The sequence below is a fragment of the Schistocerca nitens genome, chromosome 7 (assembly GCF_023898315.1).
Source record: "Schistocerca nitens isolate TAMUIC-IGC-003100 chromosome 7, iqSchNite1.1, whole genome shotgun sequence".
NCBI classification, from domain to species: Eukaryota; Metazoa; Arthropoda; class Insecta; order Orthoptera; family Acrididae; genus Schistocerca; species Schistocerca nitens.
Window position 1 is genome coordinate 104,144,111 of NC_064620.1, and position 121,896 is coordinate 104,266,006.

The window sequence follows — 121,896 nt, forward strand, 5'->3', positions numbered from 1 at the left end:
AGAAACAAATGAAAAGGCTTTGAATATAATAGTTAAATTGCTATACTAGAATCTCAACTATGGAGCAGTTATGCTTCTAGTGCCAAATATTTTCTAATCACGAAGCAATATTTCTGTAGAAAGCGGCTGCTATAACTTTCAAATATCCTTGTTTTTGCCATTACATTTGGAAGCTAGTATAGTGCCACCAAGCAAGAATTTTAGTTTCTACATGTAAGAGTTTAATAGCAATGAATGTACAGCGATTGTGGACTACTTTGCATGTTTTGCAGACAAATCCATCAGATTTTTGGAAGATGTGAAGAATGAGTTTAACTCCATCCTCTGTCTGGATTGTGAGACTTCAGCTGGTCGAATTTCAATAACATAATACCAATAACCATTATTTAGGTTTTATTTTCACACTAACAGTTTCGACAATACATTATGTCATCTTCAGGCCTGTGTAAATTGAGAAACCCTCTTGTTACAAACCACTGCAGTTAACAGTACTGCAGTGGTCTGTAACAAGAGGGTTACTCAATTTGCACAGGCCTGAAGATGACATAATGTATTGTCGAAACTGGTAGCCTAAAAATAAAACCTAAATAACGGCTATTGGTATTATATTATTGGGATGTGAAAAGTGACAATAAATTTAGTAAATTAAGGAACCATGAATCAAGAATATCTCCTTCATGTAAACACATAAGTAGGTGGTATCAACACAATATGTTAATGGCCTTTATTTTTTCCCTCAATCAGTTTTACTATGACTATCAGGACAATTGCGAAGAACAAATGCAATCTACAGTTTATTCAGTAGACACCCAGTTTGTCAACAAAGTCAAAAGTTAAACAGCTACATCCAACACTGTTACCCTAAGAGTTACTTTGGGAGTGATTTTCAAAATGACATGGAATGCCACAGATATCAGTTAGTGGTCTATTAATGAAAACATTCTCTCCCCATCAGTTTGAGAACTGTTATCTCAGAGTAAGTTTTTAGTTGTGGAATTTTTTTTGCATTTCACAGGTAACTCTAAATTGCTCTCATCTGGTGAGCCATCATACTGTAATTGTAAATTATGTTTCATATAAGTTATTTTCTGTAACAATATTTTCTAAAATATGAGAATAAAATTGATAACTGCATGTGCCTTTCACTGAACACAGTCAAGTATCGAAAAATGAAATAAAGTTTCTATTTTAATTTTTTCCCCCTAAAAACTCATTTTTTCCACTGATACCACATGTGTCAATAAAATACATAGCAGAAATTAATGTAATGAGATAGTTATTACAAATGACAAAAAACCAGACTCCTATTCTAACAGCTCAGATTTACTGTAATTTGAAGGTATAATAAATATTTCCACAATTTTGTACAAAATTTTATGGCTGTTTTAATGAGATACCTTGAGAAATGCATGACAGTAAAAGTTATAAAAAAACCACTTCCACAATACTGACAAAAATAAGAGAATAAATTAAATGTGGAAACTAAGTAAGTATATTTTAATACGCTGAAAACAGTAACTAATCACACATGTTAGTTCTGAACAATACTATTTTTACTGTAGAAATTTACATAAAAACAAATTTTGTAGTTGATTACATCTGTAGTGTTGTTTACAATCCAAATGGAGAAAATACAGACTAATGGCAAGTGGCAGGAGGCACAGCAACAGTTCTTTGTCGTTTTCTTGCTTCCAAACCAGAGAAGAATTCGTGAATGTCTTCAGCCCGCACAACCTTTTTGCTGTCAGCAAATTTCCGGAGGTACTCCTTTAGGCATGTCTTCATATCATTATACCCTGGAAAAGGTAAGTGTAGTTATATTGTATACCAATTTTACTGACCAGAATATTTGCTAATTGCACAAATCCATCACAAAATCACCCAGTTCCAACCCCCCCCCCCCCCCGCCCCCACCACAAATAAGACATAATGGTAGTATGAGTAAGCAAATAGGAATGTTTATTAAGCTGTGGGTAATACAAGGATGGAGTGTGAGGGCAAGAGAGTACACAAGAGCTGCTGACACTGGCAGTTCGTTCCAAAGTGAAATGCACTGGGCTAGGCCACGTAGGATTGAATAGAAAGAACAATGGAATGGGTTATGCAACCTACTACACAAACTGCTAGTACTTTTAGGAAATGGGCAAGGTCGTGATACAACTCTCTAAAGCAAAGAAATTGAGTTTGAAAATACAGTACAACCTCACTTTTAGGTTCCTGGAATTAACGTTTTTACACCGTTTACGACATTTTTTTCATCCCCGTCAAATTTCCCATGTCCACAATGTCAATTTGCACCCAATTTTGTGTCATCATGTATATAATTTTCCAGTGATTTACACATTACGAAAAAAATGACGATGACAAGATGTTGGCCGTCCAACAGCGTTTACAAATATTACGTGGTTAAGTCTCTTGACATCAGGCACTCTGCTCAGCAGATTTTAACAGGTAAATGTGTAAAAGTTGGAACAGTTTGTGCCGTATCTCCCGCCGCTGCCAAGCTCTAATTGGTATGGTGGCTGATGGGAGTAACTAGGTTCATTCAAGTAAAGATATCATGACCAATCACAACTATTTCCAAACTGTCTCTCAAGTGCAGTTTCGTGATTGTTGTGATCATCGTGACACCTTTGTCGAACCATATTTAGCGTGTTTTGGTGTCTAGCCACTTGTAGTGCTAGCTGACACTGTCATTCACTTTTCATGGCTCAAATGTTTTTAGTTTAAAAACAGCACCAGTTATGTATTTTATTCATGCTGAGCAAAACTTTTTAGAAGAATTTATTCTCATTGTCAAGTGCAGCATACTTATGCATTTTTTGTGATGTTACACAAACAATGGGAGTGATTGTTTTTGTGTGCGTGGTTTTCCAGATAACTGAGGCGGTACAGTACATAACCTGAAAAAGATGAATACAATGCAAGAGACACAGAACAACACATATTCAAACACCACACAAAATACTTATGCACAGATTTGGACTCGACACCGAGAAAAAATTCTCGAAACGCATCATGCTAAGTATGAAAAAATACGTAACTAGTGTAGTATTTCATTACAGTAGAGCATCAATTATCAGAAGTAATTGGGGGACATGGGTGTTCAGAAAACTGGTTTGTTCGGATAATCGAACTGTACATGTTTATTTGCCAAAAAGAAGTACTGTACAGTAAATTTATTCATAAAAACAGGCATCTCTTTTAGTATTAAAAAGTAGCATGCAAAGGCAATTTCAGTAGAAACATATAGTATGTGGCCGGCCGAAGTGGCCGTGCGGTTAAAGGCGCTGCAGCCTGGAACCGCGAGACCGCTACGGTTGCAGGTTCGAATCCTGCCTCGGGCATGGATGTTTGTGATGTCCTTAGGTTAGTTAGGTTTAACTAGTTCTAAGTTCTAGGGGACTAATGACCTCAGCAGTTGAGTCCCATAGTGCTCAGAGCCATATAGTATGTGGCACAGTTTATTAAACTAAAATATATACATATTACATACGCGTTTTGCATGAACAATACACACAGTATACAAAATTAACGCTTAAAAAAATCCTTTATTTTTGTCTGTCCAAGCAAGCTTACACGCTTACGAGCAGCTAAGTCACGTAATTTTTTCATTACAGATATCTGAAACTGGTCACTTTCATCTTGGGCTTTAAACCATCTCAAGGCAGTATCTAAACAAGTGTGCGCCTCAGAAGCTGTTGGTATACTTTCATCTTCACTTTCTGGAGCACTGATTGATGAGATGCTGGGGGAGTCATCTTTATCAGTGACGTCGTTTACAATCTCGCTGTCCTTCATGATTTGGTAGCCTGGATCTGCATCATCGATATTCATCCATTCATGAACATCTTCTTCATCACATTCGTGGCAATCTATTTCTTTTACCGAGAATTTCGGACATATCGTTCTGTTCGTCATTTTCAATCATACCTTGTGAATTTTCTTCTGTGTCCAAAATTTTATTCCAGGCTTTCTTCAAATTCTCTTCCTTTACACTATTCCATGCTGCGCTTATCATTAGGACGCGTCTTTCAAGTCAATATTCTTATGATTTCTTAAGAGACTTTCTTCTCCATCCTCTTCTCTTTCTAACAATAACTTACGCAACAATTCTTTCCTGTAATATCATTTGAAAGTCTCAATAACGCCTTTATCCATGGGCTGTAATAAGGAGGTTACGTTAGGTGGAAGAAATATTACCTTTATGAACTCATCTTTTTCGTTTAAAATATCACACGACAGATGAGTGTGCATTGTCAAGGAGAAGTAGTGTTTTCTCCCCCTTCCCATTCTTTAGCTGATGAGCTTTTACAGAGGGTACGAAAACGTCCAGAAACCACTTCATAAAAATCGTACTATCCATCCAGGCACTCTTTTGTGAGGTGTACACAACAGGCAAGGCTGACATATTAACGTGCTTGAAACAACGCGTTTTTTACTTTTACCAATGACGAACATAGGCAGTCGGTGACTTCCAGTAGCATTAGCACAAGCCAAAGCTGTAATACGGTCCTTGCTTGTTTTAGGACCAGGTGCTGCTAATTCATGACGTGAAACAAGAGTTTTTCTCGGTAAAGCTTTCCAGTTAAGTCCAGTTTCATCAGCATTGTAAACGTTTTTGAGAGCATAATCTTCTTCCCTTAGTTTGACTTTGAAAGAATCAGCTGCTGAAGAATCAGCCAACAGTTTATCTCCCTGTATTGTAAGCTAACGAATGCCATGTCTTGACTTGAAGTGTTTTACCCAGCCCATGCTCGCTTTAAAGTTCGAAGGCCCTACAAGTTTTTCGTTGAACTGCATTGCCTTCTCACACAGAATGGGACCTGAGATAGGTTCTCCTTCCGATCTCTCTTGTGTAAACCACTTGTAAACAGCATCATCTAGATCTGTGTTAGTGGCGAGCTTCATAGTTTTACGGCTTGTTGATCCTCAGTAGAATCAAGCATAGCTATAAAATTTGCTATGCTCGTCTTTTTTTATATATATCCATAATTGTCGACTTCCCCACCTTGTACTCATTGGATAAAGTGGTTGCAGATTCACCTTCTTCTAACCTTTTAATAATCTCGTACTTGTCCCTCACAGAAACGACAACACGTTTACGTTTAAGCATTTTGTATCGTCAAGTTCACTTCTTCATGCAGCAGCAGACAAGTGGTCGTAACAGAGAACAGAAGGTGACTGTTTGCACCGTGAGAAGCTCTTCTTGGGGGCGCGCAATCCTTCAAACTGCGCGGAGCGGCACGCCTCAACTCTAAGCTGGCGCAGCTGTTGCTGTGAACAGCTTTGATACTGCCGCTACTTCTACTGCCAGTGCCAAGCCGACAGAAGTGTGCCGATTGTTGAAACACAGCGACTGGTGGCTTGGCCGTTCAGCAGCGCCCTGTGAAGGCCCCATTAGAAGCAATGTTCCACCAGCGGTGGCCCAGTGCAGTGACTACTGTGGGAAACTTGGTTTGGGAGTGAGGGGGATGATGGACGGTAGGGTGAGAGAGTGACAGGTGCGAGCGAGTACACAGTTCGGTTAAGCGGTCGTTCGGTTGACCGACGTTCTACTGTATTTAAATAATGAATGGCAGCCGCGGACTTTCAAAAACATCGATTATGATGTAAGAAATTTGAGTCAAATGTTTCTATTTCCCAGAAAGTTATGAATTCCAGTTACATCTGCAGTTTTTATTAGATAATAAACAAGATCCTGAAAAGTCTTTTGATGCTTCTTATGTACATATATCACACATAAAGTGAGAAAATGCAAGGGGGTATCCTATATGTAACTTTTACACCTTAAAAGGTTATTTCCCATGTGTTACATTTTCTCGCATATCACTGTACAATTTAATAGGGTAGATTGTACTGTCAATAAATCTGGCTTATGCTGGTGAGTGTCCTGTTAGTTACTGCACCAAAGCAAAATCATTATAGTGGTTCTGTATAAGATACTTATGTAGCTTTTATAACTTGTCTAATCTCCTACACAGTTCTTTTTTGCCTCTAATAGTTACAGCCTTGCCTCTCCTCCCCCCCCCCCCCCCCCTCTATTTTCACTGTCTCTGACAACAAGGTAGCACTACTGCTTAATAAACCATTTGCAAACTATTAACAAAACTACAGAGCAGAGCAGTGTGTACCATTGCCCCTCTAAGCTTGGAATTAATAGATTTTGACAAACATTCTGAAATAAATTTCAATAAAATCTGTATAGCAGCACTGAAACAATGAGGCACTCATGCAACCTAAGTTAGTATACTAACAAAAATATACATTAATGCCACTCCATCAGGGCACAGATAAATGAAAAATTAAAAGAGGAGTCTAGCATACAGACTTGGCTTCCTTGTCACAAATTATTGTTCTAAGTATAACATAAAATGTCATTATACACATTTTTTGCAGGTCTGAATAGGTAGATGGCAAAGAATATAGATATCAAATAGCCAGTTTCTTAAATTAAATTAATTTATTTATTTTTTTAAAAAGGGGAAATGCCTGAATGACCTAATATGGACATCAGATTTTAGATTTCTACACACATGTAGCTGTTCTGACTATTAGTGTGTAGGATGCCATCAGTAGGGCAAACTTGTGCTGCTACTTTCTTTATCATAATTATTACGTGTTTTCTCAGGAGTACCATCAATCCAACCCATTTCAGAACTTCCAATGATCCACGCTTTCTGTCAGGAGCTTGAGTTACAGCAGAAAAACCAATTTGTTCTCACAATGCTCTAGGTTAAATTAACATCCTCTCCGGCAGACGTACACTGGCCAGGGTAACCTCACGCAAATGGGAGACAACTGATGCCACAGTAGTTGGCTGCAGGCAACTATTTTGGCTTAACGGCAATCCATCTTGATAGAATGTAGCATACCTTGAGGGTGAGGTTTTTACAGTCTTTGTGAACCAGGCAATTTTAAGTCAATTCACATGTTCTCCGAGACACACACAACATTGCACTTGCACACTTCACAGCGGTTGCTTAAGACTTTATTATAACAGTGAGGGATGCTGATGAGCCTATAGCCTGAGGACTCCAGGGATCACCAGGCCACTACACAGCCATCATTGGCTGGGCCTCTGAAAGAAGATTAGATTTGCAATAGAGAAAGGGAAGCAGTACCACAATTGTTGCACAACTATGAGTATAAATACTTGCATCTGGTTTGAGCATGCCTGGAAATTTCCAAGAATAATTTCTGTGTGGAGAATGGTGTTCCGTGCCACTTTGAACGACTTTAAACATCCTGCAAATGGTCAGAGGGGAACTCCGGAGTGTGGGTTACAGTATATTAAATATTTTCAGTGAGGAATGTTGACATACTGCTGATAATTTCTTTCGAAACATTGCACAACAGGATGGTTCTGTGTGTAAATGAGACTCAGACAATTATGTGTACACTTTCAGGTCTTCTGCAAGTTGGTGTTCCCATATTACAGAAAATATTTCGACGACTCACTCAGTCGTCTTATTCAGGTTCTTTCAATTTTGGTGTTATGTGTGCTCACTGCCTGGACTCCAATCAGCCTGGTTGGAACTGCGCCAGTGAATACAGACAACAGCAAAACTCGCAGCACCAGAAGATGATAGATGGGTCAGTTGTCAAAATACTGTGTGTAAAATGGAAGCAACAACTCGGCAGAACATGCACAAGCACGCAATTAATCCATCACACTGAGGAAACAAGTGGGACTGGGGTGTTTCCAGTACAGAAAGTGAAAGGTGCACTATTATATCAAACTTGCACTGGTAGCTCCCAAAAGGGGTAAAAACCACAGAGTGAGGAGAGCAGGTAGCACACCAGCTGAACTACGGTGGCCATGAAAAACTCCAGATGAGTTTCTCCATTGTCGTTTATGTAATCGGATAGTAAGACAGAATTTCCTCAAAAGCAAACTTAAAAACATTTAAATGTGCACACCATAGGATGTAAAACTTATTGATTGGCGACTCCATGTTGTCTTGTGCACAACGACCAGATAACAGGTATACTTGAAAAAAGAGACAGCATTGGTCGTATATTTTTACTATTGCAGAATCGATTTTCTGTCACTGAGTGACCATCTTCAGTGCTAGAAGTTAAAAAATTTTTCACATTACGATCAGAGAGTACAACATAGAAAATCACAATTACATCTGTATATGAACATTACACTTGTTAGAAACAAACCTATATTGTATAACTTAAATTGGGATGCACTGTTGACACTATGCATTACGGCGATCACATAGACTGAGGTCGCTGTTTACCTGCACTTGTTCAGCAGACCTCGGTGTGACGGGGCTTGACACGCCCTCTATGTGACATGTGTCACGTGAAGACATAGTATTATTGGTTTTGCGAATTATTAACACTAAATAACTCTTGTACTTTTGTGAATGGTGTAGTAATTCAAATTTAAAATGTACGTACAACACATAGCAGATGGAGAATATCTAAAATACATTGGCATATTGTTTTTTATAAACTATGAAACATAAAATAGATCGATGATAAGTTATTAGAGTGCAGAACATGTAAAAAGCAAAAGACAATGCCAAAGAATAATAAATGAACAACATAAAAAGAGGCGCAACACACGTCTTTCTTAAAAAACGTAACACCCACCATCTGGCGTGGGAAGTCAAAAGTACAACGTTCGTAATTTAGGTAACAAACGTTAATATCAAGGAGTCAATATATAAAAATAATAACATTAATACCAAGGAGTCAAATATATTAAAAATAATCACATTACGAAACTGCCGTTACTTAATAATTAAATTAAAACGCCGTGCAAATGTAAGGTGCGAACAAGTAGTATACATCAATCATCGAGAATCCAACATGAGGAAGGACAAGTAACAGTGTCACTTATACCAAAATGTACATCGTACTTTAGAGAAATTAAACATAGACTATGTACGATATCCAGCACTTATTCAAATAGCAAAAGAATTGTTAACCTACATTAAAAATAATTACGTAAAGTGATAACCGGTTTGTATTACTTTGTGTCAACGCCTACGAGATGTCGACTGTCGTAAAATTATGTTCAGTAGGCGTCCATAAGTTCTGTAAATTACAGAACAAACAAGAAAGAAGCATCTTTTAAAAACCGAAATTAGTAATGTTATTAAAACAAACTAAAAACATGTGTGTCAATGTGTTGAGACAGTTGAAATAGCGACCATTATACGTGTTCTCGTAGCGACTATGACTGAGGCGTTGTATATAAGGGATAACAAGCAGCTGACTATGAAATGCAAATTGTGATAAATGACCACAAGTTGACTTTATTTCATAGTAAATCGGAGAAGCATTCCCAAAAATGTGTGCTTCTCGATATCGTTTGCTCGTTGAGCAGCGTGATATCTGGAGCTTTATTATGACAAAAGATCTCCATCTCTTCCATAAGGTCGAGAAGGCGACCTTTTTTACCCTTGTGCAACAATTTCAATTGCGATGTCAAATCTGGAGTTGTATGACCAGTTGCTACCAGATGGGCTGCGAAATTCGATTTTTCAGCAATATCTTTCCTCTCAAGTGCTACGTGCTCACGGAACCTTGTTTCTAATTTTCGTCCTGTTTGCCCTATGTAACCTGCATTACACGCGGCACACATAAGTTTGTAAACACCTGATTCATGTAAGACTTTGCGTTCATGAATGTTATTCCTTAAAAGCACGCCCAGTCTGTTCGCCGTCGAGAAACCTACATTAATATTTCTCTTCTTGAATACACTGGCAATTTTATTGCTAATGGGACCATAGAAAGGCAATGTGATAAATTTTTGATTTTTAGTTTCGCTTATCTCATTCCGCCTTAAATTGTCTTTACTATATTTTTTGGATGTCATCTCATAAATGTTCATGACATATTTCAACGGGTAATTATTATTTCTTGCAATTTGTTTAACTATGTTTAACTCTTTCTCATGGTTTTCCTTAGATAATGGTAATCGGAACATACGATGAAATGCAAAGTGGAAAAACGCTTTTTTGTGTTGGTCTGGGTGTTGTGAACGATAATCCAAGATGATATCTGTGAATGTTGATTTTCTGTAAATGTCAAATGTATGTTTTCCATTTTCCCTTCCAATGGTTAGGTCTAAAAAATTAATGACTCCATTCTGTTCTTTTTCAACTGTGAAAGCAATTTTGTTGTGTAAGCTATTAAATGTACTGACGACTTCTTCAATATCAGATTGACTACCATTAATAAGCAATAGCGTGTCGTCTACATATCTATAGTAGTATACGACCTTTTTAGCTACTGTTGGAAAATCTTTTAGTAATTTCAATTCAAGATAGTTAATAAAGATATCTGCCATAATCCCTGATACAGAATTTCCCATGCTGAGTCCGTCTTTTTGGACATAGACTTTATCGTTAAATGTGAAGTAGTTATATTTTAAGCAGAATGATAATAATTCTATGAACTCGTTTATTTCCACGCTGGACATATTACTGTGGTTTCTGAAATTAGCGTCAATAATTTGTATTGTTTCATCAATCGGGATATTCGTATATAAATTGACAATGTCCAGCGAAAGAAACGTCATAGTGTCTGTAATAGGTATATCTTTTATTTTCTCTACTAATTGGGTACTATTTTTAATCGAGAACTGTTGCACAAATTTATAATGCTTATTCAAAATAGTTAAACATTTTTTCGCAATATTCACCAACGGGCCCCCTCTCCCATCAACTATCGGTCTAACGGGATTAGATTGCTTATGAACCTTGAATTGTGATCGTAACTTAGGGATTTTTGGATTCATTGTCTTGAGATACTGTATCTCACGAGGGGTTATTATATTTGAAAGTGATTTAAGTTTCTCATTTAACTTTCTTTGGATCTCATTCGTTGGGTCTCTCGCAATTGATGTTATACCGTTTTCTTGAAAAAATTGTAAAGTTTTTTCTACATACATTTCTTTTGTAACAATAATAACAGAATTCCCTTTGTCTGCCTTTGTGACAATTGCATTACTTTCTTGTAATTTATTATTCAAATTTTTCACTGTCAAATGGTCCCTCCTGTTTTGGTTATTTTCTTTTCCTACCTCGTTCTTCAATAGCTTTTCTACCGCTACAGCCATTTTATTCTGTTCTACCTTATTTATTTTACAACTATCCATCCCAAATTTTACCTGCACTAGTGTATTCTTAATTGCCCTCCTATCTAATTGTTTATGTATGTTGTACTTTAAACCTTTATTCAAAAGTTCCTTTTCCTCCTGATTAAATACTATATCCGTTAAATTTTTAACTCTAGGATAGAAGTTATATTTATGTTCGCCATTTAACATTTGACCTTTCCCTTGTCCCACTAGCTTAGCTATTTTTTTGACATGTTTAGCTCTTACTTTACTAACTACATTATACACAATCTCATTTACTCTTGAGAGTAGCAAATCTAAAATTAAAGGAGAGACAAGTTCACCCAAATTGGCGTGTGCTTCGAACAGTTGTGAATTAATAACACTTGCTGGACATTGTCAATTTATATACGAATATCCCGATTGATGAAACAATACAAATTATTGACGCTAATTTCAGAAACCACAGTAATATGTCCAGCGTGGAAATAAACGAGTTCATAGAATTATTATCATTCTGCTTAAAATATAACTACTTCACATTTAACGATAAAGTCTATGTCCAAAAAGACGGACTCAGCATGGGAAATTCTGTATCAGGGATTATGGCAGATATCTTTATTAACTATCTTGAATTGAAATTACTAAAAGATTTTCCAACAGTAGCTAAAAAGGTCGTATACTACTATAGATATGTAGACGACACGCTATTGCTTATTAATGGTAGTCAATCTGATATTGAAGAAGTCGTCAGTACATTTAATAGCTTACACAACAAAATTGCTTTCACAGTTGAAAAAGAACAGAATGGAGTCATTAATTTTTTAGACCTAACCATTGGAAGGGAAAATGGAAAACATACATTTGACATTTACAGAAAATCAACATTCACAGATATCATCTTGGATTATCGTTCACAACACCCAGACCAACACAAAAAAGCGTTTTTCCACTTTGCATTTCATCGTATGTTCCGATTACCATTATCTAAGGAAAACCATGAGAAAGAGTTAAACATAGTTAAACAAATTGCAAGAAATAATAATTACCCGTTGAAATATGTCATGAACATTTATGAGATGACATCCAAAAAATATAGTAAAGACAATTTAAGGCGGAATGAGATAAGCGAAACTAAAAATCAAAAATTTATCACATTGCCTTTCTATGGTCCCATTAGCAATAAAATTGCCAGTGTATTCAAGAAGAGAAATATTAATGTAGGTTTCTCGACGGCGAACAGACTGGGCGTGCTTTTAAGGAATAACATTCATGAACGCAAAGTCTTACATGAATCAGGTGTTTACAAACTTATGTGTGCCGCGTGTAATGCAGGTTACATAGGGCAAACAGGACGAAAATTAGAAACAAGGTTCCGTGAGCACGTAGCACTTGAGAGGAAAGATATTGCTGAAAAATCGAATTTCGCAGCCCATCTGGTAGCAACTGGTCATACAACTCCAGATTTGACATCGCAATTGAAATTGTTGCACAAGGGTAAAAAAGGTCGCCTTCTCGACCTTATGGAAGAGATGGAGATCTTTTGTCATAATAAAGCTCCAGATATCACGCTGCTCAACGAGCAAACGATATCGAGAAGCACACATTTTTGGGAATGCTTCTCCGATTTACTATGAAATAAAGTCAACTTGTGGTCATTTATCACAATTTGCATTTCATAGTCAGCTGCTTGTTATCCCTTATATACAACGCCTCAGTCATAGTCGCTACGAGAACACGTATAATGGTCGCTATTTCAACTGTCTCAACACATTGACACACATGTTTTTAGTTTGTTTTAATAACATTACTAATTTCGGTTTTTAAAAGATGCTTCTTTCTTGTTTGTTCTGTAATTTACAGAACTTATGGACGCCTACTGAACATAATTTTACGACAGTCGACATCTCGTAGGCGTTGACACAAAGTAATACAAACCGGTTATCACTTTACGTAATTATTTTTAATGTAGGTTAACAATTCTTTTGCTATTTGAATAAGTGCTGGATATCGTACATAGTCTATGTTTAATTTCTCTAAAGTACGATGTACATTTTGGTATAAGTGACACTGTTACTTGTCCTTCCTCATGTTGGATTCTCGATGATTGATGTATACTACTTGTTCGCACCTTACATTTGCACGGCGTTTTAATTTAATTATTAAGTAACGGCAGTTTCGTAATGTGATTATTTTTAATATATTTGACTCCTTGGTATTAATGTTATTATTTTTATATATTGACTCCTTGATATTAACGTTTGTTACCTAAATTACGAACGTTGTACTTTTGACTTCCCACGCCAGATGGTGGGTGTTACGTTTTTTAAGAAAGACGTGTGTTGCGCCTCTTTTTATGTTGTTCATTTATTATTCTTTGGCATTGTCTTTTGCTTTTTACATGTTCTGCACTCTAATAACTTATCATCGATCTATTTTATGTTTCATAGTTTATAAAAAACAATATGCCAATGTATTTTAGATATTCTCCATCTGCTATGTGTTGTACGTACATTTTAAATTTGAATTACTACACCATTCACAAAAGTACAAGAGTTATTTAGTGTTAATAATTCGCAAAACCAATAATACTATGTCTTCACGTGACACATGTCACATAGAGGGCGTGTCAAGCCCCGTCACACCGAGGTCTGCTGAACAAGTGCAGGTAAACAGCGACCTCAGTCTATGTGATCGCCGTAATGCATAGTGTCAACAGTGCATCCCAATTTAAGTTATACAATATAGGTTTGTTTCTAACAAGTGTAATGTTCATATACAGATGTAATTGTGATTTTCTATGTTGTACTCTCTGATCGTAATGTGAAAAATTTTTTAACTTCTAGCACTGAAGATGGTCACTCAGTGACAGAAAATCGATTCTGCAATAGTAAAAATATACGACCAATGCTGTCTCTTTTTTCAAGTATACCTGTTATCTGGTCGTTGTGCACAAGACAACATGGAGTCGCCAATCAATAAAATTTTGCCTAGCTGGGCTTGTGCAGCATATTTTAAATACAAGAAGTTAAAAATCAAGCTGGCGATCACAAGTCAACATATACAGTTCAACAAAGAGTGTATTAAGAAAAATGTTACCCCACGGTATGTACAGAGTTATTTTAATATACGACGACAAATGTGCGCAGTGACAATGAAAAAATGCGAACTGGTTTTGATGAGAAGTGAAATTAGGAAACTGTTTTTTAAAAAAAGTGTTATTAATTCACAACTGTTCGAAGCACACGCCAATTTGGGTGAACTTGTCTCTCCTTTAATTTTAGATTTGCTACTCTCAAGAGTAAATGAGATTGTGTATAATGTAGTTAGTAAAGTAAGAGCTAAACATGTCAAAAAAATAGCTAAGCTAGTGGGACAAGGGAAAGGTCAAATGTTAAATGGCGAACATAAATATAACTTCTATCCTAGAGTTAAAAATTTAACGGATATAGTATTTAATCAGGAGGAAAAGGAACTTTTGAATAAAGGTTTAAAGTACAACATACATAAACAATTAGATAGGAGGGCAATTAAGAATACACTAGTGCAGGTAAAATTTGGGATGGATAGTTGTAAAATAAATAAGGTAGAACAGAATAAAATGGCTGTAGCGGTAGAAAAGCTATTGAAGAACGAGGTAGGAAAAGAAAATAACCAAAACAGGAGGGACCATTTGACAGTGAAAAATTTGAATAATAAATTACAAGAAAGTAATGCAATTGTCACAAAGGCAGACAAAGGGAATTCTGTTATTATTGTTACAAAAGAAATGTATGTAGAAAAAACTTGACAATTTTTTCAAGAAAACGGTATAACATCAATTGCGAGAGACCCAACGAATGAGATCCAAAGAAAGTTAAATGAGAAACTTAAATCACTTTCAAATATAATAACCCCTCGTGAGATACAGTATCTCAAGACAATGAATCCAAAAATCCCTAAGTTACGATCACAATTCAAGGTTCATAAGCAATCTAATCCCGTTAGACCGATAGTTGATGGGAGAGGGGGCCCGTTGGTGAATATTGCGAAAAAATGTTTAACTATTTTGAATAAGCATTATAAATTTGTGCAACAGTTCTCGATTAAAAATAGTACCCAATTAGTAGAGAAAATAAAAGATATACCTATTACAGACACTATGACGTTTCTTTCGCTGGACATTGTCAATTTATATACGAATATCCCGATTGATGAAACAATACAAATTATTGACGCTAATTTCAGAAACCACAGTAATATGTCCAGCGTGGAAATAAACGAGTTCATAGAATTATTATCATTCTGCTTAAAATATAACTACTTCACATTTAACGATAAAGTCTATGTCCAAAAAGACGGACTCAGCATGGGAAATTCTGTATCAGGGATTATGGCAGATATCTTTATTAACTATCTTGAATTGAAATTACTAAAAGATTTTCCAACAGTAGCTAAAAAGGTCGTATACTACTATAGATATGTAGACGACACGCTATTGCTTATTAATGGTAGTCAATCTGATATTGAAGAAGTCGTCAGTACATTTAATAGCTTACACAACAAAATTGCTTTCACAGTTGAAAAAGAACAGAATGGAGTCATTAATTTTTTAGACCTAACCATTGGAAGGGAAAATGGAAAACATACATTTGACATTTACAGAAAATCAACATTCACAGATATCATCTTGGATTATCGTTCACAACACCCAGACCAACACAAAAAAGCGTTTTTCCACTTTGCATTTCATCGTATGTTCCGATTACCATTATCTAAGGAAAACCATGAGAAAGAGTTAAACATAGTTAAACAAATTGCAAGAAATAATAATTACCCGTTGAAATATGTCATGAACATTTATGAGATGACATCCAAAAAATATAGTAAAGACAATTTAAGGCGGAATGAGATAAGCGAAACTAAAAATCAAAAATTTATCACATTGCCTTTCTATGGTCCCATTAGCAATAAAATTGCCAGTGTATTCAAGAAGAGAAATATTAATGTAGGTTTCTCGACGGCGAACAGACTGGGCGTGCTTTTAAGGAATAACATTCATGAACGCAAAGTCTTACATGAATCAGGTGTTTACAAACTTATGTGTGCCGCGTGTAATGCAGGTTACATAGGGCAAACAGGACGAAAATTAGAAACAAGGTTCCGTGAGCACGTAGCACTTGAGAGGAAAGATATTGCTGAAAAATCGAATTTCGCAGCCCATCTGGTAGCAACTGGTCATACAACTCCAGATTTGACATCGCAATTGAAATTGTTGCACAAGGGTAAAAAAGGTCGCCTTCTCGACCTTATGGAAGAGATGGAGATCTTTTGTCATAATAAAGCTCCAGATATCACGCTGCTCAACGAGCAAACGATATCGAGAAGCACACATTTTTGGGAATGCTTCTCCGATTTACTATGAAATAAAGTCAACTTGTGGTCATTTATCACAATTTGCATTTCATAGTCAGCTGCTTGTTATCCCTTATATACAACGCCTCAGTCATAGTCGCTACGAGAACACGTATAATGGTCGCTATTTCAACTGTCTCAACACATTGACACACATGTTTTTAGTTTGTTTTAATAACATTACTAATTTCGGTTTTTAAAAGATGCTTCTTTCTTGTTTGTTCTGTAATTTACAGAACTTATGGACGCCTACTGAACATAATTTTACGACAGTCGACATCTCGTAGGCGTTGACACAAAGTAATACAAACCGGTTATCACTTTACGTAATTATTTTTAATGTAGGTTAACAATTCTTTTGCTATTTGAATAAGTGCTGGATATCGTACATAGTCTATGTTTAATTTCTCTAAAGTACGATGTACATTTTGGTATAAGTGACACTGTTACTTGTCCTTCCTCATGTTGGATTCTCGATGATTGATGTATACTACTTGTTCGCACCTTACATTTGCACGGCGTTTTAATTTAATTATTAAGTAACGGCAGTTTCGTAATGTGATTATTTTTAATATATTTGACTCCTTGGTATTAATGTTATTATTTTTATATATTGACTCCTTGATATTAACGTTTGTTACCTAAATTACGAACGTTGTACTTTTGACTTCCCACGCCAGATGGTGGGTGTTACGTTTTTTAAGAAAGACGTGTGTTGCGCCTCTTTTTATGTTGTTCATTTATTATTCTTTGGCATTGTCTTTTGCTTTTTACATGTTCTGCACTCTAATAACTTATCATCGATCTATTTTATGTTTCATAGTTTATAAAAAACAATATGCCAATGTATTTTAGATATTCTCCATCTGCTATGTGTTGTACGTACATTTTAAATTTGAATTACTACACCATTCACAAAAGTACAAGAGTTATTTAGTGTTAATAATTCGCAAAACCAATAATACTATGTCTTCACGTGACACATGTCACATAGAGGGCGTGTCAAGCCCCGTCACACCGAGGTCTGCTGAACAAGTGCAGGTAAACAGCGACCTCAGTCTATGTGATCGCCGTAATGCATAGTGTCAACAGTGCATCCCAATTTAAGTTATACAATATAGGTTTGTTTCTAACAAGTGTAATGTTCATATACAGATGTAATTGTGATTTTCTATGTTGTACTCTCTGATCGTAATGTGAAAAATTTTTTAACTTCTAGCACTGAAGATGGTCACTCAGTGACAGAAAATCGATTCTGCAATAGTAAAAATATACGACCAATGCTGTCTCTTTTTTCAAGTATACCTGTTATCTGGTCGTTGTGCACAAGACAACATGGAGTCGCCAATCAATAAAATTTTGCCTAGCTGGGCTTGTGCAGCATATTTTAAATACAAGAAGTTAAAAATCAAGCTGGCGATCACAAGTCAACATATACAGTTCAACAAAGAGTGTATTAAGAAAAATGTTACCCCACGGTATGTACAGAGTTATTTTAATATACGACGACAAATGTGCGCAGTGACAATGAAAAAATGCGAACTGGTTTTGATGAGAAGTGAAATTAGGAAACTGTTTTTTAAAAAAAGTGTTATTAATTCACAACTGTTCGAAGCACACGCCAATTTGGGTGAACTTGTCTCTCCTTTAATTTTAGATTTGCTACTCTCAAGAGTAAATGAGATTGTGTATAATGTAGTTAGTAAAGTAAGAGCTAAACATGTCAAAAAAATAGCTAAGCTAGTGGGACAAGGGAAAGGTCAAATGTTAAATGGCGAACATAAATATAACTTCTATCCTAGAGTTAAAAATTTAACGGATATAGTATTTAATCAGGAGGAAAAGGAACTTTTGAATAAAGGTTTAAAGTACAACATACATAAACAATTAGATAGGAGGGCAATTAAGAATACACTAGTGCAGGTAAAATTTGGGATGGATAGTTGTAAAATAAATAAGGTAGAACAGAATAAAATGGCTGTAGCGGTAGAAAAGCTATTGAAGAACGAGGTAGGAAAAGAAAATAACCAAAACAGGAGGGACCATTTGACAGTGAAAAATTTGAATAATAAATTACAAGAAAGTAATGCAATTGTCACAAAGGCAGACAAAGGGAATTCTGTTATTATTGTTACAAAAGAAATGTATGTAGAAAAAACTTTACAATTTTTTCAAGAAAACGGTATAACATCAATTGCGAGAGACCCAACGAATGAGATCCAAAGAAAGTTAAATGAGAAACTTAAATCACTTTCAAATATAATAACCCCTCGTGAGATACAGTATCTCAAGACAATGAATCCAAAAATCCCTAAGTTACGATCACAATTCAAGGTTCATAAGCAATCTAATCCCGTTAGACCGATAGTTGATGGGAGAGGGGGCCCGTTGGTGAATATTGCGAAAAAATGTTTAACTATTTTGAATAAGCATTATAAATTTGTGCAACAGTTCTCGATTAAAAATAGTACCCAATTAGTAGAGAAAATAAAAGATATACCTATTACAGACACTATGACGTTTCTTTCGCTGGACATTGTCAATTTATATACGAATATCCCGATTGATGAAACAATACAAATTATTGACGCTAATTTCAGAAACCACAGTAATATGTCCAGCGTGGAAATAAACGAGTTCATAGAATTATTATCATTCTGCTTAAAATATAACTACTTCACATTTAACGATAAAGTCTATGTCCAAAAAGACGGACTCAGCATGGGAAATTCTGTATCAGGGATTATGGCAGATATCTTTATTAACTATCTTGAATTGAAATTACTAAAAGATTTTCCAACAGTAGCTAAAAAGGTCGTATACTACTATAGATATGTAGACGACACGCTATTGCTTATTAATGGTAGTCAATCTGATATTGAAGAAGTCGTCAGTACATTTAATAGCTTACACAACAAAATTGCTTTCACAGTTGAAAAAGAACAGAATGGAGTCATTAATTTTTTAGACCTAACCATTGGAAGGGAAAATGGAAAACATACATTTGACATTTACAGAAAATCAACATTCACAGATATCATCTTGGATTATCGTTCACAACACCCAGACCAACACAAAAAAGCGTTTTTCCACTTTGCATTTCATCGTATGTTCCGATTACCATTATCTAAGGAAAACCATGAGAAAGAGTTAAACATAGTTAAACAAATTGCAAGAAATAATAATTACCCGTTGAAATATGTCATGAACATTTATGAGATGACATCCAAAAAATATAGTAAAGACAATTTAAGGCGGAATGAGATAAGCGAAACTAAAAATCAAAAATTTATCACATTGCCTTTCTATGGTCCCATTAGCAATAAAATTGCCAGTGTATTCAAGAAGAGAAATATTAATGTAGGTTTCTCGACGGCGAACAGACTGGGCGTGCTTTTAAGGAATAACATTCATGAACGCAAAGTCTTACATGAATCAGGTGTTTACAAACTTATGTGTGCCGCGTGTAATGCAGGTTACATAGGGCAAACAGGACGAAAATTAGAAACAAGGTTCCGTGAGCACGTAGCACTTGAGAGGAAAGATATTGCTGAAAAATCGAATTTCGCAGCCCATCTGGTAGCAACTGGTCATACAACTCCAGATTTGACATCGCAATTGAAATTGTTGCACAAGGGTAAAAAAGGTCGCCTTCTCGACCTTATGGAATAGATGGAGATCTTTTGTCATAATAAAGCTCCAGATATCACGCTGCTCAACGAGCAAACGATATCGAGAAGCACACATTTTTGGGAATGCTTCTCCGATTTACTATGAAATAAAGTCAACTTGTGGTCATTTATCACAATTTGCATTTCATAGTCAGCTGCTTGTTATCCCTTATATACAACGCCTCAGTCATAGTCGCTACGAGAACACGTATAATGGTCGCTATTTCAACTGTCTCAACACATTGACACACATGTTTTTAGTTTGTTTTAATAACATTACTAATTTCGGTTTTTAAAAGATGCTTCTTTCTTGTTTGTTCTGTAATTTACAGAACTTATGGACGCCTACTGAACATAATTTTACGACAGTCGACATCTCGTAGGCGTTGACACAAAGTAATACAAACCGGTTATCACTTTACGTAATTATTTTTAATGTAGGTTAACAATTCTTTTGCTATTTGAATAAGTGCTGGATATCGTACATAGTCTATGTTTAATTTCTCTAAAGTACGATGTACATTTTGGTATAAGTGACACTGTTACTTGTCCTTCCTCATGTTGGATTCTCGATGATTGATGTATACTACTTGTTCGCACCTTACATTTGCACGGCGTTTTAATTTAATTATTAAGTAACGGCAGTTTCGTAATGTGATTATTTTTAATATATTTGACTCCTTGGTATTAATGTTATTATTTTTATATATTGACTCCTTGATATTAACGTTTGTTACCTAAATTACGAACGTTGTACTTTTGACTTCCCACGCCAGATGGTGGGTGTTACGTTTTTTAAGAAAGACGTGTGTTGCGCCTCTTTTTATGTTGTTCATTTATTATTCTTTGGCATTGTCTTTTGCTTTTTACATGTTCTGCACTCTAATAACTTATCATCGATCTATTTTATGTTTCATAGTTTATAAAAAACAATATGCCAATGTATTTTAGATATTCTCCATCTGCTATGTGTTGTACGTACATTTTAAATTTGAATTACTACACCATTCACAAAAGTACAAGAGTTATTTAGTGTTAATAATTCGCAAAACCAATAATACTATGTCTTCACGTGACACATGTCACATAGAGGGCGTGTCAAGCCCCGTCACACCGAGGTCTGCTGAACAAGTGCAGGTAAACAGCGACCTCAGTCTATGTGATCGCCGTAATGCATAGTGTCAACAGTGCATCCCAATTTAAGTTATACAATATAGGTTTGTTTCTAACAAGTGTAATGTTCATATACAGATGTAATTGTGATTTTCTATGTTGTACTCTCTGATCGTAATGTGAAAAATTTTTTAACTTCTAGCACTGAAGATGGTCACTCAGTGACAGAAAATCGATTCTGCAATAGTAAAAATATACGACCAATGCTGTCTCTTTTTTCATGTAAAACTTAGTCAACTTATTTCCCGATTCCCACATTCTTACTTGGTGTCAAAACGGTGAAGATTACTTATATCTTAGGTTAGAAATAGAATATATATGTTAATGTAATGGTATGAAAATAATATGAGAAATACATAATACTGAACCCTTAAAATTAAGTATGTTTACTACTTCAGCTAAACTCTGCGACTGAATAACAGAGAAAATGACTAATTCAGGTACAGTTATTAACACGTCGAAAATGACACAACTTTTAACGTAATGTTTTATGAGAAGCAATTCATTTGGATATCTTTTTCATAAAACTCTTCTTATTAATGTTGGCTGATCGGTTCAAAAGTTGCAGAATTTTTAATGCAATGCAAGTCACTTTGAGTGGTGTATAGTAGGGAGAAGAGAATAGCAGTGGGTGGGGGTATAGTAAGCCTGAAATTTGTGTTTAGACTAGTAAGGATGAGGAGCTCTCTTCAGAATGCCAGATTATAAAGTTTCGTGTTTTATATAATTTCTGGGAATCAAATGGCAGTGCAGAGAAGCATTGATCCTTAAAGTATTTTGCAAGTGCAATTCACATTGCAACTTGGAATTATTCTTCCTGTGAAGCCATGGAGGAACTTTTAAAATTTTTATAGGGAAGTGTTTTCAAGTGTTGCCAGGAAAACTAGTGCTGCTGCAAGAGAGCTGCATTTTAGTGAATACACTACTGAATTTAAAACCAATTCCTTACATTGCACAGCTGATTCTATAACATCAACTCTGGATAGAAAATCAACACCAGCTATATCGGTTTGTATTGCCATTACAAAGGCTTCAAATAATATTAAGAACTTCTCATTTTTAAAAAGGGAACTGCTGTGCAGCTGTGTGCAATTGGCCTCTAGATAACAGATGAGCCAAAATCATTTCAAGTAAATCTGACTCTGCATTTATTTCCCCTCGCAAGCTACAGTGTTTGCCAATGACATACTCAGAAAATAGTTGCGAGCTCCTTGTGGCTGTACAGGAGTTTGCCTGGGATATTTAAATTATGTCCCAGAATGTCCCTTATGTATTTTCTGCTAACAACAAAAACATGTTGTACATGAATTATGTTATACACAAACACATATCACATACACAAGCACCATGAAAGAGTCAAGAAAATAATTTTCACATAGACTGTATTTTTATAAGGTTCTGAGCACATTTTCCTTGGAAGAAGTCATGATCCTATCTAGCTTTTTCATTTGTCTGTGTAAGATACTGTATTTTGAAGACTGTTTATTCAATGAGCTCACATTCAAGATAAGTATACAGGACCATATTCAACACACTACTGACAAATTGCCTGATTATTAGAGTGATCAACTGCTGATTCATGCTGCCTGCATAAGAAGTATATATTTTCAGTGTACATTTCTTGAGCGGATTCATATCCCTGATGGTTCCTTTCCTGACGGTATCTATTATGGATATATGAATGAATGATTGTGTAACATCTCAAGACTTCAATGTAAGAAAAGTAATCTTATTACAATATATTTTAATACGCTGCCCTTTGCGATTCTTAGCAAGGCAGCGATGGGCGTTAATTTAACACTGACTGAGCAATTGGCAATTGCCTTTCTTTGTTTGAAGATGTGGATGTTACCAGAGATTAGTTCTGGTTAATTATTTGTAGGAGATAGATGTTTCTTGTAATAAGTTCAGCTGCCATTTTGAGGAAGCATAATATGAGTAATTATTACTGTGGCTTGTTACGTTTTAGCGTACAAAAAGGGCATACATGAGTGTCGATTGTCAATCTGAACTCTACAGTGTTCAAACAAAAATTGAAAGGAAAAGTAAATGAAGTTTTCTCTTTATCATGTAATAGTTACTAATTCCCTCAGACTTCCAGGTTCGCAGATTAAGCTGCCGGACAGTGACAAGGTTGTGGAGAAAGCAAATTGTTCTCATGCCTCATAATTTCAACTACCACAGTCACAATAATAATGTCAAAGGGACTTTAAATTTACCGTAATATCAATTTATTAAATCTACAACTTTATACACAATGAAATTCAAGGATACAGCAGAGGAAGAGACTAAAGATAGAGGGAGACACTGGGGCAGACAGATGCTTACGTCTAAAAACATTATACAATTGAGAATTTGTCTTCTCGGTACCCTACCTTCAATAGCTTCCACTTGCTGAACACGCCCAAGTGAAGAAAGAGCCCGCATGCCTCTTTCATATTGTGATTCTGTTTCCGTACCACTTCCTTCTGCTTCGTAAGCTTGTACAGTGTCCTTTTCATCAAGAAGAAAAAGTACTCCTTCACTTTCATACATAGCCTGCGTACAAAGAAAAGATATAACACCACAATGCCAAAATAATGCAGTGTGCCATGTTGCAACACAATTCTGTATCAGTTATCCAGATTTTGTTTCTGGATTAAATAATATTAATTTCAGTAAACATTCATTTTAGTCTACAAACTTAGTATTGGAGGGAAATGAATAGTGCAATAATTATTAAAATGCTGATGTTTAGTGTTTTCCTGACTTTCTTATAACCAAGTTTAGACTGTATGAACTTGTGTGTTTATTTGCCTTAAATCCCGAAACAAAAATTCATATATCTAATGCAGTATGGAAATATATCCTAAGTGCACCACACTGTTTATGTTCTGTGCAATTCAGGCATATGAAAATAATTACTACCGTCAGGAGAGAAGCATAAAATTCAGAACGTTATTTATCAAACAATGGACAATACTTTAATCATGGTCGATAAGCACATACCACGAAAAAAAAATTAGTTATTGTGGAAAATAAAGCAAGCAACAATTCTAGACTTAATAAAGAAATAAATAAATAAAAAGAAAAAAGGGGGAGCTGCCATCTGTCCAAAGATTGTCTTGAATACCAGAGTGCTTTACTAGGCACAATTCTGTTGGATGTGGTACGAAGTTGCCTCCCCCTGACCCCTGAACTGACTTACCCAGGGGACCTTCAGTTTAACTTCGATTCCGATTCACGGTGAAACTTGGCATTTTTCATGTTAATGAAACTTGCCAGTGGGGAAAGAAGTAGTAAGTGACAGATAAAAAACCCTAGGACTGACTGGGGATCGAACCTGAGACCTTTGGATTTGTAGTCTGGCGCTTTACCACAACCCAGAAAAACAAATTGTTTAACATAATGTGTGAGAACATGAACTGTCATCATAACAGCTTATTCATGCATAAATTGAATGCCCTATAGACAGAGTGCGCACGTTTTGTGTGTGTGCTTGTGCATTTTGTTTTAGGGTGCAAAAAAACAACCGAGGTCATACACGTCACACTGCCACAGTCTGGGATTTCTGCAGAAAACCATTCATGACATGGGTGGACAAAGTAACGAGATGATCAACTGCAGAATGCTGCGATCTAAATCCACACTATGCATTCGTGAGTAAATGGCGAGATTCGATCCACCACACCAGCCAGGTAGGAATCATACGTCCCATCACCTAGCAAACGCAGCCGGTAAGAGAGATGGGGCGGTAGCTGGGAGGAAGGGTTTTGTCCTTAGCGGGCTTAGGTATGGGTATGACTGTGGCTTCATGCCAGCATTCAGAAAATGTGCCCTCAGCCCAGATGAGGTTGTACGTGTTTAGCAGAAAGTGCTTGCCCGCAAGAGAGAGGTGCTGCAACATCTGAATGTGGACAGCGTCCGGCCCTGGGGCGCAGGACCAGGATGAACTGAGAGCATTAGCTAGCTCCCTCATAGTGAAGGCAGCATTGTAGCACTCACAATTGGGAGAAGAGAAGGGTATCACCCGAGCCTCTTCCACTCGTTTCCTATGGATAAAGGCAAGGTGATAGTTGGAAGAGGGCGGCCCAAGGTGTTGGAGATAGCAACAGGATCCACGATGACAGCAGCACCTCCTGTCAGGCTGGAAATGGGGGAATGGATCTTGGTTCCAGAGAGCCGTCGGAGGTTGGCCCACACAACTGAGGAAGGTGTGGAAATGGTAAAAGAACTAGTGAACGAAATCCAACTAGTTCTTTTGCTATTCCGAAGAACTCGACGACACTTTGCACGCATCTGTTTAAAATGAATGCAGTTTTCCCACGTAGGGTGGCAGTTAAAAACGCGGAGAGCACGTCTCCGTGCGCAAACTGCGTTGCGGCACGCCTCAGTCCACCAAGGGACTGGGACACGATGTGGTAAAGAGGAAGTGTGAGGAAAGGAACGTTCTGCAGCAGTAAGGATAATGTTTGTGTGATAGTTCACCTGGTCATCACAACTGAGGAAATCTTGTTCTGCGAAGATTGCCAGAAGGAGTAAAGCTGCCAGTCAGTAAGCTGCCATTTGGGCATGCATGTGGATGGGGTAGGAGTCAGAAGACGAACAGCACATGGGAAGTGGTCGCTCGAGTAGGCGTCAGAAAGAACGGACCACTCAAGATGATGGGCTAACTGGGCAGGTGTGCAAGGAGTCAGAAAAGAAAATGGGTGCACCAGTGTTAAGGCAGAAGAGGTCGAGTTGGTTAAGAATGTCGGCCAAGACGGCACCTCCCTGGCAGGCCCTGGGAAAACCCCAAAAGGGATGATACGCGTTAAAGTCACCGAGTAGCAAAAATGGTGGAGGTAGCTGCCCAATAAGGTGAAAAGCCAGCCCTGGTGACATCAAAGGACAGTGGTACATAAACGGTACAGAGGGTGAAAGTCGGGTGGGGAAGGAAGAGGCAAACGGCAACAGCTTGAAGACTGGTAGTCAGGGAGATGGGTTGACTATGAAGGTCATCCCATATAAGCAGCATGACACCCCCATGAGATGGGATGCCGACCTCAGGGGGAAGGTCAAAACGAATCGGTAAGTAATGTAGAAGCTCAAAGCGGGCCTCAGGGCACAATTTCATTTCCTGAAGGCGAAGTACAAGGGGATGCTGCGATGCTAGAAGCAGCCGTAAATCCTCGTTGTGGGACCGAAGGCAGCGAACGCTCCACTGGAGGACAGTCACGAGGAGGAAGAGATGTAGGAGTGTCAGCCCAGTGTCCGTCGAAGGACAGCCAGTGGAGAGTCACTACTGCAGGGCACAGAAGCAGGAGGACCCTGCTCCATGGGGTCCACACAAGCATCGGCATGCTTGTGTGGTCAGTCGGTGGAGTCTAACATCGAAAAATGGTTGGTGGTGTGCACCGGCGAGACAGAGACCAGCCAGGCTAAGTGACCACATGACGACGCCATTGAGCAGGATCTTCGAGTTGGTGAAGGGGAAGACCATTTGTCTTTAGCGGAATTGTTCGAGCCCTTCTGCTTAGAGGAAGACTTGGGTGTTGGTTGGCTGGAGGGACAGAGGAAGTCTTTCTGCGAGTACCCCTGGCCTTTCCTGCCTGCCAGTTGTGTAGTGGGTAGCTTCACCTCATGAGGCGAGAGTTTGACAATTTGTTGCACAGCAGGACAGGGGGACGGTGATGCTACCTTGACATGGGCGACTTCACAACCTCGGAGTCAAATTTGAGGTCACATATCTGTGTAGCCATGTCCTCCATGGAGCGAGGGGTAACAGACAGGAGAACACAGGGTTTACGGCTAGCCAGTAACTTGCCAGCTACTAGGTAAGGCACTTTTTCCTTTACCCGAATCTCTTTAACAGCCCACTCGTTGAGATACATGGGACAATCCCGGGAGGAGGCGGCATCGCCGCCATTGCAGGGAGGAGGCAGACATTCACTCTCGTGTGCATCCCTGCCACAGGTTACGCATTTGGCCGGGTGTCAACAAGATGTTCTAGTGTGATTGGACAAATGACACTGGTAACAGCGCATCGGATTCGGAATGTACGGCCAGACTGTGACGATTTCGTAGCCTGCTTTAATCTTGGACAGTAGCACCACCCTATCAAAGGTGAGGAAAAGATTGCGGGTGGACACCAAGGAAGAACTGACCTTTTACATGACACGGTGAACCGCAATGACACATTGACTGGAGAGGTACGATTGTATTTCAGCCTCGGTTAGACCGCCAAGCAGCCCACTGTAAACTATACCATGGGAAGAATTCAAAGTTCTATGTGCCTCGACACGAACAAGGTAGCCGTGGAGAAGCGAGGTAGCAAGAAGTAGTTGTGCTTGAGTATCAGAAGCCGTCTCCAAAAGCCAAGTGCCATTCCATAAGTGAGAGCAGGATTTCCCCGGGCCCGCAATGGCATCAACACCTTCCTGAATAATAAACGGATTGACCATAATGAAGGACTGACCATCTTCAGTATGTGATACAACAAGGAACTGTGGTGCAGCGGGAAGGGTCTTCAAATCAATAGACTCATTAAGTTTTCGTTTCGGCGACGCTGATGGAGAGAATGTGTGACTAATCATGAGGAAATTCCCCATGATTGCCAGTGTCTCCGATGGCGTGCTCCTTCCAACTGGGGGGCCCCTACGTAAGGGGGCGCACCTGCCTGTCAACCCGGGGCTGGGAATTACACATTACCCAGTCACCTTTTACACGTCAGACGTGTGGGCGGACCATCAGGTGTGCACAGGGAGCAAGAAGAAAAAGAGGATCCTCAAACACCGAAGCGGAGGAACGGGGGGAGAAGGGAAACAAAGGAAAAAAGGAGCCAAAAAGAAAGTTGAGAGTGTTCGCAGGTCAGCAACAGAATGCAGAACATTCCCAACAATACCCCAGACATGTTCCCCAAGGGAGGGGAAAAAGAATAGCAAGAGGATAGACATGCAGCACGGAAGGGAGAAAGTGCTGCAAAGGCTGAGGCCACGAGGTAGCCAAGCACGAACCCAGCAAGTTGAATGCATCAAAAAAGAATATACGTGGCTGACTCGGTCTTATGCTGCAACTGTGTAGTGACAACTTAGCATTGACCAATTCAAATACAAACAATTGTTCAATTCTTCCGCCGGCCGAAGTGGCCGTGCGGTTAAAGGCGCTGCAGTCTGGAACCGCAAGACCCTTACGGTCGCAGGTTCGAATCCTGCCTCGGGCATGGATGTTTGTGATGTCCTTAGGTTAGTTAGGTTTAACTAGTTCTAAGTTCTAGGGGACTAATGACCTCAGCAGTTGAGTCCCATAGTGCTCAGAGCCATTTGAACCATTTTTTTTCCAATTCTTCCATCAAGTGTAATACCCAGCAGAAGAGTACATATCTAGAGGATGGAGGACAGCATGCTGTCGTGTTTCCACTGTGGACACACTGTTTGGTATAGCAGAGAAAGACGATGAGTGTCTAATGACTATTGTGCCACTACACATCAATTATCACAACCGTCCTATTTGGTCCAGTGAACTGCATACAATTGGAGTCAACATGTGGGACGAAACTTGTCTTACCCTGGATGAGATCGCTCCCCAACACACTGTAGCCACTGCCCATTGCTGTATAGAAGTATCGGCCACTTGCCTAACTGCTGACTGAAGGGAAACTAAGCAAAGTGACTATCTATAGAGGTCAGGCCGCCACATATGAAAATCCTCAGCAGGCAACAATTACCCAGATGCTCGGAAATCGCATCAATGGCCAACCTGTCTGGGTACCAGTGAGCTCAGGTGCTTCTTTTTCTTGTACGTCAAATGCTTATCACTGCCATCTTAAGAACACTCATGTCCTGTGATATGAAAGTGATTGTACTGAAGGTCGCAAATGAAGAATCCAAGCTTTTGAACTTGTCAGAATGTAGCCATAATGTTATTCTCAGGCATCGCAAGCAGTCATGGGCAATGGAAGATCAGAGCTTCAGCTTGATGAAGCTGTTTCAACTAGCACAGAACAGAGTACTCTGGACATTCATTTGCCACTGATGACAACATAATTCTGCTGTCATCAATGACATGAGCACCAGTTGCCAATCAAGATTCAGTTAAACTGTAAAGCTACTGTTGGTTCCAAAAAGTTACAAAGGCTTATAAAAGGAAACTACATACTAATGACGATCACAATCACTGCAGGCAGTCAAAGAGAACTTGTGATCACTAATTTTTATGAGCAGCCATAGCTCACCCCTCAATGTGCATGCATAAGAACAGCTTACTGTCACTGACTAACAATCATGCTCTGCTTCTCCTGTAGACAGTGCAGTTTTTATTGTGACACCTCCGACTGCCTGAAAGACCAAAGAATTTCTCAACTACGGACATGCTGAAAGGCTATTGGCAAATTAAGGATGATGAGGCTCACCAGGAAACGACTGCCTTCGTAACAACCAATGGTCTCAGTTTCAAAATTAAGCCATTTAGACTGTGTAATGCTCCAGCCACCTTCGAGCTTACTATGCGCAACTGGCTTTTGATACCTTATATGGACAATATATCTGTTATCTTGATGACATTGTGGTTTTTTTGGAGACACTTGAAGAAAATCTAAGCCTCCCAAAAACCACACTGAACTATGTTCAGACCATAGGCCCCCACCTTAATCCTACAAAATGCTTCTTCATCACCCAGAAATAAATATGTAGTTAGTCCCAATCCACAGAAAATAGGAGCAGTCATAGATTTTCCAACTCCTTCGCACATTCATGACGTGACAAGATTTTTCAGATTGTGCTCGCATTACTGGTGATTCATACAAGACTTCTGTACTGATGCCCGTAGCCTTAAGAATTACTGCAGGGAGACACCAAATTTTTCTGGACCAACCACAAAGAAATATCTTTACTGGTCCTTAAGAAGGTGTTAACAACTTCTCCAGTCCTAGCATTATATGATGAGAATGCCAAAACAGACAGTCATAATGACACTAGCGGTTATGGGTTGGATGCAGTGCTAGTGCAAAATCAAATTCAGTAAGGTGCTGGAAAGGTGATAGCTTATGCTTCCAGGGCACTCTCCAAGACTGAGATAAACAACACTCTACCGAGAAAATGTGCTTTGCAATTAATTGGGACATCAACAAGTTCTGACTTACTTTATTTGGCAATCCATTCACTGTTGGGAAAAACCAGCATTATGCTGCCAGACTACCCTGAAGGATCCATCATGTTGACTGGCAAGATGGGACATTTGAGCCTTCAGGTGTACGACATCACAGTGGTATACAAAACAAACACAAGGACGCCGAATACCTTTTGAAGAATCCTTTGATGGAACACAGCAGTGTAGATGAAGTCTGAGTCAACACCGCATTAAACAACGCTGGTGCCAACCACAGGGAAGTTCAAGCACTCCCCAAAACCACAGAAGCCTTAATGGAGGAGGAATCGGCCTGAAGAGATTTCTGATCAACGAACAGAACATTACATACGACACACTATAATCCAATAGGGTGGAAACAGTTACCTGTCTTCCCAGCCCATCCAAAGCTAACTATCCTGAAGTATTTCCACGATGCACTAACATCTGGTCACCTGGGCTTCACGAAGACCCTAGAAAGAGTCAGATGCAGGTGTCACTGGCCATGTCTCTATTAATCTATTGAACACAACGTGAGCTACTGTGAGGTATGCGAGCAAGTGCTTCAATTACCACTAGAGAATCTGATATCAATTCCACCTATAGGAGTGCTATTGCAAAGGACTGGCTTCAACCTATTAGGGATGTTCCTGAAGTCCATGAACTGAAATCTGTGGACGATAGTCTGCACTTACTACCTCAACTGCTAAGCTGTCAAAAAAGCCATTGCCAATGGCCGAAGCCCTGGAAATTGCAAGGTTTCTTGTAGAAGACATCATTCTGAACCATGGAGCACCCTGTACAATGGTGTCTGATAGTGGAAAAATATTCCAGTAAAAGCTAGTATCACCAATAATTTCATGTTGCAACATTGCCTACAAGATAACTACGCACCACTCGCATACAAATGGTCTCACAGAACTCTTTAATAAGAAACTGACAGGTATGCTCTTGATGTATGTCTACGTCGAACAGTGAAATAGGGATCCGTTAATGCCCCTTATGACAGTCACTAACAACACACCACTCTTTGTGCTCAATGGTTGAGAGGACAAGAACAATGATGTGTACACTGTTCCTGTTACAAGCAACTGACACTCAACATGACTCCACGAAACACATCATCCGGACTGAGGAAGCAAGTCAGTTGGGCTCCACAGAGACCCTGGATGTCTCTGTTGGTGAATTACAGTGCGGAGGACGACTCGGTACGGATTTTAGGCCTGTGCAGAAAATGGGACTACCTGAAGAGTAATTAAAGCACTACTTCAGACCACTTATTGGACATCACATACAAAGTCAAGGACTATAACCCTTCAATAATACGACGACAATAGCACAGAGATGCTGTCCTTGTCCTCCTTATGAAACTCTGCTAACAGTCCTGAGGCACAGACTGATAATGTGGCCTTCTTGTTCAAGGGAATTGACGACTCGCTCAAGGATCGTTAAGCTTTGATGGGAGGGGCTGCCTCCAACACTTGTCATAATGAAGATGATACGACAACAAGATCAAAAAGCAAGGATCTGCTAGTCCTCCCAACCAACAACAAGATCTAGGTCCAGTGTATCATAGTCAAAGCAATGTGGAATTCTAAAAGAGCAGGTCACTGTGCATCCAGGAGAGAAAGCAATGGAGTGAGCTGTGCTGCGCGCAGGGTGGAGTATTGGTTAGCATTGCTAGCTGGTGTGCTGCCAGTCGCCAGTTAAAATCTGACCATTCTCAATAATTTGTGATTTAGTAGTTATCAACTCTGGAAGGTTCTCTGAATCTCTTATGTTTGCATAATTTGGAATATTTGGGATCTACACGAACAGCATCACTCTCTGTCCAGGAGTTGAGTTCTGTTTTGGTGGTAAGCTGAAGTTTGTATTAAAACTACTTTCAGTGCTAAGTGTTTTAATACACTGATGGCCCTGCTTTTGGATCTGGACTAGATTCTGGTAGCAACATGACAATATACTGAAGAGGAATTTTAAACACTTACCTCCAGGCAGGTGTATTTGGAGGCTCAGTGTCAGTTAGACTGTCAGTGAGAGTGCATTGCAAGTTCCTGCTATTAATAAGGCAAGTACACAGTTTGTTTATTACATATTTTTACGAGCTTCAAACAGGAGCTACTTATTTTCAGTTATCTGTGTAGTTACTAGTTTATTTTAATAATTTCTTGCATGTTTGAGTGCTTACCAGGCACAAGCTTTTATTTTAATAACAGTGTAGCGTGGAGTACCGCTGTTGCTATCGACCCTCACATCGTGCAGGCTTTTGTTGTTTTGGTTAGAACAGCTCAGTGTCAGTTAGACCATCTGTAAGAGTGCACTGTGAATTCCTGCTGCTAATAAGGCGAGCACACCGTTCTTTTATTACATATTTTTACGAGCTTCAAACAGGAGCGACTTCCGTAATGTATAGGAACTGTGATTGCTAAGTACAGATGCGAGCTGAAGCGTTCACCCATTGCTCACACCTCCAGGTTGTGTTGGCTCCCGTCACACTGCTTGAGGCTGCTGCCACTGCGGAGGGGTTGGACGTGAGGATGTGAGGGACCACGTCCCACACGTCCCCTGATTGGTCCGCTGCTGTGGCTGCCCAGGGTACTGCCTCCACTGAGGTTGATCCCTCACCCGTGGTTGAATGGGAATCATTCCAAAGTCTGTCAAGCAGTGAAAGACTTTCCAAGGGGCTGATCGTAGGGCCTCCTCAGTTTGTTTGGCGAACAGGTTTTGGGCGTTATCTGTGGTTGACGAAGTCTCTGACCCGGATACAGTCGCCCAACCTGTTCCAAAGGAAGCTTCTCGGCCCGCAAGGTCTCGACAGTCACAGAGGGTGGGTTTGTTGGTAGTTGGGAGCTCCAACATTAGGCGCGTAATGGGGGCCTAGGGAACATGGCTGCCAAGGAGGGGAAGGAAGCCATTGTGCACTCCGTGTGCATAATGGGGGGAGTCATTCCGGATGTGGAAAGGGTGCTTCCGGATTGCATGAAGACTACAGGGTGTAGGCAACTGCAGGTGGTGGCCCATGTCGGTACCAATGAAGTGTGTCGCTTTGGATTGGAGGAGATCCTCTCTGGTTTTGGGCAGTTAGTGGAAATGGTAAAGACTGTCAGTCCTGCTTGCGAGATTAAGGCGGAGTTCACCGTCTGCAACATCGTCGACAGAACCAAGTGGGGTCCTTTGGTGCAGAGCCGAGAGGAGGGTCTGAATCAGAGGCTCAGGCGGTTCTGTGACTGTGTAGGCTGCAGATTCCTTGACTTGCACCATCGGGTGGTGGGTTTCCGAGTTCCACTTCATAAATCAGGAGCCCACTACACAGGAAGCAGCTACACGGGTAGCTGAGGCTGTGTGGAAGGGACTAGGTGGCTTTTAAGATTAGAGGGCCTCAAGAAACCACAGAAAGGGGGCAGGTAAAACACAGTAAGGTAATTGTAGAAACGATGTGTATTGTAGTTGTAAATTGTCGCAGCTGTGTTGGGAAAGAGCCAGAGCTCCAAGCCCTAACAGAAAGCACTGAAACTCAAATAGTTATAGGAACAGAAAGCTGGCTAAAGCTGGAAATAAGTTCAGCTGAAATTTTTCCAAACAACCTAACAGGTTTCAGAAAGAATAGATTAAATACACTTGGTGGTGGAGTATTTATTGCTGTCAGAAGTAGTTTACCTTGTAGTGAAATTGAAGTAGATAGTTCCTATGAAATAATATGGGTAGAGGTTGTACTATACAATCGGAATAAACTATTAACTGGATCATTTTACCAACCCCCGACTCAGAAGATATATTTGCTGAACAGTTCAAAGAAAACTTGAGTCTCATTTCAAATAGGTACCACACTTGTACAATTTAATCTACCCTTGATATGCTGGAAATTTTTTTACATTTAAAGCCAGCGGCTGACACAAAACGTCATCCAAAATTGTATTGAATGCTTTCTCAGAAAATGATTTTGAACAAATCAACAGTTCATGAGTCCACTCGAAGAGTAAATGGTTGCAAAAGCATACTTGACCTCTTAACAACAAATAATTCTGGTCAAATAGGGAGTATCATGTCAAATACAGGGATTAGTGAACACAAGACAGTTGCTGATAGGCTGAATACCATAACACCTACAACCATCAAAAGAAACGCGAAGTCCATCTATTTAAAAAAGCTGATAAAAATGCTCTTAATGCCTTTTTAGGAGACAGTCACCACACCTATTGATCTGGTCATTTAAGCATAGAAAAGATGTGGAATGATTTCACAGACACACACACACACACACACACACACACACACACACACACACACACACACACAGAGAGAGAGAGAGAGAGAGAGAGAGAGAGAGAGAGAGAAAAATCGAAGGCAATTGATATATATATATATATATATATATATATATATATATATATAGAGGGAAACATTCCACGTAGGAAAAATATATCTAAAAACAAAGATGATGTGACTTACCAAATGAAAGTGCTGGCAGGTCGACAGAGACACAAACGAACACAAACATACACACAAAATTCAAGCTTTCGCAACAAACTGTTGCCTCATCAGGAAAGAGGGAAGGAGAGGGAAAGACGAAAGGATGTGGGTTTTAAGGGAGAGGCTAAGGAGTCATTCCAATCCCGGGAGCGGAAAGACTTACCTTAGGGGGAAAAAAGGACAGGTATACACTCGCGCACACACACACACACATATCCATCCACACATACACAGACCCAAGCAGACGTATATGCCAGGACTTTCATTTGGTAAGCCACATAATCTTTGTTTATATATACATCACATAAATTAATAAGTCATGGTACTGATCCCCCATGGTACACAAAACAGGTTAGATTGCTGTTGCGGAAGCAACGAAAAAAAGCATGCCAAATTTAAAAGAACGCAAAATTCCCATGATTGGCAAAATTTAACAGAAGTTCGAAATATAGCACATATTTCAATGCAAGATGCTTTTAATAATTTCCACAATGAAACACTGTCTCAGAATCTGGCAGAAAACCCAAAGAGATTCTGGTCATACATAAAGCACACCAGTGGCAACATGCAGTCAATACCTTCACTGAGTGATAACAACTGTGAAGTTACTGATGACAGTGCCACTAAAGCACAGTTATTAAACATTGTTTTCCGAAACTCCTTCACGAAAGAAGACTACGTAAATATTCCTGAATTCCAATCAAAAACAACTGCCAAGATCAGAAACATAGAAGTAGATATCCTCAGTGTAGCACAGCAGCTTAAATCACTTAATAAAGGCAAGGCCTCCGGTCCAGATTGTATACCATCAGGTTCCTTTCAGAGTATGCCGATATAATAGCTCCATATTTAGCAATTATATACAATAGCTCACTCACAGAAAGTTCCGTACCTAAGACTGGAAAATTGCTCAATTCACACAAATACCCAAAAAGGGAAATAGGACTAATCCACTGAATTACAGGCCCGTATCAGTAACGTTGGTTTGCAGTATTATTTTGGAACATATACTGTGTTCGAACATTATTAATTACCTCGAAGAAAACGATTTACTGACAGATAGCACGGATTCAGATAACACTGTTCTTGTGAAACACAACTAGCTCTTTATACTCATGAAGTAATGAGTGCCATCAACAGGGGATGTCAAATTGAGTCCATATTTTTAGATTTCTAGAATACTTTCAACACCGTTCCTCACTAGTGTCTCCTAACCAAACTGCGTACCTATGGGATATCGCCTCAGTGTGCGAATGGACTCGTGATTTTCTGTCAGAAAGGTCACAGTTCGTAGTAATAGATGGAAAGTCATTGAGTCTAACGGAAATATATCCGATGTTCCCCAAGGAAGTGTTACAGGCTCTCTATTGGCCTGATATACATTAATGCCATAGGAGACAATCTGAGTAGCCATCTTAAGATTTTTTGCACAGATGATGCTGTCATTTAACGTCTTGTAAAGTCATCAGATGACCAAAACGAATTGCAAAATGATTTATTATACAAAAAGTGCCAATTGACCCTGTGACCCTGAATAAAGAAAAATGTGAAGTTACTCACATGAGTACTAAAAGAAATCCACTAAATTTCAATTACACGGTAAGTCACACACATCTGAAGACTGTAAATTCAACTAAATACTTAGCGATTACAGTTACAAATAATCTAAACTGGAATGATCACACAAATAATGTTGTGAGTAGAGCAAACCAAATACTGTGATTCATTGGCAGAACTCTTCAAAGGTGCAACAGGTCTACTAAAGAGACTGCTTACACCACACTTGTCCGCCCTTTTCTGGAGTATTGCTGTGTGGTGTGGGATCTGCATCAGGTGGGACTAATGGATGACATCGAAAAATTTCAAAGAAGGACGGCTCATTTTGTACTATCATGAAATAGGGGAGATAGTGCCACAGACACGATACATGAATTGGAGTGGCAATCATTAAAACAAAGGAGTTTTTCATTGCGATGGGATCTTCTCACGAAATTTCAATCACCAGTTTTCTCCTCCAATTGCAAAAACATTCTGTTGGCACCAACCTACACAGGGAGCAATGATCATCACAATAAAATGAGAGAGATCAGGGCTCGTACAGAAAAATTTAAGTGTTCATTCTTCCTGCGCGCCGTTCGAGAGTGGAACGGTAGAGACAGCTTGAAGGTGGTTCACTGAACCCTCTGCCAGGCACTTTATTGTGAATAGCACAGTAATCACGTAGATGTAGATGAACTGTAGCATACATTTAGAAATATAGGTCACCAAGCATTTGATAAATGTTATCTAGCAGAAATCTAAGGTGTGGAATGCGAATCCCTGCCAATACTGACATGATGTGCTACACACTAAAGAACAATATAAAATTAATTATGGCTATTTTATAAACCCTACTCATCCTTAGTGTCTGGTACAGTAACATTGCCTTAATGAAAAGATATTTGTATGCTTTGCAGTAATAAAAATATTTACATGTAAAAATATAAATCTTTTACCACTTTCTTATTGCATTCCAGTTCATAAAAATCACAATTTAAACCAGTGATAGTCTTTAATGAGATTTCAGATGAATTTTAGAGACAGCGTGTCGTGTATTAGATCTTCTCTGGAATGTCAGTTACACGAGGAGAGAATTCAATGTTCATTTTAAATAAGGCAAATGACAAATCTGCTGCCTTATTGATTAACTCACAGTTTATCTCATATTATAATACTATTCCAAAGAATTAATTTCCTAATCAGTCTTGTACCCATAAAAAGACAGGTGAAGATAATATCACTACCGTCATCTGCAATACATGTCCCACATATTATATGCAACTATTCACAGTATGTCACTAAAAATTAGAAGTAGAGAGAAGAGCACCACTGCATTGTAATTCCTGCTCCACTGCAAAGATGGATATAGATATTAGGGTCAATGGCATGAGAAACAGATGAAACAACAAACTGAACTAGTTCCTAGGGGCACTATGGCATTTTCTTCAGATACCATAGAGAATCTGCAGCTGAATTAGTCCTCTTATTCAGAATCCCTCAGGCCTCCTAAAAACTGTACCCTGTGATTCAAAGAAACTGTAGATCACATCATTTTACAAGACCGGCAACAGAAATTACCCATCAAACTACCATTCAATATCTCTGACATCCCTTAGCTCAAATGTAATGAGGTATCTTTAACTGAACAACCACTTCATGTTATCCAACAAGGATTCCGAAATCATTGGTCACGCGAAACTGAACTCGCAATTCTCTCATATGGCATTGTAAAAGTCAAGCATCAATGCAATCAGGCAAATGCATTATTTCTAGACTGAACAATTTTTAACCTGATACTTCACAAAAGATTATTAACACAAGCAAAATAATAGGGAAAATCGAAAAAATTTGGAGGATACAGCATATCGTCTTGGATGGAAGTCTTCAACATCTTGGATGGAAGTCCAACAGATGTAGACATGATTTTAGGTGTTTCCCAGAAGAGGGTATTGGGACCCTTGCTGTTCACGTTGTGTTTTCGTGACTTGCCTGACAATATTAATAGTTGGTGAATGATGCAACCGGCCAAAAATACTTTTTACAATGTTTTATTTCAGTGCAATAATGGTTTTGGGTTACGATTCCTATCTTCAGATGGCTAACATTTTCAATTACATGGATGTTTTGATCAATAGCGTATTGTCTGCTCCTGCAATAAGTTGCAGTTGATAGTAATTTGTTTTGATGTGGTCCATATCGATGGTAGGCAATTAAAAGCTCTATCTCCATTTTGTTAAATTTTAAAGGAGAAGCAAAAACCCTGTTTCTTAAAAATAATTCATATAGAAGTGATACAGATAAAGTTGCTACATGTGTAACTATATAGTAGAAGTCTAGTTCTTGACATATTAGAGTAACCCATGCATTTTCAAATCTCTCTTTGTTAAAGGAATTACTGGTTACTGGAATTAAAAGGTTTTCACAGACACATGAAGATTTTCATTGCCTACCATCGATATGGTTTTCCAGGTCGATGTATATGTTGCTGAATTGCACAATGTGTGTGCTGTTTCCCATGTTGACGTATAAGTTGTTTAATTGCGAACAGCACACGTATTGTGTAAATTCAACAACATATACATCAACCTCAAAAACCACATGGTACACAACAAAACAAATGGACATACATTGCAACTTATTGCAAGAACAGATACAATGCTGTTTATCAAAACATTTATGTAACAGGTAATTGGTAGCCCAAAACTGACTGTGGTACTAAAATAAAACATTTTAAAAATACCTTGTGGCTGGTTACATCATTCACCAACTACTATTAATGACCATGATGTTCACAAGATCCAACATGGATAAAACAACATTAGTGTTAACAGTAACAGCAGCATTTTTGCAGATGATGCAGCATCTACAATGAAGTATTATGGGGGGAGACCTTGCGAAAATATTCAGTCAGATCTTGACAACATTTTGAAATGATGCATAGATTGGCAAACTGTTTTAAATGTTCAAAAATGTATAATTGTGGTTGCCTCAAAAAATGTAAAAATGAAGTGACATCAATGAGTTACAACTGAAATCAGTCTACTTACACAAATACCTAGATGTACCAACTTGGAAATGAAATGGAATGATCACATGGTTCCATCACAGGTAAAGTGAATGGCACACTTCAGTTCACTGGCTGGATACTAGGAAAATAGGCAGTCTACAAAGGTGCTTGATTACAGTACACTCTTGTGACCCATCCCAGAATACTGAGGAACCCATATCAAATAGGGTGAACAGAAGAAATGTAATGAATACAAGGATAGGGAGCACAATCGGTCACTTTTATTTGACTCACAACAAAGTGACACGGAGGTGCTCAAAAACCTGAATTGTCAGAAGACTGAGGATAAACACCAACTATCCCGTGGAAGGAGTATATGTGAGGAATCTGGAAATAAACTACAGCCTCTTTTTATCACTCCTGTAATGACACCTAAGCTAAAATTACAGCATGCTTAGAGGCATTTAACTAGGCATTCTTCCCATGCTCCACACACAAATTGCAAGAAACTCTAATATCAGATACAATGGAATACCTTCCACAGTGTACTTCATAAGCTACTTTACGAAGTCACTGAAGCTGGATTTATAAGTAACTTCTGTAAAAATATTATTATACAAACTTATCACACAGTAAATTTAAGTCTCACAATAGCTAATAACACAGAATCAAACATAATCTAAATGTTGAAGCTCATTTGGTGGGTACCGTACCTTGCAACTTGAACAAGTACACAGTGTTTTCCGCCAGCCGTCAGAAAAAAATACAGCTCCAAGAGATAATGCTGATGCAGGAGGAAAAGTCTGCAGAAGAGGACAGCCTGTGGCACAAGGAAAGAGTATGAGACTGGTGCTCAATAAAAATAGCATTTATACATTCAAAAGAGACACAGGAAAGGAGAAGCCTGCAAACGAATCTAAAATTAGGTTAATCAAAAATATTAAGCTAAAAGGGAGTGCGACTCACTGTAAGCAGTGGTTAGACCCACACTAAAGCATTTTGTTCTCTCTCTCTCTCTCTCTCTCTCTCACACACACACACACACACACACACACACACACACACAAACACACACACAAAACTTAGGAAGATGTACAAAATTTGAAAAGGTGTATCACACTTGTGCAATCATAATCTCAAGCTGAAGGTTGTGATGATACAAGTACGGATATTGTCAGTGTTTCTACAAAAACAGTTTGCGTTTTGTATTTGGCAACGCGTATCTAATGTGGATGGTGTGTCTAAAGGAGAGTGCCAAACTTACAGTGAGTTACGTGTAAGCATACATGACCTAGCGGCAATAGTATGAAACAAAGCAGCGTGAGATCACATGCTACAAGCTGTGCTGAAGAGTGCTGTCACCTAGTGTCAAAGACCTGAAGTAGTATAATGTAATCTTTTTGGTGTTATAAGTAAAATTATTGAAGTGTAAAGAAACTGAGAATTTGGTTAACTGTAAGACAAAGAACTAAACAATATTGCATAAAGCATTATGTATTTAAAGAGAGAGAAATGGCTAAGATTAAATAGCTGTGATGTAACTTAGGGGAAATATTGTGTGACACAGGACGCTGTGTGGTCCTGCTATTTTCAATGGTCGTAGTCTAGCAGAATAGTCATTATGTTGTCTGTCTTTAAAAGTCAAGGTGAAAAATTGCTTTTGCACAAGTGAGCAGACTTTATAGAGCCTCAGACACCTATATTAATAATAGAATAGATTGGGGGAAAAAAAAAAAAAAAAAAAAATCAGTCAATGTTACTTAGCTGTATGTCATCGAATGAATTAATTGTGGCTCTGTTTCTGAATATAAGGAAAAGCCAGTATTAGAACGGTGATATGGATATTGAACGTCCCCTAACAGTTGCTGGCTGGTATTTCCTATTAAGTATTCGGCATTGTTGTGGTGCAAGCTATCTCCAAGAGTCATAATTCTAACCGGTAGAGCAGTTTGCAAATTTACGTACCATTTTTGATGGAGTGCTCACCACAGCAACTGAAAACTTGATTACTTTTGTTCTTAGCATTATCAGAATGTGAGATAAACTTGGTCAGCAGCCATTACCAAAAGTTAAGCTGTGAACAAAACTCTCCAGTGTGCCGTGTGAATTTTTTGAACAATTATTTCATTATTATTGGTATAGCATGTTACATGTTTTTTATTCACAAAGTATGAGACACTCCAAATTTGTTTCCTTCGAATGACATCTTCCCACATTGAAAACATTGTAAAGAAACATAAATATCTACAGTTGAGTTAGTGTAAACTGATCCCGGACAGTTGCATTGGGCTGGGCCTGGCAGCTTCGTGGGCCTACCTCAGCCAAAAATGTAATGTGATTTTGTAAACACCTGTGTTGTCACAGCTCTGTAGATGGCTACTATTTGTGCCTGCAGCCATTAGCACTTCGCAGCTGAAAGCTGGCAACAGTGCTGTGAACTATCAAGGATCATCTTGCGCTGTCTCGACTATGGCTTTCACCATTTAAATTATCATATAGCTGAGAACTACGCCATGAATTTGCCCTCAAAAAGTAATGTGCCAAAATGTCTATAACAGAGCATAGGCACTGTGATGATAAAAATAAAAATTCAGTGAAAAAATACATTTGTTTTCACGTGCAACAAAATGTAAGTGTTTTTCAAATACCAAGGCAGATTTTAAAATTATGTTCAGCCCGTTAAAATCAAACAGTGGAAACTCCAAGTAGGAATATCAACAATGTAGGAAAAGAGAGATTGCTACTTACTGTAAAGAAGACACATTACATTGCACACAGGCACAATTAAAAAGACAAATACATAACGCTTTCAGCCACAACCTTCATCAGAAGAAGAGGGACACACATCATTCATACACACAAGCAAGCACACCTCATGCACGCATGACCAGCACACCTCATGCACGCGTGACCACCACACCTCACGCACGCATGACCACCAACCGCCATCTCCAGCATCTTGGGCCGGAATGCAACTATCACATGGGATACAAGCAGCAATATGTAGGGGTGGGGGAAGGGAAGGGATAGTAGTGTACGGGTAGGGTGAGAGAAGAATGCTTTTTGGTGGAGTATGCAGGGGACTAGAGTGCCAACAAGTACAGCATCAGGAGGTTCTGAGGCAGAGAAGTGGGCAAAAAAGGAGCGAAAAAGGAGAGAAGCAGACAAAGATGGGCAGGTACTTTGGCAGAGGGCAGCAAATAATCTGGGTGGGAGACGAGTATGGGGAGGAGATTAAGAACAGGGGGTGGACACTGTTGGGTGGAGGGTGTGGGGACAATAGGTTACCATAGGTTGAAGCCGTGATAATTACAGGAGCAGAGAATGAGTTGCAACGAAAACACCTATCTGCACAGTTCAGAAAAGCTGCTGGTGAAGGGAAGGATCCAGATGGCTCGGGTACTGAAGTAGCGATTGAAATCAAGTGTGCAGCAGGGCTGGTTAATGACATGGCTGCTTTCAGAGGTGGTCTGGCCCCTGATGGGGCAGGATAAATCTGTGACAGGACTGGAATAGGAAGTGCTGGGGTGGGTGGATTGGACTGATCTTGCACATGGGTCTTCCAAAGGTACATGATCCTTGTGGTAAAGACTAGGGACTGGGAGTGGCATAGGGGTGGATTAGGATGTTGTGGAGGGTGAAGGGTGACAGAGCATCAATTCCGGAGGGGTGGGAAGTATTTCAGGTAAGATGTCCCTAATTTCAGGGTATGATGATAGGTAATCAAAGCCCTGGCCAGTTAACTATTTTCATATTATGATAACGCGACCTTATGCTTAGGTCCCTCAAAGTGACGCAACAATTAACAGCTCAGATAGTATTTCTTTCTCTACCCAACCACTGGTAAATTGCATGCATAGTCGTGTAATGAAGTACACAGTGGTAAAAAATTTCATTGAGCAACTATTGCACATGACTGTTTTTGTTCCAATGTCTGAATCACAAGGTAAATGCTCAGCTAAATTAAGGATGCGTTCCTGTCAGCAAATGCAATACAGTAAACTAAAATGTCACATACTGATAGCCGAATGTGCCCGACAAGTAGGTCTTTGTTCTGGAGGTGGAAGCTATGCTATTAAGAGTAGTGTGCTCATCGAAGTTTGGTGTCGGTACTTAAATCTCTGAAATAGCTGTGATACAGCACGGTGGAGATAGCACAATTAGTTACACAGCACAAACTATGCATCTTCTTCGGTGCAGTAACATCCAATAATTTGTCCAGATTCCCACACAGCCTAATATCCCACAAAATAAACAAACCTCATGTCTTTAAAAGAACACTCTGGATGCTTCTGGCTATTTTAGTTGTTGAGTGGCCTGTGCCACACACAGGGATTTGAAGCACATCATCATTCTACACGACAGCAAAGAATAAAGTGTACTGACTGGGCAAGCGACCTAGTCATACAGTTTATTGCACTAACTTACGATAAAAGGAGGTGAGCACACCCATATTCAACCTGTATTGAAGACCGTTGGTTGGGTATAATGTTCAGACCGAATGGCTGTTTTCAACTACCATTTAGGCAAATAGGCTGATTCCCCTTCTCTGTCTCAGGATTACAAACAATAAAAGTGTGTTAAAAAGAAGTTCATTTGAATGATGCATTTAAAATGACCTTCAAGTCATGAAAGAGTGACTGCCAAAAGGAAAAATTGAGGAGACTAATTCCAAGGAAAAGGTTAGAACACCCAACTATGTCGTCCTGCTAGGATTGTCAAAGTACACTGCCTTAAAATTGAATCCCTTACTGACAATCATTGAATAAAATCTTAAAAATATAAAATCAAGCTTGGTTTTATTAAAAATCCAAGGCGAAAATTTGTTTTAAGCATGTTCATGTCCACAACACATATTATATTCAATGTCTTCAATTATCTTCACCAATTTGACTCTTAAGCGAATATATCGCAGAATGTTCCACTTTATTTCATAAGACGATATCATCAACAATTTTTCTTCTTTAGGGCCAGCAGTGTAATATATGTCTGATAATGACAGGATTGTTACAGTACATACACCAAACAGCTGCTTATAATGAGTAATCTTTATTTACAATTACGACAGACTGTTTCGGCTTTATCACCACTTTCAAGTACCTGCAATCACAATTTTGGTGGAATAGGTGTGGATGTCAATGTCATTCATATTAAAGTAGCTGTCTTGTACTCACGATCAAAAATGTACTACAGATTCTGCACAGAATACCAAAAGGTTTCGCAATGAATCATCAACTGGGGCAACTGAATTACATTCGCCGCCAGGGTTTTGATTATCTCTCGTTGTGCCCTGAAATGAGAAATGTCCTGCCCACTATCCTTCCCACCCCTCACACAGACACAAGCAGACATTTGTAAAGGCTTGTGTCTGTGTATATGCGGATGGATATGTGTGTGTGTGCGAGTGTATACCCGTCCTTTTTTCCCCCTAAGGTAAGTCTTTCCGCTCCCGGGATTGGAATGACTCCTTACCCTCTCCCTTAAAACCCACTTCCTTTCATCTTTCCCGACGAAGCAACCGTTTGTTGCGAAAGCTAGAATTTTGTGTGTATGTTTGTGTGTCTATCGACCTGCCAGCGCTTTTGTTTGGTAAGTCTCATCACTATATCTATATATATAAAAGCGCTGGCAGGTCGATAGACACACAAACAAACACAAATATACACACAAAATTCAAGCTTTCGCAACAAACTGTTGCCTCATCAGGAAAGAGGGAAGGAGAGGGAAAGACGAAAGGATGTGGGTTTTAAGGGAGAGGGTAAGGAGTCATTCCAATCCCGGGAGCGGAAAGACTTACCTTAGGGGGAAAAAAGGACAGGTATACACTCGCACACACACGCATATCCATCCACACATACAGACACAAGCAGACATATTTCTTTTTAGATATATTTTTTCCACGTGGAATGTTTCCCTCTGTATATATATATATATATATATATATATATATATATATATATATATATATATATATATCTCTAAAAAGAAAGATGATGAGACTTACCAAACAAAAGCGCTGGCAGGTCGATAGACACACAAACAAACACAAATATACACACAAAATTCAAGCTTTCGCAACAAACTGTTGCCTCATCAGGAAAGAGGGAAGGAGAGGGAAAGACGAAAGGATGTGGGTTTTAAGGGAGAGGGTAAGGAGTCATTCCAATCCCGGGAGCGGAAAGACTTACCTTAGGGGGAAAAAAGGACAGGTATACACTCGCACACACACACATATCCATCCACACATACAGACACAAGCAGACATATTTAAAGACAAAGAGTTTGGGCAGAGATGTCAGTCGAGGTGGAAGAGTAGAGGCAAAGAAGTTGTTGAGAGACAGGTGAGGTATGAGTGGCGGCAACTTGAAATTAGCGGAGATTGAGGCCTGGCGGATAACGAGAAGAGAGGATATACTGAAGGGCAAGTTCCCATCTCCGGAGTTCGGATAGGTTGGTGTTGGTGGGAAGTATCCAGATAACCCGGACGGTGTAACACTGTGCCAAGATGTGCTGGCTGTGCACCAAGGCATGTTTAGCCACAGGGTGATCCTCATTACCAACAAACACTGTCTGCCTGTGTCCATTCATGCGAATGGACAGTTTGTTGCTGGTCATTCCCACATAGAATGCATCACAGTGTAGGCAGGTCAGTTGGTAAATCACGTGGGTGCTTTCACACGTGGCTCTGCCTTTGATCGTGTACACCTTCCGGGTTACAGGACTGGAGTAGGTGGTGGTGGGGGGGTGCATGGGACAGGTTTTGCACCGGGGGCGGTTACAAGGATAGGAGCCAGAGGGTAGGGAAGGTGGTTTGGGGATTTCATAGGGATGAACTAACAGGTTACGAAGGTTAGGTGGACGGCGGAAAGACACTCTTGGCGGAGTGGGGAGGATTTCATGAAGGATGGATCTCATTTCAGGGCAGGATTTGAGGAAGTCGTATCCCTGCTGGAGAGCCACATTCAGAGTCTGGTCCAGTCCCGGAAAGTATCCTGTCACAAGTGGGGCACTTTTGTGGTTCTTCTGTGGGGGATTCTGGGTTTGAGGGGATGAGGAAGTGGCTCTGGTTATTTGCTTCTGTACCAGGCCGGGAGGGTAGTTGCGGGATGAGAAAGCTGTTGTCAGGTTGTTGGTGTAATGTTTCAGGGATTCCGGACTGGAGCAGATTCGTTTGCCACGAAGACCTAGGCTGTAGGGAAGGGACCGTTTGATGTGGAATGGGTGGCAGCTGTCATAATGGAGGTACTGTTGCTTGTTGGTGGGTTTGATGTGGACGGACGTGTGAAGTTGGCCATTGGACAGGTGGAGGTCAACGTCAAGGAAAGTGGCATGGGATTTGGAGTAGGACCAGGTGAATCTGATGGAACCAAAGGAGTTGAGGTTGGAGAGGAAATTCTGGAGTTCTTCTTCACTGTGAGTCCAGATCATGAAGATGTCATCAATAAATCTGTACCAAACTTTGGGTTGGCAGACCTGGGTAACCAAGAAGGCTTCCTCTAAGCGACCCATGAATAGGTTGGCATACGAGGGGGCCATCCTGGTACCCATGGCTGTTCCCTTTAATTGTTGGTATGTCTGGCCTTCAAAAGTGAAGAAGTTGTGGGTCAGGATGAAGCTGGTTAAGGTAATGAGGAAAGAGGTTTTAGGTAGGGTGGCAGGTGATCGGCGTGAAAGGAAATGCTCCATCGCAGCGAGGCCCTGGACGTGCGGAATATTTGTGTATAAGGAAGTGGCATCAATGGTTACAAGGATGGTTTCCGGGGGTAACAGATTGGGTAAGGATTCCAGGCGTTCAAGGAAGTGGTTGGTGTCTTTGATGAAGGATGGGAGACTGCATGTAATGGGTTGGAGGTGTTGATCTACGTAGGCAGAGATACGTTCTGTGGGGGCTTGGTAACCAGCTACAATGGGGCGGCCGGGATGATTGGGTTTGTGGATTTTAGGAAGAAGGTAGAAGGTTGGGGTGCGGGGTGTCGGTGGGGTCAGGAGGTTGATGGAGTCAGGTGAAAGGTTTTGCAGGGGGCCTAAGGTTCTGAGGATTCCTTGAAGCTCCGCCTGGACATCGGGAATGGGGTTACCTTGGCAAACTTTGTATGTGGTGTTGTCTGAAAGCTGACGCAGTCCCTCAGCCACATACTCCCGACGATTAAGTACCACGGTCGTGGAACCCTTGTCCGCCGGAAGAATGACGATGGATCGGTCAGCCTTCAGATCACGGATAGCCTGGGCTTCAGCAGTGGTGATGTTGGGTGTAGGATTAAGGTTTTTTAAGAAGGATTGAGATGCAAGGCTGGAAGTCAGAAATTCCTGGAAGGTTTGGAGAGGGTGATTTTGAGGAAGAGGAGGTGGGTCCCGCTGTGACGGAGGACGGAACTGTTCCAGGCAGGGTTCAATTTGGATGGTGTCTTGGGGAGTTGGATCATTAGGAGTAGGATTAGGATCATTTTTCTTCGTGGCAAAGTGATATTTCCAGCAGAGAGTACGGGTGTAGGACAGTAAATCTTTGACGAGGGCTGTTTGGTTGAATCTGGGAGTGGGGCTGAAGGTGAGGCCTTTGGATAGGACAGAGGTTTCGGATTGGGAGAGAGGCTTGGAGGAAAGGTTAACTACTGAATTAGGGTGTTGTGGTTCCAGATTGTGTTGAAAGGAATTTTGAGGTTTTGGAGGGAGTGGAGCTGGAAGTGGGAGATTGAGTAGATGGGAGAGACTGGGTTTGTGTGCAATGAGAGGTGGTTGAGGTTTGCTGGAAAGGTTGTGAAGGGTGAGTGAGTTGCCTTTCCGGAGGTGGGAAACCAGGAGATTGGATAGTTTTTTGAGGTGGAGGGTGGCATGCTGTTCTAATTTACGGTTGGCCTGTAGGAGGATGCTCTGGACAGCCGGTGTGGATGTGGGAGAGGAAAGATTAAGGACTTTTATTAAGGATAGGAGTTGACGGGTGTGTTCATTGGCTGAGTTGATGTGTAGGTGAAGGATTAGGTGGGTGAGGGCAATGGATTGTTCAGTTTGGAACTGGTATAGGGACTGATGGAAGGAAGGGTTGCAGCCAGAGATGGGAACTTTAAGTGTGAGGCCTTTGGGGGTAATGCCAAATGTCAGACAAGCCTGAGAAAATAGAATATGGGAGCGTAATGTATAGGGACTGATGGAAGGAAGGGTTGCAGCCAGAGATGGGAACTTTAAGTGTGAGGCCTCACCCACCTAATCCTTCACCTACACATCAACTCAGCCAATGAACACACCCGTCAACTCCTATCCTTAATAAAAGTCCTTAATCTTTCCTCTCCCACATCCACACCGGCTGTCCAGAGCATCCTCCTACAGGCCAACCGTAAATTAGAACAGCATGCCACCCTCCACCTCAAAAAACTATCCAATCTCCTGGTTTCCCACCTCCGGAAAGGCAACTCACTCACCCTTCACAACCTTTCCAGCAAACCTCAACCACCTCTCATTGCACACAAACCCAGTCTCTCCCATCTACTCAATCTCCCACTTCCAGCTCCACTCCCTCCAAAACCTCAAAATTCCTTTCAACACAATCTGGAACCACAACACCCTAATTCAGTAGTTAACCTTTCCTCCAAGCCTCTCTCCCAATCCGAAACCTCTGTCCTATCCAAAGGCCTCACCTTCAGCCCCACTCCCAGATTCAACCAAACAGCCCTCGTCAAAGATTTACTGTCCTACACCCGTACTCTCTGCTGGAAATATCACTTTGCCACGAAGAAAAATGATCCTAATCCTACTCCTAATGATCCAACTCCCCAAGACACCATCCAAATTGAACCCTGCCTGGAACAGTTCCGTCCTCCGTCACAGCGGGACCCACCTCCTCTTCCTCAAAATCACCCTCTCCAAACCTTCCAGGAATTTCTGACTTCCAGCCTTGCATCTCAATCCTTCTTAAAAAACCTTAATCCTACACCCAACATCACCACTGCTGAAGCCCAGGCTATCCGTGATCTGAAGGCTGACCGATCCATCGTCATTCTTCCGGCGGACAAGGGTTCCACGACCGTGGTACTTAATCGTCGGGAGTATGTGGCTGAGGGACTGCGTCAGCTTTCAGACAACACCACATACAAAGTTTGCCAAGGTAACCCCATTCCCGATGTCCAGGCGGAGCTTCAAGGAATCCTCAGAACCTTAGGCCCCCTGCAAAACCTTTCACCTGACTCCATCAACCTCCTGACCCCACCGACACCCCGCACCCCAACCTTCTACCTTCTTCCTAAAATCCACAAACCCAATCATCCCGGCCGCCCCATTGTAGCTGGTTACCAAGCCCCCACAGAACGTATCTCTGCCTACGTAGATCAACACCTCCAACCCATTACATGCAGTCTCCCATCCTTCATCAAAGACACCAACCACTTCCTTGAACGCCTGGAATCCTTACCCAATCTGTTACCCCCGGAAACCATCCTTGTAACCATTGATGCCACTTCCTTATACACAAATATTCCGCACGTCCAGGGCCTCGCTGCGATGGAGCATTTCCTTTCACGCCGATCACCTGCCACCCTACCTAAAACCTCTTTCCTCATTACCTTAACCAGCTTCATCCTGACCCACAACTTCTTCACTTTTGAAGGCCAGACATACCAACAATTAAAGGGAACAGCCATGGGTACCAGGATGGCCCCCTCGTATGCCAACCTATTCATGGGTCGCTTAGAGGAAGCCTTCTTGGTTACCCAGGTCTGCCAACCCAAAGTTTGGTACAGATTTATTGATGACATCTTCATGATCTGGACTCACAGTGAAGAAGAACTCCAGAATTTCCTCTCCAACCTCAACTCCTTTGGTTCCATCAGATTCACCTGGTCCTACTCCAAATCCCATGCCACTTTCCTTGACGTTGACCTCCACCTGTCCAATGGCCAACTTCACACGTCCGTCCACATCAAACCCACCAACAAGCAACAGTACCTCCATTATGACAGCTGCCACCCATTCCACATCAAACGGTCCCTTCCCTACAGCCTAGGTCTTCGTGGCAAACGAATCTGCTCCAGTCCGGAATCCCTGAAACATTACACCAACAACCTGACAACAGCTTTCTCATCCCGCAACTACCCTCCCGGCCTGGTACAGAAGCAAATAACCAGAGCCACTTCCTCATCCCCTCAAACCCAGAATCCCCCACAGAAGAACCACAAAAGTGCCCCACTTGTGACAGGATACTTTCCGGGACTGGACCAGACTCTGAATGTGGCTCTCCAGCAGGGATACGACTTCCTCAAATCCTGCCCTGAAATGAGATCCATCCTTCATGAAATCCTCCCCACTCCGCCAAGAGTGTCTTTCCGCCGTCCACCTAACCTTCGTAACCTGTTAGTTCATCCCTATGAAATCCCCAAACCACCTTCCCTACCCTCTGGCTCCTATCCTTGTAACCGCCCCCGGTGCAAAACCTGTCCCATGCACCCCCCCACCACCACCTACTCCAGTCCTGTAACCCGGAAGGTGTACACGATCAAAGGCAGAGCCACGTGTGAAAGCACCCACGTGATTTACCAACTGACCTGCCTACACTGTGATGCATTCTATGTGGGAATGACCAGCAACAAACTGTCCATTCGCATGAATGGACACAGGCAGACAGTGTTTGTTGGTAATGAGGATCACCCTGTGGCTAAACATGCCTTGGTGCACAGCCAGCACATCTTGGCACAGTGTTACACCGTCCGGGTTATCTGGATACTTCCCACCAACACCAACCTATCCGAACTCCGGAGATGGGAACTTGCCCTTCAGTATATCCTCTCTTCTCGTTATCCGCCAGGCCTCAATCTCCGCTAATTTCAAGTTGCCGCCACTCATACCTCACCTGTCTCTCAACAACTTCTTTGCCTCTACTCTTCCACCTCGACTGACATCTCTGCCCAAACTCTTTGTCTTTAAATATGTCTGCTTGTGTCTGTATGTGTGGATGGATATGTGTGTGTGTGCGAGTGTATACCTGTCCTTTTTTCCCCCTAAGGTAAGTCTTTCCGCTCCCGGGATTGGAATGACTCCTTACCCTCTCCCTTAAAACCCACATCCTTTCGTCTTTCCCTCTCCTTCCCTCTTTCCTGATGAGGCAACAGTTTGTTGCGAAAGCTTGAATTTTGTGTGTATATTTGTGTTTGTTTGTGTGTCTATCGACCTGCCAGCGCTTTTGTTTGGTAAGTCTCATCATCTTTCTTTTTAGATATATTTTTTCCACGTGGAATGTTTCCCTCTGTTATATATATATATATATATATATATATATATATATATATATATATATATATATATATATATATATATAAAGAAAGATGATGAGACTTACCAAACAAAAGCGCCGGCAGGTCGATAGACACACAAACAAACACAAATATACACACAAAATTCAAGCTTTCGCAACAAACTGTTGCCTCATCAGGAAAGAGGGAAGGAGAGGGAAGGACGAAAGGATGTGGGTTTTAAGGGAGAGGGTAAGGAGTCATTCCAATCCCGGGAGCGGAAAGACTTACCTTAGGGGGAAAAAAGGACAGGTATACACTCGCACACACACGCATATCCATCCACACATACAGACACAAGCAGACATATTTCTTTTTAGATATATTTTTTCCACGTGGAATGTTTCCCTCTGTTTATATATATATATATATATATATATATATATATATATATATATATATATATATATATATAAAAAGAAAGATGATGAGACTTACCAAACAAAAGCGCTGGCAGGTCGATAGACACACAAACAAACACAAATATACACACAAAATTCAAGCTTTCGCAACAAACTGTTGCCTCATCAGGAAAGAGGGAAGGAGAGGGAAAGACGAAAGGATGTGGGTTTTACGGGAGAGGGTAAGGAGTCATTCCAATCCCGGGAGCGGAAAGACTTACCTTAGGGGGAAAAAGGACAGGTATACACTCGCACACACACACATATCCATCCACACATACAGGCACAAGCAGACATATTTAAAGACAAAGAGTTTGGGCAGAGATGTCAGTCGAGGTGGAAGAGTAGAGGCAAAGAAGTTGTTGAGAGACAGGTGAGGTATGAGTGGCGGCAACTAGAAATTAGCGGAGATTGAGGCCTGGCGGATAACGAGAAGAGAGGATATACTGAAGGGCAAGTTCCCATCTCCGGAGTTTGGATAGGTTGATGTTGGTGGGAAGTATCCAGATAACCCGGACGGTGTAACACTGTGCCAAGATGTGCTGGCTGTGCACCAAGGCATGTTTAGCCACAGGGTGATCCTCATTACCAACAAACACTGTCTGCCTGTGTCCATTCATGCGAATGGACAGTTTGTTGCTGGTCATTCCCACATAGAATGCATCACAGTGTAGGCAGGTCAGTTGGTAAATCACGTGGGTGCTTTCACACGTGGCTCTGCCTTTGATCGTGTACACCTTCCGGGTTACAGGACTGGAGTAGGTGGTGGTGGGAGGGTGCATGGGACAGGTTTTGCACCGGGGGCGGTTACAAGGATAGGAGCCAGAGGGTAGGGAAGGTGGTTTGGGGATTTCATAGGGATGAACTAACAGGTTACGAAGGTTAGGTGGACGGCGGAAAGACACTCTTGGCGGAGTGGGGAGGATTTCATGAAGGATGGATCTCATTTCAGGGCAGGATTTGAGGAAGTCGTATCCCTGCTGGAGAGCCACATTCAGAGTCTGGTCCAGTCCCGGAAAGTATCCTGTCACAAGTGGGGCACTTTTGTGGTTCTTCTGTGGGGGATTCTGGGTTTGAGGGGATGAGGAAGTGGCTCTGGTTATTTGCTTCTGTACCAGGCCGGGAGGGTAGTTGCGGGATGCGAAAGCTGTTGTCAGGTTGTTGGTGTAATGTTTCAGGGATTCCGGACCGGAGCAGATTCGTTTGCCACGAAGACCTAGGCTGTAGGGAAGGGACCGTTTGATGTGGAATGGGTGGCAGCTGTCATAATGGAGGTACTGTTGCTTGTTGGTGGGTTTGATGTGGACCTCCACCTGTCCAATGGCCAACTTCACACGTCCGTCCACATCAAACCCACCAACAAGCAACAGTACCTCCATTATGACAGCTGCCACCCATTCCACATCAAACGGTCCCTTCCCTACAGCCTAGGTCTTCGTGGCAAACGAATCTGCTCCAGTCCGGAATCCCTGAAACATTACACCAACAACCTGACAACAGCTTTCGCATCCCGCAACTACCCTCCCGGCCTGGTACAGAAGCAAATAACCAGAGCCACTTCCTCATCCCCTCAAACCCAGAATCCCCCACAGAAGAACCACAAAAGTGCCCCACTTGTGACAGGATACTTTCCGGGACTGGACCAGACTCTGAATGTGGTTCTCCAGCAGGGATACGACTTCCTACTCCGCCAAGAGTGTCTTTCCGCCGTCCACCTAACCTTCGTAACCTGTTAGTTCATCCCTATGAAATCCCCAAACCACCTTCCCTACCCTCTGGCTCCTATCCTTGTAACCGCCCCCGGTGCAAAACCTGTCCCATGCACCCCCCCACCACCACCTACTCCAGTCCTGTAACCCGGAAGGTGTACACGATCAAAGGCAGAGCCACGTGTGAAAGCACCCACGTGATTTACCAACTGACCTGCCTACACTGTGATGCATTCTATGTGGGAATGACCAGCAACAAACTGTCCATTCGCATGAATGGACGCAGGCAGACAGTGTTTGTTGGTAATGAGGATCACCCTGTGGCTAAACATGCCTTGGTGCACAGCCAGCACATCTTGGCACAGTGTTACACCGTCCGGGTTATATGGATACTTCCCACCAACATCAACCTATCCAAACTCCGGAGATGGGAACTTGCCCTTCAGTATATCCTCTCTTCTCGTTATCCGCCAGGCCTCAATCTCCGCTAATTTCTAGTTGCCGCCACTCATACCTCACCTGTCTCTCAACAACTTCTTTGCCTCTACTCTTCCACCTCGACTGACATCTCTGCCCAAACTCTTTGTCTTTAAATATGTCTGCTTGTGCCTGTATGTGTGGATGGATATGTGTGTGTGTGCGAGTGTATACCTGTCCTTTTTTCCCCCTAAGGTAAGTCTTTCCGCTCCCGGGATTGGAATGACTCCTTACCCTCTCCCGTAAAACCCACATCCTTTCGTCTTTCCCTCTCCTTCCCTCTTTCCTGATGAGGCAACAGTTTGTTGCGAAAGCTTGAATTTTGTGTGTGTATTTGTGTTTGTTTGTGTGTCTATCAACCTGCCAGCGCTTTTGTTTGGTAAGTCTCATCATCTTTCTTTTTAGATATATTTTTTCCACGTGGAATGTTTCCCTCTGTTATATATATATATATATATATATATATATATATATATATATATAGAGAGAGAGAGAGAGAGAGAGAGAGAGAGACACATTCCACGTAGGAAAAATATATCTAAAAACAAAGATGATGTGACCTACCAAACGAAAGCGCTGGCACGTCGATAGACACACAAACAAACACAAACATACACACAAAATTCAAGCTTTCGCAACAAACTGTTGCCTCATCTGGAAAGAGGGAAGGAGAGGGAAAGATGAAAGGATGTGGGTTTTAAGGGAGAGGGTAAGGAGTCATTCCAATCCCGGGAGAGGATAGACTTACCTTAGGGGGAAAAAAGGACGGGTATACACTCGCGCGCACACACACACACACACACACACACACACACACACACACACATATCCATCCACACATATCCAGACACAAGCAGACATATTTAAAGATATATATATATATATATCCAAAAACAAAGATGATGTGACTTACCAAACGAAAGCGCTGGCAGGTTGATAGACACACAAACATACACACCAAATTCAAGCATTCGCAACCAACAGTTGCTTCATCACACAGACAGACACAAGAAGACATTTGTAAAGGCAAACTCTTTGCCTTTACAAATGTCTGCTTGTGTCTGTGTACGTGCGGATGGATATGTGTGTGTGTGTGTGTGTGTGTGTGCGCGCGCGAGTGTATACCTGTCCTTTTTTTCCCCCCTAAGGTAAGTCTTTCCGCTCCCGGGATTGGAATGACTCCTTACCCTCTCCCTTAAAACCCACATCCTTTCGTCTTTCCCTCTTTCCTGATGAAGCAGCCATTGGTTATGTCTGTTTGTGTGTCTATCACCCTGCCAGCGCTTTCGTTTGGTACGTCACATCATCTTTGTGTGTGTGTGTGTGTGTGTGTGTGTGTGTGTGTGTGTGTGTGTGTGTGTGTGTGTGTGCTGCTGAGAAAGGCCTTAATGGCCGAAAGCTATAATTGTGTGAATATTTTTGTTGTGCCTATCGCGACTCAGCATCTCTGCTATATGGATGAGTAGCAACTTTCCTTCTCTGGTAAAGATAATCTTAAATTTTAGCTAGTAAAATAATATCACTGTTCATCTGTACAATCTTACTAAACATATAGCGTCATAATAGTGGAGCTGTCGAACTGCTGCCACATCGTAATTAACATTTAATTTTAACATCTTGACAACAATGTTTATGATCTTATTAAAGCAGTGACAGTTACAAAAGAGTCCACTAATGGTGCAATATGGACGTCACATCAATCTACACGTGAGTACAAGACAGCTACTTTAATATGAATGACTTTGACATCCATACCTATTCACAATCCTTAGTTGCTTGCACTCCAAGTGCCTGTACAGATCACAAACACTCTATATACATGTGATAAATGCACACAAAGAAGCTTGTAAACATATTACATGGTGACCAGCTGAAGATAAATAGCAGGGGACAGGGCACATCCCACAAGCTACAAATAACTACTGTAAACTTGTTGAAGGGTATCTTTAAAAACCATGAGCTGCACTTAAAATATTTATTAGCTAAACCAGTAGAGACCAGTCTGTCAGCTCTGTGTTTACAGTGTCAGTTCCATGTTTATTCTATATCACAGTTACATCAAATATGACCAAGAAACGTCACTGCCTAAAAACTGACAGCAATAACATACATGACAACCTGTGTACTAGGAGAGGAACTTCAAGTTGGACATCAAGTTGGCTGATAAACATGTTAAGTGCAGCTCACGGCATTTAGAATGTGACTTTTAAAAAATATTTACAAGTTGAACACCAAGCAGTCAAAATTATTACTACTGAAAATGTCCTATTGGAACATATTAACCTTTAATAGTAATACAATTGATTCATTGTTGGACCATTTTAGACGATTATCAGGCACATCAATCCATGCTGTGCTATCAAAATATAACCAAAACCAAATCATTATATTAAGCTGGGTTACTACTTCATCCTCCCCATTTTCTTTTTATTCAGACTTCTGCAAACATCCTAGGTCAAGATTTCTGTTGGAATCCTTCAAATGACACAGGCGCCACTTTCTCATTGAATATGAACTCTCACCAATTTTAAAACTGATGCCAATGTCCCTCAGTTCTATCTGTCATGCTGGCTATTTTCTATACTCAACCTACAGCCCATTAAGCATAAATGGTAGACCTAATGTAGAAGGCACTGTAAAAAAGTTAAATCTTCACACTAAGGATAAACAGCACAATAAGACTTCCGAGAAGGCATTCTTTACTAGTTTATCTGAAGAATGAAGGTGGATTTTTGTCTAAAAAATATTTTCTTGTTTACTGCTTGTCCTAGAAGTAGATTTTCTTGCTTTCTGCTTGTCCTAAAAGTTGATCACAAATATCAAAAGCTACAAATACATTGTGACACACCAAAGCCGGAACTGCACTATGTCTATGATGTGTTCTTAACTACACATATTTATAAAGAAGTCAAACCTTGTTTTATTGTTGCATCAGCACCATCATCTGTAACGTTGACTACAGGCCCTGCAGCATACCTCGCCAAGAAATTATGCTGCTTGACACATGCTGAACAGACCATTTCAGCATATTCTTCAGGCATTGGCTGGCCTAAGTGCTGAAAAATTATATGTGGCCTCAGTACATAATTAACATTGCATTAATAAACATAAAGATAAAACAATGGAAAATTCAAGATGGAATTATGACACTATTATTAAGAGGATTGTTACTACTCACCATATAGCGGAGGTGCTGAGTCGCCGATAGGCACAACAAAAAGACTGTCAAAGTAGTAAGCTTTTGGCCAAAAAGGTCTTCATTGGAATTAGACACACAAGACCAGTCTCTGGCTGCCAAGCCCAGACTGCAAGCAGCAGCGCATGATGGGAGAAGCAAATAGGGTGGTGAGGGTGGCAAGGGGAATGGATAGCAGTGTAGGGCTGGGGGACAGTAAAGTGCTCCTTGTGGGAGATCACGGGGATGATGTGGGGAGATGACAGGACAGCTATATGCAGTTGGGAGGTTACACAGAGAGTGGCAGAACGGGGTGGGGGTAGCAGAAAAGGAGGAAAGTAAAAAGACTGTGGGTGCATTGGTGGAATAAAGGGCTTTGTAGTGCTGGAATGGGAACAGAGAAGGGGAAGGTGGGCAAGGGACAATGAATAACAAAGACTGAGGCCAGGAGGGTTACAGGAATGTAGGATATATTGTAGGGAGAGTTTCCACCTGGACAATTCAGGGAAGCTGGTGTTGGTAGGAAGGATCCAGATGGCACAGGCTGTGAAACAGTCACTGAGACTAAGAATGTCATGTTGGCAGAGTCTCAGCAACTGGGTAGTCCAGCAGTTTCTTGGTCATAGTTAGTCAGTGGTGATGGCGGGGAAGATGTCTGGGACAGGTCTTACATCTACGTCTATTACAGGGATATGAACCGTGAGGTAAGGGGTTGGGAGCAGTGGTTGTGTAGGGATGGACGAGGATATTGTGTAGATTGGATGGAGGAGGACCAGGTGAAACTAATGGGGGAGAAAGGTTACAGGTTTTGGGAAAATGTGGATGGATTGTCCTCACTCTCGATCCAGATCACAAAGACATCATCAATGAATCTGAAGCAGATGAGGGGTTTGGGATTCGTACCCTGAAATGAGGAATGTCGTACCACTATCCTTCCCATCCCTCCCACAGTGGTATTCCATTGCTCAGCAAACCTACACAATATCCTTGTCCATCCCAACACAACCACAGCTTCTAACCACTTCTACCCCTCTTATTAGTTTGTTTGGCATATATCTCTCAATTCCCATTGATACATGACACTCCCTGTTTGCTCAAAATTATTTCTTGCGAAGAGGTCAAGTACACTTTTGCAATAATTTAAACTATGAAAGGGCTCCTGAACCGATTGTTTAAAATAGTTTTCTGAGAAGGCATTCAGAATAATTTCTGACTCCACAATTCTTACAATGGTTGTGTATCGTAATGTCAGAGCCAGATCTCGAAAACTACGATTGGTTTCTAGGAACCTGTAACAATTCTTGTTTCACTAATTATTGATGACCCTTAAAAAATCACACTATTTCACTGAAAAAAAATAATCTGTAGTAGTTTGTATAGAGTGCTAGATAAGGAAGTTACATACAGTAAACATATGGCAACATACTCTCCTCTTTGCTTGCTATCATTTGCCGAAATCTTGCTTTGATATCTCAAACTGTTCATGAGTACACGGGTATTATGAATATTTCATTTTTCCTTTATCATCTAGGCATGTAACTGGACCACAGTGCTCTCTATAATGTACAATCCATTTTGCCGAGACTCGAATGAGTTATAAATCCCATCCCAAGTTAAGAGAATAGTTCAGTACACTTACTGCATTTGTTAGGCAGTAACATATGATCTTATGTGCAACAAACACGTCATGGCGGCCTCCATTTTTCACTGCAAACAATTCAACTTTTTAGCAGTAGTTTACTTAATGACGATAAACAAAATAGTTCATTATGAAGCTAAGAGAACACACACACACACACACACACACACACACACACACACACACACACACACAGAGAGAGAGAGAGAGAGAGAGAGAGAGCGAGAGGACTGACAATTTGAATATCCAGCTCTCCACAATAAGTCTGAGTCACACACTGAGACACTAAGTTAATACTGTGTTGTACATAGGCCAAATAGATCAATCAATGGAACAAACAAACAGAACAGTCTGATGAATATTCAACTGCTTCAATTTTGGCACTAAAAATGGAGGGCATTTTTTGTCGCTTAACACAAAACTGGTATTGTAAACCTATGTGCTGATGAGGAACAGCATTTGGACTGGTAAAATCCCCACCCTTAACTTCTGTTAATAACTTACGACAACTGACGTATCTGCACAACACTGATCTCTGACACATCTTTATCCTCCCATTTCACTTAACTGATAGGACATTTCTTAAGGCCTGCTGATATGAGAAAGAATGAACTTATCTTAATAATGTCATAAAAATAAATTCTGCTGTCACAATCTACAACATGGATGCAGATGAGTTACCAATATGCTCTGTCTGTGACAATCACCACGTCCCTTACTAGAGAGGCGTGTGTATTCCTTGAACACGGAATGTCTTCTCTATCTTAACTCAGTTTCTTCAGTAATTGCACCCATGCTGCTTCTGATATCACTATGACCAGCTTCAAGAACTTATAACCAAACTATCACCTTTCAACCGAACTTTGACTGGACTGTGCTACTGATCAACAAGTCATTCCAAATGCACTTCAACATCATTACATCACCACTCAAAGTAAACAATGTGAACTTAAGCCGAGAGCAACGCTCTCTACCGTTTATAAATAGAGACAAGCTTTTAAACATATGCATTTACTTGATCTCAAAATCAACGTAACTATGTTTGAGATCAAAACACATCCAGCATAACAACACAAGAGGCAAAGAGAACAATGATTTTCCAAAACAGGTAATATCACACAACACACACTGTCTGCTATTTGATATGCAAGTGGGGATGATGATTTATCCTTTTGAGAGTGTCTTCCATCAAAGCTAGCACACACCCCACTTATCGTCTCTCAATGCTGCCGCTAGTCTTGGACGATTAGTGATTTCAGATGGTGTGAGGTGGTGGGGAAAGGTGAGTGGTAGTGGTGGTGGTGAGGAGGAGGAGGAGGAGGACTACAAGAAGGGTTTAGGAAAGATCACAGAGGGGTGGAATGCGAATACACGCGGCAGTAGATTGTGGAATTGCTTAGGAGTGTCAACAGCACTAAGAAGAAAAATAAAACAGTAGATGGGGAGGCGTGATCAAGAGTAGAAGAGAAAAGTAAGAAGACTGGGACAGGAACCACAGAGGGAAGTAAGATGGGGAAGATAAACTGACTCACGGGTAGGTGTGGGGACAGGAGAGTTGTATATTACTGGAACAGGAGGAGGATGAGAGGTGTGGGTCTAGTGGAGGCAGACCATGGAGTTATGTGATTAAATATTACACTGATGGAGGATTCCCACCTGTGCAACTTGGAAACTTGATGCTGGATGCAAATATCTACACTGCATAGGAAATGAAACATCTACTGCTGGAGGATTCCCACCTGTGCAACTTGGAAACCAGATGCTGGATGCAAATATCTACACTGCACAGTAAATGAAACACCTACTGCTGAAGTCGCAGTATTTTCTGCAACTGTGGTCTAGCTGGCTCTTTGGCCATGGTTTGACTGTAAACATACACGCGAGTGGAAAGTTTTGTCATTAATGTCGCAAGGAATGTCAAAGAAAGGGCTGGAATAGAAGGAAGTGAGTGAATGTATGAAACACATCTTGTACTGGGGTCTCCCACAGGAACACTATCTAAGCGGGATGGGGCTGAGGGCAAGAGGGGCAGATAACAATGTTGCACAGGTTGTGTGGGAGGTGGAATATCACTTAGGGAGGGCATTGCAAGAGGTAGTTAGGAAAAGTGATTAGGTTGTTAGAGAGACCCAGGAAACACTTGCAGATGAAGGCAGAGCTTCTGCACGACTGCTCAGAAACTATGAGAGGATGTTAGTTGTTACGGGAGACAGCAGGTGGGAAATCATTTTGGACAAGACTGAGAGGAAAAGGCAGTCAGCATACAGGGAAGAGGTCTGCCACTTCAACTGCAGAGTATCTGCAGATGGTCAGGCTACATGGAATGGATGTTTGTATGTGGACTGGGCACTTCCTGACTGTTTGTGAATAGTTTTGTTGGTATTATTTATTTATCATATTGTTTTACAAGGACACAAAAGTACCTACAATCAAACTGAAATCTCCAAATGGACAACCAGTCAAGAGCATTTTGAGTGACTTTATGTAAAGTTCTTAGATCACCATTAAATGCTCAAAGCGGGCACTCATTAACAATGTGATTTATTGTTTGCTCCTCTGCTCTGCAATCAAGTCAACAGATGGGAGGAAACGTCACTTCTTCATGCTGTACCCACAACTTCCTTGGCCAGTCCTAAAGCAGTTCAGCTTCAACCAGATTTGCTGTGGTACTTCGAATTCCACGACCTCCTTTGTTGGAGCTCGAACCAGATGTGTATTGTCACGTGGCTGTTCATTACAGAGTTGTTGCCATTTGGAAGTAATGTCTAAAGAACTAATACTTTTTAAATCTATCCAGGGTGGTTTGTGTGATTTCAGGCGAGTTGTTGGTGGGTCTCGTTGGGTGTCTTACAAGGGAAGAGTAATCTTTTTACACAAATTTACCTTAGCTAACATTGCTCTGCAAGATCTAAGGAGAAAAGCAGTTAAGACAGCCAGTCACTGACTGGGAGTAGATATGACAGTGACAAGTGCTAACTCTCATGGCTTCATAACAATGCACTTCAATTTCTGTTGTATGAGCACTGTTTTCCACACAGGAGAGCAATATTCTCCACCAGACTACACAAACGTGAGTGCAGCAGAGCACCAGTACTGACGTCCGCATCATAGCTGCTTCCAGAAATCTTGCGAAGTAGATTTACTCCTGAGCCAAGTTTCTTAACTAACTTGATGCACTATTATTTGAACATCAAAGACCAATCTAGAGTGTTTCCTAAATATATTGGATTATAGTTATGTGATACTTCAACTACAATGAAAGTCACATGTAGCTTCCTTTGGGCTGCTTTATTACTTAGGTGAATTCAGTAACCTCAGTTTTATTTTGGTTGGCAAATGATTAGTTTGATGTAAATAGACTCGATATGTGGCTCGTAGCTAAAAAAGATTAAGATGAAACAAAAGGGAGAAGGTGGTGTAAACTATTGGGAATAGGCTATACCATAACTATAGCCATAGAAAAAAGTATTCACAAACTGTTGTTCATGTAGAATAAGTTTATTTATTAGGATTAAAGATAACAACCAGAGATGTTATTTGTTAAACTAACAGTACGAGGTTTCCTCCCTAACCTGTACACATAAAATGATTAACTAATTTAACATGCAAAAAGTAAATAAGAATTTTGTACCAGCTGACTTCACACAGTGGGAAAGAAGTATTCATTAACTACTAGAACTGTAAACACAGAAATGACACTGAACCACCTGCAGTAAGGAATGCTTTCAGTGGCAATCTGCACTTTGTGCACGTTGGTTCTGACTAGGAGGCGAATGCTGCACAACAGCAAAATGGGTCGCAAAAGGAAGGAAACAACTGCAGAGGAAAGGCAAATAGTTATGTTCCAATATGAAAAGAGAAAATTATTTTCACAACTAGCTGATATTATTGGAAGAAGCTCGGCAACTGCTCAGTCCATAATACGTCTGTTTAGAGAAAGAAATACTCTCATTAATAGCAAAAGAAGAGCTCGACCACAAAAACTAACACAAAGAGAACAAAACATCATAATACAGATGGTCGAAAAGAATCCTAGATTGACAGCTTCTGCATTGACTGCTCATGTTAATGATCAGCTCGGGAAGGAAATTGCACCAAGTGTTTTTCGCTAATTTTAGGTGATGCAGGTTACGGAGGTAGGGTACTGTGAAGGAAACCATACAGAATACTGTGTGTTGCCAGTATACACTCTCCATGTATGTCAATATCCTGTTGCAGAGCACACACAACAACATGACAGCCGTGACCTCAAGTACCTGTTTCACCACATGGGCCACATGGATTCTTCCTTATGACACCAGTTTCTCAGAACTCTGCACTTAGGAACTGAGGTTACAACATTTGCTTAGCTCTTGTCACCCCCTGGCTTAGATTTATGTTAATTTTTGTGGCCTCAGCATTTCTTTTCAGTAAAATAACACATATTCCATAAGCATTGTCATAATAATGTGTCTGTAGCATAGGCATAGAATTACTGACACTACCTACTGGGAAAATTATTTACTTTGCACTATGTCAAACTGTGTGTGTCTGGGCACAGATAGTATTTTGGAACGGGTGATGTGACAGGGCACTTTGTGTTTGTCCGATCAGCTTCACCATGTTGCTGTAATATGTATCTTTAAAAATATTATCTTCTACTCTATGTTTCATACCAAGGACCTGATGATCTTATCCTGAAACATTTCATGATTACAAAAAATATGACGATAAATAAAGGAAGATACTGTAACAATCCCCCCGCCCCTTACTCCCCCGTCTGAAATTCCTTATAAATTCTGTCGCCACTCCATTTTAGCCACGCACCTGTATTGCACTAGCCTCTCTCAATGAACATCTTCCTCCCTCAATCCATTCTTAGAAACTTCTATCTCTATTGTACACTTCTTCTTACTGAACGCCATCTTTTTTCTCTCAATGCCTCCCCCCCCCCCCCAACCCCACCCAAAAAACAACAGCAATACCCTGCCCTGCTTCCACACACAGTTACCTGCTTCACCACAGCATAATTTTTTCAGCCTTATTCCTCCATCCTTCAGCTCGAAGACCTGTCCATTTTCCCACCTCCAAACCCCTTCAAGATTGTGTACCCATTGCTCATAGAGAGAGAGAGAGAGAGAGAGAGAGAGAGCTTTGTTTGAAAACTAAGACTTTTTGTGCTTTTCCATGAGCCTGTCTCCTGATAAAAATCTTCACAATTTTGTGATTAACAATCTAATATTAAGTATGTTCACCCTGACATTTTAAACTGAATCTCCCAAGTTTTATTATATTTTGTATAATAAGGCAACTTTGGCAGTACTGTCATTGTTAGGTACACCTGCGAATATTACAGCTGGTTACGTTCATTTACTTTTGTGATTTACATGTGGAGTTGATCGTACATTTACACCTATGACTAGCTGGGCGAGATGTACATATTGCATCACTGATGAATCCTTTTGTCAATTATTGCTGTTTTTATGGTGGCAAAATAGTCAAGTAGTAATTTGACTTTTTGTTGAAATATATCAAGGATGCGGCATATTCATTGAGTAGTAATAGCTTGTCAGCAATATTGTATGAGTGAGCGATAGTTTGGTTGTCTGTGTAATCTCTGGTGGTTTATTTTATCTGTTGCCATGTTCCCAAATGTTAATAAAATTTTCTAGGTAATATTTATGTTTCAACTTGGCTCTGTTCGTTTAAAATGTCATGTGGATAATTTTTCCATGAATATATAAATTTTCAATTCTTCCAGTATGTTCATGGCAAGTTCCCTGGGTATTGCATGTAAGATTTGAAGTGCAGTTTCAGTTTTATCGACTATGGATTTCAGAAACCAAAACCTTAAAGGCAACAAAATTGAAACTGCATTTCAAATTTTATACACAATACAAAAAGGTCCAGTCATGAATATACTTGAAGAACTGGAAATTTACATACACATGAAAAATTATGTGCACGACATATTAAAAGAACATAACAATTACCTAGAAAATTTTATTGACACTCTGGGACTTGACAACAAATAAAAAATAAATAATCAGAGATTACAAAAACACCTAAATTATCTCACTCTTGAAAATAATACTGCTGATTACCTATAACCACTTTGTGAAGATACAGCACTGAAAACTGTCAACTAACTGCTTGACTTTATGTGACCATCATAAAAACAGCAACAATTGACAAAAGGATTAATCAATAAGTATACATATAGAATTAACTCCACATATCAATGTCGTGAAAGTAAATTAACTTCACCAAATGTAATATTCACAGATGTAATTGACAATAGCAATACTGCCAAAATACGCCTATTGTATGAAACATAATAAAACTATTGGCATCTAACGTGGAAGATTCAATTTAAATTGCAATATTACGTCATCTTTCGCACTGTGGGCCCAACTATACAAAAAATGTGTTTACTATGATTAAATTCAGTCATTTATTTCATTATATTCTGTTCACATCCTCCAACAATTTAAAGTCATGGTACCAAAATACACTGTCTAAAGTAAACCTTTTTTTTTTTTTTTACGTAGTTAGTGTCTGCATTACTTTTTAACAATATTGCTGGAAAAGTGGTCTCAGTTATTAAAAGAAAATGCTGCACAAATATTCCTAATGACCAAACTCGTTGTGGTACATGTGGTCAAAATGATCTTAAATCATGTTAAAAAATTGTTAGTGACTACACATATGACAGACAACAAATGATAAAATTTTTGCATACACTTACCCTTCCATGAAACCAGTCTTCACACACAATGCACTGAACCATTTCGTCAGGTTCTTCATCTTGGGGATCAGGATATGGTCTATGGCATGTACAGTACACGCCACGGAAATTCTGATTGTACTGGTTCAGCTCATTGACACTATCTCGCTCCTACAAATTCAAAGAAATATTTTTCTTAATTTTTGGGGGAGAAGGAGACCATTCTTAATAACTGTTGCTTAAGTCTCTAGTATATAATTATTATGGGCATGACTGAATGTACTTTTAACATTTTACATGCAGAGCAACACCACAAGCAATCACAGTTTTGTCGCTTAAAGCTAAGATGAGCAGATTTTTCCCTTAGCAGTGTGTATTATGATTGTGATGAAGTTCACCAGTTTCATGATTTAGCAGTTACTTACTTTTACGGCTGGATACGCTTTTCCCTGACTTATTGCCAGTAAACCTAAGGGAAGCCGTATGTACCATCTGCCTGAGTGTGGATATATTTTATTTGTTTGTATATTGTCTTTTCTGAGACAGTACCCATCATTTGCAAAAACAACCCTGAAGTTTAGGCAAAAATCAAACACAGGCTGGTCGATGTACCATACAACAAATGTTAATACAGTTCGTGGATTCGACCAGACATTAGTGTCCATCCATGGCCTGTAAGGTAGCATCCCATCTTAAGCTATGTAATGTCTCGGTCTCAGAAGTGGAGATACGCTGCTGTTAAATACACTTCTATGTACTCTTCCACGAAAAACATTATCAGTGAAATTAAATTAACGTACAGCCTGTTCTAGTAAGAATAGTATGTATGCGGTGGCTGTTCTTTGATGTTATCTGACGAACAACGATTAGAAAGCTAATTACAGAAAGACATGTATTTGTGGAAACATGACCATAATTAGTGATGATTCAAATGGCTCAAAGCACTATGGGACTTAACATGTGAGGTCATCAGTCCCCTAGACTTAGAACTACTTAAATCTAACTAACCTAAGGACATCACACACATCCATGCCTGAGGCAAGGTTCGAACCTGTGACTGTAGCAGCAACGTGGTTCTGTACTGAAGTGCCTAGAACCGCTCGGCCACAGTGGCTGGCTAGTGATGTTTGGAAAACGTTCCCCAAATAAATCGAAACCTCCATCTCGACAAAGTACTTACAAATTCAATTTCAGATCTGAAGATACTGGGTTGGTAGCACACCTTCTGCTCGTTTAGATAGGACGAAGTGTATGAACTATGGAAAAACTTAATGTTCTCGCACTACGTTTTGTGCAATCACTAACTAAATCTCAAAGAAAAGGATCCTAGGAGTAAGGAACAGCAAGAACAAGCTTGCTAAGTATTCAGGAAAAGCTGAAATTGAGACAATGTACACCTATTTTACTTCAAGGCCTAAATGAAGATGATCTGTATGTGCATATGGAATTCTGGAAGTTGTATACAATCTCACAAGAAGCCGATTTCAAGCTTTGGAAAAGCATTCTTTGGAGCAACGAAGCAACTGGTAGAGCAAAGAGGCACAAATGTATCTACTGGGATTCTACAAATCCCCGTGTGATGATGGAGAGGAAGTTAAAGTTCCTGACATGTGGGTATGTGCATAGATTCTCAGTGGTGGGCTATTTGTGCCTTATTTTTTAACAGTACTGGAAAATAGTCCACTTTTTGAACATTGGCATTTGATTACAGATACATTGAGAAGTCAACAAGACAGAGCACCACCGAGTTATGGAGCTACTGTGAGAGAATTTCTAAATGGAAACTTTAATGAACTGACTGGGAGATGGGATATTACTGATTTGCATCTATGACCTCCAGATATAACATCCACCGACTTTTCAGTTTGATGTACACTAAAAATGAGTGTTTATCCTGTCAAGATTCTTGACTGAAGCAATGAATGCAGCCAGAATTGGAAAACCTAGAGCTTCCAGAAGATGTGTGATAAAATTTGTAAATCAGTGTTAGAAAAAATGCTGTTTGCTTAGAACGAGATGGAAAAATTTTGAGTATCTTTTGTAGTTTTATTGAATTCTAAATGTTTTTCTGTGTTCATAATAAATTTGTATTTTCATTTTTTTTATTACTGGATCATATGCATTTTTGACAACTGACTTAAGGCCCACTCCGTATTTTAGGAGGTGGTAGTGCACATTAATTCAAATTAAATATTCCTTATAATTAGGGTTCAATTTTTATTAGTTACAGAGACAGACCTGTTACAATGTAACCGAAACAAACACCAGTACTTGCAGATGTTGGGCAAACACAAACAATTTCAAAGTTGATTTTCACAAATCCTACCTCCAACTTTGATGTACATTTGAATTCCCTTGACAACACCATGTTTCTCTTTTCTTAAGGACAGTACTACCGTATTTACTCGAATCTAAGCCGCACTTTTTTTCCATTTTTTTGTAATCCAAAAAACCGCCTGCGGCTTAGAATCGAGTGCAAAGCAAGCGGAAGTTCTGAAAAATGTTGTTAGGTGCCGCTACAACTAACTTCTGCCGTTGAATATATGTAGCGCTACACAGGCATGCTTTGTAGACACAAAGATAAATACTGGCGCCAAAACCTCTGCGTCAGTAAAAAAAAAAAGTGGAAGACGAGCTTTTTTTCTCCGCCCCGAGTTTCGACCATTGTATTTTCATACATTATCCAACGAAGTAAATACAAATTCCGTATTGTTCATCTTCGAATGTAGCAGAATTTCAATGTACTACGAAAATCCGACTGGCAAGACTGTTTAGGATGTTTGTCAATACGGCCAACTCTACGTTCTGAATTTTTTCCTACCTGTGAGAAGAGATGGTTGCTAATAGGAACCTGATGAAATATGAATCACATGCAGTATTCTCTTCACCATAAGAATAATACAAATATAAACATTTTCCCATGTATTCTTTCGTGTTTGCTGCTATCTCATTTAAATCCTGTCTGCTTAATAAACTACGAAACTAGAGTGAGACAACAGCAAACGCGGAAGAATATACGTATCGTGTCATGTTTATATTCGTATTATTCTTATACCTAATAGTGATACAGTCAGAAATGAAGCATGGCAACTGACTAGAGTTTTAAATCTAAGATGACTCTAATTTCTGTGCAGAATGTCATGTACTAAAGAAGCGGCCACAAAGATTTTCAAGCGGAGAAAAATTTTCGCCTAACTCTCGTACAGAACATGTTCTATCATACGCAGTCTATTATTTGGTTCTTGTTGATCATTATCAAAGAAAGCAGCAGTGTAAGTAACAACAAATAGCAGTCTCTTGCCATTGTTTCGCCAATGAGACGATTCTTCTCTCTCTCTCTCTCTCTCCTTTTAATGTAAGCGGCGGTAGCGTGCAGAACAGCAAGCCATGCTGCGAGCGGCGACAGGCTGTAAACGCGCACTATCAGAATGTGACAAACAATGCATGACACAGTACAATAATGTATTTTCAGCTTAGAGTGGCGAAAACACCTATAACAAAGAGAACGGCACTTATCAGATCAAAGAAAAATAAGCAATCAAATCAAACCAGACGGAGCACGTGAAAAAGGAGGGGTACTTGTATAAATACGGACGGAGCGCCTGACACATAGCAATGGCTACCTGGTAAAGCTTAACTGCTAAGCTTACGACTCGAACCAAACTATTGTCGCTGTATCGTCATTTATTCGACGTAAATTGTGTCTCATATTACAATGGACCAACTTTGTTTCAATTTGGAGGTGCGGCTTAAAACTTTTCTCTCCCCTTTAATTTCGAGTCGCAAATTTCACGTGCGGCTTAGATTCGGGAAAATTTTTTTTCCTTTATTTCGAGGCTCATTTTTCAGGTGCGGCTTGGATTCGAGTAAATACAGTATTCATAATCAATTTGTCACACACACACACACACACACACACACACACACACACACACACACACACACACACACACACCTCACTTTACTTTTCAACCATCTCAACAGGCAAAAATCTGAAAGGGTAATGCCTGAGGATCTTGCTGGCTAAGAAATTTTACCATGTCTACCAATATGTCTTCCAGGGAATGTTACATTTAGATGATGTACCACCTGACAGTATGTGAAGGAACTCCATAATGCTGCAAGAACACAGCTATCCTTGTTGTCAAAGGAATCTCTTCCAATAATGTTGGAAGCAGTTTATAACGAAATCCTAGATAATGGAGGCCCGTAAGACAATTTGGTAAGAACAGGCGAAATCAACTGATTATCTGCATCACACCACGCATTTACAGAGAAGAGTTCTTGAAAATGTTTCTCCATAAAGGCACGTCTGTTTAGTCAGACCACCACTGTGAGCCAAAAACGGTACTGATGCTATCACAAATGAAGGTGTGACTTGTACACTTCTGCCATTGTCAGTGTGGAGGCAACCTGTAGTATTATGAACACTGAATAAATTTTCATCTGCCAAAATCACAGGAGTTGTCAGTCGTGATGAATGTGAACACTTGTAATTGGCGCAATAACGTGTATACATAGCTGCTATTTTTAAACTGACATGATGACTTCCAGAACAGATCACAATACCAACATGGACATACACTGTACAGCACCACTTAATGTAGTGTAAAAGATTGTCTAATGTAAACATAAATCCGAAGATAGCAACAGAGCACTGCCAAACCTGGCAATCTATATGAATAAATGATTTTATTGTCTTTGCAGTTGAAAATTTATTCAGTGTCCATGAAAGTGGCTTCATCAGCTAACAGTGTTAATGGGATTACTCAGCAGCGTTTCCATCACAAAGCATGTACACAAATATCACAATGGCATACTTAGCATTTGCAAATGTGTGTGGTATGCCTAACTGAACGACAAACCGCAATCACAGACGAAAAATTCAATTATGTAAACTCAAGCAAGACTTGATCTTATTCCAAACTAGCTACCTATTATGCAAATCACGATGATCCCCTTGAAACTGGAGTCAACAGAAATGAACAAATGTGAATATGCATTCAAAGACAATTCACTAGTGATGACTACCATTCGTTTGTATCCAAACAAGAGATACATGAGAGGGAACAAAACCCAACACGAGAACGCACTGAATGCTGTGTTACTGTTTTTTTGGCCCTAATAACTTGCACACAGGATAAAATACTATACGTTTACAGCTTCGATGCAAAACTCTGATAGTTACATAGGCTTATTTTGCATGTTGAGTGTACTGGTTGATGAAGTAAGCTAAATGGCGTAGGAAAGGAAGAATTTAGGTGTGCCAATTTGTATATGAACATGAAATGCATGGAGGTAGTGCACTCAACAGTAAATTGGAGTTCCAGCTTTCCTTAGTATTAGTCCAAAACTTTGCCTGTATCTCAGCTGATGCTTTTCACTGGTTTCTTTCTACAACAGAGGAGTAAATTTAAAAGTAAACAGTAAATTGTGACAAACAACATAATCTGAATAACACTTATTATTATAAACTGGACACATTTATGTTTGTGAATGTTTGGCATTTCAATAGCTGCTATAAAGCAGAAAGTTTCTGATGCATGCAGTGACATAAGCGAAGCACTTCAAGGATTTTATAAAAGTACATATAATTAAGATAATGCTTTGAAATAATCTACTTTATCACATCTGCTATATACTTCTTTAGAGACCAGATAGCATGATACCAGGTAAATCATCTTCATTTACCATACAAAATTTCTAACATAACTGTGATCTACCAGCCATGTAAGTTAAGTTCAAATACCATGAACATAAGGAATGAGAATGATCGTGTCACACATTTGAAATTTAAATTATCGTTAAGAGATATATTTACACTTGTTTACTTTCAGGGAAATTTACAGTGCCTTTTCATTTTAATAAAAATAGTTACAAAGCTTGTGCTTATTCACTCCCTTCCCATTGCAAGTATCTAATGAATTTATCGTCTCTCTCTCTCTCTCTCTCTTATGCCCAGGAGAACATCTCAATGCTTTGGCAATTTCCTACCAATCATATTTCTTTACTTTTGTCATTTGTGGATGTCTCGGAGCTTAGAAGCATGTACAATATCTATATTCTTTTACAAACAACATTACATTGTCTCCAGACCACACCATCACTCACGCACAATGCGTCAAGAAAGCTGATGAAAGCCTTCTGTACTGATAGTGCTAAAGCGGAGAGGACAACAACTTCCTTTGATGGCTCACTAAAAGACAGAAAACCAGTAGCAAGTGAGTGAACACAAACAAACAAGAGCCAAACATGGCAAATGCCATTTGATCACGCACATCTAGCATTTACAGCAAGGAATTCTTGTCTGCTTCAGGGTAAACAGGGCTTACAAACAGTAGTCGTACTGTGTATTAAACCTTCAATCACAATTGATGACAATGTCTGAAAATGAGTCCGTGATCATATTGTGGCAGTTTATTTTAAAGGTCCGCCTTGCTCACAAAAACTTTTACAATTCGCTATCACCGTTTTCAGCTACTGCCATCTTCAGATCTGTTACAAACAACAATAATAATGTAACCAACTCAGTTCAGTTAGTTGAAGAAAAATCTATAACAGGCCTGGAGATATATAAGAAAATTAAAGACACACACACGACCCTCAACTGCAGCATCTCTGGATTCCAGCCCAAGATGCCGGAGTTGGTGGTTCTGTGTGCAATAGGTGTGCTTGTTTGCTTTGTGTGTGTGTGTGTGTGTGTGTGTGTGTGTGTGTGTGTGTGTGTGGTCCTTTTTTGCTGATGAAGTCTGTGGCTGAAAGCTTTTTGTGTCTTTGAATTGTACCTGTCTGCAACCTGACATGTCTTCTTTGTAGTAGGCAACAATCTCTTTTCCTACATTGTTGATATCCCTACCTGGAGTTTCCATTGTTTGATAAATAAGAAATATTTATGTGATTAACATAGAACAATGAAAATAATCAATTATTGATAGTATAATGTAAATGGATAGATAAAAAAGGTCTACTCACCAAGCAGTGGCAGAGGACCACCCACCCACCCTCACACAAAAGGAGTTAACTTTTTCAAGCTTCCATAGCCAGTGGTTCCTTTTTCTAGCAGAAGAGTTGAAGGGGAAGGAAAGGAATTCAGGAAAAGGACTGGAGAGGTTTAGGGAAAGGGATAATGTTTACAAATGTCACCCAGAACCCCGGGTCAGGGGAGACCTACCAGACAGGATGAGAAGAAAAGGCTGATTGTTGGGGACGGCACCAGATGAAATTTGAAAACCTGAGAACTTAAAGGTGGAAGACAGGGTAATATGCAAGATAGAGATTACTACTGAAACATCCTGCACAAATTAAGAGTGAAAAGCTAAGTGAATTGTATGTAATAGAGGCAGGAGAGGTGACAGCAAAAAATAGACAAGTCAGAAAATGAACGATGTAGAAAACTAAAATGGAGTGAAAAAAAGGAGTAGTTATTGTGAGTAAATGTTATGACAGAAGGAATTAAAGTAAATGAGTGACAGGTGGGAGGTGAGAACCAAAGACATGTTGTAGTGCTAGTTCCCACCTCCAGGGTTCTAAAAAACTAGTGTCTGGGGGAAGAATCCAGATGGCACGTGCAGTGAAACAGGTACTGAGGTGGTGACTGTCATTTGTACAGCATGCTCTGCAACAGAATACTGAGTGTTGCCTGTATACACCCTCTGCCTATGTCCGTTCATTCTGACTGGTATCTGGGTAGTGGTCACGCCAATGTAAAAGGCCAAAGAGTGTTTACAAGACAGCTGGTGTACGACATGTCATTTCACAGGTGGTTCTCCCTTTGCCAGTTACAGGGCTGGAATCGGTGGTGGCAGGAGGGTGCATAGGGAAAGTCTTGCAGCAGGGACAGGAGCCATAGGGTACGGAGATGGGTGCAGATGGAGCATAGGGTCTGACATGTATGTTATGGAGATTGGGAGGGCAGCGAAAAGCTATTCTAGATGTGGAGGGCAAAATCTTAAGACAAGAATGGATCTCATCTCAGAGCATGATTTTAGGAAGTCACGGCCTTGTCAAAGTAGCTGATTGATACATTGAAGACCAGGATAATACTGGATAACAAGCAGTGTGCTCCAAAATTAATTCCTTCAGTCTCAGCATTTATTCACAGAAACCACTCCTTTCTTTAATCCATTTTAGCTTTCTAGGTCTAACATTTTCTGACTCGTCTATTTTTCGCTGACTCCCCCCCCCCCCCCCCCCCACTGTTATGTACAATGCACTTAGCTTTTCGCTCTTATTAACTAGTGCACAACGATTTAGTAGTAATTTCTGTCTTGCCTATTACCCTGTCTTCCATCTTTAAGCTCTCAGGTTTTCAAATCTTGTCCAGTGCAGTTCCCAACAATCAGCCTTTCCTTCTCATCCCATCTGGTAAGTCTCCCCTGACCTGGGGTTCTGGGTGACTTTCCTAAACAGTACCCCTTTCCCTAAACCTCTCCAGCTTTTTTCCTTCACTCCCCCCCCCCCCTTTCCTTCCTTCCTTCTCCTTCAACTCTTCTGCCAGAAGGAGTCACTGGCTCCGAAAGCTTGTAAAAGTTAAATCTGTTTGTGTGTTTCCCCCCTGCCGCCACTTTGCGAGTAGATTTTTTCATATATCTATTTTACATTTCATTACATGATTAACAGCTGCACATACCAGCCAAACAAACTATAAAATATTCTGATGTGGTTATCAACAGCAAATTATACATGTTTTACATCGTAAGTGCTAGTGGTGATCCAAATGCATCAGGTATTTATACAAATAAATGAGGTCAGCAGGGGGCACTATAGCTAGGGTACATGAATAGCCAGTATCGCCTATTTGATAGCTGAAATGCAATGGACATGGCAAAATGAACGTCTGATAATAAAAGATGTACTGACATAAAATATGTGCAATCAGATCCACACTTATGATCAACATACAAAGCATAAGTAGCAATAATGGGAAGCTCTTAGCTTGGCAAAGTAAAATACAAGTTGCGTAAAATTCAATATAAAAAGTTTTTAAACCATAACCGTAAGTGTAAGGTAATTAACAAAAGTGAATATTGATTAAAAATACACCTGGAACAGGATCTAAATGACGCTGCCTTGTGGCTTCTCTGTAAGAAGTTCTTGTTTTACTGTGGAGTCATTCCATGTCAAAATCAACACACTTTAAATAAAAATTTTACCTCACCCTCTTAGATTTTGCTGAAAGTTTGTATAGTTATAGTGGGTGCTGAAACTAAGAAAAATACCAAATTTCAATTTTTTACCTCAAACCATTCCTGAAATATGGTCATGTAAACTTTTCAGAAACTGGCCATAAATGGGTGAACAGACTTTTTTTAAATTACCCTAGGGGCTACCCTAATTGAGCTAGAGAACTGGGAAAGGTATCATTTTTTGCAGCATTTTTCATGTTCTTTCCTGTGTTAGACAAAAAAACATAGCTTCTAATTAATAACCTTTTTCAAAATACTAATTAATATTTTGATTTAATTTTTTACAAAAAGTACATAATTGAAAACTTTCAAAATATTTCCATAACTACTTCATACTGTTGTAAATCACATGGCAAAATATAAATGTGGGATGATGATGGGTTCATTGTTAAAAAAAAATTATTCCGGACTCTTGTTTTTCCACTAACGGCCCTAGTTTGACCAAACTGACCTTTAAGGTAGTACATCAATAGAGGACCGTATACATAGGGCTTGATGTCTGTACAATAATTCAGAGACTGGAGCCATTGTTGAGATGATGTAGTCTGCATTGTTACCTTCTAAGGCTTTGTGTGCCTACAGCATTATTGTGCACTGTGGTTTTAGTGCAAATCAATTGTTAACTCTGTGTTGACCAGTCTGTATCTATTATATTTAATAGTTCATTTTCAAGTAAATCTATACATTGAAGGGCAGTTTATAAGTGGTTTTTGTATAAATATGGAACCAAGTAAAAAGTGCAGTGCTGTAATCCACTGAAGAAGTCAAATCATTTTATTAGAGACAGAAAAAAACTGAGAAATGTCACAACATGGATGCCCAAATTATTTCCTCAAATACCAAGTGGTGCCAAGATTTGTGATAAATGTAGGAAAGATGTAACCAAATTGAAAAAGACACCAGAGCCCATCAGTGATGAAAGTGTTGAAGAAGAATCTTCTGGATCAGAGATAATCATCCGATACCAAGAGCCTGACTTCACTCCAACTTCAGTAGCTGTTAAAACATTGAACACAACACTTCAAGAACTAGGTGAGTCCCCAATTGACAGACATCTAGGCATTACGCCAAATCAAAAGTGAAGAAAATCTCATCAATGACACACAAACTTTTTGTTGCTCCTGAAACTTCTTCGTCAGATACTGATCAATCTGTTCTTGAAAATCTTAAAAGAAACTTTAAAAATTCTATAAGTAGAGCAAAAAAAAACTAATGATTCTTACAAGATTACCTGAAAAGTGGAGTGTCAGGAAAATAATGAGGGAATTTAATGCTCCTAATTACATTGTTCGGCAGTCCAAAAATTTTTTGAAAGAGAAAGGATTCATGGAAGGTCCAAACCCAAAACCAGGGAAGTGTTGTGTGACAATTACAGAAACAAGTGGAAATAAAACAAAAATATCAAAGACTTATTTTGTGTAACCTTAAAGAAGCTTACAAGCATTTTAAAGACAAGTTTCCTAACATAAAAATAGGTTCCTCTAAATTTGCTGAGTTGAGACCAAAATATTGTGTATTAGCTGGCCGGAGTGGCACACACACTGTCTGCGTGTGCACAACTCACCAAAACATAAAATTAATTATAGAAAATGCCAAACTAAATACAGTAACAAACAGCAGCTTAAAAAGTTATAAGCAGTGCATTGCAAAAATGCTTTGCAACCCATCATCAGTTGATTGCAACATGGGAAACTGTGAATACTGCCCAGGAGAAACTGTCATACGTAAAATTTTAAAAGGCTCTTTTCATGAAAACTTAATTGAACAAGTTCAGTTCCGACAGTGGATGTCAGTTGACCGATGTAATCTGGAAATTGTTCAGAAAACTTCTGAAGAATTCATAGATTTATTTTGTAGTAAGATCTCGACTTTGATTTGGCATGACTTCATTGCCAAGCAACAACGAACATTCCTTAACTCCACAAGAGAAAACCTTATGGAATCTGAATTTGTTGTCATATGTGATTTTTCAGTAAATTATAGTATAGTTCTACAGGATGAAGCTCAGAGATTACCATTCACCTTTTGTTATATATTACAAACAGGAAGACAAAATTGAGCATACGAGCTTTTTCATTGTTTCTGATTGCCTGGAGCACAATACAACTGTGGTTTACACCTTTCAAAAGAAGGTAATTTCATATCTAACAAATTTCAAAAGATTCCAAAAAAGATATACTATTATTCTGACAGTTCTGCCGCTCAGTATAAAAATAAGAAAAACTTCCTGAAGCTTTGCCTTCATGAGGAAGACTTCAACATAAAAGCTGAGTGGCACTTTTCAGCCACAGCACATGGGAAAGGGCCTTGTGATGAAGTAGGGGGTTCAGTAAAGAGACTGGCAGCTCGTGCAAGTTTTCAAAGGCCATACCAAAATCAGATCCAAACCGCACGAGATCTATTTGAGTGGACAGTAGATAATATCAGAAATGTTGATTTTGCATATTCCACTTAAGAAGACTACACTGCTTCAGAAATATTGTTAAAAAGCCGACTTGAAGAGGCATTGACAATCAAAGGAACACAGCAATTTCACGCTTACATTCCCAACACTACATCAAAATTAATAGTCAAATACTTCTCAGGTGATATGCACAGTTGGGAGAGGGAAGTAACTACATCACCAGACAAACTGAAGTTACAAGATGTATCCGGCTATGTCACCACTGTATATGGCAGAAACTGGTGTCTTGGGTACATTTTATAAAAAAACGAAGAACTTGATGAAGTGAAAATAACTTTTCTTCACCCATGTGGACCAGCTAAGTCATTCTCTTATCCTGCACATGCAGATCTCCTGTGGGTGTCAGTTGTGATATTCTCACAAAAGTGAATCCATTTACTCCGACAGGGAGAACATACATTCTTAATGAAAGTGATTTAAAACAAACCCAGTCAGCTTTATTAAAATGTAATATGTGAAGTTCCAAGACAATTTATTGGGAAACTGCTTTCAACTCAAACTTAATTTTTGTCTCAGGTTAGTGTTAATGTATACTTTATAGAAAGTTGTTTCAAAATTATTGTTAGTTCCTATTGTGTTAAATTTAGCTATGTACAGATACCTGTTACTCAAAAACAAGCATTACGTATTTAATTTGTTTAATAGTTCCATTTCAAACATCATGGATCAGAACTATTATGTAAATACTTGTACTTATTCATACTTTATTTCAGTTTGTAATTAAATGCTCAATTTCTTGTTTTTGTTATATTGGTTAATATACTGTTAGTGAAGTTGTATGAAATTAAAATAAGCAATCAACTTAATTATAAAATATGCTGATTAGTTTTGGTTTAACAAGGTGATGTTTTGATATTTCTAATACTTTTACTTACCTTTCAGTACGTTTTAAAGAAACTCCTGTTTGTTAAAGGTCAATTTGGTCAAACTAAGGTCGTTAGTGAAAAACAAGAGTCTGGAATAATTTTTTTTAACAATGAACCCATCATCATCCCACATTTATATTTTGCCATGTGATTTACAATAGTATGAAGCAGTTATGGAAATATTTTGAAAATTTTCAATTATGTACTTTCTGTAAAACAATTAAAATTAAATCAAAATATTAATTAGCATTTTGAAAAAGGTTATTAATTACAAGCTATGTTTTGTTGTACATCCCTGGAAAGAGCATGCAAAATGACACCTTTCCCAGTTCTCTAGCTCAATTAGGGCAGCCCCTAGGACAATTTTAAAAAAGTCCGTTCACACATTTTTGGCTGGTTTTTGAAAAGTTTACATAGGAATGGTTTGAGATAAAAAATTGAAATTCGATATTTTTCTTAGTCTCAGTGCCCACTATAAGTATACCAACTTTCAGCAAAATCTAAGAGGGTGAGGTAAAATAGGTGTGTTGATTTGACATGGAATGACTCTGTGGCTAAACTTGTGTAAGAAGGCCTAATCTTCTCACTTCTAGTGGCTGGTGTGCACAACTGTCAGGCTAGGAGCTTCCCACAATTACTGTTTTACTACTCATACTACATTTTAACTACTAAATCTGTGATACTGGTTACTCGTGTAGTCTAGCTGTAGTGTCTCTACTGGCATCAGTGTTATTTGTATAAATACCAGACACAACCAAGTCGTCACCAGCACTTTTTATGTACCTACATCAGAATATTTTATGGTATGTATGGCTGATATGCATGGCTGTTAATCACTTAAATATTTCTTTTTTTTATTTTCTTATGTATCACTAGGCCTATTACAGATTGATTTTGCTTCAGCTAACCGAACTTAGTTGGTCATACCTTTGTTTTCGTGTGTAACAGATATGAAGATGGAAGTGGCTGGAACCAGTAACATTGATGTGAAAGAGTTTGTGTGATCAATAGGAACCTGTAAAACAAAGAAAAACTGTTTTCTGTGCCAGTCAGTTAATTTGCTACTACATGTTTTAACGGCCCACAGCATCATCTTCAGGTGGAGAATTGTTTATTTACATGGCTAGTGTTTGTGAAGAGCACAGGCGACTTTTCACAGCAGCAGACCAAGACAATGTAAGTTTTGTTGTTTCTGTCGCTAAAGGTAAAAATTGTGTATTTAGGAAAGGCACTTCTGAGGTTAAAACACACGAATTTCTGAAAGTGAATTGGACTTACACAGGCAGTAAGAGTTGCAAAACCTCTGCAGACAGCTGCCTGTTGTATGTTCTCTCTGACGTACATTATGTTTACATTGTCACTTCAAAGATGTGCACTGCAGATATGTCTCCTTTCACTGGATATAAGGATAGAAGATTGAATGGTTATATACACAAATATGTTTTACTTTAAGAATATGAATGGGCTATACCAGAATATGGATATGTGAACAATTCAATTATTATATTAATTTCATATACATAAAATATTAATTTCATATACATAAAAAGATCTCAACAGATCATACACATATATTTTAAGTTGAGCTTATTGGGAAATGAATGCGAGTGGTTACATGAATTGTTGTGCATTGCAACTGAAAGTTATGAGAATGCTTTAAGTACTTCGTCAAATATTTTTCAAAGTTGGTTTGAGTCTGTTTCATTACTATCACTGAGTAGATGTTTCCATATTCCTTGGGCGATATTAACGAGGAAGGAGATGCATGCTGTTAGTGTATTTTCCTGATTCCTGATGGATGCATTCCAGACCAACAACAAAATTTGACAGACTACCTCATCACCTGGAAAGCAGTAAAGATAAATTTTCATCCTCAGGCATAATACACACACCCAAAAAAGTTTTGCATCACCCCAGTTCCCAGAACTCGGGAAGATAGACGCTGACTGTGGATATTGTATCACAGACACAGTTCATTTGACTGTTCCGAGATTCACTAAACCCACCAAAAGATGTAAGCAACCACGCATGAGCAGCGCCTATTAGACGGAGGGGGCCCATGGCTTGTGTTGTTTATAGTTCAACATTGCCTAGACAGTCAATACCGCGGTTCTATCACTTCCACATTATTACTTTGTGCCAAGAAGGGCTGGCTCTCAACAAGGGAAGTGCCCCATGCGTCTTGGAGTGAACCAAAGTGATGTTGTTCGGACATGGAGGAGATACATAGAGAAAGGAACTGTCAATGACATGCCTCGCTCAGGCCGCCCAAGGGCTACTACTGCAGTGGATGACCGCTACCTACAGATTATGGCTCGGAGGAACCCTGACAGCAACACCACCATGTTGGAAAATGCTTTTTGTGCAGCCACAGGACATCATGTTACAACTCAAACTGTGCAAAATAGGCTGCATGATGCAGAACTCCATTCCCAACGTCCATCTTTGAAACTATGACACCATGCAGCGTGGTACAGATGGGCTCAACAACATGCCGAATAGACAGCTCAGGATTGGCATCACGTTCTCTTCACTGATGAGTGTCGCATATACCTTCAGCCAGACAATTGTTGGAGACGTGTTTGGAGGCAAACCAGTCAGGCTGAATGCCTTAGACACACTGCCCAATGGGTGCAGCAAGGTGGAGGTTCCCTGCTGTTTTGGGATGGCATTATGTGGGGCCAACATACGCCGCTGGTGGTCATGGAAGGCGCCATAACAGCTGTACGATACATGAATGCCATCCTCCGATCGAAAGCGCAACCATATCGGTGAAGCATTTGTCCACATGGACGACAATTCGCGCCCCCATTGTGCATGTCTTGTGAATGACTTCCTTCAGGATAACGACATTGCTTGACTAGAGTGGCCAGCATGTTCTCCAGGCATGAACCCTATTGAACAGGTCTGGGATAGATTGAAAAGGGCTGTTTATAATTGTGATCCACCAATCAATCTGAGGGATCTATGCCAAATCGCTGTTGAGGAGTGGGACAATCTGGACCAACAGTGCCTTGATGAACTTGTGGATAGTATGCCACGACAAATACAGGCATGCATCAATGCAAGAGGACATGCTACTGGGTATTAGAGGTACCAGTGTGTACAGAAATCTGTACCACCACCTCTGAAGGTCTCACTGTACGGCAATAAAAAGGGCAGAAATGATGTTTATGATTATCTCTATTCCAATTTTCTGTACAGGTTCCGGCACTGAGGTGATGGAAAACTTCTTTTGATGTGTGTATATAAAATCATGTGTAGTAAATGCCCAGCTCAGTACATAGGTCAAACAGGCAGTTAACTTCCACACCAGATTCAAAGACATATCAATGCTTTCCGATACAACACATCAAACAAATCTGCAATAGTCTCCCATACAAAAAATACAGGTCATCTATTTGACAATGCAGAAAGCAATCTTAAGATATTACACACACTGAACAAAAGATGTATCTACAAGATCTGACAAAGTGCTTAAAGCATTCTCGTAATTTACAATCTCAACGCATTACATTTAATGTAGCTATTCACATTCATTTCCCAATAAGCTCCACCTACAATATACAGGGCAAAGAAAAAATTCTGCTCTTGGCAGTTTCAATGAGACTCCTCACCCCAAATCAAGACAAGCAAAAGCTAGTCCCACCAACAGACTTAATAAAAATGTTATTTAAAAAAACGAAGCTCTGGGACACTGTAATTGCTTGCAGCGTGACCAATAACAGGTAGTACAAACTATGCCCCTGTGCCACAGCTATTCCACTAGCCCAGTGACACAACGCAGCACTGTGGGGAATGGTTATGCAGATTCGTTGATGTTCAAGTCACATTTGCACCAAATTGTATTCAATTTATACCTCCACAACACAGCATAATTTGTATTTTTATTACTGTTACTTTTATTGAAACATTGACACATAACATGAACTCCTTACAGACGTACACGATCACACGTGAAGCCATTAGAAAATAATAGTGGATACAATAACATCGTCTGTAGCCAATGGTGTACAAAAACCACAATAGATAGGCTACAATAGATTGATCACTATGCTACAACTCCATTCTGTATGTTTGATGTCCAGGCTTATCTTCACAGAGACAGGACAAGCATGTTTTAGGGATGTTCAAACCAACCACCTTGCATTTTCAAACACTTCGCCACTCACCTTATAATACTTTGCTGGTCTCTATGCAACATACCTGCATCCACCACTGCCAAAGCGGCATGCATGCAAACTATTATGTCTTGTGCATCCATGGGCGGAGTACTATAAACTTGTTCCTTTAAGTGCCCACAATTAAAAATCTAGTGGATTAAGGTCCAGAGAATGTGTAGGACAGAACCCACTTTGCAGGAAATGCTCCATTTAAATAGTTATGCACATTCATTCCGAAGTGTGGCAGCGCACCATCAAGCTGAAACCATAGCTGTCGCTGAACACCAACTGGAAAGTTTTCTAATGGCTCAGGCAATGCATTGCAAAGAAACATACAATCCACAGGTGCATTAAAGTTGTCCAGGACTAGATAATGGCCCAAAAGCATTCCTCCCACAGTTCGAAACCACAGGTTTATTCCAAAGCGTGCCTGAAAGCCATGTTCACAGATGACATGTGGATTGTGTTCCGATCAATAACGGCTGTTGTGAGGTTGAAAATACCTTCATGAATCAGTATCATGTTATTTATAAAATGTTCGTTACCTTATACTTGGTGGAAAAACCATTCACAAAACTGTACTCATTGAACGCAGTTTCTGGCTGCTGGTGTTGAATTAATATGTAATGGTATGGATGTAATTCTTAATCGTGCAACGCTTCAACAACCAGTCTTTGAGATATCTGGAACTGCCTTGCAATCTGACAGGTATTTTGCAGAGGTGACTGGTGAACAGTTTCAGGAATTGCGTCCTCTGTCTAGTTCTCGGATGACCTCTGCCCATTCCTTGTGGACGAAGACAACCTGTTTACCAAAGGCATTACTCCTGACAATGAAAAACATTCGTATAAGGATGGTGCCTTTGAGTGAATCATGCAGTATATGTTTGGTTATCAGATGCACTCAGCATCAAAAGCATATCAATGTACTCATCGTTTGTGTACTTCATCGAGAAGCCATCCTACGTGAATTTGACAGGATCAGTTATGGATGTGCACGTAGACACATGTATGCAGTTTCTTGGATCCCACTGTCAAGTGATAGGCTGCTTTCATGTGACAATATGACAAGAACTAGGGAACAGAGGTACAAAAACTAAAAACTGATGAGGATCTGAAACATAGCTCCACTATGAATGTGGGTTTGATGTCCCAGCAGTCCACTCACTGGGCTACGACGGCTGGTATGGTACTGTGGGATCTATATGTTCCTCTGCACATTCCAATGTGCTGCATGATGTGACTGCATTGTCCACTCTTAATTTTTAAACAAGTGTTTTCAAAATGCCAATGGACTTGCTGCAGCAGTAATATCCATTTCCATCAGATCGCCGAAGTCAACTGCTGTCGGGCTTAGCTAACACTTCAATGAATGGCAGTCCAATCTGCTGAGCACTGTTGGCAAGCGGGCTGCACTCACCCCTTGTGAGGCAAATTGAACAGCTACTTGACTGAGAAGTAGCGGCTCCAGTCACAAAAACTGACAACGGCCAGGAGAGCTGTCTGCTGACCACATGCCCATTAGTATCTGCACCCAGTGACACTCACATGCTGTGGATGGTTGGTTGGTTATTTGATTTGGGGGAGAGGACCAAATACTGAGGTCATTGTTTCCATGATACAGGATGGCATAAATCAAGGGAGGATCGACACAAACAGCACAGTCTAGTCAATGGGAAGGAATAACATGCAAACACAAAGGGAAAACGGACATCCAGGTTAGCAGGAAGAGGATAAAACAAAGGGCGTAGGTGGCAATGGGGAGAGCAGGGGTGTCCCAGAAACACTACATGCTATGGGGCACAGCACCGCCACTGACCTGTCCAGACAGGGACACCGTATCATTGTCACAGTAAAAATGGGACAACAAGAGAAGAAGACACAAGAAAAGGGGAAACAAATCATCAGATCAGACAAAATGTTGGGAAAAGGCAGGGAGAACATAGCCAGTGTGGAGGTAAAGTCAAGGCCTCCATAACCAACCTATACTAACTGAGGAACTCAAATTCCAGCGGAAAATTGAAGGATTCATACCTGAGAGTACAAGCCACTTTCACAAAGAAAACCGAGGGCAGACATAACCATGCGAGGGTCATCCACTAACACTCAAGACAAGGAAGGTGAGAGGGCACACTTAGTGTGAAGGGCCAAAAGGTGGGGACAGTCTAGCAAAATATGGATCATTGTGAGCGGAGCCCCGCCAGTACAAGGGGGGCGACTCATGGCAGAGTAAAAAACCATGGGCCAACCTAGTGTGGCCAATATGAAGACGGTAGATTCCCACCGATAGACACAGAGGGAAGAATACCACATGGTGGGCGTCTCTTTGATGGCGCAAAGTTTATTAGACAGGGCGGGGAGGGGGGTTCCAACACCACTGGAACAATGGAGGCTTTCAGTCGCCAGAATGGAGGCTTTCAGTCGCCAGAAGAGATCCATACGAATCCATGGCTGAGGAACTAACCGGGGATGGGGGTGTTTCAGGAGAGAACATGGGGAAGAGGACAAGGAGGGCAGATGAAAGCCATGGCGGAGAGAAGCAATACATAGTCTAAACCCAGTAAACTGGCCTGAGGGTGGGCAGCAAGCAGGCGACAGCCTCAAGTCGCGAAAAGAATAGAACAGGAAAGGTGAGATGGGGAAGAACATGTAGCGACGGCATAGGAAACCAAGAGTTGGAACTGTCAAATCTAAAGGCCATGGATCCCAGAGTCAAACAGAAGATAACTGACAGGGCTAGTGCGAAATGCACCCAGTGGCTGAATGGATACAATGATTGTGAACCAGGTCCAAGAGGAGCAGCGGGAAGGGACAGCTGATCCATAAAACTTGACAACCATAGTCCATACGGGAAAGAACTAAAGCCCGGCAGAGAAGGGTCTAACAATGCACGCCCCAAAAGGTGCGGGCAAGGAAGTGAAGAACACAGAGTTCCTGAAAACAGTCATCATTCAACTGAAGGATATGAGGCAACGAAGTAAGCTTGTTGTCAAAAAGAAGACTCAAGAAACCGAACTAGACGGCCATGGTCAGGCACTGGGCACAGAGGTAGAGCTCCGAATCAGGATGGTCCATAGTACTGCAGCAGAAATGCACCACCCTCGACTTAAAGGGAGAGAATTGAAAATCCTCTAAGACTGTCCATGTGGAAGTGCATCAGATGGCACCCTGGAGCTGTTGTTCCGTGGGGGTCATCGAGTGGGAGTTAGCCCAAATACAGAGATCATCGACATACAGAGCAGGGGTGACCAATGGTACAGCAGAGGCCACAAGCCCACTAACAGCGATTACAAAAAGGACACTTAATACAGAGGCCTGTAGAAGGCCATTCTCCTGGGTCTGCGGAGAGCTTAGAACAGCATCAACTAAGACTCTGAATGACTGGTGGGACAGGAACTGGCAAACAAAAACTGAGAGAGGGCCTCAAAAACCCTAGTCGTAGAGTGTAAGGAGAACGTGACAGCACCCGTAGAGTGTAAGGAGAACGTGACAGCACCAAGCCTGCTGAACTGCAGTTTCAACTCGAAGCAGATGATCGATCAAAGATCATCCAAGATTCAAGGACCCAATGAGTCGATAAGCCACCATCCGTTATAGCAACTTGCAGGGGACATTTTTCAGGCTGATAAGCCGTAACTATCAAGGGAAGGCGGATGCTTACCACACTTAAAGACATGCATGGAATCAGGGCCAGGAGCTCAATCGTGAGAAGAAGAGAGGGCCAGAAGAAGCTACCATTCAGTAAAAGGTTCACAGTAAGATTCCTCCTGACAAAGGGTAAAATATAAGCAGGAAGCTTCAGCCTGCTGTATCTGGAGGAGGAAGGCAGCTGGATAGAAGGCTGATGCTGACAGCTGGATAGAAGGCTGATGCTGATGCAGTCACAAAATGGATCGCAAGGTGTTCGTCCAGAATGGGAGACTGCCACTAACAACCTTGGAGTGCGCAGAGTGTGGCCCGCACCTGTGATGAAGGGACAGAAGAACCGAGAGAGGAGACAAAGCGTTCCCAATACACCCATTTGGTCTGTCTGATTAAGTAACGGGCTTGGGCGTCAAGACGTGTAAAAGTGCTAAGGAGGACAGGTGCTGCTTAAGATCATGGAAGGCATGACGGCAATCACGGATAGCGGTGGCAATAGCCATGCTCCACCATGGGGCTGGCCAACAGTGAACTGTCAAGCAGGGAATGGCAATGCCGGCAACGCGGATTATCTCATCGGACATATTATGGATGACTTCGTCAATACAACATGACAAAGAAAGTGGAAACACAAGCTGAGAGTTGTACAGAGGCTAATCAGCTTGATGGAACGTCCAGCAGGAAAATCTGGTCACCAGGAGACGGGGAGGGAATGAGAGAATCAACGGGAAATGGTCACTGTCACACAAGGTCATCGTGTGGCAACCAGTGTAAGAAACAAAGAAGGGGAAGGGAAGAGAGCAAAAGATAAATAGTAAAGAAAGTGTCATAAACAGCACTAAAATTAGCAGGGGAACACTCATTAAGAAGGCACAGGTCACGGTCTACAAGAAACTGATCAATGAGTGAGGAGCCCCAACTAGATGGAGAAGCACTGACCTAGAAAGGGTGATGGGAATTACAATCCCCGAGGTTGGAGGAAGGGAGAGGGGAGGTGCTGAAGGAGGGCTGTTATGGCAGTAGTTGTAAGTGGCATTTCAGAAGGGAGAGAGATTTTGCAAACCGTGATGGCAGAGTCCAACTGGACCCGAACAGCAACTGCTTCCAATGTGGTGCAAAGTGGGGTCCATGCACTAACAATATCCATGTGGACCAACATGCAGACACCAGTGGAAGCCCTCAAAGGGCTGACTCAGTTCCGTAAGAAAGTGCAGAACACACAAATGTACAGTTAGGTCAGCATCAGTAAAATGAAATTCCTGGGTTGGGTTGATTTGGGGGAGGAGACCAAACTGTGAGGTCATCGGTCTGTAACACCTCGTTTATTTTAGCCGACCTGATCTGATCTGGTCGAATAGCAGCCCAATAATTATTATTAATGTGACCGTGTACCTAATGGGGCTGGCAATCAGAATTGACTGCTACGGAAGTTGTTACTTTCCAGTTCGTCCTTCTCAAATGCTGTAATAATGAAATGTCTGGTAACAAGAAAAACACCAACACAGTTTCACTAATTACGAACCTATATTCATCTCAAAAACACAAAAAGGAGGAGACAGCCACTGCCTTCGTCATACATATCTAATTACGGCTGATCTCAGTACAGGCTTCTTCATTTTTCATTATCGTCACACGTTAATCCATCACTGCAATCCAAAGAGATGCCGGCGCGGTAGACACGAAAGCAAAATATCGGCACTAGAATATCACTAATCACTTTCGTAACAATACTTCTTCACTTTCCCGGTATGATTCTAACACAAAGGGGTTAAACCGCGGCAATGGCAACTCCCTTTGTCGATAAAGCCTCGCTTTACAACAACTGGCCTCCACACACCTCTACCCGCAACATGGCACTGACTCAACTCCACACTTGCTCTCGCAACACGACACAATCGGTTGTTCGCCCTATCGACCTGTGCCGAGTGCAAATTTATAGTAAGGGCCTACGGACCCCTTACAGGTCTCATTGGATTAGGGAAGGATGGGGAAGGAAGTCGGCCACGTCCTTTCAAAGACACCTTCCCAGCATTTGCCTGAATGCTATTTAGGGAAATCACAGAATACCTAAATCAGGATGGCTGGACACGGGATTGAACCTTCATCCTCGCGATGAGATTACTGAAGAATGACGCAAGCTGCCAAGTAAAGGGCAATAAGGGATTACAACTGTGGGACACGACAGCAGTATCCATTACAGTTCCACTGAGTAATCACGGAATGGGAGGTGAACAGGCTGGAGCCGATCACGTCACCATCACTGATGAGGTGACATCCATAAATAAGATGTCTGATTAGGTTGTGAGATGGGAGATGGCACCTCCAGGGACACAGGGAGGACCTTGTCCTGGGACTTAGTTTCTTCTTCTTCTTCTCCTCCTCTTTCCCAAGTTGTGGAGAGCAGGGCACAGAGAGAGAGAGAGAGAGAGAGAGAGCAGGCTTCGTAGAGGAGGGGAGAGGAGAGGGGGGACACAACTGGAGTAAGGAAGACCTAGGACGGGGTGGGGGTCTTATACCAGCACGAGCGAGAAGTTGTATCCCTTGCCGATTTCAAAGAGCAATATTTTGCCAATTCCAATACCCCACCAGATGAAAGTAGTATTACCTTTATCCTCTCTCCTCAGAGTAGTTTTTTGGTGGTCCAGCTCCTCCTGTGCCACCTCACTGGCGATCCAATTGCGATGAAGATCATTGGAATACTTCTGTAAATTCTCTCTACTGCGCTACTAAATAAATAGCCCCACTTCTTACAAACAGGGGTATATTTTGCCCAACATTTTCACTACTACTTTTCATAACACAACTAACAATTGTTATGATAATACCACTCTCGAGTACATTCAAATGTCCATACATGTACACTGTACGACCTGGGAAAAAAACTACCACTCTTCAATTGTTCATTAAACCCTTGTTGGTGCATCATTTACTCCATGGCTCTCCGATTCACACACTTGCTGCACCATGGCACAAATGATGGATGACCAGTGGTCGTACTACCATTTTTAATGGTCCCCTTCTCGCGTGCTCCGCATTCACTGCATACAAGAAAGGGAAACAGTTTCCCTTTCCCACTACATATATCCTTATTCAATTTACTCACAAGCATATCTTGTTGATGGCTTTCCAATGGTGTGTTGGGATGTTTACAAATATCCCGAAACACTACAGAAGAAAGAACATAATGGAGGCAAACGTGGAAGTCATCAACACAGGGTGGAGTCGCTCATACTTCTGATGAGCCTCAGTGTAAGACAAACAATCCAGGGACTTGTACTCATGGATCTTCTTTTCTTTCTTGTAAACCAGGCAATCTGGTGAGTGTGAAGAGTGATGGTTATGACAATTTACACACATGGGTGATGGAACACAGGGGCCCCATCATGGAGTGGGTGGCCACAGTCACCGCATAGTGTGTCTGCTGGTCATCGGGAAGACGTGTGGCCAAAATGCAGGCAACAAAAGCACCTCGCAAATGGTGGGACAATGGCTTCACATCACACCAGTAACACACAACCTTGGCCTTCTCTGTGAGGGTATCTCCTCCGAAAGCCAGAATAAAGGCTCCGGTACCAGTACTGTCCTTATAACCTTTTAGCACACGTCGAACAAAATGAACGTCCTGTCATTCCAGATTAGCCCTGAGTCCCTAATCAGTTTGAAGGATGAGGTGCCTATGAAAAATGTCTCCCTGGACTATATTCAGAGACTGGTGAGGTAATAGATGTCACCAATATCACAAGCACAAAGAGCTGCAGACTTGGTGGCAGAAGAAGCTTTCTTTGATCAACTGGATCTTACTGAGAGACTCCATTTCGTGAAACTTGTTCTCGATATTCTCCACCAAAAGCAATGGGTTTGTGGCAGTGAATGTGTCCGCACCTGTCCTAGTACAGATCTTGTAGCGAGGGAAGTGTTTCCCACCCACCTGGCAAGCATGGCTCTCTTCCCAGGATGTAGCCAGAGAAAGAAAGGCTGCAGGGTCATCAAAAACAGCATTCAATGTTCCGTTATCACTCAAAGAGATGTCTGTACGAGAACGACCACATTTTTGGATCCTGACACGTTTCATGCAAAAGCATCTGCCCGGATACCATCCACTTTGATCAGGGGTTCTCCCCACGGGCGCCACCCATCCACAGCAAGGGCTGTCTAGCATGGCGGCCATTGCTGGGAGTTCCGATGCTCCAGAATGACAAGCAACCACTCCTAAGAATACCGTATTTACTCGAATGTAAGCCGCACTCGAATCTAAGCCGCACCTAAAAAATAAGACTCGAAATCAAGGAAAAAAAAAATTACCCAAATCTACGCCGCTCCTGAAATTTGAGACTCGAAATTCAAGGTGAGAGAAAAGTTTTAGACCGCCCCTCCAAATCGAAACAAAGTAGGTCCATTGTAACGTGAAACACAATTGAGGTCGAATGGATGAAGATACAGCTACAGTAGTTTGGTTCGAGTCGTAAGCTCAACAGTTAAGCTTTACCAAGTAGCCATTGCTGTGTGTCAGGCGCTCCGTCCGTATTTATAAGGGTACCCTTCCTTTTTCACGTGCTTCGTCTGGTTTGAATTGCTTATTTTGCTTTGATCTGATAAGTGCCGTTCTCTTTGTTATAGTTGTTTACGTCACTCTAAGCTGAAAATGCATTATTGTACTGTGTCGTGCATTGTTTGTCGCATTCTGATAACGAGTGTTTACGGCCTGTCGCCGCTCGCGGCATGGCTTGCTTAGTGCGCACTACCGCCGCTTACAATAAAAAAAAGAGAGAAATTATCTCATTAGCGAAACAATGGCAAGAGACTGCTTTTTGTTGTTACTTACAATGCCGCTTTCTTTGATAATGATCAACAAGAACCAAATAATAGCTGCGTATAATAGAAGATGTTCTGAACGAGAGTTTAGCGAAAATTTTTCTCCGTTAGAAAATCTTTGCAGACGCCTCTTTAGTACATTACAGTCTGCACAGAAATTAGAGTCATCTTAGATTTAAAAATTTAGGCAGTTGCCGTGCTTCATTTCTGACTGTATCACTATACAGCATAAGAATAATATGAATATAAACATGACATGATATGTATATTCTTCCGCGTCTTCTCGGTCTAGTTTCGTAGTTTATTAGGCAGACAGGATTTAAATGAGGTAGCAGCAAACATGAAAGAATACCTGGCATAATGTTTACATTCTTCTACCTGTTCTTTTAATTTATTTACTGACGCAGAGGTTTTGGCGCCAGTATTTATCTTTGTGCCTGCAAAGCATACCTGTGTTGCGCTACATATATTTGACGGCAGAAGTTAGTTGTGGCGACACCTACTAACATTTTTCAGAACGTCCGCTTACTTTGCACTCGATTCTAAGCCGCAGGTGGTTTTTTGGATTACAAAAACCGGAAAAAAAGTGCGGCTTAGATTCGAGTAAATACGGTACGTGGCGAGGCAATAGCTCAGGTATCAGAAGTATGACACTCAGACGGGTACAAAACCATGGACTGGCTACATGTGCTGGTGACCTATTGGGGCAGAGGAGGCTACAGCAGGGGAAAGAAGAGGGGCAGGAAAGGGGGGAGAGGAATCCAAACCGTAGACATTATGGAGGGAGTTCTTCCCCAAATGGCTCACACTACAGACAGAATAGTCAGAAGTGGGGTTCAAACAACAAAGGGGGACCAAAATTGCAAAAAAGGATGAAAGAGAAAAGGCACGGGAAACAAAAGTGCATGGAGTACCGGAAACCAGGTGGACAGCCAGGTCGACATAAATAAGAACATTGACAGAGAGGGAGGAGGGGGCAGTGGGGAAGTAGCAAAGATGGGGAGGGAGGGGCAGAGTCCCCGGGGGGGACCACTGGGCCTTCCGAGATCTGTTCGGATGGAGTTTTTAAACTGCACCCAATCTGATTTTGCAAGATAAACTTTGGTCTTGAATATGGATGAGGAAGCACAAGCTGACATCCAACTGTGGCATTTTTTTCTTCACTCAGTATATGTATGACTTGATGTAATCTTTCTATACAAATGAAATTAAAATAAATATTGAATTGTACAAATGTCCATATTCTGGAGCAGTCCACTAATTTTTTAAAAAAAATCATATTTATATCTGCAACATTCAATATTTTATATTCGTATCCAATGTAAGCAAGAAAGTCTGCAACACACAGCATCTCTGAAGTTTGTTTATTATCATGTCATATAAGTTCAAAGTATATAATCAAGAAAAGTAAATCGACAGCTGGTCTCAGTATATACATTGGCTGACCAGAAATTGGTCACGTCAAGTGCATTTGGCGTCACGTGTATCAGGTCTGTCATGGAGAGTGTGACTGGAGATGACGAACACTGTAGCAGATGGTTCTTAGCGTGCACACATGCAAAAAACTGACTCCACAGAAAGACCCCACTTCAGCAGGTTGGTCTTGCATCTCAGGTACTTGAGAGTAGTCTGTTGAGAGTCTTCCATGCTGTCCACTTTTCTGAATAATCAGGAGGAAGATTTTTCTTCAGAACCGTCTATTTTTCCAGATGCTGACATCCCACTCCCCCCACTTAGAGAACCTTGCTCACTGTGGTGCTCCTACAAGAGCTTCAGTAGCTGCCAAGAAGTTCTTTATTGATTTCCACTGAGGACGTGCTGGCTGATGGCCATACAAATGATGGGCTTCCTTAGCCACAGCCTTGCTATTCCCGCATCTAGCAGTCTATCTGGTCTCTAATATCAGGATGGGCTATGCCAGCAAAGTTTATCTATGGGTGTTATGTCTTAAACAATCCATGATAATGGGACAGGTCTCATCATGTGCCAGATATATGTCTCTGGCATAGATGGGCTTGTATTGTGCCAAACATACATATTCACTACTGGAGTAACACAGCACTAGCACACTAGTTATCACAGTGTGTGCGTGAAATCTCCATGCGATATCAGTCAGCGTCTGCACTACGTTGTTTCTGGGAAACTTTAGCTTCATGTTTACGCACAATTCGGCTACAGGTTTTTCCTTATAGTAGGTGATAAATTCTTGCAGGGCTTTTTGATAAGGTTTGCTCCACCTTTTCAAAACAGTTAGCCTAAGCAGTGATTGCAGAGTCATCAGCACAGATAAAACTCTGGGTTTCTTCAGGCAATGGCTGATCGTTACTGTAGACATTTAATAGCTATGGTGCAAGCAGCACTGAAGTGACAGTGTAAATATTATGTACAGTGAACAGAACATAAAAAAAGGAAGCAGTATGCAGACTTTTTACAACTCTGCCACACCTGTAATTACAACTCACTGTCAGAAATTCATGTTTTTAACATCTACAGTGCCTTTCCTAAATACATAATTTTTATCATCAACAAAATATGAAACATAACCTGCACTGCCCTTGGTCTGCTCTGAAAAAGTGTCTACTCCTCACCAACACCAGACATGTAAATAAATAATTCTCCACCTGAAGATGATGGTCTCAACCTTGGAAACACATAATGGCAAAATAAATATGTGACAAACGCAGAAAACAGTTTTATTTGTATTTATCAAGAGTTGCAGCCCTCATTAATGCTGCCCTTTAAGAACGAAATATTCGTAACAATTGTATTTTTATGCTACTTGGGCTAAAACAGTGACAAAAAAAGGCTATGTTGTCGCAGCACTGCAGTGCTTTGACGTTATAGTTCTCTTTTGCACGTACTTTTTTTTTTTTTTTTTTTTTTTAATGGGTGGGCTAAATGTACTGATACAGGCCAACACGGTATGTGACAATTGTCACGTGTACTCAAATAAGGATGGGAAAGATCAGAACACCGACAACGTTTATTTTGCTTCTTTGTTATTTTTGAAACAGACAGATTCGTAGCATAGCCCACGGTCTAGGTAATGTAGTACGGTTGAGGGCAGGTAAACTCAATTGATGTGATAGGACAAAAACGCCAAAAATTCTTGGTATGGCACTTATTTTATGCATTTCTGATTTAAATAATGGTTTCACTTAGACAATACTGTGGATCAAAGAAGATGAGGCGTATCGGCAGATTCAATATTTTCGTGTTTTGTTTAAAAGAAAGACGTGATTCAAAACACCATGCTTGATTTTTATCTTCTGTATGTGTCTGTTGACTCACACGGCAAAATCTTTAATTCTTTAATTGTTGGTCATGATGTGTTTATACTTCATGTAAACTTGCATTTCATTACATAAACTAATCTTCCAATCTTACAACTACACTGTCATCATTAACTTACTTCACAGCGGATGGGCGAACTAAACCACCATTTTTTGCAAGAAGGCAAATGTCCTAAATTTATGTTCATTTGTTAATGACAAGTTTTAACGTAGGCAAAATGTTGTTTGCATTGATTGACTGTTCCAGTTCTTGGTAGAATATTTTGTACATTATGAATGAAACACACACAATACTGCTGTAATATTTATTATTTGTTACACGAACTAGATTTCGGGTGATTCACCATCATAAGGTACACAGATAAGTATGTGGTGCAGTGGAATTTTGTTAGCTCAAAAATTTTAAACTTGTGCATGTGTAGAGTATCTCCAGTTCCAGAGACGAAAATGTTAATGTTAGAATAGGAATAAAACAAGCAAGGTTATTTCAGTGTAAATGAGACGTAAGATTATTTAACTAAGATAAAATATGCAACACATTAACTAATGAACTACAGACAAATTACACCAGTTGTACATAGAAGAATATAACTGACCAATAAACTTTGGTAACACACTCTAAAGATGTGGCTGAATAAATAATCTTGCCATTAATAGATCATAAATTACAAAGAGATCAGATATGATAGAGATATTAAGCAGGTGTGTGATTATACAAAGTAAAATTTTTTTGGGTCAATGGAAGGTCCAAGTGCACCTGTCTGCTTTGTCCCATAACGTATGGTGCAGTTGTGTGTGATGTCATTACAGCACAGAGTTTTCGAGTTGGTTGTGTTTGCAGATGTCGTGTTGGGTTTGATGGTGCCCTCTGGTGCTGTATGTGTATGTGCTGTGTGTAACTTGTTATATTGCCTTCATTTGAGGTTTTGTGTACACAGTGCAACTTTGCTGGGAGTGTTAGTTGTTGGTCACGCATCGTGCGTTGGAAGTGTTTTCAGTGAGTTATCAATCTTTCTTTTGTTTATGTGTTTGGCATTATTGTTAGTCATATGGAGGGAGAAGAGCTACTTTTTTTTTTTTTTTTAAGGGGCTGCAGGTAACATGTATAGGCCAAGGATGGAGAGTTGAGGGATTGTGGACTTAATAGAATGTTTTGGGGGGAGGGGGGGGGAAGAGGATTGTTTTATAGTTATGTTGTAGAGGACCCATTTGGTTGCAGCTTTTGTTGATTTGAAAGGTGTGATTTATTTTCCTTTATTGTGTGTTTTTTATTTGTTGTCTTTCTTTAGGAGGTGTGTGGTATGAGTTTGTTTATGGCTGGTTTGGAAGGGTTAAGGTGTGTGTGTGTGTGTGTGTGTGTGTGTGTGTGTGAGGAGGGGGGGAGCGCCTTTGATTTGGGTGGCCAATCTAGATTGTATCGCTGGAATTTGTTGGTGTTAAGTAATTTTTGTTTTGGGTTTATTCTATATGAACTGTGATGTTTTGTGTATTTATGGTAGATTGATTGTGTTTTAATTAATGTAGTGGTGTCTGATTTTTGGGTTACTGAGTTGTTGGGGGTTTTGATTCTATTTTTTGTAGTTGTAGGTATTGTTTTTTTGGTATGACAGTTGTGGTTGAGCTATACAGACCAATGGAAATTCCAGATTCCAGTTTTCATAGTTGTAGTTGTTGGTTGTTTGGTATTGATGGTTGCAGTTGATCTATATAGGTCACAAGAGGTGTCCGATTCCTGTGATCTTTGTTGGCATAGCAGAATGCTGTCATTTTGTGTTTTTTCTGTCACTTTACTTTGGGACCATGCAGATTTTTTTTCTTGTTATATATTTAGCCTGTCTCCACCCTAAACCCTTAATTTCCTGTGGTCGTCCCATTAGTTACGTTTTATTTTTGGAGTGAGACGTTGCTGTGTTATTTGATTGTTTTCACGTTTGTTGGAGTGTATATGTAGTGACGTCACAGACGCCATATTGGAGATGCTGAAAGCAATGCTTTTTGACATATTGGTGACATGAGTCAAAGCAGACAGGTGGAATATGATAGACATGTGGTAATTAACTTCCATAGCTTCAAGTATGGAAATGTGCACCATTTGTTGCTTTCTTGAGGTGGTGGGTTCAGGACAGTGTAAAGAAGCGAATACCTCTATTTTTCTGCCTTTTGTGTGTTATACGCTACACTAAAGGTAGAAGGGTAGACATACCCACTTGAAGGAACACCACAGATGTTGGAAACTTAGAAAAGTAGACTCAACTTTTGCAGACAGCCTGTTTAAAGGAGGTCATAGTTACATGGTAAAACGAAGTATTACATCACATCCACAAGGAAAGGAAGGTGAGCTGTCTTGAAATTAATAACCAAATGTCTATCAACCCAAGCCCAGTACTGAATAACCAGATATGGTTCCCTTACTCACCATTTCTAGCTGCAAATACAACTCATAATCCCACCCAGACTATTTTGTAAATTAAGCCTCTTGCTCACATGCTCCATTTCCTTTATTTCGGTTACTATAACTTCTCTAGTTGTGTTAAACAAATTACATTGTACCATATCTGATCTGTTTGTAATTTATGATCCATTAAAGACAAGATTATTTTGTTCAGCCACATCTTTGGAATGTGTCACCAAAGCTTACTGTTCAATTACGTTCTTCTACGGACAACTGTTGCAATTTGTTTATAGTTCATTTAATTGTCACATATTTTATCTTAGTTAAATAATCTTACATAACATATACACTGCAATGTAACCTAACTTGTTTTATTCCTATTCTAACATTAACATTTTCATCTTTGGAATTGGAGATACTCTGCACATGCACTAGTTCAGAATCTTTGGTCCAACAAAATTTCATTGTACCTATATCTGCGTACCTGATGATGGTGTAACATCCGAAAACTGGTTTGTGTAATAAATAATGTAGAATATTATCCCCGTGTTGTGTGTGTTTCATTCACAATAAATGTTTTGTAACTACCCTCCAGGCTGTAAATGATAATACTTGGCATTTCATTTCTTGTTTACACTGAGTAAATGAATTAAGCAGACAATGGAGCTCTGTGGAAGACACACTCTTCACTGACCTAGTATTAGATTTACAAGGTTCACTCAAGCTTCGTGATTTTTTTTATCATCAATGTCCTAACTGGTGAGTGCAGATTAAGTTCCGTTTCCTGCTCCCCCCCACCACTTAGCTTTAATATACAAAAACCCATAATAAGCCACAAATAGGCACAAAAAAAAAACGGCAATCTCACAAATTCAGTGCCAAGAACAAAGAGAGCAAACAAGTATAAAATACCATACTAAAGAGTACAATCTTTATACACTTCCATGAAGTGTCACCTGATGGAATAACTAAGATATGGTTATATAGTTTAGCAATATACTAACAAACATAACGTTAAAAACGTGAACTCTGGATAGCCTATAGGGTTTGGAACATAAAAAATACTCACGGGTTCCAAATTACACTTTCTTGGAAATCTGCTGTTCCCACAGTCACAGCGGAAATTCCTAGGGAAAAAAAAGAACTGAATTAATATTATGTTCTAATTTTACATAAAGCACGTCAGAAGTGAACTACAAACTTGCGAAATGTAGAAAACAACTACTTCGAAAACAATGTCATCAAATTTAGTTCTCTGGCTTATCACATCTGTGAACTTTTACACAAGACAAAAAAATGAACCTATAAAACATTATCTTACGGAACCTTTTAGTATAAAGCTCGACCAATTCGTGGCCTTCATGGCAATGGTAACTACATGCAAGGCATATTCCACCTGGTTTGAAATCATCGTTAGTTAACGGAATGCAAGTAACACATGCATACAAGGCTTGTCTCTTCACATAACCCTGTAACAAAACCAAGTCATAACAATATTAGTATTCCACCGGCAACATATGTTAGTTAGCAAGCTGCAAGAATACTATAGATGTCACAACACGTTTCACAATAAACAGTCTTCAATAAATTGTGTTTGGTACTAGTCCACTCAACGCCATTACGGCGCAGTTCAACTCTTACCTGTGAATATGTGCAGTTCTTGTCATCAGAGGCGCCCAGAACAGCTTTCGCATCATCTTCAAGTTCCAGTTCTTCTTTAAGAACGTCAAGCATTGTTACTTCAGTGTTATCTCCTGTTTCTTCTTTATCCATGTCTACGTTATTTACAGTACGTTCACTACCTGGTGTTGAGCTTTCCGCCATTTTTCACGTCTGAGGTTAATTCGAAACTGACGTGTGAAATTTGGCGGGAAAGCTAACCGCCAAATCTGCGTCTCACTAAAAACTCATTTCATAACCTTGTACTTTATTTAAAAGTGCTGTTACTTTTGAGAAAGAATACAATGTTTACACAGACCACGTTCCCGACTGCACGATGTATTTTACTCGAAAAAACGCAGAGTAAAAGTTTAATACAATAATATTAACTAAAGTAATTCTAATGATGAAATACTTTTTGTTAATTCAGAGCCAAATTAACTTAACATGAATATGATTGTTAAATTTCTACGAACAAACAGTTCATGACAATGTCATTGAGGTACGTCGTAAACAAACGACAAGTGAATAACGCCGTGCACAATGTTGTTGTTTGGAAGTTGGAACTGACGATTCAGTTGGAGACGCTATGTGTTTCTACGTTGTTAGAATAACACTTTGTTAGTGATTATTTGTCAAGAATGGAAGTATATCCCATACGTCTACAGCCAGGCGCTGAAATAAAATCAAGTCTTCTGCAGTTTGTTAAAGACCGGGATCTTAATGCTGCATTTGTAATTACTTGCTGTGGAAGTATAACACAAGTGATACTTCGATATGCAACGTCAGTGGAAAATGGCATCGTAGTAAGTACGAGTACTAACGTTGTTTGGCATCGATCAAGATTTCAAGTGTGAATGGTTTAGTTTCGCGTATTCTTTTATCCATACATTTGGTGATTGTACCACCTCACTACATCGTTTTAGATATTGATGTTTTTATGCATTTAATACTTACATCGGAGAGCCTGACTGATATGTTTTCTTGTGAGATTTGGCTAATTGACTTACCGATAGCCGGATTAAGTGCCAGTGTCAGTAATAAAACAAATTTGCCTCACGAACGTCGAAACCACTGATCTTACATATTGCCAATTTATCATTCATTTTAGATTTGTTCCCACAAAACGAAACGGAGACGCATGTTAGGGAAAAATGCAGACATGTTTCCCTCCTCCAATCGGTTTCAAAAACCAAATGAAACAGTAGGTTCTCAGAGACATTCTCAAATCATCTATGATGTATATACGCAGACAAGCAACGAATGAAGGTTTGTACCAATGCTGGGATTCAAACCGGGATCTCCTGCTCACTAGGCAGATCTACATCTAGCCTATATCTGTACTCTGCAAACCACGGTGAGGTGCATGGCAGAGTGTACGTTCCGTTTTACCAGTTATTTGGGGCTCTTCCTATTCGATTCACGTATGGAGCACGGGAAGAATGATTGTTTGAATGCCTCTGTGCGTGCAGAAATTGGCTCTGATCACTATGGGACTTAACTTCTAAGGTCATCAGTCGCATGCAGTAATTATTCTAATCTTATCCTCAAGATCCCTTTGTTAGCAATATGTAGGGGGTGTAGTATATTTCTCGAGTCAGTATTTAAAGCCATTTCTTGAAACTTTGTTAACAGACTTTCTCCAGATACTTTACATCTATCATCAGGATTCTCTAGTTCAGTTCCTTCAGTATCTGTGTGACACTCTCCCAGGGATTAAACAAATGTGTGACCATTCGTGCTGCCCTTTTCTGTGTACTTCAGTGTCCCTAGTCTTACCTGGTACAGGCCCCACACACTTGGGCAATATTCTAGAACCAGTCACATGAATGATTTTTTAGCAATCTCCTTTGTAGATGAATCACACTTCCCCAGTATTCTACCAAAAAATGGATCCACCTGCTTTACCCACAACTGAAATTATTTGTTTGTTGCACTGCATATCCCTATTAAGTGTTACACCTAGATATTTGTTTAGGTGGCCAATTCCAACAGTGACTCACTGATTTTGTAGTCAATAGGATGCTAAGTTTTTTCGTTTTGTGAAGGGCAAAATTTTACATTTCTCAACATTTAAAGCAAGTTGCTAATCACTACACCACATTGAAGTCTTATCAAGATCCGAGTGAATATATATGCAGCTTCTTTCAGATAGTACTTTATCGTAGATAACTGCATTGTCTGCAAAAAGCCTTATTTTACTATTAATATTGTCTGTGAGGTCATTAATATGCAACGTGAAGAGTGACACTTCCTTGGGGCATGCCTGAAGTTACTTCTCTATCTGCCCCGCTGTGGGTCCGGGAGTTAGAATAGGCCCGAGGTATTCCTGCCTGTCGTAAGAGGCAACTAAAAGGAGTCTCGCACGTTTCGGCCTTTGTGATGGTCCCCTGTAGGGTTTGACATCCATTTTCAAAATTTTGCCGAAGAACGAGCCAATTGGGGAAGGGCGCCTTATATGGTGCATCGTGTCCATCATGCGCTGAGACCTACTGCATCCTTTGTCGACGTGGATCTGCACTTCTGCTCATTCTCCAACTGTTGGGTGAGGTCAACTGTGCAGTATAGTTTTCTACTCTGATGATGATAATGGACTTGACTGCTTGGTTGCACTTGATATCAAGCATGGTAGCCAGTCCATTGTGGTGGGGCCGCCATGTACCCTGTTGGTTGCAGCCACCTGACCACACATGGATCGCTCTGCTGATGCCTGCGCCGTTAACTCCCCATGTATGCCTGGGGTAATAGGGACTCGTGGCAGTGGCCAACCCGCCAGGTGGCCTTTGCTGTGGCTGGGTGGCGCCCATGGGGAGTGGGTGACATCAGGGTGTATGACATGCAATGAAGTGTAGTACATCATCTCTTGCTGGTGGTCAAACTCTGGCAGTCTCTAAGCGTTCACAGGCTCAATTCAATGTACAGAAGTATGACCCAGAATCGTTCCCCTCCTTGGTCACACCATATGAGGAACATCAGGCTAAGGATGGCAGCGGCTCTTATTCACCCCGATACCTTGTATGTTAGCTAGCTGATGGGGAATCTTTCATGATGATGAAGCATCAGTTTTTGTTGAGCATTTAGAGGACAAGTTTGGGGAAGTGGAGGGCTTGTCCAAAATAAGATCTGGGTCAGTCTTGATCAAAACAGCATCCTCTGCCCAGTCACAGGCATTACTCCCTTGTGACAAGTTGGGGGATATTTCTGTAACCATCATGCCCCATAAGAGGTTAAATATGGTCCAGGGTATCGTATTTCACAGGGACCTTCTTTTGCAGTCCGACGATGAGCTGCGTGCCAACTTAGAACGGTGAAGTGTACATTTCGTTAAGCATGTCCACTGGGGTCCAAGGGATAATCAGGTTGCCACTTGTGCCTTCATCTTAGGCTGCTCTCGCTAGGAAGGGGACCCTTGGGTCACTCCCTTCCCAGGTTTCTGGGAAAGATGACACCCGCCAGCGGATGAAGAGCCCAAAAGCAGCTGGTCGCAGGGCTTCACGCTCATCCTCACTCCCAGGGACTGAATCAGTGAAGTCCTCCTCCCAGCCAGAGAAACCCAAGGATCAGCGAGAGAAATCCAAAAAGAAGGTCCCCAAGACCAAGGGAATTGCCGTGGTACCCACACCACTGCTGCCTCCAAGCTCTGCATTTGCGTTTGAGGTGGAGATTCTGGTGTCCGCTGAGGATGAAGATCTTGCCAGACCCTCAGACACAATGAATATGGACTGCTCAGGCAAAAAGTCGGTAGCAGCAGATGACTCTGAGGCGTAAACTGCCTCATTGAATGTTCCATGCCATCCCAGTCTCACGATGACGTCATCCTCCAGTGGAATTTCAGTGTTTTTTTTTTTTCACTGCCTGGCAGAGCTACGGTAGCTGTTAAGCTTTGCACCTGCTTTATGCAGAAACCTGGTTCCCGGCAATACGGACCCCTGCAGCTATAAGGGACACTGCAGGAACCGTTGCAACTGTAATCGAGTGTCAGGTGGAGTTTGCGTTTATGTCCTAAACTCTGTCTGTTGTGAATCTGTGTCCCTTCAAACCCCTCTTGAAGCTGTGGCTGTCAGAATGACGACGATGCAGGAAATAACTGTCTGCAATGTATATCTTCCTCCAGATTATGCAGTACCCCTGGGTGTATTAGCTGCACTGATTGATCAACTCTCTAAACCTTTCCTAGCCGGCCGCAGTGGCTGAGTGGTTCTAGGCGCTTCAGTCTGGAACCGTGCGACTGCTACGGTTGCAGGTTCGAATCCTGCCTCGGGCGTGGATATGTGTGATGTCCTTAGGTTAGTTAGGTTTAATTAGTTCTAAGTTCTAGGGGACTGGTGACCTCAGCTATTAAGTATCATAGTGCTCAGAGCCATTTTTGAACCTAAACTGTTCCTAGTTTTGGGAGATTTTAACGCCCATAACCCCATGTAGGGTGGCACCATGCTTACTGGCTGAGACAGAGATGTCAAAACTTTACTGTCTCAGTTCGACCTCTGCCTCTTAAATACTGGGGCCATCACACATTTCAGTGTGGCTTGAGGTAGTTACTCGGCCATTGATTTATGAATTTGCAGCCCAGGACTTTTCCCATCTATCCACTGGAGAGTACATGACGACCTGTGTGGTAGTGACCACTTCCCCATCTTCCTGTCACTGCCCCGGCGTCAAGCCCACAGACGCCTGCCCAGATGGGCTTTAAACAAGGCAGACTTGGAAACTTTCACCTCTGCTCCACATGGGAACATCAATGTGATGGTTGAGCAGGTGACAACAACCATTTCTGTGGCAGAAAACCTGATCCCTCACTCTTTAGGGTGCCCCTGGCAAAAGACAGTCCCTTGGTGGTTGCCAGAAGTCGCTGAAGCAATTAAGGAGCGTCAGTGAGCTCTACAGCGGCACCCTTCCCTGGAGCACCTCATAGCCTTTAAATGGCTCCGTGCTTGTGTTCACCAACTTATCAAACAACGGGGAGAGATATGTCTCGACCATTGGGTGCCATACATCACCTTCCCAAGTCTGGGCAAAGATCAAATGTGTTTTCAGTTACCAGACCCCAACAGGTGTTCCCGGTGCTAACATAAATGGCGTGTTATCTACCGACGCAAACATGATTGCCGAGCACTTTGCTGAGCACTATGCTCGAGCCTCTGTGTTGGAGAATTACTCCCCAGCCTTTCACACTCTCAAACGGCGGCTGGAAGGGAAAGTCCTCTTGTTTACTACACGCCACAGTGAATCCTATAATGCCCCATTTACAGAGTAGATGCTCCTCAGTGCCCTTGCACATTGCCCCGACACAGCTCCTGGACCAGAACGGGTCCACAGTCAGATGATTAAACAGCTCTCATCCGACTACAAGCGACATCTCCTCATCATCTTCAACCGGATTTGGTGTGATGGCAGCTTTCCATCGCAATGGCGGGAGAGCACCATCATTCCGGTGCTCAAACCCAGTAAAAACTCACTTGATGTGGATAGCTATTGGCCATCAGCCTCACCAACGTTCTTTGTAAGCTGCTGGAACATATGGTGTGTTGGCGGTTGGGTTGGATCTTGGAGTCACATGGCCTACTGTCTCCATGTCAGGGCGGCTTCCGCCAGGGTCGCTCTACCACTGATAATCTTGTGTCCCTAGAATCTGTCATCCAAACAGCCTTTTCCAGGTGCCAACACCTGGTTGCCATCTTCTTTGATTTACGAAAAGCGTATGACACGACCTGGCGATATCATATCCTTGCCACATTATACGAGTGGGATCTCTGAGGCCCACTCCCGATTTTTATGCAGAATTTCCTGTCACTTCGTACTTTTTGTGTCCAAGTTGGTGCCTCTCATAGTTCTCCCCCATTCAGAAGAAAGGGGTGACTCCCTAGTTCCATCCATATCTAGGAGAATGGAGTCCCGCTGGGCTCTGTATTGAGTGTGTCTCTATTTTTAGTGGCCATTAATGGTCTAGCAGCAGCTGTCGGGCCATCCGTCTCACCTTCTCTGTATGCAGACGACTTCTGCATTTCATACTGCTCCACCAGTACTGGCGTTGCTGAGCGGCACCTACAGGGAGCCATCCACAAAGCACAGTCATGGGCTCTAGCCCACGGTTTTCAGTTTTCAGCCACAAAGTCGTGTGTTATGCACTTCTCTCGGTGTCGTACCATTCAGCCAGAACCAGAACTTTACCTTAATGACGACCCACTCACAGTAGTGGAGACATTTCGATTCTTAGGACTGGTTTTCGACACCCGATGGACTTGGCTTCCTCACCTTCATCAGCTTAAGCGGAAATGCTGGCAGCACCTCAATACCCTCCGCTGCCTGAGCATCACCAACTGGGGTGCAGATCGCGCTACACTGCTGCAGCTCTACAGAGCCCTTGTTCAATCACCCTCAGTGTTGCGTCTACTTGTCCCAGTGTACCACTGTGGTGTTTGCCTAGTGGCAGAAGCTTTTAGGACGAGTCCAGTGACCAGCATCCTTGTGGAAGCCTGAGTGCCTCCATTCCAGGTTAGGCGTGCACAACTGCTGGCCAGTTACATAGCACATGTTTGTAGTTCTCCTGTGCATCCGAATCACCGTCTCCTTTTCCCACCCATGGCGGTGCATCTCTCGATTCGGCGGCCCAGGTGAGGGCTTCCGATTGCAGTTCGTGTCTGATCCCTTATTTCTGAACTGGAGTCCTTGCCTTTACCACCTATACTTGAGGTCCATTTACGTACACCTCCATGGTGTACACCTAGGCCGCAGCTTCGCCTGGACCTTTCACATGGCCCTAAGGACTCAGTTAAGCCCGCGGCTCTCAGCTGCCACTTCCTCTTGAGTCTTAACAAGTGGTTTACACTGACGGCTCGATGGCTGATGCTCATGTCGGCTTCGCATATGTCAATGGAGGACATATTGAACAGCATTCCTTGCCCGATGGATGCAGTGTTTTCACTGCCGAGCTGGTGGCTATATCTCCGTTCGTGCCCTGGGGAGGTGTTTCTTCTGTGTACTTACTCCTTGAGCAGCCTACAAGCTCTCAACCAGTGCTACCCTCATCATCCTTTGATAGCGACCATCCAGGACTCCATCTACGCCTTGGAACGGTCGGGTCGTTCGGTAGTGTTTGTCTGGACCCCAGGTTACTTCGGAATCCCAGGCAACAAACTTGCCAACAGGCTGGCCAGACAGGCTATGCAGAAACCGCTGATGGAGATTGGGTTCTCTGCAACTGACGTGCATTCAGTACTGTGCCGCAAGGTTTTGCGGCTTTGGGAGACGAATGGCATAACCTCAGCATGCACAGCAAACTGTGTGCCATTAAGGAGACTATGAATGTGTGGCAGTCCTCCATGTGGGCCTCTCACAGGGACTCTGTGGTTCTCTGCTGGCTCCACATTGGCCAATCTTGGATGACACATGGATACCTCCTGCGCTGTGATGATCCACCTCAGTGTCGGTGCGGCGCCCGGCTGACAGTGGCCCATATCTAATTTTAGCTGACGTCTCATTGGCTAATTTAGTTTTACGTTTTATACGCGACGGTGGGTTTTATCATTCTATATTAGTTTTAGCACGTGTTCTTTGTCCATTTGTGTTCTCCACGCTAATGCTTTTAGGGTGGATGTTTTAATGTGTTGCAGAGTGGCTGGCTTTTCCTTTTTATTCTCGTGGTCGGCTAGCCATGGTCATCTGCTCTCTTGTTTTTACCCCTTCTACCTGTTTCTTGCATCTCTCTATGGTTTTCTTTTCCTGGTCTTATCCATGCTATTGTTGGTTGTCCTCCTGTCATTCTTCTGGTTCTTCCTTCCTCTTGTTATTGTGCTGTATATCTCCTTTCTTTTCGTCTTTCCATTGTGTAATTATTTTACTGGGAACAAGGGACCGATGACCTCACAGTTTGGTCCCTTCCCCCCCTCTTTTAAACCAACCAACTTCTCAATCTGAAGATGACTCTCCATCCAAGATAACATGCTGTGTCGTTCCTACCAACAAGACAGATGGGCTAACCACTACGCACCTTCGCACAGTGGTTTTACACAACTGCATGGACTACCCAGCACACATACCTTCCTTCTCAATCCAAATTCCATTTTTAAAAAATCTTTGAAAAACTTAGGAAAATCAAACTTGTACACTAACTTGACACCTTTGGTTTTCTGATTTGTAACCAGCCTGGTTTTCATACAGGTCATAGCACAGAAACAACTATACAGACCTGTATCTGAGAGATTGTTAGAATTTTAGACAATAACAAATTGATGTTGACCTCCACCTCAAAGATAGCTACATCAGTACCTCCGTCCATATCAGACCTACTAACCACTAGCAATATGTCCACCTCAGCAGCTGCCTCCCATTCCATACCAAGAAGTCCCTTTCATACTGCCTAGCCACCCTTAGTCATCGCATTTGTAGTGACGAGCAGTCCCTCTTGAAATACACTGAGGGTCTCACTGAAGCCTTCACTGACCATAATTATCCTCCCAACACAGTACAGAAACAAATCTCCCGTGCTTTTTCTTTCCAGTCTCCCACCACCTCCCAAAGTCCCACCGTCCGGCCACAGAGGAGCTTCCCCCTCATAACTCAGTACCACCCAGGACTATACAGCTGAATTACATTCACCGCCAGGGTTTCGACTACTTCTTGTTGTGTCCTGAAATGAGAAATATGCTGCTCACTATCCTTTCCACTCCTTCCACACTGGTATTCTGCCATCCACCGAACCTACGCAATATACACGTCCATCCCTACACAACCCCTGCTCCAAACTCCTTACCTCATGGCTCATACCCCTGTAATAGACCTAGATGCAAGACCTGTCCCATATATCCTCCCACCACCACCTACTCTAGTCAGGTCACTAACATCACCTATCCCATCACAGGCAGGGATACCTGTGAAATCAGTCAGGTGATCTACAAGCTAAACTGCTACCACTGTGCTGCATTCTAAGTGGGTATGACAACCAACAAGCTGTCTGTTCCCATGAGTGGCCACCGACAAACTGTGGCCAAGAAACAAGTGGACCACCCTATATCTGAGTATGCTGTCAAAACATGACATCCTTCATTTCAATGCTGCTTCACAGCCTGTGCCATATGGCTCCTTCCCACCAAAACCAGCTTTTCTGAACTGCGCAGTTGGGAACTTACCCTGCAATACATCCTATGTTCCTGTAACTCTCCTGGCCTCAACCTGCGTTAGTCACTGTCCTCACCCATCCAGTCCCTTCCCTGTTCCATTCCAGCGTTACACAACACTCATTCCATCGTTGGATCCAGTCTTTTTACTTCTCTCCCAACCTAGATCTTCTCCCTCACCGTATTCTCCTTGACAAACTGGAGGCAGTAGGCATGAGAGGAATTGGGAGGAAATTATTTGAATCCAATCTCAAACATAGAACTCAGGTTGTCAAACTAATCTCATCTCGAAACAGGCAAAAAATAAAGTGGGTATCAGATACTAAGAAATTTGGGGTGGGTGTCTCACAGGGTAGTGTTCTTGGCCCTCTATTGTTCCTGATCTATATAAATGACATTAAATTACACACAGTACGGTAAAGCAAATGAGAAGGATGACCTGTATTTATTATTGAGTAACCAGGATATGGAAAAAGTACAGTCTATCTAAAAATTTTGGGCATGTGCATTGATTATGACCTGGGCTGGAAAGATTTTTTAAAATCAATTCTGCATGCTTTGCTGTGAGAATAATTTCTACAGTTTGTAGCACAGTGTGCACAAAACCAGTACATTCTGCTTATTTCGATTCTGTTGTAACTTATGGAATAATGTTCTGGGGTGTAACAAAATCTTGCTTGAGAGATATTTTTGAATTCCACAGAAAGGCCATTAGAATTATTCACACAGTTCTCCACAAATACACTACAGGCCTTTATTCATGCAGTTAAAAATACTTACAGTACCATATCGAGTATAGATTTAAGTGTCAGGAAGTCATTTCTGAAAGTATTTGTATGGAGTGTAGCCATGTATGGAAGTGAAACATGGATGGTAAATAGTTTGGACAAGAAGAGAATAGAAGCTTTTGAAATGTGGTGCTACAGAAGAATGCTGAAGATTAGATGGGTAGATCACATAACTAATGATGAAGTATTGAACAGAATTGGGGAGAAGAGGAGTATGTGGCACAACTTGACCAGAAGAAGGGATCGGTTGGTAGGACATGTTCTGAGGCATCAAGGGATCACCAATTTAGTATTGGAGGGCAGCGTGGAGGGTAAAAATCGTAGGGGGAGACCAAGAGATGAATACACTAAGCAGATTCAGAAGGATGTAGGTTGCAGTAGGTACTGGGAAATGAAGAAGCTTGCACAGGAGAGAGGAATTATTATGGAATAAAGCTGTGTAGTACTCTGCCAGTTTGCATCAAGAGAATGTAAGATGAGAGAAAATTTAAGTTAGAATTAAAAAATTACCTGCTAAATAAATGTTTTGACTATATAGAGGAATCCAGAATGAGATTTTCACTCTGCAGCAGAGTGTGCGCTGATATGAAACTTCCTGGCAGATTAAAACTGTGTGCCCGACCGAGACTCGAACTCGGGACCTTTGCCTTTCGCGGGCAAGTGCTTTGCCATCTGAGCTACCAAAGCACGACTCACGCCCGGTACTCACAGCTTTACTTCATATCAGCGCACACTCCGCTGCAGAGTGAAATTCTCATTCTGGAAACATCCCCCAGGCTGTGGCTAAGCCATGTCTCCGCTATATCCTTTCTTTCAGGAGTGTTAGTTCTGCAAGGTCCGCAGGAGAGCTTCTGTAAAGTTTGGAAGGTAGGAGATGAGATACTGGCAGAAGTAAAGCTGTGAGTACCTGGCTTGAGTCGTGCTTCGGTAGCTCAGATGGTAGAGCACTTGCCCGCGAAAGGCAAAGGTCCCGAGTTCGAGTCTCAGTCGGGCACACAGTTTTAATCTGCCAGGAAGTTATATAGAGGAATATTTTGAATCCCTAAATAACTAACAAATACTTTTATTTTCTTCAATGTAATTTGAATTGTTATTTTAATTGTAAATTTTATATTGTTATTCTTTTAAACTTTAAATGATGTGATAAATGTGTGTCTCAGAGTGTACTGCATGCATGTCAAATCATTATTTACTTGTCCAGTGAGCATGTAAAAGACCAGTGCATTAACTCATTGGATCATTTTTTTTTAATAAATTGTAAAATGTTAAGTTTATATTTGTTATATTATTTTGCATTTCCTGTATCATGTAAGCGATGCAAAGGATGATGATAATCATAGTCCATTGCCACAACAAGAGACAAGAGATACTGTATTCTATGAACGTAAATTAGGATTGTGATTATAGACACACCCCCCTCGCCCCCTGCTAAAATCTTGGTTTTGGTGACAGACTGATCTGTGGTGGAGATCTAGATTACATTAAAAGGTTATAATTTGGTTGTGCGTAGGCTAAACAAACAAAAATTAAAGATAAATAAAGTTTATATGGTATCATAACGTAACCAATTATTTATGTTTGTACCATATTTGAATGCATTTTACCATATTTAATGGAATTTTTGTAGATAAATTCAGAAAATGCTTGTTATGTACATATGTCGCAAATAAACTCAGAAAAATCAATAGGGATACTCGGTGTTACTTTTACTATCAGTTTAAAATACTTTTATCCTGCTCCCTTCATATATGTGAGGGCGGATGTCTTCTTATAGCAGCATGTGTCTTTAGTCCCGATCTTCAGTGCTCTGCTAATATTCTTGATTTGATAGAAACCTGAAGTAGCAGTAATTAGTTGTAACTGATAACACTTCTAAAAGTCCTTAATTATCAAAACTCACCCATGTAACTAATGCTGAAAATGTAACTTCGCTAAACAAAGGCAAAATGAACTCCACAATATCAACCAACCACAGACTAGCATAATTACCAACTAACAACACAAGCCGAAAACTTAAACACCAATTTCAGTATACAAGAAACGCACAGTTAGCCACATAAACACATGCACCATACATAGGGCCTACTATAATGATGATGATGATGATAACAACAACAACAACGACAACAACGATGATGATGATGATGATGATGATGATGATGATGATAAAAACATACTTACGAACCAAAGTCAGTTGACACATTATAGTCGAGTCAGGGTAAGAAAAATCTATGTCAGTTGCAGTGAGCTGGGCATGGCTGCTTTGTGCACCTAAATCCACCAATTATGTAATACCCTTTTGTAAATGTACCTACAGCAACATCTCACTGTTACTGGAGCTCTATAGATGTCTTAGTTTTTCACGTGCAGGCATTTGCACTTGAAAGCTGGCAACAGTGCCGCCAACTGTCACGGAATCAACTATAGTAATATGGCAATAGCAGACGTGTCATCAAAACAATCTTTTGAATGACCAATGGATAGAACACCATATATTACCCAGTCGATAATGCCCATGGTCTGAAATGCAGCAACTTTGGCCAGTCTTATACTTCGTCCACTAACGTTACACTTGATGTAGTCAGCAATTAAATCGAACAACTATAGGCATTTAATCATGATCAACATGTCATCCCCCACAGCAATATACAGTGATTTACTCGTTAACTTCATTGTCATATCCATAACTAACGAAAAACAAAACTTAAATCTTCAACCATAAACAACTAACTGCACCAATAATTCCAAACCAGAAAATAAATAACTCAGTAACAAACTGCCTCTTCCACTATTATTCGCACAAGCAGCACTCAAAAGTCCAGTGAATCATTACCAGCACTCTCAAACAATTTAGAAACAAACATCTCACAGCAGAGTGTGCCACCACATACTCCCGCATGCCCTCTTCAAGCGCAGTCACTTCAAATACGCCGCACTACAGTGAAGTCGAACAACTCATCACAGCTGTTTCACTGGTCAAAGCAGATGTGTGGTCCCACAAACTTCAGTTGACCCCTTACTTGAATTGAACTTATCCACACTGAGCTTTATATTTTCTTTCAGCTTTAATCACAGTTATCAGATCTGAACTTAATGTTCTCAGTTATCTTTTAAATAGGTTAGTAGTAACACACTATATATTCAAACAATATAAATACTCTCCTAACTTTCTTGATGACCCTTTTGTCTTTGGTGACTACTGTTTGTGTAACAGCTTAATGGTCTCTCATGGGGGACACACTTGAAAAGATTGGATCTGTTTGTAACTAGCAGGTTTAGAAAGATATTTCTTTCTTGTGTGAGTTGTCGGACTGGTTATTAGAGGCAGCTACCAGTTTTTAGCAATACATCGTAAGACTGTTGGTCCATTTTGCTAATAATGTATGTATAGTCTTCCCATCAATGCTTTGCTGGTAAAAGTCTCCATCTACTGCTACAATCTATTGGGGGGGGGGGGGGTGTTATTTTCTATGCTACATAATATAGGCCGTCTTTGAGTGACCCTGTGGGACATCTTGATGTGGCTGAATCAGTAGAAACACCTGATCATTTATCTTAGTTCACTGACTGCGGTTACTTTTTCCCACATTAGTTAACTAGATGTAATGCATCTGCAGGTTGCTATAAACACTGCTCCTCCTCCTGGAACGTATAATTATCATTTTGATATGTGTTCTCAAAAATTTCCCTACTGTCTACTTAATGTTTCAACTGATTCTCAATTCCAAGTACATTGTGGGGGTGACTGATTTCTACAAGAGATGTGACTTCTTGGGACTTTTCCACAAAAACTCCGACAGTTAACAATTAATAAGTTGAGATTCTTGCTCCCTGCATTTGTTGTATAATTATTGAAACTGTTGGTTTATCTGATACCTGATGCTGTTTTTTGTATTGGGGCGGGGGGAGGTGTTTCAAGTTGAATAAATTGCTACTCACCACAGAAGAGAAAAGATTGCCAGAAATATTCAGCTAATGGAGTAAGTCCTTCATCAGACACAGAAAAATCACATTCACACAGGCACAACTCACACCCACATAGCCAATGTCACCCTTGGGTGATGAGGTCTGGTGTTAGCAATCAGAGGCAGCATTGTGTGTGTGTGTGTGTGTGTGTGTGTGTGTGTGTGTGTTTCATCACAGCACAGAACTGGTGAAGTTTCTTGTTTAGACCTTCCGTTCAGCTCCATACCAAAGGCCCCGATCAGTCTTCAGAACGATACTGCAAATCGACAGTTATACACAGACATTGTGAGTGAAGCTAGCTTTCTTGACCACTTGTAACACTATTGCAGAACCTTCAAACAGGTTGCGAGACTGCACTTTATTGACTGGCAGTGGTGCTGCTATCTGTTGGCCAGAAATTATGTGTTTAATTTACAGGAAAGACAGTGATGTAGGACAGTTTTGCTGAGATGATGGACTTGTAGAATCCAAAAGGATTGTCTTAGTAGTAAGTCCTATTCAGGGATGGCGTAGACTGATACGTGTGTTCATATTCAGGTTTTGTAAATTGATGGTCCTCTTCTGGAATAAGAAAGAATGTGATGTTCTTCATAAGACACGTTGATGTACACCAGGCAACCCTCCAAATTTAATGAATGATTATCCAAATAGGAACTGAAACACTTTATCTTTGATGTACTGGGATGCAGTAAGCCTTCAACTAACCAAGTTAGAAGAGTTTAGGTTGATGGGCATGTTGTTAATATGTTCTCACCTATTTTTTGGCAAACATTAATTAATTAAAAGTTAGATAAAAGTTGAATGGAGCATATTTATGCTCCACGACTCATTCTTTGAGCAACAAATTGTGACAGCATAAACAGATATTGGTGGGCTGTAAGTGCAATGTAAGCTCAGTGTCCAAAATTATGTAATTAAGTAACTGGAGTATAACAAAATTAAACAATGGAAAGCTCAGGATGGAAAGAATATATTGCTACTCACCACATAGAGGAGGTGTTGAGTTGCAGACAGGCATATTGAAATGAAAAGACTGCTAAACATTTACGCTTTCAGACAAAAAGTCCATCTTTTCTGCAAAGGCAGACACACACACACACACACACACACACACACACACACACACACACACACACACACACACACACACACACACCACAAACTATGTGGCCACTTTTGGGCTTCACCGGCTGGAAGCAGTAGGTGTGTGTGTGGGGGGGGGGGGGCGCACCTGCGTGCATGCACACGTGCTGATTTGGAAGAAGGACTTTTGTCTGAAAGCTTAAATGTTTAACAATATTTTATATTGTGCCTGTCTGCAACTCAACACAATGAGTTGTATTTTACCTTGTCTTGTAGCATGTGGTGTACGTTTCACATAAATAAAATCTTTCTAAGAGTGTCTAGTTTTCTTCACACCTTTGTACACTATGATAAATATTTTGGTTGAATTATAATGGGAAAAAAATAAACTCACAAATTTATGACATCAAAAATAAACATAATAAAAATAAAATTACTTGCTACTTGTTTTGGTTAAATTGCAGACTCATAAAGAAGAGAGACTGGTAGAGCCAATGGAAATCCTTAGCTTGACAGGAACTGTAAGTCAGGATGGTGCTCATTTGCACACGTGTTTAGGGAGACATGATGGGTCAGTGGTGGGAGGTCATGTGATTGATAGTATGGTGGTGCAGACAACAGCAGAAATAGTTGTTGGGAATGCAGCTAGTTACAAGTTTACAAGAGTAATGGATTGTGCGACAGGATATGGTGAGCTGTGTGTGTCCAGTTGTCATACAACGCAAACTGAAGGATGTTTTACAACTGAGTAGCTATCTAGTTATAATAGATATTATTTAGTCTGGCAGGAGTCCAAACAGCACTTCTATATCATCAGCTGCAAAACCTTGAAGACAACTAGGTCAGTTATTAAAATATCACGCAGAAAAATGAAATCTTCAATGTAGATGAACACCTGTAAGTATAACTTCTATTATTCAAATGGGTGCATTTAAACTGGATAGTACTTTCCATTCAGAACTGCTGGATGATAAATGAACAGATAATCCTGTTAAACAAGGCAAAACAACTATAAGTATAGTGGTTTACAGGTTCATGATTTTGTGAAATTTCATCAATTCCAGTTTGTTGGGTTTACTTGCTTGCTCCATAGAATGTGCAGTACTTACAAATTGGACAGGATGATGCAACATTTCTTGTAACTGTTTTGTTTGTTCAGATGTGTAAATTATAAATCTAAAGGTGGTGGTTCCAATCCCACTGGTGGTGAAACTTTTTCTTCTCCTCTTTGAATTAATAAGACATTAACCTCAGTCGATTTGGGTGTATGAAAAAAATGTAAAGATTTATTTATAAATCCCTTTATAAATGGACTGGTGTAATATGTCTCAGACTGAAGTAACAGAATGAAATATCTCCTCCAGTAGAACCATGGTGTGGAATGAAACTGATGTTTGTGTTTTTTACATTGCTCTACTGAAATGAGTTTAGGGAACAAGGAACTGTGGAATTTTGAGCACTTAGTGATCAGGGATTCACACTCCGGTTCCAATAAGATAAAACCAGAACAGTTGTGCAAGGAAGGAATTAAATTTTATAAAGTGTGAATGAGTATAATTATTAGAAAGTGACATTTAGTTTATCAAATGATAGTGGAGGAAAAATGATTTGTATCCACTACAGCATCAGCTATCCAATTAGCTCATATGCTTTGACATCACAACATAACACAGGCTTGCAGCATTTACGTGCACCGAGAATGTACTAAGCTACATAGTACTTTTCCATTGCTGAAGTATGACATAACTACTTTACAAAGAAGAAATAAAAAGATCTGCCTGCCATTATTATAATATCAAGATTGGTCCACTACTTTACAGAGATACAAGTGGCAAACTAATGGGAACAACTTTTAAATGTTTGTCTTATTAGTGGTTGTTTATTTCTGTGGACAAGATATCAAAGCTCGGAATCTAGGCTTACACAAAAAAGAAGATTTTAGACTTGTTCGCTCATAAGTAAATGTGCAGTAATACAAAATAAAGTTTCATTACTTTGTATGAAACGGATACCGAGGTTTCCAACTTTCATTCTGGTGACACTTAATGGTGAAAAGGTATTCCAATCAAAAACGGTAATGACCTAAAAATAAGTGTAGCCAGCCAAAATGATTTGAGTAATTTAAAATTTCAGGCTAGGTGCAAATAAAATAAAATTATAAGGTATGTCAGCTCAGATCATCCACTCACCACACAGTGTCAAAAGCCCACGTTGCATATCAATAAACTGAAACTGATTATTGCTCCTAGAGATCCACAGTAGTTTACCTCTTGCTGACATATTTGTGTTTAGTGAAACAGTCATGTTTTGCTTGAATATTATGTTACATTTGTAAACTTTTTCATAAATAAAAGCACATGTAAACACTAAGAGAAATGACATTTTGAGTGTTTGCTTTCATTCTTATAAATTACTTATTTGTAAACAGACCTTTAATGACCAAATAGAATTTGAAATAAAGTAATGAGCAAGAAAACTAAGAATGATTAATTATGGTGTAATTGTAATGTTTTGTTAATGCCAGATTCATATATTCATCGGAGGGATGAAAATTCCTCACAAATCAAGAACTCAGGAGCCTGAACACTCGAAGAAACCCACCTTGTACCCAACAGTTAACATCATATGGTTGCTCCAGTTATTATCAAATTCAAATGCAATATTGGAAACTCCAGGTAGGAATAACAACAATGTAGAAAAATATGGTTACTTACTGTACAGGTAACACACTAGGCTGCAGAAAGGCACAATTAAGAGACACCTACACACAGTCTTTTGGCCACACAATTAATTCACACAGGCAAGTGCTTGTCTGTCAACTCCGGCATTCTGCATTTACATCTATACTCTGCAAACCACCTTGAGGTGCGTGACGGGGGAATGTCACATTGTACCAATTATTAGGGTTTCTTCCTGTTCCATTCACATATGGAGCATGGGAAGAATGATTGTTTGAATGCCTCTGTGTGTGTGCAGTAATTATTCTAATCTTATCCTTGCAATCCCTGTGCGAGCGATACTTAGGGGGTTGTAGTATATCCGTGTAGTAATCATTTAAAGCCATTTCTTGGGACTTTGCTAACAGACTTTCTCGGGATGGTTTACATCTATCTTCAGGAGTATCCAGTTCAGTTCCTTCATTATCTGTGTGACACTCTTCCACAGATTAAACAAACCCGTGACCATTTGTGTTGCCCTTTTCTGTTTACTTCAATATCCCTGTTAGTCTTGTCTGTTAGAGGCCCCACACACTTGAGCAGTATTCTAGAACCAGTAACACGAATGATTTGTAAGCAATCTCCTTTGTAGATTAATCAGACTTCCCCAGTATTCTACCAATAAACCGAAGTCTATCATCTGCTTTACCCACGACGGATCCTATTTGTTCATTGATCTGCATATCCCTACAAACTGTCAGATAGTTATATGAGTTGGCTAATGCCAGCAGTGACTCACTAATGATATACTCATGAGATACTATGTTTTTTTCACTTTGTGAAGTGCAAAATTTTACATTTCTTAAAATTTAGAGCAAGTTTCCAATCTCTGTGGCCCAAGCTCCATAGGTGGTGGGCTGGTGTGCTTGCTTTTGCGAATGAATGGTGTGTGTTTCATTTTTTCAGATTGACTGTGACTGTGACTGAAAGCTCATGTATAAGTGTCTTAATTGTGCCTGTTTGCAACTTAGCACGTTATCTTTACAGTAAGTAGCAATCTGTCTTCTCCTACATAGTTGTTATTCAAATACAGTAATGTAGCTTCAATGTTACTCTTTCTGGCAATCAAATTAGGTATCAGACTGGATCAGATAGTAAGTTGCAAATATGTATAACTCATTGTGAAGGTAGGCCTCGTAAAACAGTAGTAGTAGTAGTAACAAACACAGTTAAGTGAATGATACTCATGCAGACTGCCCTTAAGAATTATGGCATTATTTACATTGTTTTGAGCCATTTTGTTTACAGTTAGCAAATGTGTCCAAACTTATCAAATTTGCGAACTTTTTCCAGCCTTAAATAAAATGTGTGGTTCACAGTGTAAACATAAGTTATTCATATTAAATGTAATTAATACTTGTTAAAATACAGGATTTGGGAGAATAAACTGACTTAGGGAAAAAACAACAAAAATATTTGAATTGTATTACACAGTTTAATGCGTGAAACTAAAAATTGGTTGGTTTTACTTGCAATATTTTGATAATAATAAAGTTATTTTATTGCAAACTCCTAGTTATCAGAGTGTGTGCTATGTGAGAATATTTGGCAGTTTCTGCCAAAAAAAAAATATATTCTGTTGTGATTAGAAAAATTTGTGAAGACGTAGTGTTTTAAAGTGTGGGTGGTTAAATTGCAATGCCTATGAACTGGTATTAGTGCAGATAAGTCATGTGGATATAGTGAACAGGTTTGCTATTTTTCTGGAAAATCTGAAATTCTCGAGGCATTACATGTTACCTGAAAAAATAAGGGAAATTTAATGAAATCTAGGGAATTCTTTGTTTTTAATCTAGCATCATAATTTAATTTTATTGAGCTCTATAAATCACAAATTTTAAAACAGTCTGTATTTCAAAGTGTGTTAACTATATGAATATTACTCCACACTAATTACTGATGTTTAAAAACTTTTGTTAAATTACTGCTTATTGGCTAGCACTTCTAATCTGTGATGAAAGAAAAATAATAATTGAGATGCTGCAAGCCACCGCCCCCCCCCCCCCCCCCCTTTCTCACCATTTTTTTATCACAAGGAGCTTCTTATTACATCTTCCTCTCCGGAATTCCCAGGGTTTTTAGATTGAGTAGCCACCCTGGCAAGCAAAGTATGTTCAGTGGAGGAAGAGGGCAAAGACAAGATGATTCATGAACTCATTGTCATGCACAACAAGACACCAAGGTGTTGATTTGTTGTCATAGAATCAGGATAAAAGTTGCTTGACTGTACCAATGCTTTGATTCTCCAGTAAACGAAAACTGTAGTCATGAAAACAAGTGAATGATAAATATAAACATAAAAAAATTGTATGATTACTTCCTAATAGTGAACTGAAAGAAGTGATATGAAATTCAATGTGTTTTAAGTAGAATTTTGTTAATAAGTTCTCAATTTCCAGTGAGTAATTCAGTTGTCTTTAAAATATGACATTTTTCATTTTGTAAATACAGTAAATAGCAGGTTCTGTTTAAACACGTTTTTCATTATCCGTCCAGTCTTTGGTGCACATTTACCCAGCTCATTCGGAGCTTCCTGTTATTGAAAATAAGGACTTCCAAATTACTCCTGTTTTTCCTCACCCATTCATTTAACATCAAACTAAAATGTATTTACTGATGGTACTGCTGCAGTTTGTCGCTAATATTGAGTCCTGGTGTTGAAAGTGATTGGCCACAGTACACGGTATTTTTGAGATATGTCCAAAGCAAAGAATGCCCATTACAAAAGTCTGGATTACGTTGTGTCCTCTCATTCGACCTAAATTCATTGAGTTTTGGTAGTATGACATTGTCCAACAGTAGTACATACCAATTAGTTGTTACTGTCAGTCTGATTTGCGTCTAAAAAGAAATGCAATTCCCATATACTTAATTTTGACACTGCTTAGTGAATTTTAAAATATTCATTGTTAAGTGACCACTGGTGAAATGTTAATGTTTCAGCAGCATCCCAATCTTGATACCTCTGCTTATTGACACTTACAGATAGATGAAAATGCGACTCCTCATTAAAAATGATGTCACTAGTGGACACGCTCAAGAATGAACTCGTGTGGCGCTCTGCAAGTTTTCCTTCATTTCCATTTTTCTGCATGATCATCAAAGAATTTAAGATAATCATGGAGAATTCTTATAATCTGATTAAAAATACAGAATGTGGCAGCACCCCTCCCAGTGGAGTGCAGTGCAGACTGTGCTATCCATAACCTTACAGAGTCCGTGTGAGTCAAGACAGTATTTCTCCAGAAAGACCATGCACTTGATAGAACAAAGTTGTATTGAACATGAGAGATGTCTGACTAAATTACGTACACAGAGAATTTAATGGTAGCTAAGTATGCATTGGAAAATAGTCATAAAATTGCATTCAACATCACCTCTGTCATTCAATAACTGCTTCTGGAATTGCATAATTAATGAATCTGTAGATATCAAAATATTTAATAACATAGTCAGTAAAGATAGTGGTATGTAGCTGAGTACAACATGGGAACTGGTCTGATGTGGGTGGGTCAGCTTTGACGGCAGTGGCCTGAACACTGGTGGCATCATAAGACTATACTGTGGCTTTATAAGGATGAGGTCAGCAACCAAGTCCACTGCCAAGGAGCATGTGGCCAAAACCTTGTTGATGTATAACCCACTTGATGTGGCTGGAAGCCCAAGAAGATTTTATCTCGCCATATAACTGTAAGGCTGTGTACTCAACATTATGTATCTCTGTTAGGAGGCACAATGGAGCATTAAATACCTAGGGAATATGTGCATCAAGATGACCAACCTGTTAACATTTTTAGCCTTTCTTCTAGGCTGCCGTAATTACACAGTCCCAAATTTTGCTGTGGTAAGCCATCACATCAGCACTAAAATGCTCAGAAGAATCTTTCGTCATTCCAGCCCTCCCTTGCTGTGAGTGACATTACATTATGCCAGGAAATAGCTGGATGCAATCTGCAAGATCTTGGCATTCATCTACAATTGATATTGACAATTTATGTCTAAAAATGGAACTGGATCGACTTTGTCATCCTACTCCACACTTCTTATAAAACTTTCTCCTCTTAAAGCCTCTTACAGTGATAATCTATAATGCCAAAATCCTGGCACAACAGCAACACATGGAGACGTGTGTAAACCCTAGTCAGAGCGTACATCAGGATTTTGCATCTTCGAACAGCTCTGAGCACCTATTTGATTCAGTTTCCTGTTCTTACTTGTGATGACAAATAGTTACCTATGCTGATAAAATTAAACTGGTCATTCTGTCCAAAAGAAATAGCTCGACACACTAGGTTTTACATGTAACTGCCTAAATTGGTGGTTAGGAGATACCCATTCACAGTAGACAGACAAGCACATAGCCAACACTAAACCTGTAGCTAAGAATTTCAGATCGCACCCCGCCTCGGGGTCTGAATGTTCCCACGAATAGCTGAAATAAGGAATGAAGTAATGGCTGTGTCATCTTAAAACAAGATTCTTCACGAACATATTGTCGGCTTAGTACAGCTTAGTGATTCGGATCAGATATCACATGACAGTAGACATATACACCATGTTTCTTTTTAGAGTTAGTGACTGTGTTGCTACATAGGGAGAAGATGGAAAGATAATTTTGGAGTGCGTGGGAATTCTACACTGATAAGCCAAAACGATTATGACCACTGGCCATCGCGACATATGTGGGCACGTGACGCAGTAACAAAAATACGTTAAGTGGAGCATACATGAATGGGAGATCACCGTCACGAAGATTTGGGCTGCAAATGGGGGAAATCCACTGAGATATGCAACTTTGATGAAGGGCAGATTATTATTATGCAGAGCCTGTGAATGACTATCTCGAAAATGGTGAAGCTGGTCGTAAGTTCATGTGCTACTGTCATAAGCATCTACAGAAAGCGGTAGGAGGACAGTGAAACTACCGCTAGGTGCTAAATGGTTGGACATCCATGACTTTTCACAGAACGTGGAGTTTGGAGGCTTGTCTGCTCTGTAAAGTAGGACCAATGGTGATCTGTGGCATCTCCAAAAGAGCATAATGCTGGAGCGGGCACAAGTGTTTCAGAGCACATCGTTCATCATACACTGTTGAACTTTGAGTTCCGAAGCAGAGCACCCTTACGTGTTCACATGTTGACCCAACATCATCATCAATTACAATTGTAGTGGGCACGGAACCATTGGAATTCAACTTTTGATCAATGAAAGATTAGACTCTTCGGGCATTTTCATAAAAGAGAAGGGTTGGACCTCAGTTTTAAAGGTTACACCAGATCTAAGTTTGTGTTTAGTTTTTATGTAATTGATTTCCTAATTTATTTAAACTATTCCTAGTTAATACTTTCATTATTGGGCGAAATCAGTACCTGTTTCGTAACTTAAATTCTACTGTTGACGTATAAACAAATATAAATTCCAATATAACAGAGGGAAACATTCCACGTGGGAAAAATATATCTAAAAACAAAGATGATTTGACTTACCGAACGAAAGCGCTGGCAGGTCGATAGACACACAAACAAACACAAACATACACACAAAATTCAAGCTTTCGCAACAAACTGTTGCCTCATCCTGATGAGGCAACAGTTTGTTGCGAAAGCTTGAATTTTGTGTGTATGTTTGTGTGTCTATCGACCTGCCAGCGCTTTCGTTCGGTAAGTCACATCATCTTTGTTTTTACAAATATAAATTCTGTACTATTTATAAACATTTGGAAGACGAACTAATAGTACTCTTAAAGGATTTACTTGGCTCTATTCAAAAATGTTAGCAAGGCCAGCCCTTAATTAATTCCAAAGTAATTAACAGTTTTGTCAAAAGTATTGTTTGCATAACCATATTTATTAATTTCACAATTTAAACAAATAATTCAGCCCAACTCTTGTAGTAGAAGAAACTGTTAAAAAGACAATTTTTTGATGTATTCAGTTAATTTAATGAGTTAAGTT

The 121,896-nt window shown here is 40.4% G+C and overlaps 2 protein-coding genes and 3 long non-coding RNA genes across 5 annotated transcripts; 4 read left to right on the forward strand and 1 right to left on the reverse strand.

Annotated features, from left to right (window-relative positions):
* Positions 1-1,470: 1,470 nt before the first annotated feature.
* On the reverse strand, positions 1,471-98,651 carry LOC126194850 (putative E3 ubiquitin-protein ligase UBR7). The gene is made up of 8 exons (XM_049933197.1): positions 98,258-98,651; positions 97,943-98,085; positions 97,686-97,743; positions 65,822-65,971; positions 57,195-57,336; positions 40,135-40,241; positions 23,700-23,862; positions 1,471-1,796 (listed from the first exon to the last, which is right to left on the reverse strand). The coding sequence occupies exons 1-8, from the start codon at positions 98,438-98,440 to the stop codon at positions 1,639-1,641; spliced, it is 1,104 nt and encodes a 367-aa protein (XP_049789154.1). The 5' UTR covers positions 98,441-98,651; the 3' UTR covers positions 1,471-1,638.
* Positions 13,188-14,054, forward strand: LOC126194854 (uncharacterized). The gene is made up of 3 exons (XR_007538514.1): positions 13,188-13,271; positions 13,708-13,834; positions 13,933-14,054. It is a non-coding gene; the product is annotated as an uncharacterized LOC126194854 (long non-coding RNA).
* Positions 16,953-17,823, forward strand: LOC126194855 (uncharacterized). Its single transcript, XR_007538515.1, has 3 exons — positions 16,953-17,038; positions 17,475-17,601; positions 17,700-17,823. It is a non-coding gene; the product is annotated as an uncharacterized LOC126194855 (long non-coding RNA).
* On the forward strand, positions 20,720-21,518 carry LOC126194856 (uncharacterized). Its single transcript, XR_007538516.1, has 3 exons — positions 20,720-20,805; positions 21,242-21,368; positions 21,467-21,518. It is a non-coding gene; the product is annotated as an uncharacterized LOC126194856 (long non-coding RNA).
* A 97-nt stretch (positions 98,652-98,748) lies between the features above and the next one.
* Positions 98,749-115,562, forward strand: LOC126194853 (bifunctional protein GlmU-like). The gene is made up of 2 exons (XM_049933201.1): positions 98,749-99,081; positions 113,690-115,562. The coding sequence occupies exons 1-2, from the start codon at positions 98,917-98,919 to the stop codon at positions 113,975-113,977; spliced, it is 453 nt and encodes a 150-aa protein (XP_049789158.1). The 5' UTR covers positions 98,749-98,916; the 3' UTR covers positions 113,978-115,562.
* Positions 115,563-121,896: the final 6,334 nt, after the last annotated feature.

Bases quoted from the DNA above. Each gene is read 5' to 3' on its own strand.
- LOC126194850 (XM_049933197.1), bottom strand. From the start codon at position 98,440: ATGGCGGAAAGCTCAACACCAGGTAGTGAACGTACTGTAAATAACGTA. The intron at 98,086-98,257 runs GTAAGAGTTGAA...GTTTTGTTACAG, and splicing joins AGAACTGCACATATTCACAG to GGTTATGTGAAGAGACAAGC. The intron at 23,863-40,134 runs GTACGGTACCCA...CTTTGTACGCAG, and splicing joins GTACTTGTTCAAGTTGCAAG to GCTATGTATGAAAGTGAAGG.
- LOC126194853 (XM_049933201.1), top strand. From the start codon at position 98,917: ATGGAAGTATATCCCATACGTCTACAGCCAGGCGCTGAAATAAAATCA. The intron at 99,082-113,689 runs GTAAGTACGAGT...GTTAAATTGCAG, and splicing joins CAGTGGAAAATGGCATCGTA to ACTCATAAAGAAGAGAGACT.